At 34.0% G+C, this 144179-nt stretch overlaps 1 protein-coding gene across 1 annotated transcript; it reads left to right on the top strand.

Moving 5' to 3' along the window:
• Positions 1-24045: 24045 nt before the first annotated feature.
• LOC126979169 (uncharacterized) lies at positions 24046-95747 on the top strand. The gene is made up of 6 exons (XM_050828414.1): positions 24046-24195; positions 64874-65046; positions 76627-76813; positions 81443-81582; positions 82690-82909; positions 94875-95747. Exons 1-6 carry the CDS (start codon positions 24144-24146, stop codon positions 94964-94966), a joined length of 864 nt encoding a protein of 287 aa, XP_050684371.1. The 5' UTR covers positions 24046-24143; the 3' UTR covers positions 94967-95747.
• The last annotated feature ends 48432 nt before the right edge of the window (positions 95748-144179 follow it).

Raw genomic sequence — 144179 nt, 5'->3', positions numbered from 1 at the left:
TCATCGTAGTTAACGGTATTTTAACCATTGCCATACATACTTATTCATGTAATTAACTTTATCTTCTTTAGTTTAATATGATCGGTACCTAAATTAATTTTGCTGTATAGAAAAATTACACAATTCAAGTGAAATTTTATTTATCTATCTAATAAAATACTTTTGATTTGATTTAAATTGGTTTGATATTATGATTTCCATAGTTAGATTTTTTCTAGCTAAAGACAATTTTCCAACTCATATCTACAAAATAAAATGTTTTCGTTCTCGATATCGATTAAACTGCCCTGTTGTGGACTAAATTATACCCATACTAACGGCCGTTCACAATATACTGTCTACAGATAGAGATAAATTACTAACTTCTACTGTCAGTAATTAGCTTTCAATAATATGAAGCTGTCCCAATATACCCGATAAGTCATTCTTATAGCCTTGGACGCGTGAATTGCAATTTCCATACAAACTTTATATCGCTGGTAAGCTAGACAGCGTGCACGTATAAGGTGAGTTACCGTCGATAAGGTTTTTTGGGACAGAAAAGTCAACGATAGTTACCATTTTTATCTCAAGTAAGAGATAGACTGAATATCGCGAACGGCCGTAAGGCAATCATCTAGCAAGTTATCTAGATTATTATATATATAGACAAGACAAGACAAGACAAGACAATTACCTACTTAAATGCTAAGTAATAACAGTACTATTCCAAACCTAAGTATAATTTATCTTTAAATCACATTCTTATCAAGACAATAATAATCTTGCTTTTCAACATCAATACCATTAGTATCAGGTTGCCCTTTGGCAAATGCCTCCATGTTTGCCATAATTTTCAATTTGTGGCATTTCTTTGCCACGTTGATTCATCAGTTTTTTTTTCAATTATTCCTCTCGTCTTATTATTTGCCGCTTATTTGTTGTTTTCGATCTTGGGTGTACCACCAATTATCTTTTGACCACTTTTTTTTTGTTAATATGTGAGTTTTATGTTTTTTCTCTGTATATTAACATCTGCAGATGTGTTTTCACATTGCGAAAATACAAATTTCAAATAAACGTTGTTATATTAATTTATAAATATAATAATACATCCTTCAATGATCAGTAACTTTACTGAGTAACGTACAAAATAACTACAATATCTAGAACCGTTTAAAACAAAAAAGTAATGACGTTATTAATATATTTTCAACTAATATCTTCAACAAACATTAGGGAGTTCTAATTATCATAAATACTTAACAGAAGAATCAGGTAAAATTCCGAATTGCAAGAACATCTTGTCTCTAATTCAAGTTGATTGATTGACCGGACGTCTGCTCTGTGACGTCATACCATCTGTTCCCGTCAGAAGCCCGGGCCGCGGTGTAGACGCGCCTTTGTCGGCTGCCATTGCTCATTTACCTGATTTATAGTTTCTGTTGTCCAATATGACCTGCGAGATTCTTTTGAGATTGCAGGTTTATGGAAAAATTAATGAGTTTTTGCAAGCTAGGTTTATATTTTGAGGAGTAAATTGGAAAGTTTTCAACCCTCACTAAATATACTCAATGTTGAGGATTTCCCTTTAGTATAAAGTAAAAAAATAATATTTTTTGCAAAAGCCTATGCCTATCCCTATTAGAGCAAATTCAAATGGATCTGGGTGAAAATGACTATAGAAACGTACAGACATTTTAAATCACCGATTCATTTTGATATCTTAATTATTTTGCAAACAATGTTTTACTAAATTGTAATCGCCAATATAATATTTTTCGCGCGCAGGACTTTATGGAAACATTAAATAGACATAATAATTCCACGATTTCAGCATATGCTTTGAAAAATGTTATCTGTTGTGTTGTTCGACAAAACAGAAAATATAATTTTCATTTTATCAAGATAGTTATGGAATTAATTTTTATATGCGTGGGTAGTAAATTTTTATATTTGAGGGTTCAAACGGTAAGTAGCTCCCTGGTAATTACTTATTATTTGAATTGTTTTTTTTTTTGACAGCTAAAAAACCGTTACTACGTCGATAATCTGTCACGACTCTTACATGTTTTAGCACAAGATCCCACTGCTCGATTCTACAGGTACAGGTAGGTTTTTGAAGTTATACTACTTTAGGCGCGTGAAAAAATGATGAGAGTGAAATGTTGAAGTTGGTTCCTAAAATTTTCTGACGTTTGCGTCATTCAATATTTTTTTTTGGTTTTTTCGTCCATTATAAGGACAGGCAAAGGGTTCAATCCCATACAGCCGTATTCATTATTTAATAATTAATATTAATACTTCAAGAACATATTGCAGATATCAAACACTCACTATAATTCAGCTACCTGTATGTGAAAAAATAATAGACCATCCAAACCACTACATCCGCTTCGACCAACCAAAAGTTTTCGTAAAAGAGAATAGATTTCTCCCAAGACTGGTATGTGAAGCCATTTAAATAAAAAACACCCTAATTTCAATAGAGAAGATGGACGCAAATTACCTAACACCTGTCATCCAGTAATCTCTAAATTAAAACCCAAAACTACACATACCAAAAATGAAGAGAAAACTGTCCGTAAATTTTGGAAAAAACCATCTGTCTATAGTAAATATAACCTCTGAGGCACAAAATCGCGCTAAACTTCATAATGAAAACTATGACAAAATTCTATCTTGGACCTTTTATCTTGACGATATGTTAAATAAAACCGTACATCTAAATTGTAAAAAAATTCATGCCTCAAAAATTTAGAAGTTGAGCCTTAAAATCAAACGGCCAGTAATATCTTTCAACGACTGACACAAAAATAACCATATTGGTATTTTTCACATTCCACGAACACGTTATGTTTATAAACGAAACCATGAATTGATGTATTAAAAGTCAAAATACCGGAATCAATTTAAACATCCGTGAATTGCAGGAGCTCAAGCCCAGATAATAATTTAGACAGAGCTGGCAGCATTTTACGGGACTTCTACATTTTCGAATACAAATTTCCTTGAGCACAACTTGGGAGTAATCAGAAACTTTTATCGGCGGTAGTAATGTTGGTATGTAAATTCGAATATTTAGGGATTGATGAAAAAACTAAAGCATTGTCTGAAAATATCTGCCTTATATAAATAAGTATAAAAGTGAAAGCTGCAATACGATAAATTAATAGAATAATAACTTCACTGCAACGTCACTCATGAATGTCAAAAAAAAAACATTTTTTTTTATTTAATCAGGAATCAATTAATGGGGAGAAGTAGCAAGAAACTATGGTGTACGTCACGCCAGACACCTTGTATTACCTAGTATTAGAACCAACTATGGTAAAAATAATATAACATTTGCAGGAGCACAGCTATACAATAAGCTTCCGAAAACTGTAAGAGAAGCGACTTCGCTCAACATCTTCAAAAAAAGGCTGCTATATCATTTACAAAGCAATGAATAAAAACATCTTATCTTAATAACAATAAACTATATCTTGTAACTTGGACCACCGCCTTAAAAAACCGGAAAGCAGCAATGAGCAAATTCGCCTCTCACTCACTGATTTTATGTTCTCATGTAAGTGACGACAGTCTTAATGAGAAATTAAAGTTCTTCTTTAAACCGAAACTCATTGCCACTAGTTTAATTTTATTAATATTATTATATTAAACTCCATGAATTAGGGGCTAGGGTATGAAACTACGGATTTGTACAATTTTTTTTTTAATGTAACATATTTATTTACTTAAAATAATAACCATTATTATCTATAAGTTGCTACCATCTAATAGGAAGGTCATTTATGCCTTTGCGATAGAACTGTGGTGATTTCGACAAGCTGTGTGAAAGCATTTTGTGCTGCCTCCTGAGAAGAAAACTTTGTATCACGTAAAAATTGTTCAAATCACGAAAAAAATGGATCGCATGCCACAATTCCAATATTCCGTCATTTCTGTATCGATTCAACAAGGCGACTAAAGTTTCAATACGCGTTTCTTTCTGCAGATCAGTCAAGGCATGATTCACCCATCTTTTATATTTTTTTATTAAATTGATTTGACGCAAATGAGTCTATATTGTTGGTAAGATAACGTTAAACTATGCCGCTAATTCCTGGGTATTTTGGCTCGGATCGGCTTCCACCGTCTCTTTCAATTGTTTGTTATTCACCTGTGTCTTCAATGTAGTTTGTTCTTCAAATCAAAGTTTCCATCACGAAAGCGTTTAAGCCAAAATCTCACGGTGTGTTTATTAGTAGACCCTAACGCAAGATTGATATTGCAAGCTGTCTCTGTAGCTATAGTTCCGCGTCGGAACTCGTATTCAAAAATCGCCCGAATTTCGAAGAATCCGTCCTTCTTGTCTAAGCTGAATAAAAAAAGTAACTGAAAGTCGATAATCGAAAGTTGAATATTTTTTAAAGAAGAACTACAAAGGTACCTACCATTTGAAAAAAGCCTCTTTCCAAAATCTCAAACCATGAAGGTTCTATGTCAATTCGAACCACCTTCTACAATAAAACGGCAATTTCATACTTTAGCTCCTATTACAAACTAAACAATATATATATTATATATCCTACCAAAAAATTTAATGCATAATTGGTTACCGACATTTTCAGGTTCTTAATCCTTTTTTGGAGCGAAGTTCCTTATCGCGCGTTGCGAAAGTTGTAACGACACTTTTTTATGTATTAATAATTGACAAGTAACAATTATTGTAGTGAGTACATTTGACACACAACTGACAAATTACATTGATTGTTTATTTTTTTTATTTAGAGCATTGGTAACAAGGTCAAATCAAACCAAAATACAATAAAAATATTTAAATCAAATTTAAATAGGTTTATAACTGCAAAATTACAGTGACATAAAAGCAAAACATAATGTCGTTTACAAGTAATTTTTACCTTGTTGATGTAATTGAAGTTTAACTTCTTTGACTATTATACGTTGCGTGCGCACAACGACATCTATACATAAAATTTTTCAGAAATTTTCTGACGTTACCATTATTAAGACAGGCAAAGGGTTCAGGCTAGTACAGCTGTATTCCTTAATATTCAATAATTTATTTCACGATTTTTACAATATAGTTCTTTCTAGAAACGTAGAATAGCACGAAGAATAAAATAATTTAAGGATTTGTTATGTTACGCCAAAGAAGTATAACTTCTTGCGTTTTTTTTTAGAAAATCAGTAAATTAATATTTTTATACTAAGGAACTTCGTTCCTATCCGGTGTCCCACGACACGACACGGTTTTTGTTATTGAGCCAATCTCTACAGCATGGTGCAAGTCCAAAGCATTTTTCTCCAAGTGTTCTTGACCTGTGTGATTATTTTTTTGCGGCTAGTTTTCAGTGCCTCTTTTCTTTGTTAGTTTTGTACGTGTTCACATCGAGTGCTAATAACATAACATATTGCAACACACTTGGCAATTGTCATGAAGCTACATCAGTTCGGAAAGAGGCTTTGGCGTGGGGAAATAACTGATAAGAAACTCCCTGCCCGTCTTTTTAATCTTATAATAGTTACAAATATCTTAGCCTACTTAACATAATACTATAAAATTTTAGATGGCCTGCGCAGAACCAGTTAAGAACTGTATTTTATTTTCTTCTGTATAATCTTCTATACTATTATTTATCAAAGAATCTTAAATATATTTCTTAAATTTGTGCCCAGTGAGTCCCAATTTACTGTATGGTATTTTGTTGCAAAATTGAATACCAAGATAATCCGGGCATACCAATTGCACTATGATATAAGTAATTGCTGAAGGCAATTATAATCTAGTTCCAGACTGCGTCATCTCTAGTTAATAGTGAGACTTATTAAACTAATTTGAGACAGTGTAACGTGCTTATTGTGAGAATTGACTGGGGCTTAATTACAAGTATTTATAAAAAAAACATCATGTCAGATTGCCAGTAGTGCATCCAAGCAAGTCAATACGGATTATACGCAAATGCTGTTCCATGTGTCAACTCGTGAATAAATCTTTTATTTGTTGGATGCGAATACTAATTACGACATTAATCACGACCATCATGCTCATGAAGAATCCTTACACAAACAATAAATTCAAGCTCTATAGGTATCATCAACCAATATAAGATAATTTATATTTATACAATTTGTAATTTAATAATTCTTATGAAATATTTGATATTTTAAACACTTTTAACTTTGAACACGACTCCTATAATTGAATAAAGTTTATATGGCTTTGACTTTGAACAGGCCGTCTGTAGTTTTTCAATCTATTTGGTATGTAGAGTGGACGGCAAGCTCCGTACGAGCCAGGAGGACGTCAGGCGTAGTTTTCATTTATTTGCCTGTCAAACACAGCAAGTCTTTTTTTAATTCACGTCTATTTGCTCCAGTTATTCACTATTTTGCCTGATATATATTTCTTAGCATTATCTTTTTGGAATATCGCTTGTTTAATTCGTGCAAGCATTTATGTTATAACTTCTATAAAATTATTACGTATCTGGTATTATTTTCAGCGATAACGGAGGATTTAATTCTAGTATGGAAAGTTGCATATTTATCCTTGGATTATGATGGGAGTTTTTTAAAACTGGCTGGTGAAATCCAGAATACCTACCATAGAAATATTATAAGTTCTATATGTTATTGACGATGCAAGAACCGGTGGCATGCTTTATTATAATATTGACACACTTTTAATCAAATTATTTAATAGCCCCAAACTAGGCATAGCCTGTACTATGGCTGCAAGGCAACGATATATTAATATAAGCTCTTTACACCTGAAACACAGGCTTACCTAGTTCAAGCGCATTGTTATTTAGCTTTTTAAGTAAAACTTGTATTATTATTCTTGTTTTTTATTTTAATAATCACTTAATAAATAACTTGAATTGAAATTGAATTGTGTTAAGCCTTTAAGTTTAAAGCATGGTGTTAGCTTAAAGGTCCTATATGATATAAAGTTGCAGGTTAAAGGAGGTTATATATGTAACATATTATTTAAGCGTTGCTTTATATCCTCTGTTCTGATTAATACTAAAGCACTACTTTCTCGGTGGTGGTCTAACAGTCACCAGAGAGGCGACAAGCTTAGCGTGGTTATGTCACTCCTAGTACCTTCTCATTTACATTTCTATGAATGAAATCATATTAATTATTTGTTTAAATAAACAATCTTCGATAATCTATACGTTTAGATAGAGCCTCATGCTGTAAGGCAACAGGTCTATCTTAACGTATAAATTAACTCAGATCTCAATGTTTCCTCGATTATCAAATGAATTTCACATGATTTATTTACGACAAATAATTCCTAAATTATGTCTGTTCTGGTTTTTTCTCCGATTTTTTGTTTGGTCTGACCACGACCTATGGCCCTACCATGAACTTTTATTACGATTCATTTGACAACCTAAAATGAACTGCTTCGCTATTTCATACCATGACGTCATTAGAGCTCTCCATTTTAGGTTGACGTCAAATCAAGTCGGAAAGTGAATCGCAAACTGTTTTAGTTCGTTCATTCATTCGTACCATGAACTCATATTTCAACCTAAACTGGATAGCTTATGTGTCAAAGTGAGCGATTTTTTTTCTTATGGAATAGGAGGACAAACGAGCGTACGGTCACCTGGTGTTAAGTGATCACCGCCGCCCACGTTCTCTTGCAACACCAGAGGAATCACAAGAGCGTTGCCGGCCTTTAAGGAAGGTGTACACGCTTTTTTTGAAGGTACCCATGTCGTATCGTCCCGGAAACACCGCACAAGGAAGCTCATTCCACAGCATTGTAGTAAGCGGAAGAAAGCTCCTTGAAAACCGCACTGTGTAAGACCGCCACACATCCAGATGGTGGGGATGATATTTTAACTTGTGGCGAGTCGTGCGAAGGTGGAATTCGGCGGCAGGAATCAGGTTAAACAGCTCTTCGGAACACTCCCCGTGATAAATGCGGTAGAAGACACACAATGAAGCGACGTCTCTACGCAACGCCAAGTGATCCAGTCGTTCGCAGAGCACTGGGTCCCCGACAATTCGAGCTGCTCTGCGTTGTACGCGGTCAAATGGATCGAGCGGTCAAATGGATGATACTGGGGTGTGCCAGACCAGAGATGACAGCAATACTCCATGTGTGGCCGGACCTGCGCTTTGTAGAGCGCTAGAATGTGGGCTGGCTTGAAGTATTGCCGTGCTCTATTGATGACGCCCAGCTTCTTCGAAGCCAATTTGGCTTTGCCCTCCAGATGGCCCCGATTAAAAAAAAGTAACTATTTATTTGCGGAAAGTGTGTTAGTGTACCTCTTTGCTTCGTTCACTTGTCAAAAATAGCGAAAACATACAGAAAAGGAAAATAAAATTAATGAAAGATGAGAATACTTTATTGGACCTTTTTGTAAAATAAAGTACCTACTGATAATTAATACCGAAAATGAAAATACTAAAGACGAAGCAGAAAGGGCCCCGGCTATAACCTATTCCCAAGAACAAATTAAAACAAATGTACTCAGTTCTCATGTCAAATCGAACATCAATGGAATCTCTCAGTCGCATATATTCACTCGGAGCAGTATTTAATCTATTAAAATTCGGCAACCGGTATTCAGAATTGATTTTTCGCAGGCAATCCTATATCACCGTGCTTGTAATGAAATAAACTTTATTTTTATTTATCTTTTACTCAATAACCAGACCTGTGCAAGTTACTGGTATCGATTTACCTGTTCATACCTGGCAACCCATGACTTGTGACGGGAAAAAAAAGGGCAACCTAGCTTTTGCATATTATAAGGAATGTATACTTTCGATTGGTGCAGAATTTGTCTATTAAACAGACCGGTGAGATATAAAAAAAAAAATTAATCATATCCTCGACTGAAATTTGCTAGGCAACCCATATGCAATATATTTATTGACATATTTAATTTCACAAATAATATGTTTCATCCAGTAACCAGCTCGGTGAAGGTCTTTTTATACCGGGATATCAGACTATTACACTTTATTAAGATTCTATATTGTCTGTATAACTATTAAATAAAGGCATTCACAGCATTTCACAATAGATATTTACAATAGGCAAAAACAAGCCTTAAAAATTAAAACAATATACTAATAACCTAAATTAAACTTTTTATAAAATATGATTTAAATTAACAATTTATGAATATTATATACTTACACGAAAATCTTATGATAATATCAAACAATAAATAGCGAGGAGTTTTCTTTTGAGATCCGCTAAATTGTCGTTGAAGAGATCTACATCAGCATCATTTGAAATTATGGAGTTTTATGAAGTAACACAGTTCTATAGCAATGTGCATTCCGTACTATATTAGTTCTCATAACCGGTAAATAGAAGAGTTTTGTTTTATTTTGAGTATTACTTTTATTATTTAATATGTATATGTAATTTATTTTGTTGTTTACAATTTTGTACAAATATGTAATTAAAGGCATACTATTTTTTGTAAATTGTAAATTAAACCTAAAAATAAAACGGTGACACCAGTGGGAGGCTGCCTTGCACCAGATGCCGGCTAGATGGTAAAGTGCACCCATTCCTGCCATGAAGCAGTAATGTGAAAGCATTTCTGTATTTCGGTCTGAAGGGCGCGGTAGCTTGTGAAATTACTGGGCAAATGAGACGACATCTTATGTCTCAAGGTGACGAGTAAAGTTATAGTGCCGATCATAATTTTTGGGTTTTTCAATAATCTTGTACAGCCTTGCATTGTAATGGGCAGGGTGTATCAACTACCGTGAGCTGAACGTCCTGCTCGTCTCGTCAATTATTTTCAAAAAAATAAGTCTAAAATAATTTTCAATAAGATTTAATTAGAATTAATATCGTGATTAACAAGGTATTTTATTGTAAGCTTGATGGCACTTGCTATAACTATTTTATGGACAGATATTGTTTATGCATGTTTGTCCTCCTATTGATCAATTTGTGCCATCATAATAATCAAAGCGATTGTCAAGAATTATGAGTCTAAAACGAGCAATTCTTGTATAGGATATGTATAAAGAATATCGGAAACGGCTGCAATGATTTTAATGAAATTTAGTATACAGATAGTATCGGGGTGAGAATCAAATCATCAATATCATCATAGTAGTTATTTATCCGTGTTTTAATGAGAAACAGCTAAAATAACATTAGAATACAAAGGTAAATTTCAGAAGAAGAGAAGATTTTAATAGCTCAGATGGGATATTGGGTGATCTGGATAGCAGAAGACCTCGGTTCGAATCCAGATGTCCTGTTAGATTCTTTTTTATTCAAGTTTTGTACGTTTTTAAAAATCAGCAAGTTTCATTAATTAATATATTATATTGACAAGACATTATTTTTTTTACGAACATGCGTACGTGTCACCTGGTGTTAAGTGATCACCGCCGCCCACATTCTCTTAGAAACACCAGAGGAATCACAGTGGTGTTACCGACAAAATATTTGGGAATTTTAATAACAATAATATAAATATTCTTCGACGCTTGTTTATAACAAATCCCAAGAACACATCCGTTCTCATGTTGTGTTAATATCAAATATGAACCATGCGATATATCCTCGTAATCAAGAGGCTGACAAGAGGAAATTAAGTCGCCGTCTAATGCCACAAGTCCAGAGTATATTGTTATCAATTGGAATTATCAATAGTGTCATATCCTCGGACAGACGGGTAAGGCAATATAATGCTATTGTGCTTATGGTGAATGTATACAAATTCACAGTCTACAGTGTATTCAAATATTTTTATTCAAAATAGGATATTATATCAATTATTGAAAGTAAAAAAGCGGCCAAGTGCGAGTCAGACTCGCGCATGAAGAGTTGCGTAGCAGCAATTTCGTAGAAAAGTTCTCGTAGTTAGTTGTAACGATTTATGACGTATTAAGAAAAAACTAGTTATATCATTAACGTTACATTAGATAAACGGTTGCAAGAAAGTCAGTGAGATATAAGGACATATCATTCGGAGTCTTATAGCGGAACGGCGAAAGTGTGCTTAACAATGTAAGCACACTTTTCTCCTAAGTCGTGTGTCAACTGTCACTGTCCAAATCAAGTCTGCACTGAATAAATGTTTTACATCGCCTCTTATTGAACAGCAGGATTTTAAGCAACTGTAGTATATGCGGCAATGTATAGATAATTATAGCAGTCGAGGCTTATAATGGTATAATTTGTAGCATCAACTAAGCTTTAATATATTTCTTAAATTTGTGCTCAGTGAGTCCATAACTATACGCCTTAACTATATAGTCGATTATGACGCGATTACACACGTTAAAAATTATGAAATATTCATAAATATTAAATGAAAACAACCTTAAAGCATTTCCAATATTAATCCTTCCAAGACTTTGTGTACTTCCAAACAACAAACATAAAACAAAATAAGACCCGATAAGAGCACAGTTATTTGCATATCATCACATAAAACAAGACAACTTAGGGAGAAAATAATATAATTCTATGATTTACGATCTTAGCAAGCTGAAACCCGATTTGGAGCATGAATAAGAAATTATCTCGTACTGGAGCTGCGAATTATCATAAAAAACCACTTAATGCGACAAAATAGATTAGGATTATATTTGTGAAACCGATATTATTGTGTTGTGAATTCTGCTTTATGCTAAAACCATTAACTTTGTATACTCACGTAATAGACAAAGACTCTCCTCATTACGGCGAGACTAAATTCAAAATGTTTATGTGTGCTAGTTTTACAGATGTGTTAGTTAGTGAAGTGTGTATTATTTTGCTTTTGGTCAATCCCTGTGACAAATATTGATAAACGGCGTCATATTCACGTATACAATATTTTATTAACTAACACATATATTCTTAAATGATTATAATCTTAAGAAAATACAATGTGTGTGGGGTAAGACTGACTGATAGAATTCCGAATGCGGTAATACGAGCGCGCTGTGGTTTGAAAGAGGATGTTGTGACAAGGACTGAAAAAGAAATGCTGAAATGGTTTGGACACGTGGAGTGAATGAGTGAAGAAAGAATGACGCATCAAATATATAAGGCAAGTGTGTGTGGGCAAGTCGGTCGCAGGAGACCTCGTAGAACATTTGTCGACCAAATTGGGGACGTTTTGAGAAAAGGAGAGGTCCGAAGCACCCGCAACCGGCGAGCATGTATGAAAAGAGCAATGAATGTAGAGGAAACGCGTGAGGTTTGTAAGGATAGAAGCAAATGGCATTCTATTGTCTCTGCCTACCCCGACGGGAACAAGGCGTGAGTGTGTATGTATATAAAATAGAATGTTTAATGCGTATATGTGTGAATATTATAATTATTATAATATAAAATGTGACATTTGGTATTTTATGTGTGTTCTACGAAAATAAACATCACGAAAGTAGTATTGTAGAATCAGTATTTACCTGTGAAATGTTTCTTTAGTTGGATTGTTTCTATATGTAACAACACAATCTAACACAGATCACGACACCGTTATATTTTTAATTAATATCCATTAAAATAAAGAACAATAACAATAAAACACTAAACACTTAATTGTTTCAAAACGGTTTCTTGGTCTTCATCTATTCCGTCTCTTTCTCACACCTAGGTTTTATGTAAAGATAGTTATCTCACTTTTACACAGGGTTCGTCAACTAAAACACAAATAATTATTACTTTAATATTCAAAGCATTGTTTACTTTGGGAATTAAGTAAGTAAACTTAGAACACAGAACAGAAAAAACTTATCTGATCTGTGAAGTAGGTGACTACAAAACTCGTGCGTGCACTGCTCGCTTGCAAGTCCTTACTGGCTGGCCTTATCTGTAATACACGGGGAGTGAAACAGGCAACAGTTCACGATTTCGTCTTCGCTTTTTATGGGCATTTGCAATACAATACGACTCTGAAATTCAACCACCCGTGTGAAGCCGGGAAGTAAGTCATAATATTATTATTACTGTACTCAGTATTACTCATAATTTAATTACAGTACTCAATTACTCTTGTATTCACGTATTAATTTACATAAACTTGTTTGCCTTACACGTAGAAGGCATTGCGTATTTGACGTTGATTATTTTTGTTGCATTACTTTACATATATTGTAACTAAAATGATTTTCAATAAGATGAAGCTGTAAGTGTTGATTAAAAAGAGGTGCAATGAGTTTCTTGCTACTTCTTCTCATTAAGGCCCAACCCTTTCCGAAGTGGTAGTAAATATAAAAAGAAAAGAAAACTTTTGACACTGATAAGTGTTGAATAAATTGATTTTGAATAAGAAATATAACTTTCTTATCGAGTTTTAATTTGTTAAAAAGTAATTTATCTTGAATCTGAGTTGATTGGGGATGCATTTCAAAACTTGGCCATAAAGTAAGAGTCTGTTGAAACTCGTATAAACATTATCACAATGTCAAACTTGAAGCTTATTAAGTTTTGGCTAGTTGAAGCACCTCTTATAGAGCCTGAGGTTCGAGATACTTTGTAGGTCAACTAGGTTCATCAGACTTATCGAATGCTCTGGAGTATTCAAGAATTTAAGGCCACACAACAAAGTAACAACTTTTCGTAAGTAATCTATAATGTATAATCTTTCATTAGTCAAGGAATTTATTCTGGACGTTGCAGTGCGCCGTTGTTATAATTCAAAAGACCATGGTTGGAATCGTCCGCACCCATCAACAACAATGGAATTTTGCTCAATTGGTAGATCTTGGCAAGATGTTATTTCTGTATTATGCTGACAATGCCCAAATGAATGGGATTCTCATCTGACAGACGTTGTTCTGTAAATAATAAAAAAAACTATTGCGGGTGGAATTTTGTAAAATGCGTTATCAGCTGATCTCTACACGGAAAAAGGAATATACCTACCAAATTTCAAGTCTCTAACAAGGACTAGTAAAAAAATAAGGACTCCGTGTCATTTTACATAACAGTGTAGTACCAAAACAAGCCGATTAACGTGTAAATACATAGTCCCACGCACATACTAACACTACTACAGGCCGATATGCGACCATCGTCTTTGACAGATCAGTTTGCGTTTCTATAAAATATTTAAAAAAAAAAGTGCCAAAGCCATATATGATTATTTAAGGGAGAAAATATTGTGTAACTAGTTTCCCCGAAACCGCACACACACTAGCATAGCGGTGCTTCACTTGCTAATATCACGGCGCGGAGTCCTTCTTTTTTTAGTTGTCCGTGGTCTCTACGCCTAACAGAGATATCGTGAAAAATAGATCATGAATATTAATTACAAAAATGGTCCTTTTTACATATACTTCGTCTCGCCATAAATACTGTTACAATTAAAAATAAACAAAATATTACATCTAATTGGAATCTGTCATTGATTTTTCCCATTTTGGCGCCAATACATTGTACAATATTTGGCGATATTAATATGGAGTCGGGTGATAAAGAGAATCCCTGTGATTGTATTACATATACTCGTAGTAGGTATGGAGCCAAATACAATTTTTAAAACTCTCCATACGCTTGGTATTAGTAAAAGTTTTGTGTACCGGGCTGTTAATAGGTACAATGAGACCACCTTTGTTTGTGATAGTAAAAATCTGGCCGTCCACGTAGTGTTCGTACGAAAAAGGTGGTCAAAGCAGTAGAAAATAATTTGAAGAAATCCTGTCCGAAAGGAAAAGATTTTATATCAGGAGATAAAGATTAAAGGCACCTAGAATCATGTCGCGTATTTAAAAAGATGACTTAAGACTTGCAGCCTATAAGAGACGTATTGATCATTTCTTAATTGATAATTTAAAAAAGAATAGGGTGGTAAAATCGAAAGAACTATTGAAACGGTACGCAAAGGGAGGTCACAGTAAAATTTTCTTTACGGATGAGAATATTTTTACAATAATTGACGAACATTTTAACAAACAAAATAATCATATTTATGCTCAAAGCTCTAAGGAAGCTTCCCAATTAGTCGACAGTGTGCAACGTTGCCCACGTTGTTATTGTTATCCGACTTCAGTGATGGTTTGGTGGGGTATTGAATGCATAAACATATAACAAAGCTATGAAGGAGTGAATGAGCCTTGTTTTTGTGAAAAGGGTATAAAAACATCGCCACAAGTGTATCAAGATACCATTCTTGAGAAGGTAGTGAAGCCCCTTAATAAAACCATGTTCAATAACCAAGAATAGTCTCCCCAGCAAGACTCGGCTCTGGGTTTACTATCCAGCGCTCGGTCTACGGTATACGTCTCTCATTTACCCAGTAATTTCACTAGCTATGGCGCATTTCATACCGAAACATAATAATGCTTAAACATTACTGCTTCAGGACAGAGAGAGGCGCCGTTGTGGTACACATAATCTACCCAGCATCCTGTGCAAAGAAACTGGTCTGATCTCATAAAATATGGCAGTGAAATTGTAAGAAATGTGTTTTGTTGATCCTGGTATACTAATTTTTTTACATTTAAAAAACAAGATACAAAATTTAAAAGGGGCCGTGAAAAATATAAAATGATCCTACTTTAGAATATTATTTAAAAACAAAATAATGTTGAATCTTATCTGTGTGTTTTGGACGAGTACTTGACCGAATTCCTCGACATAATAATTTTCAACTATAATATTTCAATTTAACGAAAGCAAAATATGATGTTTACTTTGTCGAAAAAATATACACCAAAATGGTTCCCGTGAAGTATCTTAACAATATTAAACAATGAATTTTTATTTATGAAATTTTTGTTTCATGGTAAACCAATATTTTTAACTTACACTATGATAGTGATAGTTAAATAAAAAAATATTGTTCATTCAAAACAAACCTTTTAATCTTAAATTATTATACGTCTAGATAGAACCTATTCCTGTTAGACAACGCATGTTAGTTTGCGTGCGTTGCTGACAATAGAGACTTTTTTAATTATTTCATATTACCTTGGTGAAGATATGCTGTAGGACGCACGTAACTTAACTTAAAAAAATTAAAACTTTAACTTTATAAACTGTACCTTTGAGACAGCCGCGTAAAGGTGTTCATAATACATTTAGTACACCGCTTATAAAATCAAATTTAGGACTGAACTCCCGAAATATCAGAGCTGGTAAACAAAAAAACAAGCTTGTTAGAAAACCCTCAAATGTACGAAAAATACACATACTTTTAAGTCAAACTTCTAACTATAAATCTAGGAACTTTAATAAATTTTCACATTAACCTTTATTCGTTCTTAGTTATAAAACACTAACTTTAAATTAATATTGTTCAATATAGTACATATTACAATGTATTTATTATGTCAAGGTAGCTAACAAATAAATAAATTTCTTTGGTGTGAAAGGGATTACTAACACAATAAATATCTCATTAAAAAATGAAAATAATATTATTTTTTGTTAACGAGAATAACACACATTTAAAGTAATTACATTTTAAACGATTAAAATGCTTGATTTAATTTAATTTTTACATTAAACTAGCTGACCCAACAAACGTTGTATTGCCATATAAAGTATTAAAAAAATTTTTGGGGTGCAAAAAGTAGATGCAACCGATTCTCAGACCTACCAAATTTGTCGTACCACAATTATTGTAAGTATCGATCTATTGCCATCTTGCGGATTCGTGGATGGAACAGAATAATATAAAAATCGCTATAAAAATAGGGGTTGATCGTAGAGGGTTGAAAATTTAGTGTTGTATGTATTTTTAATGTTATATCATAAAATAATAAAAACTAAAAATTACGGCCAAAAAAAAATTGTGTTGGATCACCTTAACATTTAGGCGGATGAAAAATAGATAGTAGCCGATTCTCAGACCTACTGAACATGCATATACAATTTAATAAAAATCAGTAAAGCCGTTTCGGAGGTAAGGTAAGGTAACTAACATTGTGACACGAGAATTTTATATATAAGATAAGATTGAGATTTGATGCGGCACTTTCGAACTAACCAAACAAGATTGTACTGCAGATAATTTAATAATATAGATCAGATGAAGCTTACCTCACGAATGCGACACATTTCACAATGCTAGCTCCAACAATTGCTTGATTGCACAATGACGTGCGTGCCTCGTGAACAATCCAGTTTCAATGGCTTCAGCCGATGGATTTAAACGATGTATCGGGAATTTTGAGATCTGCAAGTCTTACAGACTAATTTGACCGTGTCAGCGCTAAATATTTAAATCACATCCTGCGGTTTAATGTAGTGATTGGCAGCCACCTTAGTGACGTCGGACGAGGTCCAAACAGACAGTTAAACCATCACCAATCAGAAGTACTACCAGGTTACATTATCTTTGGACCTAACGTCGATATGGTCTCATCGTCGCTTTGTTACGGTGTGCAAAACAAGTATCACTAGGATATTATCTATATATATAAAAATGAATTGCTGTTCGTTAGTCTCGCTAAAACTCGAGAATGGCTGGACCGATTTAACTAATTTTGGTCTTGAATTATTTGGGGAAGTCCAGAGAAGGTTTAAAAGGTGAATAAATAGGAAAATGCTGCTAAATTAAATTAAAACAACAATTTTGTTTTCCTTTGATGTGTCCATACATAATTTCTATGAGAGGATTTATTGACGCACGGTGTGAGAGTTCTGCTGTGAAACAATTTCATTACGACAGCAGGGTGCATATTTTATAAAGTAATTGTTGATGTTATGATATATTATTGAAAAATTCATATAAAAACATTATTTTATTTATTATATACAGAATAACGTCTGTCGGGTCAGCTAGTTATTAATAAATAAGCATTTTTTTTTAAGTATTATAGAATGATGTAAAGGTGTTTTGTTGTGATGCTGATTATTATTATAAAATGAAAAATCAATGAAAGAATCTGGGTTAAGTGAATTTTTATTTTTATTTTCTGGTAGTACTTTTATAGCGACACGGAACAACAGAAGCTATAGAAACATTAACAACAAAATTCAAAACGTAACAATGAAAACTTTAAAATACTTGAAAATATCACGACATGTACCTAACGGTAATGAAACTGCAAAACGTACTGATGCAACATGACGAGCCTGAGAGGGTGTGAAAGGGGAACGGGAGGGGCTTCACGTTTTTTTTTTAATATCAAACAGTACATTTTTGTGTTTTTTTTAAATTTTGAATGTTCTAGTTATCATGTGAACAGAGTTCCATTCTGAAAACTTGCACCAAGGAAGTTTCATTTTAAACCACAGTCAGTATGTGAAAACGATATTTCAAACTAAAAAACCTGATATTATGATAAGGCTTCAACTCTCCGAAGTTCTCAAAATTAAAATACATAAAACTCAGTCATTACGTCATGTGTGTAAGGGGCGTTCATTGATTTTTTAGCAAGGTAGGCACTGTGGATCTAACTAATCATAGCTGAGCTTTGGAATAAGAAAAGATTAGGTACTTACCGTAGGTATCTAGTATCTAGCGTAAGAAAAAAATTTATGAGTGGGTGTTTATCATCAGATAGAAGTTTGGTTATAAAATAACGGAACCAATTTAAATTAAATCAACTTTAACACTAGTGCTATATTTATTTCGGTTCATAACGATGTAGGCACTGTCTAATTGACTATATAATATGCACGCCCCTGGTCTGGAATACAGTCTTGTACCTGGAGTCGGGTACTATGGCAGTTCTTCGAGAACACTTCAAAATTTTGTAAGATACTGTACTGGGTATATGACGCTGATAATTGTGTTAGCTAATTTTAATAATAATCGCTTTAGTAGTTATTGCGTTAAGATATTCTTACTAAAAACTAATTTATTAAACTTGTTATTTTTTTATTAAATATAAAGGAGCAAACGAGTTTGGTCCAAACACTTCTTTTTAATTTCACAAGATAGTGTAATTTGAGTTTTGTTATATTCAAATTCATTCAATAGGCCAATTAAATAGCTTAAAGTATCTCTTATTTAGCTATTCAAATAACATAACAACTTCATATTTATCTAAATAATATTATTACAATATAAATTACTTAATTTTATGTTTATACAAAATGATTATTAGAAAAGTTTTATATGCAATCAAAACAAAATTACTCTGAAAGGGATATCATGTACAAGGAAATAATCTGTGAATTGTCAACAATATGTTGACTCTAATCTCTCCTGTCGTGTCTCCACTGGCAACGTAACACAGGAAGTGGCAGAAACTCGCTAGCAAATCTCCCTGTTCAACACAATTCAGAAGATTGATAAACATTCGATGCTCGAAATAAACATAGATTTTATGGAAAAGCGCAAATAATTAATTTTAAAGGAAGAGGCAACCTGCTCAGAAGTCAACAACGTCGATATCAAACTAGAAATCCCTTGATATTTACTTAATTCGTTTTTTTAACATTTGGTTTAATATATAGGCCTCTTTATGACAATTAGAGTTCAGAAGCTTTAATTAATTTACTTTGTACATGCGGCTGATTTTCGTATCAACTCAACCTCGACACGCCGTAGTCACGTAACGACAACATCGCAAACATGATACCGTTAGATCACTGCGCAGCACAGTCTTTGACGGTAAAGGCACAGTAGACATATGTAGGCGAGTTTCCGGTATTTTCGAGCCGCAATCGTCACCTAGATGCGTGTCAGCAATCCGACAGTTAGAATTGGTCAGAGTTTGCAGCTAACGCCCGTTTGCTGAACGCTTAAAACTCACTATACATATTCCTAGCTACCACGCAAAGAGTCAAATCTATGCCTGTCTCGTAAAAAAAATGTTGACTTAGTTTGGGTAACACTATATTTGTATGACAAACAAGACTTGGACATCCAGGATCAGCTCCATTAAAAACTCGCCATCGGTCTGAAATACAAAATGAGAAATTATGTTTGGATTTAAATAAAGTAGCCATTTTTATTATATTTATAACTTTAGATTACACTCTTGATGTGCGTATTAAATGAAAGAGTTAGTCGAAAAGACAACGAAAAAAGCTTGTAACGCAATTAAAAAGAAAAAGGTTTTGTACTGCTGCTGTAACTGTAAGTACTTACGCTTTAGAAAAAAAGGGCATCTTTTTTGGGGTATGTTGTATAGAGCCAAGATTGCATACGCAAGACCTCTCAATTTGTATATTCAAATTTTATTGGAGTAATAATTACAAACTTTAAAAACACGTATAATTGTTGCCAGCTTATTGTGGCTGGCACTGAAAACAGGATACTCATATGCACATTCCAGAACAATTTAATTGCGATTACGAACTTGCTTCATAATGAATAGCCGCAGATAGCGTGACTCGAACTGAAAGATATTATGTGAGATATGAAACCGAATGCTCTCGGGGAATTCTAATTTGTTTCGTATTTAAATATCTAAATAAAACTAAGTAGTCGCTCTATATATATATTATTCATATTATTTTCAATAGTTCAGTCTTTTGTATGAGATTTTATGTTATTTATTTATTTAACTTAGTTAATTTTGTTAACATTATTAACAGTTCTATCTAATATGCACAATTACACACTTATATTAGGAATACGAAGCAAAAACAAATATTAATTACTTTACAATTAATTACAAATGATAGTAATAGAGAAGATTAATATTGCTTGGTTTTTTAGCTTTAGCTTATAACAAGCATGTTAAATAGTTCTAATAATTAAAGCGTTCTAAATTGTATTATATAAGCGGTCTGATAAATAAATGTACTATAAATAGGTTTACGTAGATGACGCAAAGGTATGGTCAAAGATATTTTATGAAGTAGATAATATTATGTATTATCGATATTGTTGGTGTGGATTTTAGATGAACATTAAATAATATCTAGCGTAGTAGAGATATAGTAGAAGTATGTAACTTTAAGAATTAATATTATTACAAGTAGTTAAGATTTGTCATATAAAAAGAAGTCTATATTCCCTATAAATCGTTCTCTCCATATTTAGAATATCATCTTCAATTTTTAAGCAGCGTGTTTTTCTTTAGTCCTTAAAGAATTTATTTTTATTTTAAGTTATAAAAACAGAATTAAAATTACTTAAAATTCTCATTTATTCTAGAAAAAATTTTACAACTTCCATTTTTTTATGCTAATTAGGGCCGAGACGAGCAGGACGTTCAGATGATGGTAATTGATACGCCCTACCCATTACAATGCAGTGCCACTCAGTATTCTTGAAAAACCCAAAATTCTGAGCGGCACTACAATTGCGCTCGTCACGTTGAGTCATAAGATGTTAAGTCTCATTTGCCCAGTAATTTGACTAGCTACGGCGCCCTTCAGACTGAAACACAGTAATGCTTACACATTACTGCTTCACGGCAGAAATAGGCGCGGCTGGTGACCAAATGGTACCCAAAATCTAGCCGGCATCCTGTGCAAAGGAGCCTCCCACTGGTTTTACCCTCAGGGTGTTCAACTCATTTTTGATCGGTTCCTATTGTACGAGTTAACTGAATTTTTAAGTTTAATTCGTGCTATATATCAGCTTGGTTATAGACAGTCTCTCAAAGAAAAATTTAAATAAATAAATATTATGACTGTTCATTGTCAGTACATTTATGAAAATTTAATATATGTATGTTCACAAAAATCGTCACCTTTTTGCTCTTAATAGTGATTTTCATTATTATAACACTAGAAATAAGGGATTGCTTGTAACTAATTCTGGTAGGCTTCATCATGTATCTTACATAATAGCTTTAAGGGTAAATGTCTACACTTCTACAGTAAAGTCCCAGCCACTGTTCAGGCATTATCTATAAATAAATTTAAATGTTTTATGAAAAAATGGCTCTGTCGTAAATCCTATTACTCCACTGCTGAATATCTAAATGATCGGACAGCCTGGGACTAGATTGTGATTATTTTGTAGCGATAGAAATGACTGTACAGTATTGTATATTTTTATTGAAAAGAGCGCAAAAAAGAGAGTGCTGGGAGAGTTTCTTGCACCCCTTCTTCTCTCTCAGAGCGCCATTTGTTTCCGAAGCGGTAGTAGTATCTAGTAGTATAAGAAATGACATCAAAAAGAATTCTAAAGGAAGAAAATTTTGAGAAAATAAATACCTTTTATGCCTTTTAATATATTAATGAAAAAGTAAAGTTATCCTTTCATTTCTAACAGTTAACTATATAATATAAAATATTCTAATTTATAGAATAGAAAATATTCTATCTAAGTAAAATTTGAGCGGTTAATAGTTTTAAACTACGATAATACAGTAAAACTTATAAATGTACAAAACTAAATAACAATAATTTAAATTATTATACCAACGGTATCAATTTTCTTTTCCTTATTTATTTTCATGGAAAAGGAGGACAAACGAGTGTTCGGATCACCTGGTGTTAATTGATCACCGCCGTCCACATTCTCTTGCAACACCAGAGGAATCACAGGAGCGTTACCGGCCTTGAAGGAAGGTGTACGCGCTTTTTTTGAAGGTACCCATGTCGTATCGTCCAGGAAACACCGCACAATTAAGCTCATTCCACAGCTTTGTAGTACGTGCAAGAAAGCTTCTTGAAAACCGCACTGTGGAGGATCGCCACACATCCAGATGGTGGGGATGATATCCTAACTTTTGGCGTGTCGTGCGACGGTGGAAGTCGGCGGCAGGAATCAGGTGAAACAGCTCTTCAGAACACTCCCCATGATAAATGCGGTAGAGGACACACAATTCTTACTTAGCACACACACATACACACACACACACACACACGCACGCGAATTTCTTTTATTTTTATTTTGTACTAGTATAGTATAGACCTCACGACAAAGGGAATCCTAGTGAGAGGCCAGAATACTTGTGAAATAAAAGTCACTTAATTTGTCCCAATGTATACTTTGTAACAGATATTTTGTAACAACTGTGTTAACTTATATGGTACCCCAATAAATTATTCTATTCTTATTTTATTTTTATATAATTAAATTCGCTACAACCTTGCTCAGCTTTAAAATAATTTTTACTCAATATTTTATTAATTGCAAATAAAAAAGAATAAGATTAACTCAGTTCATGTCAATACGGTGTAGAATTGTTATAAATGTGCTATATGTACTATATAAACCACATATCCTAAAGCTTAAAATATTTAGTTCTTTTTTTCATCATTATTCTATATCGCGGAAACTGCGTCAGCAGACTAAAAACTGCTTTTTCCGTCCGATAACTAATCAAAGTTACTCTCAAGTAGCAAAAAGTATATATATTTACTAGCAAAATACATCAATGGACTTTATATTTGTATACAAGGAACGACCAACAACAAACGCTATTTAAATTCCATTTTATTTTGTAGTTTTATTTCAGTTTATTATAAAGGCGTGTTTTAAACCCATAATTTATTTAGCCGCAAAAGAGCATCAAAGTCACAAGTTGCGCACTTTCACACAGCGTATGTGTAAAAGTGCACTTGGCAATTTATTCTGGTAATCCTAGATTACCCAACTTAAAATACTGTACTGCCTTTGGTCTATTTTACGGTTAAGTCAAGTTGTGTGAAGGAAACGTTGAAATATTATGTTACAAATGACATATCAAACTATACATAATTAAACCAAACTGGGCGCAAAGAATAAAGCGAACATATAAAAATAACAATGTATAACGCAATCATCAAATTAATACCATAAAAATCTATTTTAAATCCTATATCAGTGGTTATTGACGATCGTGTCACTATTGTGACTATTATATTTTTATAACTGAAGTGGCATAGGGTAGGGCACATAGTTCAACGGACAGATAGCCGTTGGGGCAGTAAAATCCTCGAATCTCGACCATGTACCGGAACACCCAGTATTGGTAGGCCCCCACAAAATGGACCGATGATCTGGTAAAAGTCGTCGGAATACGTTGGATTAGCAGCGAAGGACCGATCGTCGTGGAGATCTTTGGGAGAGACCTTTGTCCAGCAGTTGACGTCTTCCGGCTGATGATGAATATTTTTATCTTCAGTATCTCATAAAAAAAAACTATAAAAAAATTTGTAGGAAAGCGCAAAGACACAGCATTGACATGTATCTAATTACGGGATCGCGATAAAGGAGTAAACGGGAATCGGCAGAGGGGACGTTCTCCTGCAGTTCGCTCCTGGCTTCTGTACGCGACGGTACTCCGCTACGAACCTACAGGCGCACACAAAACGAACTTTTGCACTCGAGTGTTCGTGTATGTGCTGTGTAAGATTATGTGATTTGTGAATGAGTTCTTCAATCAAAATGAGCGTTATTATTATTTTCGGATTTTTTGTTGGTAAGTTTTGTCTATTATAATGAAAGGTCAAAGTTCATCTTTGAATAAGACTACATAATACAAAGAATTGTTGAGTTAAGCTAATTAAGATTAAGAATAAAATAAAATTAGATATAATTGAAGAAAAATATTTATTATTCATGTTAGTTTTAATTTAAGTTTTATACCAGTATTGATAAAGTTGGACTCTAAAAAAAAATAAAGAACCCTTCACGCTACAAAATAATTTTGAGAAATCTTAATTTTCTTTGTATATATGAAGTCTTTATTTTACTATTGTGAAACTAATTTATTCTGAGCGAAATGGTAATATTGTTGTTTTTCTTTAAGTGGCAGCACGATGCGATGGTCAAATAAATCTTAAACTCATCACTAATTTTATTAAATTAATCATATTATGTTCCTGATATGGCAATATGGTCAAATTCCGATCTTACCAAACTGCGCCCGTCACCTTAGCGAGGGGATTTTTTTTATTTTATTACTTTATTTTATTTTATTTTTATTACTTTATTCCATTACTTACTACTAATAGTGGTATAACGACATTCAATCCTTATTTTATTATTTTATATACATGCCAATACAGAAAGTTCTATTAATAATTTATTATATCACAAAATTTGAATTTTAAGATTCTTTTTGAAAGTAAGGAACGAGACGAGCAGGACGTTCAGCTGATGGTAATTGATACGCCCTGCCCATTACAATAATTTAAACTTAAATTTCTGTATCCCTAAAAATGTGAATGTTATTTTCTTTGTAACGCTTTCACGCCTGAACCACTGAACATATTTTGATGAAAATCAGGACAAAGATAGACCAGAATTTGGGAGAGTTTGGGAGGGGGGGGGGTTCTTTCAGTGACATCCAAGATAGGTTTGTTACTACATACATAGTTGTAGGTGAGATGTGCTTGAGCCGTGAGGAGGCGTGAGGCGAGAGTTGGTTGCGGCGGAAGGACACCGATTCCAAAAATTACAATAATCGTAACTAGAATTAGATTAATTAATTGATTATTACAAAGGCCTGGAAGGATCGGAATAGGAGATGGAAGTTTGTATGGAAGTTCGTCACTATCGAAGGACGAATGACACTATGGAACGTATTTAGGCACTTAATAAGAAATACATAAATATGTGCTCTAGTGTTTTTGAAATTTTGACCTGTGGGGGGATGAAATGGGGGATGAAAGTTTGAATAGAAATTCAAACAATGTCACGCTTTCACACCTAATTCTGAATTCCATTTTGTTAATATTTGGTATGAAAGATAGAAAGCTTAAAATGTACCGGAGTAAATTGTTTTTCCCATGGGCAACTTTATGTGGCGTGCTCATGACTATCAAAACCGTAAAACCATTATGTAAAAAGAAAAAAAAAGCGAACGATGAATAAAAAGTACTTTATTTTTGTATTAAAATAATTAATTCGTATTTTACTAACTGCAGCAGTTTGTACGCGTATTTTTGCAAGGTATTCCAAAAAAATTAAAATGCTTCCCAAAGTAATTATTCCAAGAATCACTAAAAGGTATAACTGTTAAAATATATACTACAGATAATATCTTTAAAAAATCTTTTATCACTTTATATGGCAATACAACGTTTCTCGGTCAGCTCGACTAATACATAAAATTCTCTGAATCGGCCAACATCTATTTTTCATTCCCCTAAATGATAAGGGTGTTGTCCGATTCTCAGACCTACCCAATATGCACTCAAAATTTCATGAGAATCGGTCAAGCCGTTTCGATGGAGTTTAACTACAAACACCGCGACACGAGAATTTTATATATTAGATGATTGAGCATTAAAAAATACATACAACTTCAAATTTTCGCCCTTCTACAATCTACAACTATTTTTGTATTGCGATTTTTATATTATTGTGTTCACAAATCCGCTATAGGTTTGCAAGATGGCAATCGAATACAATAATTGTAGTACGATATATTTGGTAGGTCTGAGAATCGGTTGCACCTTTTTTTTTCCATTTTTTTTTATTGCCTTATATGGTAATACAACGTTTGCTGGGTCAGCTAGTGTTTATATATAATACTACAAAGAAAAAGCAGGTTATGTTAGGTTTCTATCACGACTTAGGCAAAAAGCAATTAATATATGTTTGAACTAATAAAAAAGGAAGATAAAGTAAAATTGTGATTTCCAAAATATTATTTCGTAAAATGAGCTAAAATTGATACTCATTTTTAACCGACTTCAAAAAAAGAGGAGGTTCTCAATTCGACGGTAGGATTTTATTTTTTATGTTTGTTATGAGAAAACCATTAAAGTCTTAAATTTGTTATACCTATGTGGATGATAAATTTACGAATTACTCAATATCTCGCCAACCAATTTCGATGATTCTTTTTTTATTGTTAAGGATATACTTCAAAGATTGTTTGGTGAGAGATTGGGAGGGGGGAGGGTTCATACGGTGACATCCAAGATAGGTTTGTTACTACATACATAGTTATAGGTGAGATGTGCTTGAGAGCCGTGAGGAGGCGTGAGGCGAGAGTTGGTTGCGGCGGAAGGACACCGATTCCAAAAATTACAATAATCGTAACTAGAATTAGATTAATAAATTGAATTGTATGAAAATACGAAATTATTTAATACTTTTTAATGCATATTATTTTTTGGAATAGTGTTTTAAAAGTCGTTCGTTTTTTTTAAATACCTGTTTATATTATAAGCACGTAAAGATAAGCCAAATCTCCGCAGCTAACTGGCGCAGAGTTCTTAAAACTAATATTAAGTAAGTATTTATTTTACAAATATTAAATGAATATCAGAAAATAAACCAAAATCGAGGGCTCTTTGATCACTTCTGCATTACGTTTCACTTCAAGAGAGCGCTAGAAAATACTGACGTGGCTTATAAAATCCATTCGATAAGAACTCTTTGTATTCTTACCTTAGTAATAAATGGCTTACTTGAATTTTCCTTACGTCGACGGGAAAATGTAGTGAATTGCAGAATTCAGGTCATGTTGGGCTTTCAAATGTTTCTGCCTTAATTACGTTCAGGCTCATCTAAAAATTATCCGTGTCTTGTTTATTCAAGCATTTTTTTTTCTAAAATTGAGGAGGGTTATTCGGATATTGTCTTTGTGTATAAAATAACCGCAAATTGTGAGCCGATTTAAATGAGTATTTGGATTTTAATGCTGTGTAGGAAAAATCTGAAGACTAGGTACGTAAGCTTTTGATATTGATTAAACTGGAATTTACCGGCCCGACAATATATTTCTGTATACCTCAAAAAGGCAAAGGTTTTAAATATGGATGCACATAGGATGTAGTCATGTTTCTTTTTTTGTAGTATCAAGACAAAAATACTAATATATTTATATAATAAATTGGAACGGACAGGTCTGCGGAGCCAGATAAATTTTGAAACAAAGTCCCACTCCATCATTCCACTTCTTTTAGAGCAAGGCTTAGACACAGTGCCACCAAGACTTACCACCAACTTTCCGCAGTTTTTATTTGTTTCTGTTGCTGAAATTCCTGATAATGCTAATTTGGATTAATTTATGTATATAATATAAAAAATTTGTGACAAACATACTGTCACAAGAGGGAGTCAGTAATTGGAAAGTAATACTCATCTAAAAGGAGTTAGCCTTTAGTTGCGTTCACTTCTACGAACTTGCACTTCGTCGGTCTGCCGCTGTTCCTATTCAGATGGCGGTGCTTTCAGCCCTTGTCTCTCTCTATCTTCATTGAATCAATTTTCATACTTCTCACTACTTCTTCTTCTCTTCCTTTGCACTTTCGAGACTGAAATAGAACTGCCGTAGGCAACGCTTAGTACGGCTTATATACCTCCGGGCCTGTTCTATTTTCAAATTGATTCTCTTCCATCTTTAAATTTAAGTTGTACTCGAAATTTTACTAAGCACTTTTCCGCTGAGCTACGAGTATTGTTAACGGAGCTGTCGAAATTATTAATGCCTACAAGTTTGACAACTCTCATCATGTACGTCGAAACGATGCTACGCGACAATACATTATTACTACTATTTTAAAATTAATGTATATACCTTTATTCTGGACAGTAGCACCAAAATTTAAACTTTCAAATTTTGAAAAAAAAATTAATGGAACGCTTAAAAAAAAATTACAATAGTAGTTACTCCATTGGTCACCAGGGGGCTGTTGAAGATCAGCGCTGTGTCGGTGTTATACTAACGTAGCATGACGCTTAGTCAGCACCGTTTGATAACAATTACTACACAACAGCTTTGAATTAAGCTTCTGGACTGGAACGGGCTGGGCATCAATACCAATGACGAATATTTCACTCACTTTCAATTCGCAGACATACATATAATCATAGCAGATACCATGGAAGACTTAAGCCGTATGCTCGATGACCTCAATTGACTTCCCAAGGAGTAAGTCTCAAAATGAACATGGACAAGATGAAAATCATGACTAATGCCCATGATCACCGTCGTACCTAGTCCCATAACAGTTCGGAACTGTTCTCTCGAAATTGTTGACGAATACGTTTACCATGGTTAAATAATCCGGTTGGGCAGGGCCAATTTCGGGAAAGAGGTCACTCGTCGAATCCAACTCGGATCGGAATCTTCTCGTCCAAAACACCACAGTGTCAAGACAAAGGTTTTTAACCAGTGTGTGTTGCCAGTGGTCGCTAACTATGGGCCTTATTGGAAAGCTCATTGACCTTAAGAGGGAAATGCAGAGGGCTACGCTCGGTTTCCCTGCGAGATCGAATCAGAAATGAGGAGATCCGTAGGAGAACCTCAGTCAGTGAGTTCTGAGCCCTGGTGGTTGCGAAACTGAACTGGCAGTGGGCAGGGCACATAGCTCAGTGCACAGATGGCCGTTAGGGCTGTAAAATCCTTGAGTGGTGACCACGTACCGAAAGATGTAGTTTTGGTAGGCCTCCCACATGATGGACCGACAATCTAGTCTAGATCACAGGACCGATTGTCATGGCGATCTTTGGGGGAGGCCTTTGTCCAGCAGCGTCTTCCGGCTTAAATCATGATAAATGTTGAGTACTGGTGGTTTATGCTATAACATGTATGTACCCTTTAACCACCCGAATCAGACTGACATACTAAACGTGGTCCGGGATGGCGACAACGGCGATATTTTAGGGATCACCCTACATTATCCCTAACTGGATCCATTGCCAGATTAACCACGTAACTACGGGCTAAGCACGAAAGAAGGCTTCACTTATATTATATTGAATTAACTTGATGTCACAAAAACATTAAAAATTCTCCTATCAAGACTAGAGAAGACTATTTCCAATATAAATCAAGGGGTTATGAATTAAAATTTCACGATGCCCCGTGCTTGCTTAATCCTACACCGACTGGATCATAATACAATTTTTTGAATAATATTATAAAGTTTATATAATTTAAATATGCCAATGCATTGGATGGAAAGGCGACGGGACAACTTCACTCAAGCAAAGAGGCGGCAAGATCAAAAGAGTAACCTCTTGGGGGCTGTGTATAAAGAAATAGGTTTAACGAAGGAGGCTGCACTTGGAACTTTCTTATCTGTCGTTCGTGATCATACGTGAACTCAATGTAATATATATATGTATATGGATATCATGTACTATGTCCCTAGTTGCAGCCTATATTTCGTCATTATCTTATAGGATATACACGACCTGACAAATTTTGATTTGACAATGTGTGCGTTATCTAGTGTTTTGATATTAAAAATTCTATGGAGCTTATGTCAAGTGTGGATGACTGTTTACAACTTGTCAATCAAAATTGTAACTAATTCTAGTAGGCTTCATAAGATACACGATGCACGACACGCCACAAGTTAGGATATCATCCTCACCATCTGGATGTGTGGCGGTCCTCCACAGTGCGGTTTACAAGGAGCTTTCTTCCACGTACTACAAAGCTGTGGAATGAACTTCCTTGTGCGGTGTTTCCGCGACGATACGACATGGGTACCTTCAAAAAAAGCGCGTACACATTCCTTAAAGGCCGGCAACGCTCCTGTGAGTCCTCTGGTGTTGCAAGAGAGTATGGGCGGCGGTGATCACTTAACAACAGGTGACCCGTACGCTCCTATTCCATAAAAAAAAAAAGATACATAATAGCTTTAAGGGTAAATGTATACACTTCTATAATAAAGTCCCAGCCACTGTTCATATGTCACTGTTTATCAATAATTAAATTTAAATGTATTATAAAAAAATGGCTCTGTCGTAAATCCTATTACTCCACTGCTGAATATCTAAATGATCGGACAGCCTGGGACTAGATTGTGATTATTTTATAGCGATAGAAATGACTGCACAATATTTTTATTGAAAAGAGCGCAAAAAAACAATGCTGGGAGAGTTTCTTGCGCCGCTTCTTCTCTCTCAGAGCGCCATTTGTTTCCGAAGCGGTAGTAGTATCTAGTAGTCATTAGAAATGACATCAAAAAGAATTCTAAAGGAATCAATTTTGAGAAATAAATGCCTTTGTATGCCTTTATTATGCCTTTTAAATAGGTAACAGTAACATTAGATTCGCTTTCGTTTCGTCTAAACGCTAATATATTGTTAGTCTATGGTTTTAATGAAGAACTTCTTCTCTTACATAAAAAAGAATATACGGCACTAGAAGTCTTGTTAAACATTTGCTTTTAATATACTTGAATACCCTTGAGCTAAACAATACTGTATGTTTTCAATTTTGAAACATTTTTGTGAGGGTGATGTTGTGAGGTGAAGAGTCCTTGATATAAGGACCTGTACACAGAGAAGGGTCGGGTACTCGATAGCGATTTATTTTTACACAAAACTTAAAATATAAATATCTAAACTTTATATGCTCGTGTACGATTTTGTTTTTGCACATTTTTTTATTAGCTTCACCTGTATGTATGGTTGTTTGTAACCGACTCATTCGGGCGCGATTTTGAGAGTTCTTTCAAACTTCGGAGATCGAGGACCGATGACAATACATTAATTTGATAAAATTATTCCATTTTACAATTTGCTAAATAAGATTTTTGTTAATTCATAAAATATTAATCTATCGTCTATAAGACAGGAAATTATTTTAATTTTAACCATTATACACAAATAAAATTTGAAAAACAAAATTTTATGAACGATGCGAGATTCGAACCCACGACCTCCGGCGTTCCGTGCCGGTGCTCTAACCAATTGAGCTAACCGTTCGAGTTCCGCCTCGTTATAAAATTCTGTTTACTTTTTTGTTTTCAAATTTAATTTGTGTATTAATCCTAGAAGTGAAGGTTAAACTTTAAAAAAACATAACATATTGTTTAACCATTATCTTTAACCGATTTATCTAGTATTACGAAATTTTCAAATACCAAAGTGAATTTTTAATGCAACAATGCAAATAATAGTTTAAAAAAACTAAAAAAACATACTCTTATTAATAAACCAAACTAAAAAGTAGGAAATATTTTCTATTTTTTAGTTCACTTTTCTATAAAAATATAAAGAAGTTTGAAAGATATCGTGATGAATCCATGCGTATGAGGAAATACAGCTCGGTCTCATAAGCAGCTGTTAGGCAGACTATATAAATTAAGTATTTTTGTCCAATAATTCAGAAAAACTAAAAAACCAAAAACCAAATTGCCACAAATTTAAAATAAATATATTTTTACTATATTATAAATATAATACAGTATACATTTTATTAAACTACTAGCTGACCCAGCAAACGTTGTATTGCCGATATTAAAATCGCGATACAAAAGTAACTGTTGATCGTAGATAAGTGAAAATTTGAAGTTGTATGTATTTTTTAATGCTAATAAAACAAATTTAAAGAAAAATGTCAAAAAAAATTAAATAAAAAATTCGTGTGGACCACCCTTAACATTTAGGGGGATGAAAAAAAGATGTTGTCCGATTCTCAGACCTACCCAATATGCACTCAAAATTTCATGAGAATCGATCAAACCGTTTCGAAGGAGTTTAACTACAACACCGCGACATGAGAATTTTATATATTACTATAATTTAACTAACTAACTATAATTTGTTCAAACAAAACAGTCTTATAACTATACTATACATATACTTACCGTGCTATGATTACATTTAATTAAAATAATATATACGGGGAAGCGTACGATTACTGCAAAAAATACTGGCAGTATTTCCACGTTGGATAGCTAGGCTGTTTCCTTGACCGAAAAAGCTAAATGTTTATAGTTTTAATTAATTAACATACGTATTTTTAACTTAAATCAAATCAAAATCACTTAATTCACGTAGGTCAAGGAGAAGGTCACTTATGAATGTCAAAAGTTTTCCTTTTCTTTTTACCAGTGGGAGGCTCTTTTGCACAGGATGCCTGCTAGATTATGGGTACCACAACGGCGCCTATTTCTACTGTGAAGCAGTAATGTGGAAGCATTACTGTGTTTCGGTCTGAAGGGCGCGTAGCTAGTGAAATTACTGGGCAAATGAGACTTAACATCTTTTGTCTCAAGCTGACGAGCGCACCTGTAGTGCCGCTCAGAATTTTTGGGTTTTTCAAGTATCCTGAGCGGTACTGCATTGTAATGGGTAGGGCGTATCAATTACCATCAGCAGAACGTCCTGCTCGTCTCGTCCCTTATTTTCATAAATACATTTAACAGCACTAACTGTAAATGTTGATGTGAAAAAAAAAGGTCAATATTTTCCTAAGTAGTGGTTTGACCTATATGTATAAGGTGATATATTGTCTATTGGTAGAGTTATGTCTTTTTCCTGCTCTGTGGTGCAACTCCTGGGATTCACACTTGACTGTTTTATTTTCAAATAGAAGCTATTTAAATATTAGCCACGATTTTATTTGTATTCGAGCACTTTGTTATTTATTATTTATTATTGTTTAGTAGCGGCAAATTTATTTAATTTCAATCACAATCCTAAATTGGACATGCGAGATTAATATTATAATTCATTTCCTGCTTTTGGCATTTCAATTACCGATCAATGGTTCAATTTAGTGATCTGTTTTTTATACAGGCTTCATACTTTTTGTGTTAAATGAACGTTTTTGATGGCCGGAAAGAAATTTCAGTGTGGCAACATTTTTCCTTGTTTACTTTTTAGATAATTACTAGCTTTTACCCGTGATTTAGTCTGCGTGGAATAGTTACTCTGGGAAGATTTTTTTTTTAGGATACTTTGCAACCATGTACGTCAAAGTTAAAAAATGCTCAGTACTTATAAATTACTTCTTATCAAGTGCCTAAGCAAAAAGTTTATGGTGTCATCTTCGATAATGACGAACTTCCATACAAACTTCCATCCCCTATCTCAGCCCTTCGGTTTTTTTTGTCTTTGTCCAGTAGCGCACGTCTTCCAGCTTATGATGATGATTATGATGATGAAGTGGATATTCTAAAGATAACTTACTAGAACAATTAAACTCATATTAGAAATAGCTGCCAGTGTTTTCGAGTAGCCCTATTGTGGCGCGTACAAATTATTTTGTAAGTTTACCGCGCCTCGGCGATGGCTTAGCGGCACAAAGATGTAAGATTCACTAAGACCGACATATTTGCGACGCTTGCTTTTTTTTATGAAAATAACGGACGAGATGAGCAAGGCGTTCAGCTGATGGTAATTGATACGCTCAGCCCAAAATTTCTGAGCAGCACTACAATTGCGCTCGTCACCTTGAATCATAAGATATTAAAACTCATTTGCCCAGTAATTATACTAGCTACGGCACCCTTCAGACCAAAATATAGTAATGTTAACACATTACTGCTTCACGGCAGAAAAAGGTTTATAATACAATATGTTTTAATATTGTGATTGTCAGTGAACTGCTAAAGTGGTCGGACACTGTATCGTAGAATTAAAAAAAGCTACTATTAAAAATTCCATCTTAAAAGAACTCAAGATAAAAGGAAGGCTATCGTCGACTGTGATACTAATAATTCTGAAGTTCTTTGGTCACATCTCCAGAAATGAAGGAGAATTGAGCTGTTTATTAACGGCAGGTCAGGACCAGGTGGTGGGGAAAAGAGCAAGAGGACGTTAACCTACGCTTTGGACGGATCTTATCAAAGCAGTGACCCAGAAATCTGTGGTGGAGTGCTCCCGCAATGCTGCAAAGCGGAAAAAGTGAAGGAGAATCGGGAGGGTGGCAGTGCTAAAACTAAAGAGACCAACGGCGACTAATGTTGCATCATCTCAGCGACCACGAGCACTCTGCCAAGAGTGACCGACTGAGAAGAATGATTAACAACAAACAATTTAACTTAGAAGTCATCGTTTCGCATTGCTATGGCAAATTTTGATGAAACTCTAATATGTAAATATTATAATATAACTACTTTGTATTATTAAAGTCAGTCAGAACATAAATGGGATTGTCATACATGCTACACATCTTTAAATAAACGATCGAGTTTATACAAGCTTATTTTTTGCTCTATATATAAGAAGAGTTCCGGCATTAGACTTCCCAATCTGCGTAGTACTTGCCAACATATAAAGAAAAAAAAAATTGACAATATTCAATAAAATAGTCACCTCGGTCGATTCAATATTTCGCTAAAATTATTAATAAGTAAATCCTTAATTGATTAATATATAAATATTATTGTACCATGTATTATCATGTTCTACCAATAACAATCACTATTTTAATCATATAAAATTTCATATATTTAAACTAATATTATAAAGAGAAATTAATGATAAAACAAAAAAAAATATTCTACAGTAATATAGAACATATCAGTATCTACAAGAAAGTCTGGGAAACCATATGTTTAACTACTTTAGTACGAACTCGTTTTTTACATTTAAAAAGTTGATAAAAGTGCCGACAATAATCAAACTTTAGTATTAATCCTTATCCCATTAAATAACATTTTATTAAGACTATATCAATAACTATACAATACTTTTTAAATTATTAAAATCGGACATTCCATTCAAAAGATATAACGAATTTAAAAATGTCAATCTAACGAAAAGAATGCAACTAAAAAATATGTGAAATAAAACTTTTATGTTAAAAAAAAATATATGGTCCGACTTAGTTGACTTTCCACTGCCACGAGATCGGTATCTAAGTGAGTGAAACCACTGGGCACTGCTAGTAAAATTATACAGGAGTCGTAAAAGCTAACCCAACCTCGCCTTATCTTTTTAAATTATTGATGTTCCTTTTTGGAAAAGAATATGTTTAAATAGATTCAACATTTAACCCTTTCTTATAAATCGGGATCGAATTTCTTTAAACGAAATATTTATAACTCTACAAGTAGGTGACCTCGAAGGATCTCTAAAAGCCTTCATTTTAGAGTTCCTTCACTAACTCACAAATGATGCCTTTAGTAACGACTTCCTGAATCGACGGTACTTTTCTTAATAACGATTTGAAAGCTTTTTCAAAGGCATTTTCTGTTGCATTTTATATTGGTTGTCCTTTTTTGTTGTTTTGTCCTTTTCAAAAAGTACCTAGTTGTCATTTAATGCTTCTTTTTTTTTCATGCTTGCATTTATTTAAGTTACAAGTAAGAAGAGTTCACTAGTTTTTCCACTTTTTATGATGAAAAGTAACTCGTTATGTGAGTTTTAACTTTAAAAAACACAAAGCAATGTGATATAAATTTAAATTGGTTTCAATTGACGAATTTTCGCGAATATCAATCGTTGAAAACGTCACAATTAAAGAGGTATTAATATAAAGTTCGCGGAAAAAGTGTTTTCGCATATAATGAAAGTCAAAAGTGAAAAGACCTGATGTAAAAAATACAGCACTTCGAGATGAACAATATAATATATATGAACTTATTATAAAATCTCTTTGGCTGTACTATTTGTATCTGGCTGGTTTTGACGATATTAAAAAGATTAAAAGAAAAACAAAATTAGTAAAATATTGTTTCTAACATTTCGTTTTTTTTTTGTCGAAATAAATGAATTTAATGATTAAATTTCATACATGCAAATTTAGCACCCAATCAAATGATTTTCTAAATCAAAATGCCCTTGAATATGTATGTATGGATCCATTTCAAGGATTTTTTTGGTGATACCAACCAATGTAACGTGTGAGCTCTTCTCTCATCTTGAGATTGTAGAATAATGAAACATAAACCATCTCATTATACTTAGTTTCTCTTACATAATATTATTTCAATTCAATATTTTTTTATATTCAAAACAAAACAACGCTTACAAATATATTTATAATACTAGATATGATTACTTACATGAAAATAAAAATATCACAACGAGGACATGTACCAAAAATACGGATCAGCCTAGCAACCCAACACTGATCCCTTGCAATTAGCAATGAGATGTACTTATGCATAAGATCTCCTTGCTACATCTTCATTGGGGAATGAACTTCTTTACTTGATATTTTCAGGACGCTACGTCATAGTTTCCTTAAAAAAATGTGAGTGCACTCCGGGCGTACCGGCAGAAGTGAAAACTTGAATATTAACGTTGTGTATTTTTTTTAATTTTGGAATCGTTACGGAATAATTTCGCTCAAATTGCTTTATTTATCAGTATAGAAGTACTAGTATTGATGTGGTTAAACATCGGTGATAATCATTGATGATTAATACGTCTACATAGACTACGACAGCTGTGAAAACTGCGTGTATAAATAATCTAACACAAAGTGTCATACAAATCGCGAGTATAAGACGTAGGTTGTCACGCACAATAAAGTATTAAAACTGGCCTGTTTTCATCGTTTGTCTAACATCAAGAGACCCTCTTGCAGCAGAGGGTCTCTAGACTTATAACTTATCTAAGATGATAACCTATTTGTTTAGTCTCTTATTCTAGCACAAAAACAAAGTAGCTATGATCACCAAAATATTAATCAGTAAATATATTTCAAGGCAATTTTTTCCGCTGTCGAGTTTGGGTGACATCGTAAATTATCAAAATGGAAATTACACATTAATGTCAAGCTTTACTTCACGTCGTGCGTTTTTCACGCAATTTTTTAATATATTTTGCAACTCTGTGAAACTGTCAGTTACATTTCCTTACCGAATCGACCAGAGGACATTCAAGACATAAAACGTACTCTGTACCCAAAAGATCGGTAACGTATTTATTTATTTTTTTTTTTGGAAGAGGAATATGCACAAGCGCCCGGGTCATGGTCGCCAATATTCTCTTGCAAGACCAGAGGAATCACAAGAGTATTGCCAGCCTTCTAAAAAAGTCTACGCGGTCTTTTTTACGGTATATAATATATCGTATCGTCACGCTAGGAAGCTCATTCAACAGCTTGGTTGAACATGGAAGAAAGTTCATTGAAAACCGGACTTTGGAGGAATGACACATATTCAGATGCTGAGAATGATATTCTTATTTGTGGCTTGTCATGTCATTCAGCGGCAGGATTCGGGTAAAACAGCTCTTTCAATTCTTTTTCAATGTCACTCCCCTTGCGGCATTAGCACTAGAAGACACACAATGAAGCGACGTCTCTACGCAACAATTCTTCATTTAAATGTTGTGGCCATATATTATAGTAAAAATAAAAAAAAAGCTTAGGAAAGGTACCATGAAATACAGCCATCGGCTGTCTATTATATGGTACCCCGCCAGTATTTGTACTCTTGCCTATATATGGATAAGCGTCGATCATATTTTTGTAAGTTACATCGTACAGGGAACTCTATGCTGAACTTATCCGGAGTATTCGGTATGTAAATCTGAAATGAACATCGCTTTGATTGTCGTCGATAATCTGGTCATCCTCAACTTCGGAATCTGAATCTTCTAAAAGATTATCTTCCTCGTTAAATACCACTCAAATATCATCTTCATTTAATAATTTATGCCATAACATATTTAAACCTAAAATAATGCCGTGAAGAGACATAAATATACAAAAAACAAACAAAAGTAAAATTACACAAACCTAGTTAAAAGTTACACAAAGACTAAACGTACGTCTTGTAGGCGTGCTTTATTTCGATAAATCAAAAATGGCAGGATTCACTCAATGACACGGGCATCGTCCGCTAACTTCAATCCACTGAGTTGGCGAAAGTTCTCGACACCCTTACTTCAATCGTAAGGAAAAGACAACCGATATTAGGTTGCGTGTACGCCTCGCAGGCGTAGGCTTCTGGGGTTAATAAAGTGATTTATTTCACTTCTGGCTTTGCTATTTATATTTGGTCAAGAAATACTAGCGGCGAGGGAATAACTTCAAATATAATTTAGTAAATTGCTTAAAATTTAAGGCTGCATTTAGTGCTCGATCGACGGTGAGCGCTGAAGTTGGTCAAGCGAAACTAAAACAATACAATTGCTACTCTCGTACAGCTACGTCGCGCTGAAGAGAATCGGTCCGCTAACGCGCTAAGGCGATATTACACGTCCAATCAAGTTTGCTGTCAGCTGAGCAATAAACGTAATATAGTTATCGCGTACGGGCACGCTACGCTCGACCGATGCGTTTATTGACGTTGAACAGGTTGTCAACCCTAAAGTAGATGTAATTAACACCATAAATGTAGAGTTAGATAAACATACCGAGATTTGTGGATAATGCGTCATACATGCGTCAAACAAATCAAATCAAAATCAGTTTATTCACGTAGGTCACGGAAATGACACTTATGAATGTCAAAAAAAAATAAAATATTTTTCTTATTGAATCTACCGCTACTTCGTAAAGGGTTGAGCTAATGAGAAGAAGTAGCAAGAAACTCATTGCCACTCTTTTAAGATCAAGATTTACATTTACATAGATTTACAAATCATTTCAATTACAATATAATATGTTAAATGTAAAATGATGAAAACAGTTGGCTCATTGGTTAAAGCACTTGATCGTATCTCTAGAGGCATGGGTTTAAATGCCGCATCAATTTTCAATAATCTCAGTGGTTAGAAAAATAGATAACAAATTATTTAGGTTTAAAATCGTTTAGGAGCGAAATCTCAAGTCAATTTACTAATATGCTGTTATTGGTGTTACGCAGCTTAGCAACTCTAAAGTGTAACTTAGATCCTTTAGGTAGCCACAACCTGAGAGTTGAACAAGATATACAAAGTTGTACGAATGATTGATTCGTATGAATAGCGAAGTTGGTTAGAGCGCTGTTATTTAACCTGAGTGGCAAGATCAAGGTATTCAAATACCGCATCGTCCATATATTTTGGTATAAATTAACTACCATTTAGAATGATCGCTAGGTCTTAAATCGGTTTTCTTATTATATCATTAATATATAGATAATATCAACGGCTTATATGAAAATCAGACTCACACTAATCCGTTTGAATGGTGTGATTTTGTTTTAATATTAATCTTGAACAAAACCATTTATAATTAATTTTTGCTATAGGACGTCAAAAGATTAAAACATTTTACCGCCTTTTCTATAAACCTTTTGCTGTCATGAAAATGAGGGTAAACAGAGAATGATTGACGATTCAAAACCGCTACATCCGTATAAACCACAAAGTGTATTAACTGTCGACCCCGTTTGTTTAAAACGCTGTTTATATGGCAGGGTGAGTTGTTTCGGGTTCAGCTGAGTGACTCGTAAATGTTAAATTATTTTTGCAACACAAACCTCCCCATAATTTAAAGTAAAATTGTTTAAAATCTCTCTATGTCCTACTGCAAATATCGAAAATACTTTTCCATGGGTTTATTCAGCTTACAAAAACAGTGTTAGCCCTTTAAGAAAACTGACAAACTTTAGGTTTATTAGAAATTGTAATACTTATTTTAAAAACAATTATTTAAAATAATAAAGAGTGTTTTGAACAGTGTAGTATCTTTTTCCTGACATAATTTTAAATCTGATAACATTTTAATTAGACAATTCATTTGAAATGTTACATCTTAATTAAAAAGCAACATAGAGCTGCACATTTTTCACACAATAACACGAAAACAATGAAGATAATTGAAAAATTCTTATGGTAACAGCACCTTACAGATTAAAACATCTTCCTTTAGAGTCCTTTGTATAAAAGAAATTGTACTTTCCCTATTGTTAACTGTGAGTTGTGACTCAAAGTGCGCGCAAATAAAAGTTATACTTTTTATAAATTTTAAATTGGTTTCTATTGTTCTTTAAAATAGTTATTAAAGTTCAGTGCTAGTATTATGTTCAACATTGCATATACTACCATTATAGCATATTTTCACGAATATAGAGAACTTTTTATGAAGGCAAATTAGAGAATTACTTACAAATACAAATAGGTTTCAATTAACAAACATTAGAAAAGAAAATAAATACATTTATTTACCATGGAGAGTGGCACTTACATAAAATATTGCAACAACAAAATTGGTAAACGTTTTGAAGCTACATCAGTTCGTAGGGTGGCTTTGATATGGGGAGAACTGAGAAGATCTGGAGACGGCAAAGTCAGCCCTATTCTTTTTGACCGAGACTGTATTTCTCTCTGGTTGGTATAAATTGTAATATGCTCAAAAAAATCAAATTCAAATATATTTAATAAGAATAGGATTATAATATCACTTATTGAAAGCAAAATACAACTAACCATTCGAAAAAATACGCCTGTGACCTGAGAAGAACGGGCGCAAGAAACTCAGTGGGCTTCTTTTTTTACACAATTTATACTAACAATGTAAAACAGTTAAATAAAATTTATTATTTAAAGGCATGAGAGTGGTCACTCCATTCCCAAATTGTGGTATCATTTAGAAAGGCAATTATGTTATATTATCCTTTACCATACAAACATTAACATTTTTTTCCAATTTTATTATACATTTCTCTTAAACATTTCTGAGATTTTGATGTCAAAGCGTATACAGTACAGCGAACAAGTACAAATAAAATTGTTATTGCGCCTACGCGAATCCCAGACGTAGAAAGAATATCATAAACTTTCACTGTGGGATCTTCTGTTGACCTCCTATGGGATCGTTGACCACTGCCTGATCTGGAGCACCGTGTCGATCATACACTTAACACGGGCGTTTTTTCGGCTGCTGCCGCGTTTGGCACTATAGGTCGGTTGACTTGGATAAGATACGGTAATAGGCATATTTTTTTTCTCTAGACAATCCAGGTGGATATAGAATTTTCTGCATGTCCCTAACGTGAAACGCAACTATAGAAAACATATTTTTATATTACGAGCATGCAAATGCTTCAAAAACCTACCTAACGCAGTTACTATTGCGATTGTCGAATTTTTAATAACACGTGCGTAAATTACCAAGCTACTCAAATTCCTTTTTTTATTCTATAAATTATTTCATTACAAACATGTTAGAAAAACACTATTTTATTACTATTATAATAATATGTAATCAGCTGGCTATTCCAGCAAATTCATATTATGTCTTACTTACTTGCCTGCTTTCCTTTACTTTAATTCTTTTGTTTTAATTTATAATCTTATTAGTATACTAGCTGCCCCAGCAAACGTAGTATTGCCATATAAATAAATAAAAATTGCAATGAAAAAAAAATATATGTTGGCCGATTATCAGACCCACCCAAGACGTACACTAAATTTCAAACACATCGGTTCAGCTGTTTCGGAGGTGTTTGGTAACAAACAGCGCGACACGAGAATTTTATATACTAGATTAGCTGACCCGACAGACGTTGTTCGGTATATAATAAATAAAATGCTGTTTTTATGAATTTGTCAATAACATTTCATAGCATCAAGAATTATTTGGTAAAAGATGCTCCCTGTTGTTATAATGAAATTGTTTCACAGCAGAACTGTCAAACCATGCGTGTATAAATTCTCTCATAGAAAATATGTCCAAATAAAACAAATATTGGAAATAACAATAATTTTGGGTCCCAAATCAAAAAAAAAAAAACTATCCTATCTCTCAATATGGGATAAATTGCACTTCATGAAGTAATCTCCGTTAAAATACGCTAGTTTAGGAGTTCAATGGATTCAAACTATTTAGGAGTGAATTCATTTATGTACTTGTTTATAACATAGCTGTAAGTTTTCCGAAAAGAATAAAAATAAAATAAAATGAAATTCTGCATTTTGTTTTCCTCGGTGCCTCTTGAAGGCAAGACATTGTCTGCTCCTACCAAATGGCTGCAAAATATCAGGCTTTGGAAAATACCAGCGAACTTAAAAACACTACCTCGAGGTTCCTCAAAAGTATTAATTCTCGAGCGAAGTCGAGTACAAAGAGACTTGGACTTCTTTTTTGGTGGGACATTTGACGTTCATGATTTAATATTTTACTTGGAAATTAAAAGATTTGTATTTTGTATGTTGAGTCGTGAGAGAAAATTTGAGAATGTTGATAGGATTCTGTTTGGACTTAGCACGATATACATTTATAATTTTATTTCACAGGCTACCCGAATGTCTTTGTATCCAAGCTAAAATTATGTTAATATTGTGGTCCTATCTATATATAAAAATGAATTGCTGTTCGTTAGTCTCGCTAAAACTCGAGAACGCCTGGACCGATTTGGCTAATTTTGGTCTTAAATTAATAGTAAAAGGTGAATAAATATGAAAATACTCGGAATTAAATAAAAACTCCAGTTTTATTTTTCAGTATTTTGAAGTGTACCCCGTCGTTCAGCAATCAAATTAAAATAAATAATAGTATGTGATGAATAACTAATTAGAATTTTTATATAATTCTAACTTTCTCAGGAGGTAAAAAACAAACTTTATTTTAGGTAAATTTATTAGGTAGATACTACAGTTGTTAAATATCTATCAGATTATTTTTATGTTGATTGATAAATCTTAAGTTTTGTAAAAAAATAAAATTTCTGAATCTAACCGAACCACAAAACAAAACAAAAATATAGTTTATCAGAAAGCTTTAAATTGATTAACAGACTGTATCTTATCTGTGTGTGTTTGTCAATATCAAATTGTTACCTTATAAATAGCCAGTATTTTAGGAAAACTCTGTTCTGTAAGTAAGCAACGTCATGTGTAATTAATCGAAAATAATAATGACATTTCATTTATACTGAGCATTTTTTTATTTGTTTTAATAAAAAAAGGATTCCTTTTATTTGTTTTAGGTTTATTTTATACCAAAGTTTAGGTCTTTTATTTATCCATTGCTGTACAAAGTACGGGTTAGCTAGTCTTACATATAACTGCGACCTAAGTATTACATAGACATGGATGAGACGATGAAAAATTTGCTTGAGGAACAAACGAATGAAGAACTTGATATACGACTTGTGTACCTTCCAAAAAAGCACGTACACCTTTCTAAAAGGTGGGCAACGCTCCTGTGATTCCTCTTTTGTTGCAGAAGAATGAGGGTGGCTGTGATCACTTAACTTAACATCAGGTCACATTGCTTATTTATCCTCATCTACCATAAAACATAATTAAACGGATGAAAGATGTGTATAACTTGGACCGTGAACTATATTTAATATTGTATCTAGAGCATATTTATTATCGTTGACTATAAATTAAATCTTAATATCGTTGCAGCTTTAATTTGAATATGCAACTTGACTCTCATTTTAATTTTGAGTGTCGCCTCCTCTAACGCGCGAACATCTATAGAGACCGCACAAAAGCGGATAGCGAAATAATTAAAACAGTTTTTAAAAAAAATTCAAACCCGATGTAAGAAATTCTAAAGAATACATAGATAATATTAATGGTCGGTACAACTTTTATAGTCGTGTAAAAAATATAATCATAGAGCAATTGTTCTCAGAGCACACAGATTTTAACTTTACTTTTATAACTACTAGTATTTAACTAATATTTCGTTAGTTTTGTACAGTATTTTTAAAACGAAGCGCTGTTCTTTTAGGATATAAATAATTAACAATGCACTTTTAGTGTATAAGGTATGTTGTTTGGTATATCCTGTTATTCCTCACACTACATATGCATGACTATATATAAGATAAAACCTTATTTAATTTCATAAAATTGTGATTTGAACGCAAAGGATGTCTGCTAGATTATGGGTACCACAACGGAGCTTATTTCTGCCGTGAATCAGTAATGTAAGCGTTATTGTGTTATGGTCTGAAGGCCGCCGTAGCTAGTGAAATTACTGGGCAAATGAGACCCAACATCTTGTCTCAAGGTAACGAGCGCATTTGTAGTACCGCTCAGAATTTGTTTTTTTTTTTGGGTTATTTAAGAATCCTGAGTGGCACTGCAATCTAATGGGCAAGGCGAATCATTAACTATCAACTGACGTCCTACTCGTCTCGTCCCTTTTTTTCATTAAAAATATTATTCCGGGTAATAAGTAATCTAGCGTTTATAGCCTTCATAGGTTTTGGTGTTCAATTTTTCAATAAAATACCAGACAGTATACAAGGACTCACTGAGCAGAAATTAGAATATGACGTTGAAAACATTAAATAATCTACATGTTCCGAATTGAATTTGGAGCAATATGAGGCATTTTTTCAACTTTAGTAGATTATATAGAGGACTGTAATGCATAGTTCTTCACAGGCCACCCAAAATTATTGTATTCTGCGATTTTCAGGATTTGTACTGAAAGTTTCTTATCAGTTCTTCTCCTCATGTCAAAACCCCTTTACAAACTGGTAGCTACATGACGTATCATCCAAGAGCAATGTCTAACAATGAAAATTTATTTTAAACTAAATTATAGTGATTAAACAAATACAAATAGTTTATTTTGTCTCAAAAAAAACGTATTCTACAACAAAACCGTGTACTAAATACTTATAATACCTACTACAAAACAGATATCACAACCACTAGATACAAATATTAAAAGAAGTCTACATACTTAAGTTTGGTAAGTGCATATTATAGAAAATTGGTTCGAAGTTGATAATAGTAGGACTTATTTAATAAACTAGGCACATACATACAGTAGGTTTATGTGAAACAGATATAAACGCTGGTGCCTTATTCTACAAAATAGCTGTTCTGTTGGAAAGTAAATATATAGTCAATAAAACAACAATCTACGAGTACATGACTTAACTAAAGAAAATTATGTGACATGAATAACTAAAAATATGGCAACACACTTTGCCGATAGCTTTACCACCGTGAGTATTATATTATATTGCCGATAAACCAACCCATTTCCTCTGAAGCCTCCATTGTTATGTAAAACATTTTCAACCTGAAGGTTAGCTACTTATTGTGGAAAATTTTCTTCTAATATGTTAAATATTTTTTTATTATTAAACACATATTAATGCGTAATATAAGAGAGTTTCCTTTTTGTTTATCATGCTTTCAGAAAAATGTTAGAGGATGCACTTATGAAAAGCTAATTCTAATTACGATTACATTATAGTATACTTAAAATCATAATCATTACTAAATATTTAATTAATAATATGATTATCACATTAAGAAATACAGTCTTTTCCTCTATTTCTCATTTTGTAGTTTAATAACATGCCTAGGCTAAATATTTTAAAATTATAATAAATATATAACACGAATTTTTCGTTAAGTTTTAGCCGTATTACTACCAAACAACGCTGTAATTTAAGTTAAACTTACTTTAATCGACATATTTTTTAATAATAAAAATTGAAAATAACTGACAGTGAATCAATCTTATATTTCTATAATAAAAATAGATTTTCTTTAACGGACTGGATTGATTCACGTAGTTGTTCACATCTTTTGCTCAAAATAAGTGTATTCAAATGCATAAAATCAGACAAATTCGTCGACTCAGCGAGAAAAGTATCTGTGTCTTTTGTTTTTAGCCTTTCGAAATGCTAAACTGGCTAGTAGATCGTAGTACTATTAGCTAGTTTAGCAATGTAATATAATGATATTTTGTTATTTGTCGACATTAATTATGGTCTTTTTATTATTCCTGTATTACGAAATTTTTCTTAAGTGTAATTTACTTTTGTGTAAAACAATAAAATACAACAGAAAATAGCATTATAATTATTTTTTTTATACATTGTACATAGAATGTCGCAGTAAGCATCCAAACGCAAAAATAACATTTTTAACGCAAATTTGTAACCGAAATTTAAGTTGTATAATTTCTCTCTTGTTCAACAATAAAATTTAGTATACCACCATATCTTGGTTGAGCTATGCCATTAAAAATTCATTTCCATTCCTGCCGCCGAATTCCACCTTCGCACGACACGCCACAAGTTAGGATATCATCCTCACCATCTGGATGTGTGGCGGTCCTCCACAGTGCGGTTTTCAAGGAGCTTTCTTCCACGTACTACAAAGCTGTGGAATGAGCTTCCTTGTGCGGTGTTTCAGGGACGATACGACATGGGTACCTTCAAAAAAAGGCCGGCAACGCTCCTGTGATTCCTCTGGTATTGCAAGAGATTGTGGGCGGCGGTGATCACTTAACAACAGGTGACCCGTACGCTCGTTTGTCCTCCTATTACTTAAAAAAAAAAAATGGCACGTGGTCGCCATTCGAGGACCTTACTGCCCCAACGGCCATCTGTCCGCCGAGCTATGTGCCCTGTCCACCTACACTTCAGTTTCGCAATAATTTGGGCTTTGTCGGTTTGGTCTTTGGTTCTCCTACGGATCTCCTCATTTCTGATTCGATCTCGCAAGGAAAATCCGAGCATAGCCCTCTCCATTGCCCGCTGAGCAACAGTGAGCTTCCTCATAAGGCCCATAGTTTGCGACCACGTCTGTGTTCCGTATGTCAGACAGGACTCACTGAGCACAAATTCAAGAAATATATTAAGGTTTCATTGACAAAGAATGATTTCTATAATATAGTAGATTATATAGACGCTTATGATGCATGGTTATAGTCTGGTTTTGTGCAGGCCATCAAAAATTTAATAATATTACATAAAATAGGGTAAGTTGTTATAAAATTAAAAAGACCGGCGTTTAGGAGTTTCTTATTAGTTGTTCTCCCCATGTCATAATCTCTTTACGAACTGATGTAGATTCATGACGTTTACCAAGTGTTGTTGCAATATGTTATGTTATTGTCACTCCCACTGGTAAATAAATGTATTACTATTTCTATACAAAATACTGAATGCAACATTAAGCGACAAACAAGTGCATCAAGTTAATAAACACTGTTTTTGCTCATTGAGTCTTGTTGATGCCAAACTTTGTTACAAACTAATTTAATTTCGTGGTACATGTATCAAAAGGTTTTGTTATATACGTGCTCAACTTGTTAATTATTTGTTGATGACTACGCTCTGCAGATTCGTGCCCGATTTATAAATGCATTTGGTTTGTACGTAATAAATTTGGAGTCTGTAATATGTTCTTGCTGTTAAACAACTGATAAAAACAGGCCAGGTTTTGTACTTTAGAGTGCGTGATAAGCTACGTTTTACATTGCTCAAAATAGAACTTAGTTCTAAGCTCATATTTTTCGACGTTTTCAAAGCTGTCATAGTCTATCTAGACGTATAAATGATCTTAGTTTGTATCTTTATTATACAAAGCACAAATATAGCGTTCGAAATTATATTTCCTCAGCAAAAACAATAGGTACTGACCACCTTAATATATCGTTGGAAAGGTGAACATGGCTTGAAATCGTTTTGGGTTTCTAGGTAGTAGGCATTAAGATCTAGTTGGTAAAGCGTAAGTAAGCAGCCATTTTATGGCCAATTAAAAAGAATTTACCAATCACAACACTCCACGTGTCCCACTGCCAAACCTCAATATATACCTAGGTTTAAGACCTAATATTATTAAAACCAGCCAGGATCAGCTCAATAATGCGACACAGGTTATTAAAAAAAGGAAACAGTTTGAGATATTTTATATTTTATTTTCCCTATGTTTCAAAATTATCTAATGGAGAAAATTTGTACATTTATAGTAGTTACGAAATAGCTAAAGAACTGGAAATCGACCACAAAATAGTTTTGACCCGTTTGAAAAAGCTCGATAACGGTGTGCCACACGAACTAACTGAAAAAACACCTAATGAACTGTGTTTTTTATGCGATACTTTATTGAGACATTACGTTTTAATAGAAATCGCACCATTATTGAAGATATAGCCGGTGATGAAAAGTGGATCAAGTCAGAATAGAACATTGTAAAAACTTCGGCCAGGAATCAAAGTCTGTGGAAAAAAAAAGTCATTGTTCATTATGAGCTCTTACAGGCCAGAGACGTCGGGTCAGACCTCTATTGATGTGTGATTAGTGAAGGCGGCCGGAATTTATCGATAGAGAGGGTGTGGTCTATTATCAGGATATTGGTAGACCACACACACCTTTAGCCTCAACTGGAAGATGTTAATACATCCGCTATATAGCCTTGCACCATCAGATTCTGACCTGCTTCGGTTTCTTCAGAGTTATTTAGACAGTGTCAGGCTTATATCAAGAGAGGACTGCCAAACTGGTTGTGTTTTTTTGATGAAAAGTACAAAAATATCGACAGCAACGGTCACTACCGACAAAATCGCAAAAAGTCATCACACAAAATGGCATACAGTACATAATATAATATAATATACTGGAATGTTAATAAACTTTGTAAAAATTTTAAATGCAATGTAACTTTTCCCCCAATCTATTACAACTAATCTTTCTGTTCTTTGTAATAATACATCAGTCTGGTATACTTTACTCAGTTTCATTAAAAACCCACATGATAAATTGAATTAATATTTACTGCGTTTTTAATAATTTTAAAAGTGTAATGTACTCTACCAGTTATATCTACTAATTTATATTATAGGCTTAACATTATTATGACTTCAGCAAACGGAAAATCCTGTTAACAATGCCATAATGACACCTGGTATTAATTATAACGAAGCGGCATTTCTACACATCGCATTATGTCCTAGAACGGCGTGTCAGTAGTGTTTTATTATTTAAATGTCAGAGTACAATATGTACAATCAACACCAACATTGCTGATAATTATTTTAAAATCGTAAAGACCAGTCTTGCACGAAACAGTTATTTATGCAACTGTTGTGTAATAAGGGGTATTGAAACATGAATGTGGGTGATAATAGGATCACAGGAGTGTTTAATACCTAATTATCAACATTTGCATACAAGACTTTATCTACACCATAATATGAATCCTCTATAAAAGATTCTGAAACAGTTAGCTTATTGCCAACATTAAAACACTCAGTGTCCTAATAACCATTACGTCATCTAAAAGAGGCTTGTACTGAAGCTCAGTACAAGCCTCTTTATCAGACTCTTTATTAGAGGATTTAAAGCATCGGTGTAGATAAAAGATTGTATGACAATAGGTGAACAGTCAGTATCTAATAAAATGATAACATTTAGTTTGTAAAAGTATGTTCAAGCTAATTTCGACCTACTTATAAAATTGACTACGTATAAGACTGAGCGAAATTAAGATTCAAGATATTTGTTTATTCACAATATGTAATGAATTATGTATAATAATGATAATAATCATTTATTCAAGTCTTATTATATGTGGTACAGAATGTTATGTGCCTTACCCTCTGCGGTAGGATACCCTGAGTTGCAGAGGCTATGTCCTTCCAAAAGCTTATACATTATTATACATAATTAACAAACTCACTAAGAAGAGGTTTGTGTGTGTGTGTCTCAAATGTATATATAAGATTTTAGCTGTTTTATTATTAGATACTATTTAATTTCAATTTAGTTGTTACTCTATGTTTTATTAAGTAATAACATTACAATAAAATGTGAGGCGCTTTTTATTTACTCACAATGGGTGATGAAAAGTAGAGTGTATCACTCGGGCGCAAAATATATAAGTGGCTCAAGCGACGTACTTTGAACCATCACTTTGCTCAGTATTCAAAAAAGCGTCCTCGCCGTTAAAATATTATTTTGCTCCCTTATGATACAACCAACTATTCTATTTCTCCATAATATGAACACTGCTATTATTTTTGTAAGTGATCGTGAGGGTCACCTTTATGTTCCCAAGTGTGATCTAATAAGAGTGATATTTATTGGATCATAAAGCCTCGACGTCAGACACTCACGAATTGCGAAAAAGATTAATTTTACCGTGATTTGACCAAATAAATCATTGTAAATATTAACTAATTATCAAGTTTTTCACAAAAAAATGTGTAGTTTGACGTCTTGTACTATCGTTAATCGTTATATCGTCTTATACTTATTTATACTTTCTTCAATATTGCTTTTATTGTACTCTTATGTTTATGTTTTGCGTATTTTGATATCGGCATTTATTATTTGGATGTATTGATTTCATTCTGAACCAATATCTATAGCGTATTGCGAGAAGGTAATTGTAAATATTAACTGCTGATGAACATTTGTTCACAAATTTATGCATGCATAAATAACAAATAAAGTTTTCGTTACTTGGGGTTATTGAACGAGCAATTAATTAATTGGTGAACATACTCTAGCTATCTATATAGACGACCTGTATAGCCGAGTGGTTAGCGATCCTACCTACTAAGCTAGAGGTCCCGGGTTCGAATCCCGGTAGGTGCAAGCATTTATATGATGAATATGGATGTTTTGTTTCCGAGTCATGGACGTTTAAATGTATTTATGTATGTTTATATGAATTTATGTATGTTTGAGTAAGTATATTGTATTAAATATATCGTTGTCTTGTAACCCATAACCACAGGCTATATATGCTTAATTTGGGGCAAGATAATTTGTGTAAAAAGTGTGTGTGTCTATTACTATTATTATTATTATTATCTTTACCTTTACTAATATTAGCAACTCTTGTATTATTGTTTTGCGTATCTCTTACAGTTTGGTTGTTAACACCAGGAACAAACATAAACTTTTTATGCCTACTACTCGGGTAAGTTGAGTTCGTATGTCTTTTATGGGGCGATGTATATGCTTTTAAAACATGATCCCAGGAAATATTCAAAGTTTATATATTACGAAATTCAAAATAATTGTTAAAAGACGTTTATGTGTTAAAGGTTGATATAATACAAATTACTTTCTTAAAGATATCACAGATTGAGAATGGAGCGACTGCCGTCAGAGTATTTTTTTTTTTTTTTTATGGAATAGGAGGACAAACGAGCGTACGGGTCACCTGGTGTTAAGTGATCACCGCCGCCCACACTCTCCTGCAACACCAGAGGAATCACAAGAGCGTTGCCGGCCTTTAAGGAAGGTGTACGCGCTTTTCTTGAAGGTACCCATGTCGTATCGTCCCGGAAACACCGCACAAGGAAGCTCATTCCACAGCTTCGTGGTACGAGGAAGAAAGCTCCTTGAAAACCGCACTGTGGAGGACCGCCACACATCCAGATGGTGGGGATGATATCGTAACTTGTGGCGTGTCGTGCGAAGGTGAAATTCGGCGGCAGGAATCAGGTTGAACAGCTCTTCGGAACACTCCCCGTGATAAATGCGGTAGAAGACACACAATGAAGCGACGTCTCTACGCAACGCCAAGTGATCCAGCCGTTCACAGAGTACTGGGTCCCCGACAATTCGGGCTGCTCTGCGTTGCACGCGGTCAAATGGATCGAGCTGATACTGGGGTGCGCCAGACCAGAGATGACAGCAATACTCCATGTGAGGCCGGACCTGCGCTTTGTAGAGCGCTAGAATGTGGGCCGGCTTGAAGTATTGCCGTGCTCTATTTATGACGCCCAGTTTCTTTGAAGCCAGTTTGGCTTTGCCCTCCAGATGGCCACGGAATTGGCAATTGCTCGAGATTTCGAGACCCAGTATTCCGATACTAGGCGAGGCTTTAAGGGAAGTGTTCTCGAAGAGCGGTGATACGGCAAATGGGGTTTTTTTAGTGGTAAACGCGCAAACTTGAGTCTTCTGGGGGTTAAATTGGACAAGGTTCAACTTACCCCATTCCGCGACCTTCTCGAGAGAGGACTCGATAGAAGACACAAGTTTCACCCGGCACTGGTCGACGTTTTCCCGAGAGAGACCTGCATGGCCCGTGTATACGGCATCACCAGTGCTGTCGTCTGCATAGCAATGCATGTTGGCGGTGTCCAACATATCATTGATATGCAGAAGAAACAGCGTGGGAGATAGCACACAGCCTTGGGGCACTCCAGCGTTCACGGGCTTGGGATTCGAGCAATAACCGTCGATAACGACCTGTATGCTGCGCCCAGTGAGGAAGCTGGAGGTCCACTTGCATAAGCTCTCGGGAAGCCCAAATGATGGAAGTTTTGCGAGGAGCGCCTTGTGCCATACACGATCAAAGGCCTTCGCTATATCCAGACCAACTGCCAGGCCTTCCCCCTTGCTTTCAATAGCCGCCGCCCATCTGTGTGTTAGGTATACCAGAAGATCGCCAGTCGACCGACCATGGCGAAAGCCGTACTGCCGATCGTTGATCAACTGGTGACCCTCAAGGTATACCAAGAGCTGGCGGTTAATTATGCTTTCCATAATTTTGGAGAGTAGGGAGGTAATAGCAATAGGCCTGTAGTTTGCCGGATCCGAACTGTCTCCTTTTTTTGGGATCGGATGGACAAGGGCTGACTTCCATGAATCAGGGACTACGCCTTTTGAATAAGAGTGCCGGAATAAACGCGTTAGCACCGGCGTCAACTCAGGGGCACACGTTCTAAGCACGATTGGAGAAATGCCATCCGGCCCGCTCGACTTCCTGACGTCCAACGAAAACAGAGCTCGCCTAACAGTTTTCTGTCGGAACTGTACTTCAGGCATGGAGCTCTGACACCGCGGGATGGTCGGCGGTGTTTTTCCGTTGTCGTCAAGAGTCGAGTTGGAGGAAAAAAGAGTGCACAGGAGATCGGCTTTCTCTTTTGCCGTATGGGCCAGGTTGTCATTCCTCATGTGCAACGGCGGCATGGACGGCTGGTTGAAGTTACCAAGAGCAGCTTTCGACAACGACCAGAACTTGCGTGTTCCGGTCGGGTAACTGGAAAGCTGCTCGCCAATTTTGACGACATGCTTCGATTTCGCACGGGCGATTTGCCGCTTAAAAAATCTGGAGGCACGGTTATATTTCCTCTTCAGAACTTTGCAGTTCAGATCCTTTGAGCCCAGCGCCGCAACCCAAGTTCGATACGCCTGTTTTTTGCAGTCAGATGCTGCTTTAACTGACGCATCGAACCAGGGCTGTGATCTGCCACCGATCGGTACTACAGAGCTTGGTATAAAAATATCCATGCCCTGCAGTATCACATCGGCTACTGCAACGGCGCAGGCACTAGGATCATCTGAAAGGAAACAAACCCTGCCCCAAGGGTAGGATGCAAAAAAGGAACGCATCCTATCCCAATCTGCTGACTTGTAGTGCCAAACGCGGCGGGTCGCTGGTGGTCTGCGACGTTGGCGTCGGATAGGCACTACACTCCTGACCAGGCAATGGTCGGACGTTCCGAGAGGGGCGTCGACAGAGACCTGGTAACCATTGGGATGTGTAGTCAGCAGAAGATCTAATAAGGACGGCATGTGGCTATCCACATCCGGGAGCCGCGTCGGCGACTCAACCAATTGGGACAGACCATACGCCAATGCAAAATTTTGCACAGATCGCCCTGCGTAGTCTGTGGTACGTGATCCAAGCCATTCGGCATTGTGCCCGTTGAAATCACCCAAGACTACGATTTCAGCGGAGGGGATCTGAGCAAGCACGTCATCAAATGCCGCTTGAACGCAGCCCATGAGGTGATGCGTTTCTGCGTTACCACTATGGGACCTGTAGACACACGCATAGATGCGTGTATTTAAATTATAAATTCGATTGTATCGAAATTTTATAAAAAAAAAAAATATGTGCGCTGACTTACTTGCGGCTGTTCTTCTCAGGTCTGAGGAATAAATTTCCGAATGGGAAATAACTGATTTCATAATATCCTATGATGAATAAAAATATTTGAATCTGATGACATTTTCAATATTTGGAGGCGAAAATCTTAGCAAGGTAAGTAATCTCTGGGCACAGATAATTCTGGGAAATCGCGTTTCTCTGAGTTTCCACTGCGTAATTGGTTTCTCGAAAACTCATTGATGTTGTTTGTTTGTACCACACTACTGCAATTGTTTCATAATCTAATTTGTGCAAAGAAATCTCTAGCAAAGCAAATTTCTAAGCCTCTTCAACACGTAATAATATAACACAAGATTTATAAGGCTATTTTTTACAAGCTTCGTCTGTCCCCATGTCCTTCACTCAAGAGTCACGACCCAGCTTAACTGCCGCCATTTATCAGATCACACGGAAACTCATCTATTTTCAGCTTAACTTTTGTACGTGCATTCACAAAGACAAGCCTAGCTATTGGCATCTGGGAAATACGGGAGTTGCAGCGTGAATGTTTTGTTTTGTTAATTATATTTATATAAGAAGGCATAAAAAGGCATTTATTTTCTCAAAATTGGTTCCTTTAGAATTCTTTTTAATGTCATTCTAATATACTAGATATATAACTATGCACGGTAGTAACCACTTCGGAAACAAATGGCGCTCTGAGAGAGAAGAAGCGGCGCAAGAAACTCTCCCAGCATTCCTTTTTTTGCGCTCTTTTTAATAAAATATACAATATTGTACTCACATTGCTATTGCAATAAAATTATCATAATCTAGTACCAGGCTGTTCGATCACTGAGATATTCAGCTATGGAGTAGTAGGATTTACGACAGAGCTTAGCAAAATATATAAACTTATTTATAGATAATGCCTGAACAGTGGCTGAGACTTTATTATAAATGTGTATACATTTACTCTTACATAGGCTGCACTAAAAGTATTGGGAATGGAATTTCCACTGTTCCTGTCATATTAAAATCTTTTTAATTGAAAACTCCTTTGTTTTAAAAATCGAATACCATATATTTATTTAAAAAAAGATTCTCGGTCTTGTCAAACTTGTTTAGGCGTTGAGAAAATGGAATTGACTCGAGAAAATTCTAGAGGAATGATTTATTATGACTTTCGAAGTGGTTTAACACAAAAACAGTGTGTTGACCGGATGATTTCTGTATTTGGTGATGAAGCCCCATCCAAAACCACAATTTATCGCTGGTTTGCTGAATTTCAACGTGGATGTGTCAAGCTCAGTTATGATCCCCGTCAAGGTCGTCCAAAAACTGCAGACACCAAAGAAAACGTTGATGCTGTGCGTAAGCTGATTGAGAAAGATCGACATGTGACATACCGCGAAATTAAGGCAACTTTAGACATTGGCATGAGTCAAATACAAATAATCTTGCATGAACAATTAGATGTAAAAAGTTGTTTTCCCGATGGATACCGCATTTGCTCTGTGAAGAGCAAAAAGCGGCTCGCGTTACTTGGTGCGTCAGAACTCTCGAAATATTCCACGCAGAATCCTCAAATGCTGTATACAACATCGTATCAGGTGACGAATCCTGGATATATGCTTACGAACCCGAAACAAAAAACCAGTCACGAGTTCGAAAATGAGTTAAAGCCAAAAAAATTGTTCGTTCACGGAGTGTTGCAATAAAAATGGTGGCCAAGTTTGTCTCCAAAACCGGCCATGTTGCGACTATTCCTCTTGAGGGACAAAGAACGGTTAATGCAGAATGGTATGCTAGCATTTGTTTGCCACAGGTCATTTCTGAACTCCATAAAGAGAAGTGCAACCGCCGCATTATCCTCCATCACGACAATGCGAGTTCTCACACCGCGCACAGACAAAAGAGTTTTTAGAGCAAGAAAACATAGAGTTAGTAGACCATCCGCCGTACAGCCCCGACCTAAGCCCTAATGATTGCTATACTTTCCCGAAAATAAAGAATAAATTGCGTGGTCAGAGATTTTCATCACCTGAAGAAGCTGTGGACGCCTTCAAAACGGCAATTTTGGAGACCCCAACTTCTTGCTTCAATGATTGGTTCCATCGTATGGAAAAATGTGTCAAAATTCGCCGAGAATACTTCGAAAAGCAATAAATACATTTTTAAATAGTAATGTTGTGTGACTTCCTTGATTCCCGAAATTTTCAGTGCAGCCCTTATAAAGCTACTAGGTATCTTATAAAGTCTACTAGAATTAGTTACAAGCAATTCCTTATTTTTAGTGTTATAATAATGAAATCCACCATCAAGAGCAAAAAGGTGACAATTTTTGTAAACGTATATTAAATTTTCACAAATGTACTGACAATGAACAGTCATAATATTTATTTCTTTAAAATTTTCTTTGGGAGACTGTACATTATGTATAAGAAGTTAAATATCAAATCAGTCATCAAAATTTTCAATTAAAACTGCCGTCTACCACAGTAATATTATGTTCGCAATACGTAGAGCACGTGAGAAGAACAAAATCTTAACTTAATGGCCACTCCTTTTACCGTATATAATAAAAATTATATACCGTAGAGTATCTAGTAATATAGATTTTTTTATTTTACTTTTTTTTATATACTTATTAACATATATCAACTTACATTTAAATTACATTTATTTACTCGACAAACGTTTCGTTTATCGGCGAGATGCACTCATTAATTCTATACATAACCTACTAATAACCTAACCATATACAAACAAAACATAAAATGGTTCTAAAATTAAAGTATAACAATGCAAGCTGCGAATAACTTTATTAATATGGTTTATTATATTTCTATACTTATTGCCTAATATTGTCTAATAATACATTCTTAAGCTTTTTCTTAAGTAATCCATATTTTATCTTGGGGTGTCTTAATATGTCTATATTATTAAATACATAGGGTACCATATATCTATCTGTACGTATCTAGTATCTCTATTTTTATCATAAAACATTGTAAGGGCTAAAATCCAATGTACAAATCGTATTCAATGGTAAAGGTGTGTAAAATGCCATGGAAAGAATAAGAACAGTATTGAGTCCACACCGATGTAGCGCTATTGTAAATAAATGTATGTCTTGATTCCCTTTCTATAGAGGAAAATGTAAAGCTCTGGTTACTATATTTATAGATAAGATATTCAAGGATTGAATCTTTGAATCGTACAGTTTGGAAACAAGAGAAGACAGTAGTTTCCTCAACAGAAATGTGTCTATCCAAAGTTATATGTTAAAACTAAAATAGACCCTTACTATGAAATACTTTTAACCAAACCTTTTCGTTTTTCATAACATAAAATTATGCACCTTACATTTTCAAAACATATATATATCGGTATAAGATCTATATTTTGATAAGTATAAAACATAGCTTGTAAATAAAACCAAGTCTTGCAACTCAGGTCTGCTACCGGAAAAAGTTGTGAGATCCATGTAATACCAAGGCAGCCATTTTATTCAGTCCCAACTTATGGGTCCTTCTGTCTAACATCTTTATGTGACCATCAAAATCTTCTATGTTTTCATTAAATAGAATGACATAACTTCAGGCAGCAGACAGTTTTATCCACAACGAAGCTATAAGGGGTCAAATATGGCATGAACTGCCTTGAGCAAAGGATGGTACGGCCGTACTGCTTGTTTTTACTTGACTTGGCGGGGTGCTGCCATGTCCCCAGATAATATTTAAATTATTGAATTTATATTGTTAAGGGGACAAAGCGGAACGACTTTTCTAAAAAAAATTGTGATTATATGTTAGCAATGCAAGAATTAATAATATTCTGTGCTTCATGCATATTTTGTTCTTAAAAATTGTATTTGGTATTAAAAATAATAAGAGGGTACAGTAACAGTTTCATATCTACTGCGCACATGCGCAGATCCGTTAACTTTGGTATGTAAATTAAATTTGTATATTTTATCCCAGAAGCGAGGGAAATCGGTGAAAAATAAAAAAAAAGTTTGACAGAGTGTGAGCTGGTTTTTCACAAGTCTTATCAGGTTTATGTTACATTCGATATTCTAAAAAATTATATAAAATTTAATTTGAATAATATTAATTATCAATAAACAAGATAGAGTTCCATGTATCATTATAAGAAAAAGTTGACGATAACGAAATTCGTTCACGATAACATGATTGTCGTTAACATTCAATTTGATGATTGGCTAAAACCCATTTTACGAAAGCTCTGTGCGTTTGGAGATAGACTATTTTATGATGTTATTGAAAAATAATCGGCATCGTGTTGCTCTATTATGACTATGCCAATCATAGAGTTTGAAAGTATACTAATGAACAAACTTAAGAAACATTATCCAAGATTTCTAGTTAAATATTAAGTTACGTTTCAAATTAATAATTTTATACTTCTTTACAATGTTGATATAAAGCTCACATAAATACTTTATTTATTATATTATTTATAGTACCTATTATATGTTTTTTTTTACTTCGAGTAAGTCGCGACGTTTGAGTATTTTTGATGGATCACTTTCTATAGATTGTAGCTAATTAAAATAATTTGTGAAATGATGAAGCTGTAAATATTTATTTGGTATTAGGTCTACTAGAAGTTATGACAATAAAACTTATAAAAAGGCAACAAAAGTGTATCTTGAAAGTTATTATAGGAAAACACAATAGCATTGATACTACAGTACTTACCGTCCCTAGCTAAAATGTATGGTACTTTATATATTAATAGATATTTGTACAATGCGTAACCTACATGCAAAAATAATGAATGCCAATGTAATATATTTAAAGTTACCAACACAAACTTAAATAAAGCTTAGATAATAATTAATTAAATTAATAAGTCATCAAACCAACAACAATCATAAAGTTAAGGTTACAAAATATAATGGAAATAATTTCTAAAAAGAAAATATTATAGTCATGATATTTAATATACAGATTTTGCTATTTGTTTGCCAAGAAAACTGGTATTTACTTTATGATATTAATATTAAGCAATCTCGAATCTGGACAAGGAATCATGATTAATGTCAATAGACGAGCTACAGTTGTTTAGGAGTTTGCTCATTCGATAAACAGGAGAATTTGTTCCCTGAACTGTTCTCAAAAAGGGTAAAGGTGAAATAATATAACGGGGGTATCTTCTTGCTGTCGGGAAGTTAAATCTATGCAATAATTGTGGACAATCAATTTTATTGCGGAATAACTTGTACAGGATTAAGAGATGCAGTGTATCCCTACGCTATCTAAGAGATTTCTTTATCACAAATATTCCATAAATTTAATATCGCAGTTTTAACGCGAATGAAAAACACAAAATATTTTGTTTGTTATTCTTTTATTTAAATTCGCGAAAAACTCAACGTATAATTAAAACTATGAACTTCCAACTATTTCTGACACATTTCGTTCCAACCATTGAATGAATACTTCAAATAACGAACTAAAAGAAACTGTCGCACTCATAGATAAATATAAAATGCATGAGAACAGCAAAATTTGAACAGATAGAATGGTTACTTCATGAAATTGAATGCAATGTGATGTAAGTACTTAACGTAAATATTTTAAGGCAGACGATCAATACAAATAAATTCTATCGACATTTACCTACTGAACAAGAGAATATGGAGAAAATGAGAGAAATATGTTACGTTGCAAATTCAACTTTAAACGAAGAATAATACGTGAAATTACAAAAAAATGTAGTAAAAAGTTGTATTTAATGCAATTGTATTGTGTAATTTTATATGATGGTATTACACGGCCACCTTATATCAGGACCTCCTTGGAACGTAATGCCTCCCCCCCGTTTCCCTATTAGCTATCTTTTTGAAGTTTTTATCATACGTTTTGACATTTCTTGTTTATAGTTCTGTTATTTCTGTTGTTCTGCGTCGCTGTAATAGTTCTGTCGGAAATATAAAGACTCTTTCTACTTAACCAAGATGCTTTCATTGATTTTTCATGATTATAATAATTAGCATCACAAGACAACACCTTCACATATGTCTGTCAATAATACAGAAAAAATAAAAAGTAGTTTATTTATTAATAAAAATATAAGTATATTATTAAGTGATGCTTCTTTTGCACACCGTAACTATTTTATTTATTTATTTACTAGGAAGCCTACATGCATACAACTATCTTAATCTATGGACACATTTGAAAATTATTTTATAATGCTGTACACCCCACTTGCCGGCTAACTCGACATGCTTAATAGGTATAATATACATTTTTTGTTAACAATTTAATGCTATCGATAATTTTGAAAAATATCACAAAAGTAAAGCCACAAGCAAAAGACTGATAAAAAAATAATTTGGTACTTAGTTACATAAATACAAGGAAAGAAAAGAAAAAAACAATAACTACGAACAATGATTAATCATCTGGCAGAACTTTTTATCCAAATAATTGTAGTGGTCGAACTTTGAGGAACTTAATAGAAAAAATAGTATTCTATACTCGTGCGCACGTAGGCGATCCGGCACTCAGTTCGCACGTGAGACGTACGACCTACTTTGCGCACTCGTGTCGTAATATACTAATTTCTCATTGTTATTGTCCTACTAATGATCATCACATACTTTCCATAGAACTGTGAAAGAACTTGAATATGCTGTTTGTTCTTTTGTAGGATGTTTGACAACCGCACGTTTAAGCTTACTTCCATTGCTCCCCTTGTTTTTGTTGTTATTATAATACTAGCTGACCCGGCAAACGTTCTTTTGGCATATAAAGTATAATTCACGCGATAGTTTTATAAATAATAAATAGCCTATGTGTTATTCTGGTGTGTAAGCTATATTATTGTAAAGTTTCATCAAAATTCATTCAGTAGTTTTTGCGTTAAAGAAGTTCAAACATACATCCAGACATACAAACTTTCACATTTATAATATTATTAATAGGATAGGATAAGTCAAGCTGCGGTTGACAGAAGTCGAGAAAATCTCGCGTTTATCAAAGAATATACTGTAGACAAAGCAACATAGAATTTGTTTCTTGAGTAAGTCAAAGATATTTTTTCACAAACGTTATTGTGACACTGCTAATAAATATAATTTTCACTTCTCATGCTCTGAAATTGCTTATTTGTGATTTTGTGCTCAAAATCGATTTTTGCGCACAAGTGCATTAACGTATCTACTCATAAATGTATCTATATTAAGGCAAAGAAAATGAGCCATACAGCCAAACACAATAAAAAGTGCCTTTAATTTATTTGCCTCATGTGTTTTTTAAGACATAAAAGATATTAAAATTTAAATAAACATACGGTAGGTTATTTAATTAATTAAAAAAATATATATATTACAAAATTAATTTAATAGTAGGCTGTATAGGTGTGGAGCCCAAGCCAATATCAGCCAATATCAATGTCGTAAGATTTAAAAAAAAGCGGCGGGAAACTGATCTTATTGTTTTCGTGCGTTTATTAATTTCTTCAAATTTGCTAAAAATGTTAAACGTTGTAAAATCTACTATTCTGTTTTATACCGTCTAGCTCCCATAAGCCAAAGGCACCAAATTAAAGAGCCTTAAAGAAAATTATTGTATGACGTAATTATGTAAGCGCTCTAAGACTTTCCGAACAAAATGCTATTATTACTTTAAAATTACTTTCGAAGTACAATATCATATTTTAACTTCCTTTTTTAGCCTGAAGTTTAGTTGAGATTATTTAATACTTTCTTATCGATTTTTGTAATCTAATATTTAGGGGGTTCCCTTTAGAGAAATAAGGAAAAGGACAAAAACTGCAGACATACCAACAAATGGCAATGGGCAGGACACCTGATACGGGGCAAACAAGAAAAATAGTAAACAATTTTGTTATTTTTATGTTATTAAATAAACATTTATTTACCAGTGGGAGGCTCCTTTGCACAGGATGCCGGCTAGATTATGGGTCCCACATCGACGCCTTTTTCTGCCGTGAAGCATTAATGTGTAAACATTACTGTGTTTCGGTCTCAAGGGTGCCGTAGCTAGTGAAATTACTGGGCAAATCAGACATAAAATCTTATGTCTCAAGGTGACGAGCGCAATTGTAGTGCCGCTCAGAATTTTTGGGGTTTTTCAAAAATCCTGAACGGCACTAAATTGTAATGGGCAGGGCGTATCAATTTCCATCACCTGAACGTCATGCTCATCTCGTCCCTTTTTTCATAAAAATAAACAAATTTTAATTTGTACCAAAAATTTATGGGCGACGCGGGACTCAACCTCGCGCGTTTCGGGTTCCGGCCAAACGCTCTTAACAACTATTGACCATAAAGTAGATCATTAAGATGGAGCCATAACCTTAGAGCGAACAGAGACCAAGATTTACGGTTGTTGCGTCACTCGGGCGGTTGGCTCAGTTGGTATGTTATTGGATACGTAAATAAACCACAAGAGCTGACATGTTTTTATTTTTTTTACACAATAAATTTTTTAATTCATACAAGAAATTTAACTTTACCTGTACTAGGTAACAAGCGCAAAACCACCGGGATTCAAACCCGGGAACCTTAGCTCAGGTTACACTGGGCTATCTAATTTCGTTTAATACTTTGAAGTAGAGAAAAATTTAATAGGAAAGTGTTTGTATCGAAGCATGATCACTATTTGTTTCAATTCACATTCCTAGATTGTGAACTCAGCTTAGACTTAGCGATACAAGCTCAAAGTAATTTAAATACTAACGTTAGGTTAAAGTGAATGAAAATTTTAAGCACTTAAAAGAATTTAGCGAGAATTTTAATAAAATGTACAAAGAAGAGATATGCTAAAAATTTTAATGTCCCACGCCATTTTACTTTCAGCTGTTTTCTTTAATATTATTTAAATTTTTAAAGGAAAGTGAAACATTCCAAGACCTGTATAGCCGAGTGGTTAGCGATCCTACCTACTAAGCTAGAGGTCCCGGGTTCGAATCCCGGTAGGTGCAAGCATTTATATGATGAATATGGACGTTTAAATGTATTTATGTATGTTTATATGAATTTATGTATGTTTAAGTAAGTATATTTTATTAAATATATCGTTGCCTTGTAACCCATAACACAGGCTATATATGCTTAACTTGGGGCAAGATAATTTGTGTAAAAAGTGTGTCAATACTATTATTTTAAGACAAACTCCATTAATGTTGCATTAATACATTTCAAAATTCTAATATCATTTCGTCTTTACCTTTATCCCTTTATTTCTAGGATTTCTACCCCATAAAAATAATTCGTAAGCCGTTTCAACATTATTTTTCAGCTTCATTATTTTTTTTATTGAAAACATTATAGAGCTTAGTCTTATATATAAGTTTTGTTTAAGAGTCCCCATTGTAGCTTAAAGTCTAAAGTGATGCCTCGTAATGTTGTTGTTTCTACTACATCATGTTGGTTATTATTAAATATTTTAGGTGTTGGTTGTTTCTTTATAATGGGAAGTGAAAGACGTGTGGATACGAAAAACCTATTTTTCTTTCGTTTAAATGTAAGTTATTAACATTAAAACAAATGTATCGTCACCAAACGTTATAATACAATGTTTTTTTTTAATTAGAAATGACAAATCATTGACGTATACCAGGAACAAAGAAGGACCTAAGATTGAGTCCTTCGCTACACCCAATGATATAATAGAGCCAGTTGATCTTTTTCCATTAATGTTTACTCTTTGAACTACACAAATACGATATTAATTAATTTAGAGCAACAACTCTAACAGCATTGTGGTATATTTTTAAGTAATGTTTCATGATGGACGCGTCGAATGCCTTGCATAAATCGCAAAACACCCCCAACGCCTTTTATGATTTTTCCCAAGCATCCAAAATATTTCTTATCAACTCTACAACAACTGTGGTTGAACGACCATATTGTTTATTATGCGTGAGATTATAATGGTTAAAATGTTTCATTAGTTGCAATTGTATATATTTTTCGAAAATTTTGCTAATGATTGGTAGCATCGATATGGGTCTAAAAGCGGTGGGGCCAGCTTTATCTCTTGACTTAAATTTAATAATTTAATTTGTTTTTATTTATGTTTGAACCTGCTAAGTTATATTATTTATTCGTTTCAAGCCCTACAAAAATTTTCACTATTGTTCATTTAATTTATATCTAAAGAACTGACGTATTATTAAGTAATTATTAGCCAAAATAGTAACCTTTGTGGTTTTATAGATGCTAAGTTGACCTGGTTTGTATATCAGTAACATGTAGTATGATAAATAAGTAAATAAAAAATAGACGAGTAATCTTGGTGTGTTTTATTAAGTTTGGAAATATACAATAATCCACACAATTGTTGAATATTAAAGCTAAGTTTGTGGCTACAATTTCTATTACAGGTCTTACTACTTTGGTAGAGATTCCACAAAGGTAGTTTTCTTTAGACTAATAAGTAACAGTTTTAACTATCTCTAGGCGATCAACATGCTTAAAATTAATGTTTAGGTCACATAAAGATATATTTTTCTGCACCAGTGTTAATAGCAGGTGAGGAATTTTGATATTTTGTAATATATATACGGTATATCTTCTCTTTCGTCTGGGGTTTAAAAAATTAGCGAATCAATATTGATAGTAATTATCAAAAGGTATCAATCTTTCAATTCGGTTAAATTTACGTCTCATATAATAGATTTAAAGCGAATGCGCATAGTTTACCGCGTGCAAATCCCTTTCATCTATATTCCGCGCAAAGTTGTCCAAAATCATTTTACCCATAATATCTTTTCTGGATTTTTTTCAAGTCTACCAAACTGAATATCAACGTTGAAATTGTAATTCAAATATTGCCTTGATTTTAATTTAACAATAAATAAGTGGCAAAATTTAAAAAGAATATTCAAAAATCATACAATATTAAAAAAAACACAAAAACAGTCAGTAAACGACATAATAAGAAAAATAAAGACGATAAAGAAAAATGAAACATAATATTATTAAAAGTAATTCATAACTTTCATTGTTACAGTGCTAGCAACGGCCCATAATATAACCTACCTCGAGGTGCCACAATACGGAGACCCTCGTCGAGAAGCCTACCTTGCATGTCACTACATGAAGGATCGAGGGGATCCCGACTTGCACTCTGTGAAGTGGTATCGCGACAACAATGAGATATTCAGATATACACCAGGACAACAGGTAAGCGAAGATGTCCTTATATTACTAAATATAATATCAGCACCAATACTACAGGTTCTTGACATTTGGTAGGTAATGCTATTCTTGGTTAAGATTGGGGGAATTGTTGTATAGGGACAGCAATAAGACATTCAGTTATACACCAGGACAACAGTTAAGCAATGATGTTTTTTATATGATTCAATATAATCTTAACAGTAATATGGCACTGCAGATGGCTTCTTGACATAAGTTGGTAGATAATGGTATTCTAGGTCTTAGTTGGAATTGCTGTATTGTTTACAGCAATAAGGTATTCTAATATAGGAGAACAGGAAAGCTAAGAGTTCTTCATATTATCCTACTAAAATTTTGTTTCTCTTTCACGAAAAACTACTGAATGGATTTAAATAAAAATATAACTTACGCATCAGATTAACGCATAGGCTATAATTTATAAAGATATGGTGTGAATTATCCAATATAATTCGATAACTGTCAGTAAGTAGAAAAAAATCTGCAATCTGCGAGCTATTCATGCGTGCACTGCGAAAAACTGCTGAAGTTACAAATATTATAATGTATAATATGATTGTTGTCTTAAATAATAATAGAAATAAGCCCGCGACATTATATATCTATCTTTTATGTGTAAGCCATGATCGCCAAAATAGTGAACCATAAATACAAAAATAATAATAATTTATTTCTAACGCACATTTGGTAGCAACACCTTGATCATTATATCAAAATATTAGGGATTGTACGAGTATGTAGTATGAAATTGCCAATTTTTACAGAAAAATTGAAATTCGTTCTTTTTAATTTAAAATATTTCTTTAATCAAAATAATTACCATTATTATCTATACTTTGCTGCCATCTAAAAGGAAGGTCATTTATTTCTTTGCGATAAAACTGTGGTGATCTAGATTCGACAAGTTGTGTGAAAGCATTTTGTGCTGCCTCCTGAGAGGAAAACTTTATATCACGTAGAAAATTGTCCAAATCACGAAAAAAATGGATCGCATGTCATAATTCGGTCCAATATTCATTCATTTCTGTATCGATTCAACAAGGCGACTAAAGTTTCAACACGCGCGGCATCCATTTTTTATATTTTTAATTAAATAGATTTGACGCAAATGAGTCAATATTGTTGGTAAGATAACGTTAAACCATGTCGCTAATTCCCGGGTATTTGGCTCGGATCGGCGTCCACCATCTCTTTCAATTCTTTGTTATTCACGTGTCTTCCACGTGGTTCGTTCTTCAATTCAAAATCGCACGGTGCGGTAATTATTAGCGGTCTAATTAATAGCAGTCCCCTCTCCAAACAGAAGATTGATATTGTAAGCTGTTTCAGCCGCATTAGTTCCGCGTCGGAACTCGTATTCAAAAATCACTCGAAAATTCGAAGTATCCATCTTTCTTGTATATGCTGAATAAAAAAAACATCAGAAAGTCGATTATTAACCGAAAGAATATTACACATATTTAAAAGAAGAACTACATAGGTACCATGTGAAAACACTTCTCAAAAATCATAAGCCATTAAGGTTCTATGTCAATTCGAAGTACCTAATACAATAAAACGGCAATTTCATACTTTAACGCCTATTAAATACTTTTACCGAATCTGGTTTTTAAACTACCTACTAATTTTATAAACGTGAAAGTTTGTAAGAATGTATGAATGTATTTTTATTACCTCTTCGCGCAAAAAGTACTGAGTGGATTTTAATGGAAATTTATAATAATAAAGCTTACACATCAGAATAACACAAAGGCATATTGATAAAGATATAGTGTGAATTATCCAAAATATAACTAATATAGTTAAGTAAGTAGTAAAAAAGATCTGCCATTTGCGAGCTATACTGGCCACTGACAGCATATATCTCTTCTATGTGTAAGCCATTATTGCCAAAATAGTGAATAAAGTCAAAAATACAAAAAAAAAAATATTTCTAAAGCACATATTTTGATAGTAACAATCTGTCTATTATATATACTGCATTATTTGAATAGTTATGACGATGACGATCAACAACCGAGTTTGCGATATTATGATGTGGTCCGGTGGCGAAAGGTGGTTACGGGCTTACGGGCGATCGGATGACTGCGGAGGAGTTATTAATTTGAAAGACTGGCAGTTCCAATTAAAAAATTGCATTTTCAATGTCAGGCAGGCATATTATATTTGGGCATGCCATGTTTTTTCCACGGCCAACTTTACGTAGCTTGTGCTGACTGAAACAAATCGTTTATAGGAGTATATTGCAGTTGCTACTTTTTTCATTACCACCAATCATCAGATACATACATCCGTACCTATCTATTCTTACAAACTATAGTGTTTGTAATACCTATTATAGAGATCATCAAAAAATACTTAGTTCTCATTTATATATTATATAATGCAATATAGTTGTTCTAAAACTATTAACTGAAGAACAGCTGGACGGATTTTCATGATTTTTAATTTGTTGGATTTGTCTCCGTCCCGAATAGCAGAATAACATTCAATCGATAAAAAAATTATGATGTAAAGAAAATACTTCTTTCATTTAAAATTATTATCACAATTTTCTAGAGGCTAATATTTTTTGGAAAAAGGAGGACTAACGAGGGCAAGGGCCACCTGGTGTTATGTGATCAACGCCGCCCACATTCTCTCTATAGGAATCTCACGAGCGTTGCCGGCCTTTATCTCTAGACCTACTTAGCCGATTTTAAAAATTCTGTTACCGATAGAAATCCACATTTTTTGTGAGTGTCATAGATATACATTAACCCGAAAAACCAAAAGACTTTTTCGTAATAGTCGGATATGTAAAGTACGATGAAGAAAAAACAGTCGAACATTAAAAATAGCTTATATGGCATAAGAACGTTTCGCGGGGCAGCTAGTACAATAACAGTTCTTAACAGCAATACTCACGCTGGCTTCTTGAAATTTGGTAATTCTATTTCGGTCTTAGTGGAAATTTCTGAATGTTGGGCCATTCCCTAACGTCTCTTTACGAGCGTTAAAAAGAAGCGTATCCTTGCGAATTTACTGGTAACACTAAGCTACATGAATGCGGTTTGCAACAACATATAAAGCGCTAGCCAATGTACTGAAACTCCGTTAACAGAGTGTTTCAATTTACGAATTTGAGAGCTTACGTACTCGTATTCAGCGAAATGCAACGATAAAATAGATACAATGCTCGCATATTAAACACAATACACCTGCGAGAAATTTCCTGATAATTTCGTTGTAAGCTTATTATAATATATTTATCAAAACAAAATATTAGATTGTATCGACAAACCAACAAACGTCCTTTATTTCATTGTTTCCCAACTAATTCTGTAAACAAATGAATAAAATAATAGCTTTTAGAATAATAACAGTTATTATATGAATTAAAGAAGTGTAGAAATATAGAAAAATGTCATATAACTTGCATAAGCCTTATTAAGGATTTTGCTTTTTGGGAATGCTAACAATATACAAGAACTTATGAAAATTTGTTATAAAAGTGAAAATCAATAGCTTATTGTCGAAGCATTGCTGCAATGCATTTATTATACATAGATATACTTACAGTTAAAAGGTAAGGTCTATTTGATAAGTAAAAAAGTAGATGAAAATAATAAAAAAATCTACTAATTCACTCACGCTGTGGTTTGCAGTACAATAATGGATTGGATTGGCATTTTGATACAGGAGTCAGGTTTAGCAGCTCTGTGATATTAGCCATACACCGCCAATTAATTAAGTTATTTGCTGTACTTTGGATTGAAATTTTGTATCGTGTATTTTGTAGAAATTATGAAAAATTTGGATTCATTAAGTCAGTTTTAATTTGCTATTTTGAATGTTTGTATATAATAACATTTGTTTGTATGTAAATAACATGTTTAGCTTAAGGGAGGTTTAAAAGAAAATAAAGAAACTCAAAGCATTACAGACAAAAAAAGTAGGTAAATTAAATAATATAAATTACATTCTAGCGAATAGTAATGCGTTTACTTGTTTTCATTAAATTAAGTTTCTTATTTTGAAAGTTTTATGCACAATCAGCTTTTTATTGACATTACAATACACGTGGGGCATTCAGAAAGACTTGACAAACCAAAAATTCACCTTATATTGATAAAATAATTGTACTAAATTATTTGAAAGTTCTCTTCACCAGCATCATTACAAAGGCTCAGCTGTCTATACCAGTTTTCGAAACACTCTTTCCAGGGTGCTGCAGACACCTCTTCTACGGCCTTCTCGAACGTCCGACACCTGTCACAATGTCATAATTGCATCAAGACTGCTACAAATTTATTGATCATATCACGATACCTTCATTCCCCACAGGCCAGCGTCTGAACTTCGATGAGGTTGTATGACACCCAGCGCGATACTATCCTTCTCACGCGAATCTTCTTCCCGATCCAATCTGCGATACATGTTGAATTTTTTTTATTATATAATTACTTTCTTCTCTTTAATTAAATATTTCACTGCTAGCACATTTTATTTGGTAAAAGCCGTCGAATGACGATCATTTCTTTCATCATCCCCCAACAATAGACAGTCGCACCAAAATTGGTTATGCCAACAGTAGCCGGTTGCTTTAGAAGAATTTTCATCCAATAACGCCATTTGATGTCGATATAATAACTCGCCTGGTTCAAGGCCACATTTTAAATCATAAAATATCATCGTACGATCAAAATGTTTCCGACGCAGATCCATTTTTCAATGAGACACGATAATTCAATTAAGCTCTCGGAGGGATCTTTGAAATTGAAACGATGGTATTTTTATTCGTAAATAACCACATATTTTAAATAATTGCAATTGTAATCATGGCCGATTGGCCAGGGCATTAAAATATTTTTCACAATAAAATCGGAGAGGTATTTTATTTTTATTAAGGTTTGGTGATGGAAATACACATTTATCACTTAAGTCCTAGAATCTAATGTGTACCCATGCTTGCACTGGCCCACTTGCCCTAAACTCCCTATACCTAAAATGAGATGTGTAACTCGAGGCTACTATCTAGGGAACGTCGGACCTTACAGTGCCGATTTCTGCTTTGAGTGAAGGTACATTAAGACACCGCAACCTGTTTCTAGCAATGGCCTCGCATTCAGTAGGATGTGTTTGGGGTCTTCATCGGCTTTACAGCAGAATCTGCATAGGTTTGATTCACTGAGTCCCACTCTGGCCAGGTGTCCATTCAGCTCACAATGGCTGTAGGGCCTCCGTGAGGGCTCTCAGTTGTCTCCTGTCCAAATTTATGCATTAGTATAGCACGCTTACGTTGATCGTTGCCAAGGATCAGATTAGCTTGCCCATGGCCGGGTAGCGAAGACCAGTAACTAACTTCTTGCAGCATAAATTCAAATTCAAATTCAAATATTTTTATTCAAAATAGGATGTGAAATCACTTATTGAAAGTGAAAAAAAACTACCACCCATTCCAATGTGAAAGCCTCAGGCCTGAGAAGAATGGGCGCAACAAACTCAGCGGGCTTTTTTTTTCATCAAAAATATGTTTTATAATTAAAGTAACATTTACAAAGTAACATTGTACAATTAAACTTATTATTTAATAGCCTGAGGGCGGTCGCTCCATTCCCAATCTGTGGTATCATTAAGAAAGTCATTTATGTTATAGTAACCTTTACCACACAAACGTTTTTTAACAATTCTTTTGAATACTAAGCATACCATGATACTTTAAGAAATGGTGGATAAGAGATTCTCTGGCACTATAGATTGGTTCTGGGCTTATAAAGGTTGACGAGGCTAGCCGGTCAGCTATCTCGTTACCTACTATGCCTTTGTGCCCCGGTATCCGGTCCAGGGTTTGTTGCTCTGGTTGTGGATATTTGGTTTGCTTTTGCATTCCCACACTTACCGTGAAATTATAAAATCAATGCCTTGAGAGCTGCTTGTCTATCTGACATTATAGCAATGTCAAGGTTCATATTTAATAAGTGCCTATCTAGTGCATATACTTCCGTTCGATATATAGTTGTTACTTTACCCAAGGCTTCATGGTATTTAATTGCTGGGCCTAGAATCTGGAGTCCAATGATAATAATCATCAGTACTGGCTTCAGTCCTGGAGCCATCCGTATACCACTTAATGGTATGACTATCTAGGATTACCGAAGTATTGCAGTAGTCTTCCTTGTTGCTGTTAATAACTAGTCTGAATTTCCGCTCAAAGGAAAATTTTTGGGGAATTCCATCATGCGGCATAAATAAGGTGTATGAGCACTTTGCCAGTAGCTTTAGGTTATGCTGGCTCGCATTTCGTTCGTCCGTTCTATCCCACTATTTTTATACTGATTATGGCCATTCTGGCGGCGGTTTTTACTGCTATATGCTGAGGTAGAAGATCTTATATCACCTCTATGGCTACATTTCGGCAGGATTTATTAGCACCTCTGACGTAGACGTATGCTAAGCTTTGCAGTTTTGTAGGGAATAGTTTCACCGCTTCGTTAGATGTACTGGCACACACCACACAACCAAAATGTGATAGTGGGGCTAACCACCGATAAGTACACATGGAATCGGGAGGAAAGTCCCCAATTGATTTTTCTATCAAGGGCTATGCCCAGATATTCCTTTGCTTATGTCCAGATTCGTTTTTTGATTATCTCAAAGTGACAAGCATTATTTTGCTGTTATGACGCTAAAAAGGTGTTCACAGAGTCGTGAACGGCACTTAATTGCAATAGGTATGGCGTATCACTTACCATCAGGTGAATTTCAACGTCTTGCCCGTCTTGTTACTTATAGTAAATCAACATGTAATAGACGCTCTTAAATTTAGCTCAAGCGTTGCTTTGCTTTACCCGTTAGTAACGATATTCGGTAATCTCGTCTTTTGAAACAATCTCCTTGACTATATAACTACTGCAATTATTTCTCTCAGGATACGTACAATATTAGTAGAGAATTCCACTTGAAATTCTTTTTTTTGCTCTAGAATAAAAAATACAAGTCTATAATATAATCTTGATATTTTTTATTAGTTTGAGTGTCTACTAAATGATGTATATTTCTACTCATGCTTCGTATTACCTAAATGCAAAAATTCTCAATATGTTAGTATTGTATAGTCTAAAAGACGGTTTGAATTCAACTTCTTCTATCTTTTCTCTTTAGGCCACTTTTTATCAAGGAATATATTCTATGTTGCTATCATACCTAACAAAATAGAATTCAAATATTTTTATTTTAAATTAATGCCTCTGACCTGAGAACGGGCGCAAGAAACTCAATAAATGATGTTATCATTATTCATATATTATTACGTTATCATTATTCTTGTATTCTATTCTACTCAAATTTATAATTCAATATTTAAATAGATTGGCAGCGATCGATCCATTCCAAAAAAAATGTTAAAATCGTCATGTATGTTACAGTAACCTTTACCACTTCTTTTAACAATTCTTGAATTTTGTAATATATTCTCTGGGATCTTGACGTGTTAAAAGCATATTCAACGTCTCACAAAAGCCTTACTAAATTGACTTAGCCGAGTCGTAGGCCAATAGGTTTATGTTCGTTCCTACTGTTAACATTAAGGTTGTAACAGTTAAATTCACTTATGCGCCTATGTACATATTATATATTGAGAGGCAACAGCAAAAAATTTTATTTCTTTAAATTTTGCTCCATACAAAAATATTATTTTTTAGTATTTTTTATCTAAAGAACTGGATAAATGAGCCATCAGATATACAGATGAGATTTCCGGATAAAGCAACAGGTTACAGGTTAGAAATTCCTCGATAACAAGAATTTAACGCTTCGATGAAATGTTCCATAATTGAGTGTAGATTTACTTACCCTAGCGAGGAATTTGAAACCTAAGCCTGTTCATTGAAATAAATTGAACATCAATTTACAGCGAATCAATTAAATAGCTGCTATGAAGTTTTTATTACTAATTATACTTTTCTATCACTTGTAGCTATTATAAATTTATTTAATGCCTATATTGCTCATTTTCCGATTACTATTACTATTAATAGTAACAAAGTACACATAACAGTGTCAATTTACAATATTTATTAAAATCTTAAAATACTAAAATAATGAACAAATATTATTGAAATAAAAAATAAAAAAATGAACTGTGCGGCGCGTGATTCCCTGCTAAAAGGAGCTGACTCAGTATATTGTTGGTCAGTGCAGAAGACACCAACACAACTCTGGTTTTCAGCAGACCCTTGTGACATTTGGAGAAGACATTTGTTTTTCCTAATTTTATAATATAATGAAAATAAAAAAGCCGAAAAGCGTCACCCAAAAATTTCCACGACGGTTTTCGTTCATGCGCTATTCTCATCCAACGTATTCCGGCGATCTTGACCAGATCGTCGTTCCATCTTGTGGGAGGCCTACCAACATTGCGTCTACCGGTACGTGGTCGCCATTCGAGGACTTTACTGCCCCACCGGCACATCTGTCCGTCGAACCATATAGGCACATGTGCCCTACCCACTGCCACTTCAGTCTTGCAATCATTTGGGCTAAGTCGTTAGCTTTGGTTCTCCTACGGATCTCCTTATTTCTGGTACGATCTCGCAGATATATAATAATAAATTAATTTAATAAATATTAAATCATTTAATAATTTTTTCATCGTTTGCACAGAATGCCGACATGATTTTGGGTACCACAATGGCGGTTTTTTCTGCCGTAAAGCAGTAATGTGCAAACCACTGGTGTAAACATTATTTTGTTTCACACTGTAGGGCGCCGTAGCTAGAGGAATTAATAGGCAAACGAGACTTAATATCTTACGTCTCAAGGTGACGAGCGCACGTGTAGTGACGCTCAGAATTTTTGGATTTCTTTAGGATCTTGAGTGACACTGCATTGTAATGTACAGGGCGTATAATTGCCATCAGCTGAACATCCTGCTTGTCTGGTCCCTTATTGTCATAAAAAAAAAAATACGGAAATATTTATAATATATTAAAGGTGGCGTTAGGTACTACAGTATATAGATGAGATATTAAAAATATATTGGTAAACATTAATCGCCTTATTCATAAGAAAAAGCTTATCGATGGCATAAGCCTATATTAGTTAACACGTGTTATAAGCCTATCGAACGTTCGATAAAATTCCTTATTCATAATCGTTTGATATTTTGAGGTGCGTGTCCCTAAAAACCCGTCGCCACTATTATGTATTTAATACGGGAGGCAATTGAAACACGCAACAACTGTGGACAGATTTATTGCCTGCTTAATACTTCGCTGCGCAGCACGCACACAAAGAAACACATACTTAACACATACCTATTACAATATAAACCTATAACACTACTGGAAATACCCTCCCCTGTTCCTTCCATTCATCCTTGTCATAGTAATACATCTTATGGAAGGACTTCCTCTTTTTCACATGTCCAAACAAGCTGTGGAATAAGGTTCCTTGTGCGGTGTTTCCAGGACGATATGGACTGCCATATCGTGGGTTGTATCAAAAAAACGCGTAAATTTTCTAAAGGGTTGGCATCGCTCCTGTGATTCCTCTTGTTAAGCAGTTGAAAGGGGGCGGCGGTGATCACTTAACAACAGGTGACGTTTACGCGCATTCATAATAATGTATATTTTATCTGAATATCACCGCCACGAAAGAAAAAATAATGAAAGCTACTATCACTTTATTACATCAAGTTATTATTATTTAACAAATACAAAACGGCTACCTTTTACAGTTTTATATTTATCTTAGGCCCCACGAAAGTTATATTGCCTGCGGCTAAATAATCAGGATAAAAAATATTTCGACAAAGGAAAATAAGTATTGTAAAAAGCTAACGACGTATATTTTTGTAATCATTTCATAAGAAAATTGTTTAACAAATTCATTTCGTCTGAAACAAAAGTGGAACACACACATCCATAGAGTTATTCATCCGTCACTACGTAACAATAATTTTCCTCCAATTTGTACTTTGAATAGAATTTTTTATTACATCCTTTGCGAGCCTTTTCAGCGAGGGACAAATGGAGTTTTGTCGAAACTCACTTATGGCGATAACTAGAATTTAGTCCAAGCTTTTTGTTATCGCTTTTATATCAAGTGAGTGAATTGATATAATTGTAAACTACAATATTTCAAAAAGTATTTTAAAGTATTTAGAATTCTATTTGAAATGCTGTTAGTATTCTTGTTACACTTCCCCGTAACGATAGTTTTTATGTAATTTAATCATAGTATTGTAAATATTTTATTAGTTGATATTTTATTACTTATTATCCTATTCCGGACTAAGAGTAATCCAAAAAATCAAACAACAGAAAAATTGGCAGTCTCTTTTGAATGGGTGGTAGTTTTTGACGTTCAATAAGTGATTTTAAATCCTATTTTGAAATAGCATGTTATATAATATTTAAATAGCATGTTTTATTGTTCACCAGCTCTGATACTTATACGCGCAAATATCGAAGGTACGGTAAAATATATTTTATAAAGTATTTCTGTTTTATCGATATTGAGTATTTTGTATAGTTATATAATATCAAACACATTGCAGCGCTTGTTTTTAAAGAAAGAAAGGTACTGTGTATAAGACATGTTCTTGTCTCACGCACTCTTTGTTTGTACGTTAGTATATTGTGACTCTACGGAAATATTGCTGTTTCTAATAATTGTACTACACGACCATAATATCTCTGGACCTCGCCGAAACGCGTGAACCTCCCTCCCGTTCCCCTTTCACTCCCTCTCGCGCTCGTCCTGTTGTATCAGTACAGTTTTTAGTTTCATTACCGTTAGGTACATGTCGTGATATTTTCGTGATATACTTTTATTGTTAATAGTTCTGTAGTGTCTGTTGTTTAGTGTCGCTATAATAATACTGACAGAAAAATAAATACTTTTTGAAGTGAAAACTTCTTTCAGCGCGGTTCGCATATTTTTAGGTGAGATAAAATCTCTGGACTCGCGACACCGTTACGAGACGCAGCTTTAGTGTGTGCATATATATATGTACATATAGCACAGCGCGAAACGTCTAGATAAATAAAATGTAGCAATATTATTATTATATAATAATCAAATCAATATTTTTAATTTCCTCTTTTAGCTACCATGAACCCATAGTTTATATTTTAGATTGTAACAATTTTTATGATAATGATGATGATACAAGAGTTGTCGAAAATGTTAACAATGATTCATAAAGGAATTGAATTTATAAAATAGGGTACGTGAATTAATAAAATAATATTAATTAATTAATAAACCCTAGTCTAAAATTATAATAAATTAATTAATTAACAAACCCTAATCTAAATTTATAATAAGTTTTCACTGATTATAACATCTGTCTATCTTTAATAATATCTGATAATCTAATAGATTTTTCATCATTCTAATAACAATCAGCATCACAACACAACACAACACCTTTACATCAATCTATAATACTGAACTAGTAAATCTTTGGTTATTTATTAATAATAATATCATAGTGATGCTTGTTCTGCACACCGTAACAAAGCGACGATGTGAAGTCAGGTCCAATGATAATGTAACTGATCAAAATGTTTGTTTCAGCCGTCAACTCGGACTTTCAACTCGTCAGCAGGGGGCATGCCCCGCGGCTCATGCGACGGCAACAAATGCTCAATCTACATAGAACTGCCGAAGAGATACAACACAAGAATATCTTTCACTTGCGAGGTCTCTACTGAGGGCCCAAGGTTCGCCGTCGTCAATCAAACAAAGCATCTGACAGTAGCTGGTATGTTTTTTGACACAAATCTAATATTATATAAAATTCTCTTTTTTATTATATAATTTGCTCCGAAACGGCCGAACCGATTTTTATGAAATTTAGTGTTCGAACATCTATTTTTCATGCCTATAAATGATAAGGTTCACCCACCACTAAATGATTTTTTTTACTTTTTGAGAATTTTTTTATTTTTTTCATTATAATTTAGCATTGAAAAATAGATAAAGCTTCAAATTTTCACTTTTCTACGATCGACGTTTTTCCGCAGTAGGGTGGCAAGATGGCAATCGAATACAATAATTGTAGTTCGATAAATTTTATGTACGATATATTTGGTAGGTCTGAGAATAGGTCGTCATCTATTTATATACCCCAAAATATTTAATTATTGATTTTTTTATTACTTTAACTGGCAATACGACGTCAACTGGGTCAGCCAGTAATATAAAAGTATATGTCTCTTGTAAAAGAAAAGCATGACAATAGATCGATGTACTATGTCACTTTGATTTAGTGCGGGTGTGTGATTTGTATTAATAAATAGAGAAATTGATGAGCCGAGCACTTAATCTATTCAAGTACATCGCACCCTTAATTACTGCACAGTTAGCGCATCCAGTCCCGATATGGGACCCACCATCATACAGCATGAAGCAGTCATCGAAACTATACCATCAACGTTTTCCGGTGATCTTGACCAGATCGTCAGTCCATCTTATGGGGGACCTACCAACACTGCATCTTCCGGTACGTGGTCGCCATTGAATGACTTTACTACCTCACCGGCCATATATCCGTCGAACTATGTGCCCTGCCCACTGCAACTTCAGTATCGCAATCATTTGGGCTATGTCAGTGAGTTTGGTTCCCCTAGGGATCTCTTCATTTCTGATTCGATCTGGCAGGGAAACTGCGAGCATAGCCCTCTACATTGCCCTCTGAGCGACCATGGGCTTTCTTATCAGGTCCATAGTTAGCGACCACGTCTGCGTACCATAAGCCATCCACTGGCAACACACACTGGTTAAAAACCATCGTATTCAGACAATGTGGTATTTGGAACAAGAAGATTTACGGAGCTTCCCAAACGCTTCCCATCCGAGTTGGATTCTACGAGTGACCTCTTTCTCGAAATATTTTTTGGACCTGCCTAACTGAATTCTTTGTCCGAGGTAGACGTACTCGTCGACAATTTTGAGAGTACGTTCCGTGTGTGCGCTTATTTCACTGAGCCAACCGTTCGAGTGACGTAATGTTGATAAATTTTGAAATGTCTTGCTCTCAGGTTATGGCTCCATCTTCCAACGTGCTCAACCCCAATATTTGGATATTAGCAAATTAACTTGAGATGTCGCTCTTTCAAATCTTAATAATTGATTTTTTTTAAAGTGTCATTTCTGGGACTAATTACAAAAAGTAATATTGTAAATTCAAATTATGATCAATGCGGGACTCGAACACGCGACCTCTCGCGTTCTGTGTGAGCGCTCTTCCAATGAGCCAACAGTTCGAGTGATGTAATGTTCATAAATCTTGATGTGATTGTGTAACTCTCAGGTTGTGGCTTCATCTACAGGATTTACTTTACACCTGCTCAACCCCAATATGTGCATATTAGGAAATTTACTTGAGATGTCGCTCTTTGAAATCTAAACAGTTTGTTTTTTTTTTTAAGTGACAACAACCCTTACTTTATAAATTTTGTTTACAAATTTAATTAGTGTAATTAATCCCAGAAGTGAGGGTTATCACTTAAAAAAATAACAAATTGTTTACTTATTCTTTAAACAGTGATTCCTAAATAGAAATTTTTACTAATTGAGAATCAGGTTGGAAACCGTAGAATTTCGAATTCGAATTTGAAATCGAAAAAGTTCAAATCCCGGTAGGTACAAACAATGATAGTAAAATGAATGTGTTTGTTTCCGAGTCATGGCTATTTATAAGTATTTATATATCTTTAAGTATGCATACTATATTAATAATAATCGATGTCTTGTACTCATAGAGCAGGCTATATCTGATTTGGGACAAGATAATTTGTGTAAAAGTATGTCAATATTATTTCAATTTATTTGGAAACTAACAAATTCGGTAAGAGTAAAAAGGCATAAAAGGCATATATTTTCTCAAAATTGATTCCTGTAGAATTCTTTTTGATGTCATTTCTAATAACTACTAGATACTACTACCGCTTCGGAAACAAATGGCGCTCTGAGACAGAAGAAGCGGTGCAAGAAAATCTCCCAGCATTCTGTTTTTTGCGCTCTTTTCAATAAAAATATACAATACTGTACAGTCATTTGTATTGCTATAAAATAATCATAATCTAGTCCCAGGCTGTCTGATGATTTAGATATTCAGCAGTGGAGTAATAGGATTTACGACAGAGCCATTTTTTTTATAAAACATTTAAATTTATTTATAGATAATGCCTGAACACTGACTGGGACTTTATTATAGGAGTGTATACATTTACCCTTAAAGCTTATGTATCTTATGAAGTAAGGTTATAAGCCTGATTTTTTTTTTAGTTTATATATGCTAAAGCTGTTAATTTTAAAATTATGAGACATGAAATACAAATGCATCATCAGTTAGTTTTATGACAAAACTTAGAATATCAAACAGCGTAAGCAATTCGATTAATTTGCTATAACTAATTGGTCATTACGTAAGCTTTAGTAGCAGTATAATTATGATAATCTTAGATTATCTGTATATATTAAGGCCGCGAATTAATAACATGTTGATTACATAAAGCCGGTTCTCGTGTTCTTTCTGAAAACGTCATATTTCCTGGCGAATGCGCTCCCATTTCATTTTTTTCCACTATCCAAGCTTTCCATTCACTGAACCTCAACTTCATTCATTCATTTTCAATGTGTATCTTGAAGCAATGACTGAATATAATTTACAAAATGTCCGACACTTCACACTACGCTGGGAAAAATGTAATGCTTGGACAAGACTTCACGAGTGAATGAACTATTCTCTATGTATGATTTAGATATTTTTATTCATATGCTAATGAGGCATTTACATTATTAGTATTGTGTTATTACCAGTTAGAAACTGTAGTCTCGTAATTGTTGAGAAGTACATCTCCCTTGGAAAAATAATACAGTTAGGCAGGTCGAATTTTGCAAGAGTCGAATTATCTTGTATGGGCAGCGTTCTGGGAATCTTCTCATCCCAAATCCCACAGTGTCTCAAGACGAAGATTTTTAGCCAGTGTGTGTTGCCATTTATGACATACGGAATGCAGACGTGGTCGCTACCTATGGGCATTATGAGGAAGCTCATGGTCGCTCAGAGGGCAATGGAGAGGGCTATGCTCGGAGTTTCCCTGCGTGATCGGATCAGAAATGAGGACATTCGTAGAAGAACCAAAGTGACCGAAAAAGCTCGGATGAAAAAAAACAGAAGTGGCATTGGGCAGTTAGAGTTGCGAAGTCCTCGAATGGCGACCACTTACTAGAAAACCCAGTGTTGGTAGGCTAGGGCAGTGCAGGACCGATCGTTTTAGAAATAATTGGGGAAGGCCTTTTAGCAGCAGTGTACGTCTTTCAGCTGAATTAAGAAAGAAAAAAAAACACCACCAAAAGAACCACCAATTACTAACTTTATTTTATTACTTCTTTAGGTGCCATGATCATTTTAATTCTGTGTTGGTAAAGATAGAGATTGAGCTACGGGAGACCAAAAGTTTCACTCATATTGCGTAGCATTTAGATTTTTTTTAATCAATGTATTTTGTTAACACCGTTATTTTACTTTTGATGAATCATAATAGCTATTTCTTATTAAATTTGTAGTTATATCGCTTTATTTACAACATTTTACATTATATTTTATGCAATATATGTGAAGTGATGCACAGAAATTACTCAAACTTACATGTGCAATTAAAAGAAAAAAAAAAAGTGATTAATCTTTAAAAATAAGCAGGTAGGTCGGTAGCGGGAGACCTCGTAGAACATTCGTTGACCAAATTGGGAACGTTTTGAGAAAAGGAAAGGTCCGAAGCACCAGAAACCGGCGAGCATGTATAAAAAGAGTAATGAATGTATAGGAAGCACGTGTGGTTTGTGAGTATAGAAGTAAGTGGCATTCTATTGTCTCTGCCTACCCCGACGGGAACAAGGCCTGAGTATATGTGTGTATGTGTGTGTGTCTAAAAAAACCTCAAAAGATTAGCGAGTGCAGTAGATGTCACAATTCACATATTATAATGTTGTTGTATTTTTATCGTGAGTGTTTCACAATAAGACACATTTAAAGTTTTAAAACACGTGTAACTCTAACTGTGTTTTACATTTGGTTTCTGCGTAAACGTTACATATTTATTGACTGCACTCCCCCTGTAAACGTGCTCTGGAAATGTCATGAAACGTCGGGTTAAATAAAAAAATAATAAAAATTTAATTTTTAAGTGAGTAACCTATTGTATACATAGTTACATTTAGACGGGTTTAAATCTTTTTTAAAGAAACGAAGAACCCCGAAAATGAGCTCTGAAAAGGTCACGAAACGTTAAGTTAGCCGAAATAATAATTAAAATGTAAATTTTACGCAAAAACAAATGTAAGACATAATCTTATTTAAAAGACTATAAGAATTTCTTGTTAATAGTGACGCTGAAAGAAGACCCAATCATAACGGGGCTACCAGGAAGTGTGCAGTTCGGAGAAGACGTGCTTCTCAACTGCACAACCGGTTCAGCAATGCCTCCTGCCAATATCATCTGGATGATTGACGGCCGCCCTGAAAAGGTAATGTTTATTTTATTCTTAGACAATTTATGCTTCGAGATAAAGTCTCTTGCTGCTAGAAAACCGATGAAAACCGGCCAGGTTTATTACTTTCGTGTGCGTGACAATCTACGTCTTACACTTGCGTTTTTATGTCTCTTTGTGTTAATATACGTGTATTGTTCAAAATAGAGGTTAACTATCAACCTCAATTTTTGACGTGTTTACAGCTGCCATAGTCTATCTAGACTATAATCTAAGACTTTCTTTGGTTGGAAATACCAAAATCACACTTTAGAATTCAATAGTAATATCGTTTATTAATGCGGTAAATTTAATCTCCGTGAAAACCTGAAAAGAATTCAGAAACGTGTTAAACAAATAAAGAAAGAAATGTAAACTTAATGCCTGTATTTATTATACAAGCGTGTTAATAATTAAATAATTCATTTATTTAAAAGTAACATGGTTTACATAGGTGAATGAGAGGAAGTGGCAAAAACACTTCTAAATAAATATTAACAGTTTCAGAATTTTATACATTTTTTCAATTTATGACAGTTATCAAACGGACAAACAGGCTAAAATTCTAATCAGTATTTTTTTCCGATTCGGTATTAATTGAAGAATACACAGTATTCTTTAAAAAAATATTCCATATACTGCTTTTTCTTTGTTACAATGTAACATTAGATATAAAAATATGTCGTGAAATGGCACCGAGAATATTTAACAAGATACCAACACATATCGCAGAACTGAGGATGACGTGTTGTAAAAAGAAACAATTTAATCTCCTACTGACAAAATTAAACTATTCTTTAAAAAAATCTTCTTTTTAAATAGTTAACTCAATTGACATTCTAAGCTATCATTTACTTAATTCAACTACATACTAACTAATACTTTTTTATCCAATTTCAATTATTTAGAAACCAATTTAATGACATTGTACGCATTTATATTTATTTAACAACTTGTTACTATTAAATTCAAATTATTTGCAACAGCATGCGAATGAAATGGAGAACTTTTATTTTGATTTGCAACATCTTATGTATACTGTGACTTCAAATAAATGATGAACAATAAATGAAATGGTAAGATTAATTTTTCTATTTTCTACAGACTGAACAATGGATGAATGACCACACCCAAGTGTCAGGCGCCGACAATTACGGCCTACGTTCCAGCTGGAGAGCGCTGCAGTTTAAGGTGACAGTGGCCCGAGGCCTCATCGGCCTTAGCTGCGAGGCCACCCAACCAACAAGGCCACCATTCACCAGGTCTACGAATGTGACACTTGTCGTCGCCAGATCCCCACACTTGTCTATGTTCACTGCTTCAGGTGAGTCATGAGCACAGTACAAGTAAAAGAACAGTAGCAAAACTCAGCGGTCTCCTTGAAATTTATACCTACTTCTAGCGGAGCGCTAGGGTTGGTACATACAAAAAGATTGATGAAGCGGACGGCACTGTGCTGCTAATTTAACTCGGACAGCGACCAGTCTCGCCGGCGTACTCAATAGTTTTGTCTTCCCAAGATTGCTTAGCGGTCGTGTAAATCGTGTAGTCGTGTGGTAAAATAAAAATAGTATCAGTGTTAAGTACTTTTCTATTACTGTATTATATCATTAGTTAAAGATTATATACCTGTGATTCCTCTGGTGTTGCAAGAGATTGCGGGCGGCGGTGATCACTTACCAACAGATGACCCGTACGCTAGTTTGAAAAAAATATACGGCGGGACTGTTTTACAATGTAGAAGTAAAGTAGCAAATTGTAACAGACTGGATAAATGAATGGTCATATTAAGGTTCCGAGTGACACAGATTGCGTTTCACGATTAATCCATCGCTATTTTTATTTAATAGATAACTTATAGGCAGGTCGTGTTGGCAACCTCGCATTCAATAGTTTCGTTTCACGAAACAAATATAGTTAAAAAAATACTGTTTCAAGTGCGAAATAATGAAACGGCAGCTTTATAATTTAGAATACAAATTTCTCTTTAATTCTAATTTCTATTGGTTAAATATCTCTAAATAGTATTTCTATAAATATTTTGACAGTCAAATCAATAATCACAAATTGTTTTACACGATCGTGTATCAAAATTTGGAAATGTTAAATAATCATATTCCGTCATAAGCCTTTCAAAAAGTTGTGACATATATATATACCTTATATATAAATATGCGCTTACATAAGTTACAACATATCCGGTACATTAGTATTCTATTTCCTATTAGATCCATCCATCTATTATATTATAATTAGACTTAGGGGCTTTTTCACAATTTCCAAATAAAGTTTCGAATAGGCTACTTGCTACTTATTTATCGAATAAAGACACGATTTGCGTTTCAGATGTTATGTAGCAGGAAAGGGCCTTTATGGATCTACTCCATCCTGTCACATCATAGTTATCTGCTGGATACTTCCTTGCAGAGTGAGAAGTATTTGACAAAATAATGTCAATTTATATAATGTTAGTGGAGCCCATAAGCTAAATAGAGATTTACTCCAGCGTCGTGGATAGGTTGCCGTAGCACATTGGATTTCGAGGTTGATATGCTAAACAGATAAAAAGTTTACCCTTTCACTGGTAGGAGGGTGTACAACAATGTTATAAAAAACAGTCACAAAGAAATACTCAAGCGCTTCAGATATTAATAGAGTAGGTATGTGTCCCACGGAATGATATTATCGATAACGGAATAATATTAATCTGCCGGTTTGCATAGGCGGTTACCATACGAAGGGGTAAAAAGTTGGAACAAAAATCTTATATCGCGCGGCATGATTATAGATCAAAATACTGATTTAAAAGACTGACGATTTGGACGTGACCAAAAATTACAAAAAGATTTTTGAAAATGCAAACATAATCGAGATTATGAATTACTCAAGCACGTCAGATTATTATACAGACCTTTTTTTATATAAGAGGGGGCGAACGGGCAAGAGCGTCATGGGATAGGGAGAGGTGAGACAACCGCCCATGGATATCCGCAACAACAGGTGTCAAGATTAAGGCGTTTCCGGCCTTTAAGATGGGAGTATGCTTTTTTCTTGAAGGTCCCTAAGTCGTATCTGTTCGGTAAGATCGCAGCTGGTAATTGATTCTACAAAGTGGCTGTTCGAGGTAAGAAATTTCTTGCAAAACACGCGGTACCTTGTCATCCTGATCTATAATCTGACTGTTCTGGGAGGAATTCCCATTTCGATTTCCTTATGCAACGCTCAATTTGTTAGATGCATATAATTAACTTACCTTACCTCAATGTAACGGTCTCGAGTTGTTTTAACGATCCATTTGTTTACTAATCTGATCGGCTGCTCTAGACGTTCGACCCTATACAGGGTATAGTGGATGTACTTCACGAGGTGCAAGTTTTCCCCTCTTATGATATTCTACTTATTTATTACTCGAATAAAATCCAAAGTCCCTGCTTCGGCTCCTCTACTATAATGTTTGGTACATGGTTTGTTTATGTAACGATTTATGGACAATTATTATGAAAGGCTCATAACAATTTTTGATTAGTTGAAAATTTCAAATTTTGTTACACGAAAGTGGAATACTTATGTGATGATTGATTTTATTGCGAAAATAGTGGAAGAAGTGCTATATGTACAATACTGTAAAATATAAAAAAAAAATGAATAGCCATTAAGCTTGTGTTACGTTATTTTGAATAAGAAACAGTTTTTTTAATTTTTTCATATTTTTCAAATTAAACTATTTAGTGTGAGGTTGCCAGACCGATCTGCCAGATAACTTATCTAGTAATTAAATATAGCGGTGATGTGATTGTGAAACCAATCTGTTTTATCTGGTTCCCAAGTGGCAAGATTATCAAAAAAATTGAACTTAACGATTCAAATAAATAAACATCCATCCTCTTTGAAGAAATGAATATTTGATACTAATTTGCACAGGCGCTCTATTTTGAGCATTAATAACGCGGCTACGTGCGTAGAGGGTGTGCTACATAGCGTAGCAAAATGACATTGTATCGAAATTACACAAATTGAAACGTGATTTATCAGAACTATGTTTATGGTTATTTGTGTCTAGTAAAGAAATCTATTACCAACGTATAGGTAAAAGACACACTTAAATTTCCTTAATTTCTCATGTGAAGTGGAAGATCATATTAGGTGACTGTCACCTATTATCATTTGCCAGCAGATGAAGAACAATCCACTAGAAAAAGAAAGAAATAAATTTATAAAAGTCAAAGAAAATAATAAAGTTGTATACATATAAATTTTAACAAAAAACAAACTAATAGAATATCTTGATTCTCGAACCGGGGTCTTCTACTTTCCGGTTCGCCCAGCTATTATAGTCTGATATATAGTGGCGAAATTTACCATTGTATTCTAATATTATTGTAGCAGTTTCTCATTAAAACACGGATAAAACATTTTTTTTAAATTGAAACCTTGCTAGATCGATTTCTCGCCCCCGAAACTTGCGGTATACTAGGAGCCGTTTCCGAGATTCAAATTGTGTATATATATATATATATATATATATATATATGTATATATACAAGAATTGCTCGTTTAAAGATATAAGATTTAGCATTCGCCAGTTAAATTAGCAAACTAACAGCCATTTACATCGACTATCTGAACTCTTTCGCTTAAATATGATTTTAACAGATTTAGGGCTCTATTTTTCACTCCATAATGCTTTAGTTTTAGGAGTAAAGTTTCATGGTGGACGCAGTCAAATGCTTTTGACAAATCACAAAAAATGCCCAATGCATCCTGTGACTCTTCCCAGGCGTCAAACTAGTAATTTGTTTCTTATCTAAATATTATGAGAATTAATTCGACACATGTTTCACCTGTACACGTGGCATTCTCAGGATGTTGATGTTGACTCGCTGAGAGAGGTTATCTATATAAAGTTATATATTTTCTTATAATCTTGAAGCAATACGCTGTTGTGAAGTAGCCCGTCCTAGTGGGGATTAAAAATTCCGCGTGACAGACGTGGTTACGTACCACTTTACTAGTGAATAATAAAGAAGTGTTATAGTTCCATCTTTTTACGCGGGAGATCTGGTCTCGCTTTGCGCACTGCTTCAGTAGTGGTTTCAATTTACCACCCTATTCTTTTTTAAGTTATCAGTTAAGAAATGACCAGAGTCCTAAGTCATCTTTTGAAATACGCGACATGGTTCTAGGTGCTATCTTCATCTCCCGAGATAAAATGTTTTGCTTGTGGACAGCATTTCTTCGAATTCTTTCCCTTACTGCTTGGACCACCGTCTTCGTACGTACGCTACGTGGACGGCCAGATCGTTTTCTATCACAACTTGAGATACTCTCATTGTACCTATTAAAAGTCCGGTTCACAAATTTTACTTTACAAACATTTTACTAATAACAAGCGTATGGAGAGTTTTAAAAATGGCATTCAGCTCCATACCTACTTTGTGTAATGCAATCACAGCGATTGGGTTCTCTTTATCACCCCACTCCATTTTAATATCGCAAAATATTAAACAATGTATTGGCGCCAAAATGTTAACAAAAACCTTAATGAACAATCATATGGAAATGACAGATTCCAAATTCAAATGTAATATATTGTTTATTTTTAAATCTAACAGTATTTATGGTTAGACTAAGTATGTATGAAGGATGGGAAATATAATGCCGCAGTTTCTCCTCACATCAAATATTTTAAACCAGCTCTTTATTCTTGGTTTTGAACTAAAATACGTCATTAAATGTACGCCAAAGTCAATATCTTACAAAACATCCATCCTGTTGACAGCAGCCGTGGACAACACGGTTCATCTAGCTGTACTGATTAAAATTAAAATAAATTATCAAGAAAAATATAAAAAGATATCACCCTTTTGATTTTTTAATAGAACCATTAATTTGCATTTATAAATGGTAATTGGTTACTTTAAATAAACTATTTCTTAATGAATTAAATGGCGTATGTAAGGTACAATTTACAGAAAATGTATTAAATTTCACAAGGTTATATTATGTAAAATTTAAAGGAAAATTGTCTGACAGAGAAAAACCGTATATAATTAGATGTCATTCGCAGCATGGCTTCTGGCTTGCAGGGTTGGCAGCGGTTCAAGCAAACCTCCCGATACGTTTACAATATAAAATCGAGTATTAAATATTTAATAATCCAACATACTCGTTAATTATAAAGTACTAAACAAACCACTGGTGTAAATTTATGTTGTTCTGGTACTTTAGTACGAATATTTGGAAGCTGTTGTTAAAACTTTTGGGAAATGTTGACGACGGTTGCAACACAAATCACAAAACGGATTTTCTCATTTTATAGAAGTTAAATTTTTGACAATTTGACTATTTATGTTTTATGTCGCGGAATACAAAAACTAGTGCTTTATTGGCCCATTGTAAAAAATCGGATCTGATAACAACCGCGTGTTTTGCAAGAAGTTTCTTGTCTCACACAGCCACTTTATGGAATCATACCAGCTGCTGTTTTCTTATTATACTCCCACTTTAAAGGCCAGCAACGCATCTCTTGGCACCTGTTGTTCCAGATGTCCATGGGCGGTTGTCTGACCACGTGAGCCTACTGCCCGTTTGCCCCCTCTTTAATTTTTTTTTATTACTCATTTCTGTGGTGTAATTAAAAGAATAATGACGAGATTATCTCTTAAAATAATTTATTTTGTAGTGTAGTTCAACTCTTCAGTTTGACAGTTTTACTTGATTCAGCAATGTACCTAACCACATTTTTTGATTCATATGTACATACATTTGACGTTCTTACTCAAAAGACATTGTGTGCAAGCCTGCATACATCTCTCAAACATCGCAGCATGGCTTCTAGCTTGCAGGGTTGGCAGCGGTTCAAGTAAACCTCCCGATACGTTTACAATATAAAATCGAGTATTAAATATTTAATAATCCAACATACTCGTTAATTATAAAGTACTAAACAAACCACTGGTGTAAATTTATGTTGTTCTGGTACTTTTACATTTGACGTTCTTACTCAAAAGACATTGTGTGCAAGCCTGCATACATCTCTCAAAACATTCAAAGGTTTTGTGTGAAGATGCTAATCTCGTACTGCTCTCAAAGGGGCTTCGTAGACAGTTCAAGCCCGTAAACACAAAAATAAATTATTCTAAAAAATCCAGGTTTAGTTAGAAATAAAATAGATAATGTCAAAATATATCTAATATATAAAATTCTCGTATGGTGTTAAACTTTGAACTCCTCCGAAACGGCTTGACCGATTCTCATGAAATTTTGAGTGCATATTGGGTAGGTCTGAGAATCGGACAATATCTATTTTTCATGACCCTAAATGTTAAGGGTGGTCCACACGATTTTTTTTTAATTTTTTTGACATTTTTTTTTAAATTTGTTTGATTATGTATATAAGTCAGCATTAAAAATACATACAACTTCAAATTTTCACTCATCTACGATCAACAGTTACTTTTGTATCGTGATTTTAATATCGGCAAAACAACGTTTGCTGGGTCAGCTAATAATAATATTATATAAATATATAAAATGCCGTGTCTTTTTTTAACGTTTATTTCTAAGTTTGTTTTTTTACAACTACAAGAGACTGTAGAATTGAGTTCTTTATTATATAGTTTTAAATTTCAACCCGATACCTTCACGCTATCCCATGAAATGAGTAAGTACGATTTGGATTTACACAAAAAAGCTTCCGTGAAAAGGAAGGTAGCCTTTGACGTACAACTAACAATAATTATACTCACAATTACGTTCAAAAATTATCTGACCCAAAACTCTGCCTACGCGTCTATTAAGCAGAGTTTTTGTTAAGTTGTGTTTTGACCGCGCTTTGAATACAACGCCACGGAATGATAAAGTTTTTAATGAATAAAATAATAACAATAAATTAAATTTTCAAAATTGTGTCACTAACTTAAACTTTTAAAATCAAAATGTTCTTGCCGTTCGCGTCCGTCTCGCGCGTGACTTACAGCCGTACGAGATAAAAATCGTAACTATCGTTGACTTTTCTGTCCCAAAAATACTTATCGACGGTAACTCACCTTATCCGGACATGCTATCTGTCAATGGTACGACGTATGCGTACCAGCGATGTAAAGTTTGTATGGAAATTGCAATTCATGCGTCCAATATAAGGCGATAAGAATGACTTATCGGGTATAATGGGACAGCTTCAGATTACTGACAGCTAATAACTGACAGTAGAAAGTTGTGATTTATCTCTATCTGTAGATGGTATATTGGGAACGGCCGTTAGTGTTACTGCTTCTAATGAGCGTATACAATAAACTTTGAACATTACTTCCATGAAATAAAGTGTTAATTTTAATAATTGTTTTAATGTTATCTGTTGTTAATGTATACACAACGCCGCTCGGACGACGTTTTTATAGGAAATTGGGAGTCTATCTATTTCTAGAACGTCAATGGTACCATGGTATTATAATTGTAGACTTAGATACTTTTGTTAAAAGTGTAGACTTAGATACTTTTGTAAAACCATTTAATTTAAATTTCTACGGAAACTTAGATTTTTATAAACAGTTCTCTAATATTCAGTCGTAATTAAATGAACAAAGATTCTCATCAGCTTTTCTCTGAAACATATAGTTGAAGAAATTTAAAGCTGATTTATCATCATTTAAAGCGGAAAGTTTTATCCAAACAACAAGTTTACATGATAGAAATGACATAAGTTATTTGCCAACTTGTACGAACATTTCATTTGAATGTTTAATCCCCAAGTTTCTAGCTCATCGCTTTGAATAATAATATAATTTACTTAAAAGCTCGAAGTATGTGTGAGTGAGTTCTGAATATGGAAAATGTGATGAAAGTATTGTCGTTTAATTATCATAGGTCATTAATTAATAATAAGATTACTGGCAGCGTGCCGCGTTGGATAGCTAGGCTGATCCGTTGACCGTACGTACTATCAGCGCTTGGGTTTCCAGTAGCTCTATTTAGGCGCGAAGATAGTACTTTATACATTCTCCGAGCCTATGAGCCCCACGAGCCAAGTGCTTCGACACCAAACGGCACAAAGATATAAGTCTCACTGAGACCCACATATTTGCGACGCTTGCTGTCTTCGGCAGTCGAAGCAGCAGCCCCAGCACCAACTGATGTAACTTATTTTAACTGTTTGATTTCTATTTGTTTGAATCTTGTCTTATAAATATTTTGTTAACAAAATGTTATAGTACCAAATTAAATCTACTTAATTTTTATTTATTTACATCAAATAAACAATTATGAATGTTAAAACTTATAATGAGTTATATACACTTTACCGAAGTGGCAAAAAACTTATTACAACTCCTTGAAATGAACACTAATTACAGCTTCATAGTTTTACAACTTATGTAAAGTGATGCAACTGAAATACTCAAACGTTATCTCTCAAGAGTCAATAAAAAAAATAAGTTGATTAAAAAACATAGAAGGTAGCTTTGTAGCTAAACAGTGAATGTTAAATTTTCAGGATTCTGTAACCGAAGGGTAACCAACTATATTTTAATTACTAAGACTCCGCTGCCCAGTCTGACAGTTAATAGGGTAAGCGTGGGACACGAGCTCGACTTCATCAACTGCAATATAATCGTTGTAATATTACGTAACCGGTCTGTTAACAGCTAACAGTTGTTTAAACAAGCCACGTTTTTTTTCGTGTTCTTCATGTATTTTTATCCAACGGTTTGCTAACTCAGCGTTTTTGACTGAATTAGTTACAAATGACCGAATCGTGAAAACATTACTGTGTAAATATGAGTGTCATATATAGTGATATTCAGTTATAATTGCTTTAAACTAAATGACATCCTGCAAAATGTAATGCTCGTTTCGTCAAAGCTATGTCCATAGCGTGTTTTTTTTAATTCAGCAACTTTTTTTCTGTCAATGTAATTGACATTGTTATTACTTACATAGAAACTAGTAAGCAAACATTGCATGCTTAGATTAAAAATTGGTCTCCTCTGCGCTCCAACTAGATACCGCACTACCTAAGAACAATAGCTTTTTTACAGCGGCAACTATTTGATGCTTCTGTGCGTGGCATCTTGACATTCAATAGCATATTTCAAATTTTGGAACATACGCTTCGGATTATTTTACATTGAAATTAATAAAATACAAAATACTTACTGATGAAATGTGATCCGAGTGTCTTTCTTATTTTTTGTAGTATTATTTTCACAAAGTTTTACTACGCGACCCGGCATTTTAGTTTCAGTTATTAGCAAAGTTTAACAGAACACGTGGCACGTCAACGTCACACATTGTTCGAGACTGGCTCGAGTACGTCAACTTGGACGTAGTATTAATTGCCAAACTTTTCGACTACGCCTGCAGTATCTAGTTGCAGCACACTGGAGACCAATCCTTAATCTAAGATTTCATGATAATTTTTGTCATTGCGTTGCTTTCCTTTCAAAATGGAAGATAAACAGAAGCGAACACTAAAATCATCTTATTACAATCTTCTTCAAAAATATAATTCAAAGCGTCTTGCATATTTATTTTGCAACAGACATGTCACACAATTAACCATGTCATGGAGCAAAAGAATGGTTAACATAAGTGTGCTACTTCGTTTAATCAATCGGTATAGTACCTAATAAAAGGCCGTTTAAACCTTAAACAGTCGTTCATAATTTGAACAACTGTTGGTGAACTCAGTTCTTAGAAAAAAGAAAACAAAAATAAAGTGAAATTACTTATGCCTTAATTGCATTTAATAGAAATAAATAAATATCCTTCATTCCATTCTGTATTACATCTCATTCGATGGCGCCAATGATAGAAGCAGTGTTTTCACGCTTCGTTAGGAATATCTCACCAGAAACCTTTTTTTTTTGAAAATTAGGGACGAGACGAGTAGTTGATGTTAACTGATACGCCTTGCCTATTACAATGCAATGCCACTCAAGATTCTTGAAAAACCCAAATATTCTGAGCGGCAGTACAAATGCGCTCGTCACCTTAAGACAAGATATTAAGTCTCATTTGCCCAGTAATTCGAAACGAAATTCAAAAGAATTGTTAAAAAACATTTGTGTGGTAAAGGTTACTATAACATAAATGATTTTCTTAATGATAGCACAGACTGGGAATGGAGCGAACGCCTTCAAGCCATTAAATTATAAATTGTTATTGTATTATTCTACTTAATATACTATAAATTAAGAACAGAAGGCCCGCTAAGTTTCTTGCACCCGTTATTCTCATGTCTGTGGCATACTATTTCGAATGTGTGGTAGTTTTTGATGTTCAATAAGTGATTTTTAATCCTATTTTTAATAAAAATATTTGAATTTTGAAATACCCACCAAGTCAAATATTCGTGTAGCGCTTACCGACAGACGAACAGTCGTGATGATGTAGAATCCTGCCTCGAGGACCATCTCACTCTTACTACGCAACTATTAATATACCATTCTGTAGTAAAGTTCCTTTTGATTTCTATCACAACTGTCGCGAAACGACTGTCCCGTCCCGAAAGAATGAAGTAATAATATTTTTTCATTCATTTGCTCCTTTCTTTTGTTGGCAAATCCTCAAAAGAAAACGGCAAGTCTGCAGATTGTTTCTTAGTTTTAGAATCGTAATAATGTAGAAAAACTGTCAACTTTCGCGTTCATTCATGAAGATGTCAAGTACAGCATTTAAGTGATCTCTATTTTACTTTTCCAGCAATCAAAAAAAATAATGAACTGGGCGGCATTTTTGGTTGTCGATTCAATTATTATCTATCTTTCACAAATCTTCCCGACGCTCAATAAAGATCATCATTACACCAATGTGTTATTTATTTGAAATTTGAATTAATTTTCTCAATGGATTTGTTTCTAGTCAGCCATTCTAAAAACTTTCAGTACTACCCTTGTATACTGTATACCGTAAGTGGAAAAAGTGAGACAGCTGAAATTTTGAAAGAGTCTTAGGTAGCGAGTTCTCCATTGCCAACATTGAAGATGATTGCTTGTATGGAAAGCGATAGTTTCAAATTCTTAAACTCAAACTAAACAGAAGCCTAGTATAAAAATCCGACAACAATAAGCGAAAAAATCAAAACAGTTGGATAAAAAAACAATTTCTTTCACATGAAAGGTTAATTTTAGGACAAGGAAATCGCCAAGACCCTGATTTTGAGTTTTAAACCCAGGACTTAGTAGCAGAGCTGACCTTGTTCTTATCCCACACATGATTATCACGCCCATGATCGTGCGACGGTAATATGTGGTATTAGATTCTTTAAATCTGTAAAAGGCCTCAGCTTGTGTTTCCTCTTAATCACTGTAATGCAATTATATTTAATATCAGTTTATATTAGTCTAAAGCCACCGCGCACGTCATCTCAATTCATGATCTACCGCTTTGTTTTTTGTTGCGATACAAACGTTGCAATTTTAAAATTCAAAAGATTGCATATCTGTGAAGTAAGTAAAATAAAAGTAATTCAAGTTCATTGAATCATTGACCTAGTCACCCAACTCTACAGTGCGTTCATATTTGCTTACAATTAAAAGTCTTCAATTTGACTTAATTACTGTTTTTTTGACCGATTTTGTCTATGTATTTTGTATCGTCAGCAAATTTGACAACAAGCATGTAGCTAGCTACATTTAATTCATAAATGCAGAAACCAAACTGTATATAATTATGACTTTAAACATAAAAGACAAACGATCACCTTACAGTATGTCATCACCTTGGCCCATTTTCTCTTGTAACACCAGAGGAATATGACCTTTTAAGGATTGAATCTTTTTATTTATATTTATTGTTCTCAAAAAATTAACAGATATAGCACCTATAAAGTCACCCAAAATAAACCATGTAAGGTTTTCCGTGGGAACGAGATCGTTCTTAATTACTTTTTATATTATTTACTAACGCTAATTATATTAACATACCTAATAATACACGTAACTATATTGAAAATAGTTTCTTATATTATATTCAATGCCATTTCTGTATTTATCTCAATATTTTCTAAAACGCTTACAAGCAAACCATTTAAAGTGTCTGGCAATAAATACTCCCATTTCCGCCTACCATATGCATTGTTACATGTTACACAAGGTAATATGTATTTTGAAGGTCTTTAAACGTAATCATGAAATCGAAAACTGACAACACATTGGTATGTGGTGGGCGAAAATCAAATCTTGCTGAAAATCAACGGTTGAACCTATTGTCAGTGAAGAGTACGACCTCCTTGCTATGAAAAGGTAGCATAAAAAGAATGTTTTAATTTAATTAAATATGTTTGTTCACAGGTTCAAGCCCAGCGCCGCTTCTGACTGTAATGGTAACATTATGTATCTTTGTAGATATATTTACAAAATACAGTACCATGATTGAAATGTAATCGGCTGTGTTGTACTAGGGAATGTCGGTACTGTATAAAGTTAGTTAGATCTAGGTGGAGTATAATTCCATCCATTTATATGTATCATGTTGTATTAACCATATAATTAACATACTGGTTTAAATAAAGCAAAAAGATTATTGTCTCGTTCATGTAATAAAGATGGTAGTAGTATTGATTTAGACACGCTAAACAAATCGCCTCACATCAAACAACACATTATAAAACACCCTGAGAATTTTAATAAGGAGGATGGTTTTAGACTAGCGCAAGCATGGAATCCCGTGGTCTCACTCTGCAGTCGAAATACATATAATATATACAATACTCGTATGTGTGTCGTGAATTAGGAAATCAAAGACCGAAACGAAGTAGACGCCACGTGGACAGATTGATTATACCATAACGCCCGCAAGGAATTAGCATTTCTATTACCTTCTTTTTTAGATTACTGCATCACTGTATCCATAATATTTCACTATTTATTTTCAATGTAAACCTAATTGTCTTATATAGTATGTCGCAGTTAAATTGTCAAAGCCGTGATATTATAATTTCGCTAGTTGTAAGTAAACGGTAGATTGTCAATTGACTTCATTTCTTACACTTTAACCTGGCCTTACAATTAAGCCTGGTTTTATTTACATTGTAATATCACGGGTACGACATATACATAAACAAAATACTTGGGAAAATTTCACCTTTCTTGTGTTCCTATTTCATAAATACTCTTCTGTTTTAACTAGTTCTACTCAAGGTAATTTATCCAAATTTAAACTTGTAAATTGAGGTCACTTGCTATTATCGTATTCAGAAAATCAAGTTTGAATCCAGCTCACAGCTAAATAAGATTATAGTTGCGGTTAGGAGTAACAAAGCTAAAGTTAGCGTCGACTCTTAGGACAGAGGTCGTAAACCTCTTGAGTTTTATTATACCCTAGTACAATTGCCTGAATTACTTGTACAAGAAACTACTAATTCAATTTCTAATTCTACTTTTATTCTGTCTCTTTCATAGGTTTTAAGGTTTTTATTTTAAATTCCATATCATTTAGTAAGATTGAGCCACCTATTAATAATTATTGCTAAACTAGTTATCATAATATTACATTATTGATGTCTTGATGATTATTGGAACAAGAATGTGTGTTGTGGTTTTTTATTTAATGAATTTTTTAAGAACATTTGATACCTATAAAAGTAATCTAATAGTCAAATCACTACTGGATATAAATGACAGTGAGATAAAATGGCAAAATAAACTTATACTTCAATTTGTTCGATGGCAAACTGTATCTTAATCCAAATAATCGAAAATATTTACCCTGCTGTAAACAGTTACAATGATATTGATAAAGCCTTCAGCAAATTCAATTAACATCCGTCTGTAAATAAATTCGTTTAAGTATAAACAAAACTAAATGTTATAATTAATTCAGCTGAAAAATATTATACTCACAAATTTATTGAAAGTTTTCATTCAACCAAATATAATTGTTACTCGCATAATATATTTTAGCTACAAATGTGTTTTATAGGAGATGTGAATCGCCAATTGACATTTCAAATTTAGACGCATTATAAAGCATCTACAACTGTCCTTCCAGTAATTTCATCGCATTTTATCATAATAATACCATTATTATATTTTCCTTGTCTTAAGCACAATAAAAGGAACAATATAAATATGAATTATTGGTTTTATTTGTTTATATTGTTATGGTTTTAAGCCATAATACGTCATTATGTCCTAGTAGAAATACTCGATTTAGTAGTATTTGTAGGCATTTACAATAGGAACCCAAAAAATCATACATATCTAGTATTTTGGGTAATTCAAAACAACTGTATAATAACGTTTGTGTGAGAAATATTACTTTAACATAAATGGCTTTCTAAATTATACTACACGTCGTGAATGGGTTTGATCGGGCGATCAAATCTGTTAATGAAAAAATAGTTGAAATTCATTCGCCAGTTTTTGGGTCATTTCATTCAGGTCTGAGGCATTTCTTAGAAAGTGTGGGAGTTTTTGGTGTACCTTAGTTGTTTTAACACCCTATTTTGAATAAAATTATTTGATTTTAAATATAAGTGAAATTCTGATTAATGATAGGTATAGTAGTATAAAAACTCATATTAAAATACTGCGAATATATTTAGAGTATTCTATCGTTATCCCTCGTTTAATAACGACATCATTAAACAAACGGTGAGTATCGATATTTTCACTGTTTCTTATTTTTAGAATTCAGATCAAAGGAATGTCTACTTCACTCGAGAAAGTAGCTTTTATTGTGAAACGATTTTAATATAAGTTTCAAAGCAAAATTCATTTAAGTCGCCTCATTATGCATGAATGATTCAAGATTATTGTTGAATTCACTTTCAACTGTGTGTATCAAAGCGATTTATTTAGTTGAAATAATCTCAAAGATTTATTGAGGATTCTTTTACTATTTCTTAGTAGTTATGCTTGATAAGGCAATTTAAAAGTAAAGTATGAAAAGTTGAAGACGAATTTAGCCTAGTTGTAACTAGCCATTATGCTGAAGGCCTTGGGCTCGAATCACGGTAGGTACAAGTAATTACTTGAAAGATACATATAAGTAACTATATGAGGAATATGGGTTTATGTTTCCGAAACATGAATGTTAATATGTAATTTATGTGTTCTTAAGTATATATATCGTTTTTAAAATATTTTTGTCTTGCATCCACAGCACAGGCTGCACACATCCCTAGTTTGCGGCAAGATAATATTTTGTGTATTAGTGTGCTTATTTTCTTTCATTTCAACATGAAAGCTCTTCGTTTTTATTATATATCATTTAAATCGAGACATTGCAAGTCCCAAAACTGTATGATTATAATCTTAATATATATAAATTACATGACACGTTGTTTGTCCGCGATGGACTCCTAAACTAATGAACGGATTTTAATGGGGATTACTTGATCGAGTGTCGTTTGGTCCAACTTGAGAGATAGGATAGTTTTTATTTCGATTTGGAACTCATAATTATTTTTATTTTCAATATTTGTTTTGCCTGGACATATTCTCTATGAGAGAATTTAGTGACGCAGGGTTTGACAGTTCCGCTGTGAAACAATTTCATTATAACAACAGGGAGCATTTTTTACGAAATAATTCTACATGTTTTGAAATATTATTGGCAATTTTTTTTTATTATCTACAGAACAACGTCTGTTTAAGCAGCTAGTAATATATATAAATGGATGGAATTAAGAATTGTCTAATGATTATAAAACTTATTATAGGAAGCACTGAATTTCGATGTTTTATAACACCTAAATGTACTATTTACATATGTTACAATATTAATGTCAAAAATCAAAATTAAATGTATCTTAAATTAGATAATATAATTATTGAGTTAAGTGTAAGGTTTTCCAATCAAGGTTTAATTTTATTGTATTTATTGCCAAGGTATGCGTCAAATATATTTGTGAACTGACTTGATACATTTTTCTAAGTGAGGGTTTAATGTTTTAAAATTTTTACTTTTGGAAAGAGAAGGCTAAATTTCCCTCTTAAGATTGTTATACTCATAATTGGGTGTACGTCTCTTATTTTAGCTGAACAACGTGGACTAAAACAAATCATGAACTATTTTCTCCCACATGAAAAGTTTCGTTTAATTTTAAATATTACGTTATGATTGAGTCTAGTTAAATATTAGCATATTAATATTTAAAAAAAACACTTTATTCCGAATATGTAGTAGTTTTTGTCTTTATAAAAGTGATTACATATCCAATTTTGAATGAAAATATTTGATTTTCAATTTGAACACGAGCCACCCGATGAAATGTGATCACCGCTGCGTATTCTCTTGCAACTCCAGAGGAATCACAGGAACCTTGCTCGCCTTTAGGTAAGTATAAATTTAAGTGTATGATTTTCGCAATCGCTATAAGATACTATAAATACTGCATTAATAACGATGATGTATTGAATTAGTTCATATTTTATTTTGACAATTTCAACGTGACTTTTATATTGTTCCGAGAGAAACAAAAAAACTAATTAAAAATTGCAAAAATAAGCAATTACAGCCGTAATATCAAAATAGGACATATTCGTCTGTCATAAAATTTAAATTTCACATTTCCGTATATTTATAGGAAAGTAAAATTGAGTTAATATTATGACGACCTCATAGCAAAGTGGTTAGTAGGCCTCAACCTCTTAGCTAAGGTTGATCCCAGGTTCAAATACTAGTTAGTGTAAACATTTGTATGATAAATATAATTGTTTATTTCAGAGTAACAGATGTTTGAAAATGTATTTTTGCATGGAAACGCTAGTAAATAGCATCGTACACTTATAAGCGGAGACTATTTGTGCTATTAGCCAATAACGTTTGTTTCCATTATCCAATGAACCCCGTGTAATAATCGTGTCTTCTCATCTACTTACGTTGTAGAATAGCTACGCTTGCTCCGAATAGCTTTTACCGGTTTACATTTTTTATTAATCAATTTATTATTCGACGAAGATGCAATTATATAATAGCATTACGAACGACAGTTGTTTTTAAAATAATCGGGTTTCTGGAGTAATACGTAAACTATAAACGAATCTACATATAAAATTATAGTCACGTTGATAAGTAACTATACATAGAGGAAAAAATATAACGCAGTGCTCTTTTTACAGGCAAAGTTGACTACATTGTCGTCTTATGCATTTCTATTTATTCAGTGAATTACTTCTTTAGTGGCGCGCGCGGCTCTGAAACGCCTATGCGTTTCAGAGCGCGCGAACAAAAATACAGTTGTATCTAAGTATAGTTGTTAATTTTGACTAGGTGGAATTAATGAATTTTGAAAACTAATTAAACAATAAACAGTTTGTTATTTTAAAGTGAAATCTAGGATTAAATATACAAATTAAATTTAAAACTAAAATTTATGATTGATGCGGGACTCAGACTCGCACCTGTTGGGTTCCGTCGGAGCGCTCTTACCAACTGAGCCAACCGTTCGAGTGACGCATGGATCGTAAATATCGGTATGTCTTGTTCAACTATCATTGATAGCTCATTGATGTTGATGTACAATCAAATAATCTTTGAATTTATTACACACACAAAAAATAAAAAACCTTTTCGTTTGATCCTTGATATGCAAGGTGTTCTACCAATAACATTCACCATTACTGGGTTGTTTATATACGATACGTTGTTAATAAAGTAGGGCTTACACATGATAGACCTTACCTTTACTTACCTTTTCCCTCTGAGCCTGTTAACTAAAACAGTTCAATACACTCGTCAATCTAACTGCATGTAAACGCAAACGGCCCGTGAAATTGTTAGTATTCATGCGATATGTCGCGAGAGCGGTCGCCCATATAAAATCCGATTCAGTCGTTATGCTTCAAGAGAGTTCCGATCTACAATATATGTACAGCTCAGCAAACATTGTATGTAAATTTCGTTTGAAAAATTTTATACAATTGCATAGTTTATTGAGCAACCACTCATTGTTAATACTAGAGGAATAGGTAATGTATTTTGGCTATATTGTTGCGGCCTGAATTCAGAAAGGCTTTTGTGTTCTGTAGTATATTTATAAATTCATTTGGTCCTTTTTTGATGTAATACTCCATTTGGATAGCAGTGTAGGGTTAATAAAATGAAAAGGGGTTAATTCAGTTATAAGTTACCAATGCATTCATTACTTTAAATACGTTTTGTGACAGTAATAAAACTTAAACAATTTAAATACAAAAATCTACAAATATTGTATGTAATATTAGATTAAAAAATAGAAAATTTAATGTGAAAACAAAGTACCTAAATCACTTTATTCTTTTGATATTGAGCAAAGGACAAGTAGAAATCAATGAGTTACTGAGATTTGGCCAGTGAGTTATATGACCTATAGAGATTGGAAATATCTACATTTTGACACAGAGTAGTTCGGGATAGTGCTACTACGTACGTAATAGGCATTTTTTCTTATTTGGAATTTTTACAGTAAATATGTCAAATTTAATATGAGGCCGAAACGCATGCGTGGTCTAGTAATACCAAAGTATTACAAAATCTTTAGTACAGTTCATTAAACAGATTAAAAAGATTCATAGAATTGTACTTATTATCAGATCATGTGGGAGATTTGATACTGTTGTCAAAATAAAATTGAAAAATACAAATGTACACCCAAAATAAAGGTAATGTGATACCTCATTATTGAAACAGTATTATTATCTGTGCGCCATCAGAATGAAATGCATCAAAACCCTTAATTGATGAATCGTAGTTCGTTCAGGACGTTCAGATTGTAAAAGATATAAATTTGTATCGCCGTTTATCAAAATATCCTAATAGATGTTAGTATGTATAATATATCGGCCTTACAACCTAAAGTTATAACTGAGAATAAACCAAGAATTGGCAAAATGTTGAATATATCGCTGACAACACTCTCAATATGTCAAGCAGCATTGCAAATAAACGCGGAAAACGTTATACGTCTGAATAAACCGATCATAAGAAAATTTTATATTTGTAAGCATTTTGCATATTCTTGATTTATTCACAGGTATTACCTTATGCTTATTTTAATTGTAAGGCCCGTTATAGTATAATAACTGATAACACTTGATTCGTGATTCAGATTCCAGTATTAGTCGAACTACCCAATTGAAAAAGACGGCCGGGGTTCGTCAGCGATCACGTCACAAATAATATCGACTCGTGTTTCTAGAATACTATAGCTCGGTAGATACAATAAGGGACGAGACGAGTAGGACGTTCAGCTCATGGTAATTGATACGCCCTGCACGTTACAATACAGTGCCGTTCAGGATTCTTGAAAAACCCAAAAATTCGAAGCGACACTTTGATTCGCTCGTCACCTTGAGACCATTAAGTCTCGTTTGCCCTGTACTATCAGTAGCTACGGTACCCTTCAGACCGAAACGAACGAATAATAATGCTCACATATTACTTCTGCTCGGCAGCAAAAGACGCCGTTGTGTTAACCATAGTCTAGCCGACATCCTGTACATTGATGTCCCCTTGGACCTGGGACTTCCCTATTCTGTTTGAGCCCTGGGGAAGCACAGGGCGATGCCTATTTATGTTCAGAAATAAAAACTATAAATTGTTTAAAATGACAACACAGGAAATTGACGATTCTTCCAATGTAAGTTTACTTAAGTTCAATCTAAACTATAAAAAATTATATCACTCACGATCGTATTCATTCCATACAGCAACTTTATAAATAAATAAATCATTTTACCTTTGGTGTGCGTAAAGCTGTCTTTCTCTTAATTTCTTAATGCGCATTAAGAAATTAAGAGAAATCCGTTTCCTGTGGTCTGTTGCAGTTTTATTTCGAGCAATAGCCGAGAAATACACAAGATGTTTCCAGAGATATCAAATGGAAAAGCTTCGAGAATGGCAGTTTAATATCTTTAGAATTTCAATATAGTTATTTCATTATCATTACTTGCCAAATTTCTTAGTTATAGTAAACCGGAAATACCCTATAAATTTTAATTCCCTTGAGAATGTCGATATATAGGTACGGCTTAAACGGCAGTCGACAAGATAAGAACTACAAGGATTCTGTTTTCTCTTTTGTATTCAAATTTAAAATAAGTAATGAAATCACTTATTGAAAGTCAAAAACTACCTGCCATTATGCCACAGACCTGTGAAGAACGAGCGCACACAAACTTGATTTAAACGAAATTTTATAAAAATTTCGGTACAATTAAATTCATACTTTTAAAGGCCTGACGGTGGTCACTCCATTGCGCATCTGTGGCATCATTAAGAAAGTGATTTTTGTTGTTACAAAATACTTACTAATTTGAGTTAGCCTAGTAGTGGGCAAAACAAGTTTATATTTTTCCGGTAACATAATGTTTAAGGCAATTTCTAGAAAATTATTGCGAAAATACATAAATTACAATTAGTAATTCTAGACATGCTAAGAAAGGGAGTTATAAAGCATTAAAATGAAAATGTGTCAAGTCAGTTAAGTTAAATTAACATAATTTCCACATAACTTCGAATTGTTTAAAGCTACATAGATTAATGTTATTGCTAAGAAAACATCTCTAGTCATTTGTTATTATGTTCATGTTGAGGCTTTAACGCGCATTATAGAGGAATTTGCACTATATTAGTATAAAACATACATGTTACGGCAAATGTGATTAATTGATTATTATTAATACTTACCGATATTATTAAATATAAGCGCAGGTCCGGACATATATTATACAGTATTGCTGTTATCTCTGGTCTGGCGCACCTCAGTATCAGATCGAACCATTGTACGCCGTGCAACGCAAAGCTGCTCGAGTTGTCGAGGATTCAGTGCTCTGTCAACTACTAGATCACTAGGCGTTCCGTAGAAGCGTCTCTAGTAGCTAATTGCCGTGAGTCCTGCCGCCGAATTATGCCGAATTACCTTCGCACGACACGTCAAATTACGATTTTATCTGTACTATCTGGTTATGAGGCATTCCTTCACAGTGTGTTTTTCCAGGAACTTTCTTCCAGGTACAACCAAGCTGTGGGATGAGGTTCCTTATGCTGTGTTTCCAGGACGATACGACATGGGCACATTCTTATTAAGCGCGTACATTTTTTTAAATACTCTACAACCCTCCTGTGATTCCTCTGGTGTTGCAAGAGAATGTGGGCGGCGTTGATCAATTAATATCAGGTGCGGTCGTTTGTCCTCCTCTTTCAAAAGAAATCCTAGGTAAAATGAGAAACTAATTACGATTACCGATGAATAAGCCTTGTTGATATTTCTAATAAATTATCAATAAGTATACTTTGCGGCTGTGTTAAAGAAGAAGGGAGGAAATAAGCGATGAGTAAGATTTGATTTTAACGTGATGTAACAGATCCAAATTGTATTATTTAGACTGGAAGGCTAACGCGGGAGGAAGTTGAGAGAAAGCGACCGGAATTGATCAATTGAAAGGGTTTAGTCGATACGCTAAACTTAATATTTAACACAATACAAGTAATAGAATGCTAGAGTAACTCAGCTGTCTCCTTAAGCTATTTCAGATCGGACAGCGACCAGTCTCGGCGGTGTACGGCGTGGCACTTAACAGTTTTGTCTTCCCAAGATAGCTTAGCGGCTGTGTAATTTGTGTATGTGTGCGTGCAAGGATTCGGTCGCTCTAGTAAATTACGTTTAAGTTCTTTTCTATTACTATATTGTGTCCTTAATCACCCAGCAAACATTGAGAGAGTTTGACTGGAAAGTGTTAATGCATCCGCCACATAACCAGACCTTGCAGCTTGATGCTTACAACACCTGTTTCGATCTCTTCAAAATTACTTAGGCACGTGACCAGACGGATTGGCAGTTCTAATTTGCTTATTACTTTTACCAAAAAGTGTATAATTTATAATATCGAATTCGATAAAATCCTGTGGTAATTATGAATAATTAATTCATAAATAACATTAGCCATATACAGAAATTTCGGTATTTTGTTTTTTATTGCTAATTATGTTTTGTATAAATTTAACTATCCATCAGAAATAATTTACGATTTGTTTATATTTACTGTCAACCATTAGTTACTAAGCAATATCTATCTATAACAATCTGTAGCGATATGAACATATTTTCTTAGCAAGAAGATCCCTTATTTTAAAACGTGTGTTATATTTTGAAATGCAAATGACTTTTGACTGCTTCATCATATTAAATAGTGTAAGCTTGATAAATATTGAACAATCAATCTTAATATTGTTGTTGATGTATTGTAAAGAAAAATATCCAAATTCTTATGTTGGAATCGACCACACGACGTCGACTTCTGTGTGTTTCAAATGTGAATGTCCCTTTATAAATTGGTCAATTTATAGCACTGTCAAATTGTTCTGTGATACAGATTTGTTTGTGATGATGATATTTGAACAAAATAGCATCGATGTAGCCACAGAAGCCTAATGAAATACTAAAAACAAGTTCTTGTCACTTATCCTATAGATCTCTTAATGTAGAATACGTCTTACGTGTTTAATAAATAAGGCTGAGATTAGAAGGTGACAGTTTACTTACACTGTGTGTGGATTGATGCACCTACTGTACTTAATATTTTTTTAAATCAATTTATCTTGTTTGGTAACTTAGTCGTGAAAGTCATGGCGTTTATTGCATCACTTTATTAGTAAATTTGTAAAGCGATGAAGGTAAAAATATTGATTTAAATGAGCGGATATAAGTTTTTTGTGACTTCTTCTCATTAATGCTCAAAATTTTGTGAGGTAGTATTAAACGGTAAAATGACTATTTACATTCAAAAGTGTCATTTCTTTGAATTAATAGAGTGATATTGATTTGACAGTAACTCACGCCAATACAGTACATTCTATTCTGTAAATTAGTATATTTTGAAGTACCGTTACTTACTAAGCACGTAAATATCTTTTGTAAATTGTTGAATATTATATTTTGTTTATACCACCTATTTAGTATTAAGTATTTAACTACACTCAATCCTATATACTTCTATCTATATTATTGTCTTATTCTACATCATAACACTAAGAGTTCTGATGCAACGATATAACACTAATTGCATTTCAAATATCATCATTACGGCTGTGTGTAAAATTGTCATTTAATGTCTTAACGACGAATAAATTAAAATAAACAATACTGTTGTTTTAATTAAACAAGGCCCTTTTATTTTAAGTCGGAGTTATCCGACAAGCGATTCAACCCCTCGTTTTATTTAATAAAAATTTTCAGCGACATAATGAAAATAAAACAATGACTCATTATACAAGTTAACAATGCTAATGCTGGGAAAGGAGGAGTTATGAAGAACACAATGGATTTTAGTTTTTTCATTAAAAACGATGTCGGTCTGGGTGCGGCGAAATTGTGATCATTTTTGTGGTTTCTTAATATAATGCCTTTATTATTTGTTTAGATTTATTGTAGTGGAAACTTCTTTTGGCTTACCGCACACACAATTTTTCGGTGGTAATAATTTTGGCTGATGTGTGCACGATCAGGTTAGCTCAGGACCGCCGAGTGTATCCGAGCGAGAAAGATACAGTCAGCTGCTCTTCGCTGATGTGAGCACAGTGCTTAGTATATTTAATTAATACGAAAATAAATAATGATATTATGATTTATATAGAATTACATAAATAATAACTGTAATTTCTGAATTGTTTCTCATCTATTTTACTAATACGATCCATTAAAATACTACATTATACAATTATCAATAAAATTTGCACTTCTGCCATGTGGTTTTAAACACACACTCTCTTTTTTTTTAGTTGTGATTTTTAATAGTGGTGGTACCTTCGTTGCACCTTTTTCAAGAGTTAGTCTATCACTGTACACTGTCATGACTATTGGGGAAGCAGGATTCCTTGACACTAACATTCGCTACACAAAAGATGTTAATTCTCAGTCAGTTCAATGTAAGAACGTGGTACAAATCCAGACGTATATTGCAGAGTAACTCTTCTTAATAACAGGCCTTGGTCGCTTGGGGTATCATACAAAGCTTGATCAATTTGTCAGCAAACTCAGTAGAGCTACTTTAATTGGATGTGGTTCCTGAAAAACGTTCCAAGGAACAAACATTACATTTTAAGGAATTCGTGTTTAAAGTTAAATAAATATTAGTGTATTCCATACATGTGGGTTAGGCTACTAAGTCTTGATGTCATTGAAAGAGTTACAGTAGTGCTGCCATTTACCTGTCAGTGTGTTATTTTGTCAGTGAGTTAATATTAATCACCAGTGGCCAATTTTGTGTTCTTAACTCATTGAGAATTGTACACACAGTGTAGTTCTCAAGAAACATTCTTCCTCAAGCTAGGAAATTTTAAAACAACTGGAGGACTTTTTGGATAATTGAACTCTCACACCATCTTTTAAAACATTTAATTATCAAATTGCTAAGTCTCCTTATTATTCTTTACAATTTAAGGAGAACCAGCCAAGAACCATGCATTAATATATTCTATTCAATATACTCGTACATATGTAAGCCTTATTTGTCAAAGAAGCCATAATATTTTTATTCTTAAGAGTCCTTAACCCGAGATAACCTATATTATGTCTTCTGAGTGGATACCAACATGACAGCATCGTGACACTTTCAATAATATAATAACACTTCAATTATGAAAATGGTTCTTTAAAATGCGGCATAATTTCTTCATGATGCAGGACCTTCGTTGCCAAGATTGGCTACGTGAGCCACGTTCGGACACACCAATGACGCCCCCCTAGTCCTTTGCAGTCGCCGTGACCGTGTCAGTCAGGAATACATCATCATTATAATCATCATGAATATCATAACAAATTAATTTTCTTTCCGTATTGATCAAAGAATATATTTTTCTAGTTCAGACACAAAAGGCAAAGCAAGAAAATGCTTTCTTGATCTTTTCCCCAGTTTCTATGAAAGTTACATCTATACTACGAATTCAAATTGAACCTGCTATATGTAACCTTGACTTTCTTTAGAAACAGAGCTTTCGGTAGCAGATATTTATGTAATAAAGATTTAAAACAAATACTCAGTTAAATATGAAAATGTATTTCAGTCAGTGTATTTTAACCCGTTCGTCTCGTACAGTAACCCTTACCACAATCCTTTTGAATTTACAAAAATCGCCCTTTTTTATAATTATATAACTATATTTACAGGTTATCATGTTAAGGGGGTTGCAGGCGATTATGTTTAAAAAAAATATTTTAGTTAGAGTTTAGACTTTATTTTATGACTTTTACATAGGTACCTTTTATTAATGAATTCAGATCACAACTTTTCTTGAATACAGTAATGTTTTTTGTTACATACGTTATATGTATATATATGTGTTAGGATGTTTATGAACTTGAACTTTTCCTGAAGCAAATCTCTTGGGTGCATTTCTCTATAGCCCTTATAAATAATAGTAGTCAGTGAAAACTTGACAAATATTTGATTAAATTATAATAAATAAAACATGACTTTTGCACTGGATGCCGGCTAGGTTATGGGTACCAAAACGTCACGGCGCCTATTTCTGCCGTGAAGCAGTAATGTGTAAACATTACTGTGTTTCGGTCTGAAGGGTGCCGTAGCTAGTGAAATTACTGGGTACATGAGACTTAACATCTTATGTCTCAAGGTGACGAGTGCAATTATTGTGCCGCTCAGAATTTTGGGTTTTTCAAGAATCCTTAGCGGCACTACATTGTAATGGGCAGGGCGTATCAATTTCCATCAGCTGAACGTCATGCTCGTCTCGTCCCTTTTTTCATAAAAAAACACCTGCGGGTTCAGTTAGGAATCAAAGAGAACAGCTATCATCTTGATTGTGATGATTATAAATGTGCTAAAGAAGTATCTACTAATTCAACATTATGTACATTAATAAAATATAATCTACAACAATTTTTTTGGAACCTATCTAACCTAACCTATATATAAGTTAAATTGAAAAACCCCTATAATACGAGTAATACGAATAAAGATAATACCAATTTCTCGTCGAAGTGGCGGTAAGTTGCAAGACGTTTAAAATAATTGTGAATAAATTTAAGATATTAGGGATTTCATTGAAAAAAAAGATATTGTTACGGGATATTTACGGAAGTACACGCACACATAAAAAGGTAAAAGTAATATTTTGACTTAACAATGTTTTAGTTATCAGTCTTAACGATTCATACTCGTAAATTTTCTTAAAATTCTTTAACTACCGTCATCAATAATAACATATAAAAATTTCGTGTCACGTTGTTTGTGCGCGACGAACTCATCAACAACTGAACCTATTGTAATAAAATTGATTTAAAAATTTGATCCAAATTAAGACATAGGAGAGTTTCCATTTTGATTCGTAACTATTATTTTTTAATTTTGAATGAATAATTAGATCTCATCTAAATTTTTGACGCACAGTTTGACAGTACTGCTGTGAAGCTATTTCTTATTAAAGGAATAACGAAATAATTAAATATATGCACTTGTTTAGGTGAAACTGCTCTTCGTTTCCGGTCACCAACTAGTTCTTTTATAAATATAAATCAACTAAGTTTTTAACAGTAAATAATTAAAAAAAAAATCATTGTTTGAATTACGAGTATGTCCATCACTAGCATTTAAAACCTGATTTGTTTTGGGGGCTTATTGAATTTAAGACATTGCAAACTCTCTGCAACACTCGTGTCTTCAATTTAAGGTGGCGGGAGAAGTTGAGAGCCGCAGTCAAGAAAATTAGAAAAAGGGAATGACGATTCTTAGTAATAGGGACCCAATTTAAAGAAGAAACAGAATTCGAATGCCATTTTTGTTTATCAGCCTATTAGATTTCACTATTGGGCAAAGGCCTCCCCTGCTCTGCACCATTTGCATGTGCCATGTTTTATTATAGGCATCCAAATCGTCATACCATCGTTTTCCGGGTCAGCCTAGACGTCTTTGCTCGTCGTGTGGCACCCAATGCGTGACGTCCTGTGTCCAGATACAGCACGTCCAAGCACAGACGTGTGGATCCGACAAATATGCCCAGTTCCACTTTAGCAATACCAGTTCTGGAGCGTAGTACCGTATTTCTAATGCGATCGATTAGCGTTACTCACAGAATACTGTGCACCATAACTCGTTGGTAAATCTGGAGCTTAGACTTCTGATAATAATGGTAATGGCATAATAAATAAAAAATCGTGGCATTATTGTAAAATAAGAACCCTACGGAGTGTTGGTACCAATATTAAAATTTTCTATATAAGACTTGTCTCGTTGCAGAACGGTTCACAACGGTAGAATTGGTATTGCATGAAATTCTTTTTAAGACGATCATCCTGTGCATGCTATAATATATGCAATGTTTAAAATAAGGAGTTGTGATTATTTTTGTATGATAATAGAAATATACCCAAATATGTATATAAAAACGAGATATATTATTTTTATTTTATGAGCAAGAGTGACGAGACTAGCAAAACGTTCTGTACCTGTTGGAAAGTAATATGCCTTGCCCATTACAATTTAATACAAATTAAGATTCTTGAAAAACTATAAGTTTGGAGTGCCATTGCTTTTGCGCTAGTCACACACACTTCGCACAACGCACAATCAAGATTTTAAGTGTATAAACAGCCCAGCTGAAACTAACTAACACTAATATATCATTTGCCCAGTAATTTTATTAGCTGCAGCACCCTTCAAAACGAAACACCACAACGCTTGTACTTTACTGCTTCACGGCAGAATATGGCTTCACTGTGGTACCCTGGCAGATACACTGTACAAAAATGCCGCTCACTGGGATAAACTATTTTCTGCCTAAACTATTTGAGTTTGTATGAAAACCTCTCCCGTATCAAAATATCCCAGACATAAAACGTCTGTTTTGTGTAAAACCAGTCTTGATTCGCACTGAGTTTAAATGGCCTTCCTTTTAAACTCTGTTTGGGGTGATTAACTCTATTAATAACATTTGCATATCTTCGCAAATATGTGTATATTTCTATACGATGTTTATACATGCCACAAATGCTTATGAAAGAATCCAGTTTCCGAGATAAGTAAATCATGTGGTCACGATGTATCGATACTAATCATCTATTTAAATCCTCTTGCCATTTGCACTCGGATTCGCGTATTATACAATATTAAAAAGGTAGGAAGATCAAAAAGATTTGGGAAGTTGCAATATGGGTAATAAATCAAAATATTAACCTATATTATGTTAAAAACTCTCGTATATAGCAATTCAACAACTGAATTTTGATTTTTTTAGGGTTTTTATTCTACAGTCTAAAAAATAATAAACAAATAATACGCTTTTAGCATACAAAAACTACAAAGAGTGACATTTATTTTTCTTTTTTCTTTGGTAAAAAAAGCTTAATCTTATACTATACTTACTTACTCTATTTAATTATATTATATTCATGTTGAATGATTAAAGTATTTGAAAATTATATTCTACACATATTTGATATGCTTTGTCAAGCTAATCTCTTGAATTTAAAATTAGCTAAGCCTGGTTAAGTATAGTATAGCATTGAGTGTACCAAACTATTAATCTTTATACTCACGTATAGTTGGAAATGCTCTCGGTTCACAAGCAGTGTGCCTCGTATGAAATGTTTTTTATTTCCATACTAAACTCACTCTAGGTTCCTTACAGAGTGTTCATGTTAAAAAGAAGAGCTTTTTATTGGAGAGAAAGTAATTAAACAATATTAATTTTAACAATACAAATTGAACAAAGATCTTAGGATCTTAAAAAGGTTAAGTAATTATTATTTCATAGAATATCTGACTGGTGCTCCCCAAGGATGTGCATTATCTCCATTACTATTTCTTATAAATATAAGTGACCAGTCACTCACTCTGCGAGTTGTTTTATGCTGAAGCTTATAAGAATAAAAAGGTAACTACTTAATTTTCTTCACAGCAAAGTGTTAATTCAAGATTTTTCTCTATTATAGCTATAGGTTTGTGGTAATCCATAGTATCAATACATGCAGTTGCAAATAATGAAATAGCTGTACTCTTTTCTTCCTTTTTTATAAATTATATTGTAACAACTACGGGTATATCATTTTATAATGAAATACAGCCCATGTTACATTGTGATGATGTACCATTTCATGAATTCAAATTATACAAGTCTTTCTAAAATTTTCAATTAGTTATGGTTAGTTTCTTATTGAGATAAGAATACACTAATAATCTTCCTTTGCACAGGATGCCGGCTAGGTTATGTGTACCACATCGGCGCGTATTTCTGCTGTGAAGCAGTAATGTGTAAGCATATTGTATTTCGGTCTGAAGGGTGCCGTAACTAGTGAAATTACTGGGCAAATGCGTCATTAGACTTCATATGTCTCTAGGTGACGAGCGCAATTGTATTACCGCTCAGAATTATTGTGGTTTTCAAGAATCATGAGCGGCACTGAATTATAAAGGGTATGGCGTATCAATGAACACTAACGTCCTGCTCGTCTCGTCTCTTATTTTCATGAAAAAAAATTACCAAATTGTCTTTAAAAAGTGCGGCTAATTAATATAACGAAACAATTCTTCAGATATGTGTAGATGTGGACTCATTGCGTGTCTTCAACGGCATTGATCCTGTGAATTATTCCGAATCGCTTATTGACCGGATCTTTTTCCAGGATTCCACTATCACACCCTACGCTACAAACATTTCAAATAATTATTGCCCTCTCACTCCTGATATCTGATCACTATGTAGTAAGCTATGAATCATAATTTTTCATATTTTCTGTTTTTCAATTTTCAATATTCTTAATTTGTACCTTTAATATATTTGTCAGTGATAACGTAAATGAATAATAATTATAATTTAACTTAAAATTGACACGCTCTTTCTTTTTATACGAATTTTCTTGTCCCAAACTAGACATAGCCTGCACTATGGGTACAAGACAACGATATACGAGGTGTGTTCAAAAAGTAACGAGAATTTTTAAATTTCGCGGGTTTGGAGAGTCCACCTGTGTAAATTTTTTTTTTATTATGTATATATTGGTACACATGCCCCTGAAGTACGATAAAATTTTCAGCAATATTCATTGCTTACTTTTTGAGTGGCAGCCGCTAACGTTAGACGTGTTCGAGCTCGGCGATTTTCGTTTGTGAAAACAAATGGATCAAAGAATTTGTATTCAATTTTGCGTAAAAAATGAAATGAAGTGTAGTGAAGTTTATAAAATGTTAACAAAGGCATATGGTGAGTCTGCTATGAGTAAAGCAAGGATTTACGAGTGGTATAAGCGTTTCCAAGATGGCCGCGAAAACGTTGAAGGAGACGTACGACCCGGACGCCCAAGCACATCAACAACCGATGAAAACGTGAAAAAAGTGAAAGAAATGGTTATGAACGATCGCCGAATCACAATCAGAGAAGTCGCTGATGATGTTGGCATATCAGTTGGCTCATGCCATGAAAATTTTTTTGATGTTTTGGGTACGTGTGGCAGCAAAATACGTTCAAAAATTGTTAAATTTCGAACAAAAACAGCGGCGAATGGAAGTTGCTCAGGAGTCGCTAAATGAAGTTAATAACGATGCAAAACTACTAAAACGTGTTATAAAAGGTGACGAAACATGGGTTTACGGATATTAATTTATTATTGCATTAAAACGCCGTCGTTTTACAAGCATAGATGACATTAAAAGCGAATCGCTGAAAGAGCTAAAAGCTATTACAAATATCGAGATTCAAAAGTGTTTCGAGGATTGGAAAAAGCGTCGGCACAAGTGTATTATATCCGAGGGGGATTACTTTGAGGGGGACAAAAGAGATATCGATGAATAAATAAAGATTTTTTTCATAAAACAAAAATTCTCGTTATTTTTTGAACACACCTCGTATATATAATACAATATACTTACTTAGACATACATAAAAATATCTATGATTCGGAAACGAACATCTATGTAAGCCATCCTACCTACTAAGCTAGAGGTCCCGGGTTCGAATCCCGGAAGGTGCAAGCATTTATATGATGAATATGGATGTTTGTTTTCGTGTCATGGATGTTTATATATATTTATGCATGTTTATATGTATGCTTATGTATTATCTATGTTATGCGTATGTATTTATCTATGTTTAAGTAAGTATATTGTATTAAATATATGGTTGTCTTGCAACCCATAACACAGGCTATTATGCTTAATTTGGGGCAAGATAATATGTGTAAAAAGTGTGTCAATATTATTATTATTATATTAATCATATAAATTGATTGCACCTACCGGGATTCCAACCTGGGACCTCTAGCTTGTCAGGGTCACTAACCATTCGGCTATATATATGACTTGACTTGAATGACTTATAAGTCATAATGCGTAAGAAAGATAAATAAGAAAACGAAAATAAACTGGGTTGACGGAAAATCAAGACACCAGAGAAAACTGTTTGATGCCAAAATAAAATAAAAATATTACGATCTTGGGTAATGAATTCTAATAATCTCTTTCTATCCAAAGTATACTCAAATTGATAAAAGTACTCTCATGTATAAGATGTAACAATGTATAAAATGGAACTAGAACCAACAATATTCACAAGGTGCAAAATCTTTGTGTTGAGAAAATCTATTGAAGGCATTTCACGTTGAATATTGTGAGACACTTCTCGGTATCTCGCTTCCGTTTGATAATATTACTAAAGCACTGGTGAAGCTCTATAGTTTACAGGGTGGATGATAACAGTAATCTATTTGAATAGAAGATCGTGAATATGAGGTCTTATATGACCTATAAATAGGGTAAGCGATGTTTTTAGAGATTATATTGTTGTTTCATACTGTAGTTTATCTGTGAGTTTAACAGTAATTATCTTTAGTCTTTTGTACTCAAAAATCTCATCTTTTATATTGAAGTTATCAGGGATTTAGTGATCTATAAACATAATCCCTTATCTCTGTCTGTCCATGGTTTTAATTAAAATAATGGAAGTGCTCTACTGATTGATAGATGTTTTATACCAGTGGGAGGCTCCTTTGCACAGGATGCCGGCTAGATTATGGGTACCACAACGGCTCCTATTTCTGCCGTGACGCAGTAATGTGTAAACATTACTGTGTTTCAGTCTGAAGGGCGCCGTAGCTAGTGAAACTACTGGGCAAATGAGACTAGGCAAATGAGAGGGACGAGACTAGCAGGATATTCAGCTGATGGTAATTGATACGCCCTGCTATTTACAATGCGGTTCCCCTCAGGATTTTTGAAAAAACCCAAAAATTCTGAGCGGCACTACAATTGCGCTCATCACCTTGAGACATAACATGTTCAGACTGAAATACAGTGATGTTAACACATTACTGATTCACGGCAGAAATAGGCGCCGAAGTCACAGTGTACAAATATTTTACTTGTACAAAGTCGTGTATTACTTAAAGCATCTGTGGGTGTCATCGTTTTCTGGTCTCACTGAAAGATCAGCGCTGATTGTGTTAGTAATCAGCATAATGCTGAAGTGTGACCGATTTCATCATCATCATTATCAGCTGGAAAACGTCCACTGCTGGATGAACGCCTTCCCCAAAGATCTCCATGACGATCGGTCCTGCGCTGCAATACTACATACAAACGTATGTATTATTATAATGAACTTATTATATTTATGTACTTATTATTATGAAAATATTGCGCTTGTTGTAAATAAATATATATGTATTTCTATAGTATAATGTATGTATATCAGCATTATCTACCAGATTATTGTAAAAGCAGTAGCAAAAACTTTTGCATCGGTCACTCGAATTTTAACAAGTCTCCCAATTTGCCCCATCTTTACAATCATTGGTAAAAATATCCTAATAACTAAAGATTAAGCAGACAATAACTTTTGTCAAATACAAAATGTTAGAGTTTCGATCTTTCCACGTAGACCGTATTATCCATACATATTTAAATTTATGGCTAACCGGCCAAGACATTCCACCTTGTCTTACGTTGGTGCGCCCAGACTTATTCTGGAAGGCAAAATGCTTTATGTAATAATAATTTCTAGTACTGGAAAAATCCAAGATGTATCATAACCATAGATATAAGAATAGACTTATAATATACTATTACGTATACTAACAAAGCGTGTAAGAAAGAAGAACATATCTCACGTAGAAATAGCAAGATGCCATTGATAACATAACTTGAAAAATAAAACATGTCTCGCAACTTTCGTTCTTCTACCGTAAAAAGTTGTGAAATGCATAAATACCAAGTCATGTCAATTAATTAATTACGGAATTAAATCAGTTACTTCTTAAGGGTACATCAATATTTTAAATATTTTATGTTTATGTTTAGTAACTGTGCGTTTTGAGAAAAAATTTTGCTTCTCACTACCTCGTTGTGGAATCAATAATCACCGAATTCAGTTTTTCCAAACCTTAAGAGCATACTACCAACTTAAAGGACGGCAACGCGGATGTTTAATGGCGGTTGGTTGCCTCATCTTTTCCCAACAATTAAAATATTAATTTCAATTTATTTTTGAGACTTATTTAAAATAATAATCTATTAATCAAACAAAAATACTATTTCAATAATGCACAGTATATACACATAGAAATTTTCACTAAAACCATTTAATTTCACTTATAAGATATACACTTATGTTGTATGAAAAAAATGATATTAGATCATTTTTGAAGACCTATCCATAGATGAATCTATCCACACAAATGGGTTTGATGAGAAAAATTTTTGAGTTTCAGTTTTAAGTATGTATGAGTATAAGTTCTGTTAGGAGAACCCCCAAAATATATTGTTATTTTTTTTAATTTTGTTTTAAAGTCTTAATGCGGTTTACAGAATATATCTACTTACCAAGTTTCAACAGTATAGTTTTTATAGTTTAGGAAAAAGTGGCTGTGACATACACGGACAGACAGACAGACATGACGAATTTATAAGGGTTCCGTTTTTTTGCCATTTGGCTACTGAACCGTAAAAAGTGGCCAACGCTGCTTAAGAAGTTTTCACTTTGTCTTGTTCTTGTTCAAAGATCTTGTCATCTTTTGGTGTTTTTATAAAATTAAAATTGCTTGAAGACAACTTAACTCAGAATAGCACTGTGCATAAATATATTATGAGTGGCCGCTTGTCTATGTGGGGAGTCATTCGAACGTTGGATCGTATTCAATTCTATTTACAATCGATGAATTGTTGATATGTTGAACCATACACATACTTGAGGATAAACAATAAACACAAAATATACGTGAAATTCATATATAAATATTTGAAGTCGGTTAAAATCTAAATAATTTATTTATTTTAAGTAATTTGTTCAGAGACCTCGAACTCAAAAATCTTTTATTTTTCATTGTTTACATTAAGAAACCCATCTAATAGCAATATTATTTACTAGTCTTTTAGTCCTTAAGGCACTGTAATTATACAAAGCAATTACTAATATTTTAAAATAAAAGAAAGATTTTTTCATATGCATGGTATGTCTCTCCATGTCACCTATAAGGTTCTACTCTCGGATCCTGGCTGGTTAAATAATAATTTCGTTTTGTTTAATAAAAAGAACTAAAAAATGTACAGATTAACTAAACTCAGTATGAAAACTGTTTATTAGCAAGGACTATTCAAAGTTATTGTTTGAACATTGCACGGAAATCAACTGGTATCTGTTCACTCGACTGATGAAGCACTGGAGTCACTCATGTGTACATTTTGGATGCGGTGGTTTTCGACAATGTTTTTTGTCAAAGTTTAGCTCGTGCATATTTAACAGATGCGAGTAGTTTTAATTTTTGTTAATGGTGGGATAATCTTGGTAAAATTCAAAGGGATAAAACGTGTTGACGAAGTATTAAATATAATTTTAAATTGGTACTCTTTCGATGCCAGATAGTGGAGAAAACCGGAAACCATAGCTAGTGAAATTACTGGGCTAGAGATATTTAACATCTAAAAGTGATGAGCACAATTGCTATGCTGCTTTGAACTTGAATGATCCTGCCGTCACTATACTCATAAAAATAACTCAAGTAATAATCAAGTAAGTACAATTATTACTGAATTACTACTAATTACTATTAAATTGATCTCATTTATTTCTCGGGTATTACAAGACCTAGCGGTTAATTATGCTCTCCATGATTTTGGATAGTAATAGGCTTGCAATTTTCCGGTTCCAACTGTCTCCTTTTTTTTGGATCAGATGGATAAAGACTGACTTCCATGAGTCACTAAGCCTTTTGAGTAGGAGTGCTGAAACCCAATCCTAATGCTGTCTTGTACTGACGAACGCAGCGGGTCGCTGGTGTTCTGCGACGCGGCCGTTGGATAGGCACTACACTCTCTACTCTTTAAGATCGTAGAGGGGCGTCGACAGAGAGCTGTTAACTATCTAGTTGAGTTGTCAGAAAAAGATCTTATAAGAAAGGTATGTGGCTATCCAAGTCTGGGAGCTGCGTTGCCTACTCAAACAGTTGGGACAGACCATACGCCTATACAAAATCATGCACAGATCGCCCTGCGTAGTCTGTGGTGCGCGACCCAAGCCATTTGACATTAATAATAATAAATTCTCTATTGCCATACAAATCATTACAAATATAAAAATAAACAATTAGGATACGCGGTGAAACAAAAGGCAAAAGGAAAAGGCTCAGCTTCACCTGACATGGAATCATTGATTTATGTTTCCATGCAGCGCTGTTTTTCAGCCATCCCCTCCTCCCTAAGGTGTCAGTTGTCTTATGTCAGTTGAAGTCACCCAAGGCTAAGATTTCAGTGGAGGGGATCGGAGCATGCGCGTCGTCAATTGTCGTTTGCAATAGACTATGCTACAGATGGTGCTACGAATAGTGCGGGGGAATTTCGTTTCGGAACCATAGTCAGAACCATAAAAAGTGAAGTTGTAGTTGCGATCATAATAATTTCAAACAACGAAAAAGTAAATTTCAAGTGAATTTCGTATCGATCTTGGGATCCGAAACATTTTCGTAATAGGAAAATGTACAATCGGTCAACCGAAACTTTGAATTTCGATTTTGGTAATAGGGCTCCAGTTCCTTATGATTCATTTTGTTTTTGATTTCATTCATTTGATTTTGATTTAAATTTACTAAAAGATACCATATCCATAAATTAAAGATAGAGGTTATGACCCAGTCTTTATGAGCTGCATCCGAAAGGCCGTGTTGACAGGTTTCCATTTATGATGGACCACTTCAATTTATTACAAGCTCGTGTGTCCACCCAACAACCGAACGAGACACGGATTAAGTGATTTCACAATCACATCCTGTTTAATTGGGACAAAGTGTTGAGAAGTGATATTTAAAATTCTTTTTCTTTTGACATTCTTCTTCTGACATACTCGTAAATTGCAATACTCTTGCATTCCAAGAGTATTTTCTAAGTATGTCTTAAATGATTCAATATAAATATAGTTACCTGATATTTTAAAATTATGCAGCGATCTTAGGTTAGAGTACACTGTCTTTAAATCGATTAAATTTATTTTTTCTATTAATAATCTTACAATACATCTCAAAATACTCCATACTCACTCTATTGTCTAAAATCTAAATAATTTGTTAAGTTTCAAAGTGATAACCCTCACATCTGGGATTAAAATCACACAAATTAAATCTAAATATAAAATTTATGAACTATGCGGGACTCGAACCCGAGACCTCTTGCGTTCCGTGCGAGCGCTCTTCCACTGAGCCAAGCGTTCGCGTGCCGTCACGTTCATCTTGGTATTGTCGGGCTGATGAGATATTGGTACGATAATCAAACGAACATTGTGCGTTGGGGCGACACAGCCTCTAGTGAGCTTAGATTAGGGTGTGGTGTACGTCAGGGGGGGCTAACCTCTCCGGACCTGTTTAATGTTTACGTTAATGACCTTATTGGGGAGCTGAGTGGTACTGGCATCGGTTGTCATATTGACGGAGTTTGTTTTAACAACTTAAGCTAGGCTGATGACATGGTGCTACTTAGCCCCTCAATAAATGGTCTTCGTAAATTAGTATCGATTTGCGAAAGTTACGCCTTAAGACACGGATTAAAATACAATGTACGCAAATCAGAAATGTTGATCCTTAGAGCTGGTAAAGGTCCGGAGAGGATACCACCACCAGTTCGGGTTGTGCAACAGTTCAGGTATCTCGGACACATGTTGACGGGGTCCCTCAGCGACGACCTTGACATAGAACGAGAGCGAAGGTCACTGGCAATACGGTGCAATATGCTCGCTCGCAGATTTTCTCGGTGCACTGAGGATGTTAAAATTACGTTGTTTAAAGCGTACTCTGTATGAGTTTTTATACTTCACAATTATGGATCAACTACACCAAAAGATCCTTTAACATCCTCAGGGTTCAATATAATGATGCCCTTCGCATTTTATTAAAAATGCCGAGGTATTGTAGCGAGTCAGGCATGTTCGCCGACGCTGGAGTCCCGGACTACTACGCTGTTATACGGAATAGAATAGCGGGTTTCTGGGAAACCGTCCGCAATTCTAATAATAAGATGATTAAAGTCGTCGCTGAGGCATCCCTTGACAATGTGTATTACAAACACTGGCTAAGGGTACACCAGATCCCTAACGTAAAATAACTATTTTTTTTTATTTATTTTTTTTTATAGTGACTTTAATTTTTATATTAATTAATAATTATCTTTATACATATTTTTTTATATAATTTTAAAATATTTTGACTACCTACTTCTATGTAAATATGTTTTATATGGGTCCCTGACCTGCAATAAAATGATTTTAGTTATTATTTATTTATAAATCTTGGTATGTCTTGTCCAACTCTCAGGTTGTGGCTCCATCTACAGGATCTACTTTACTCTCTGGAAATTGATTTGAGATGTCGCTGTTGCAAACCTAACCAATTTGTTGTTTCAAAGTGATAACCCTTACTTCTGGGATTAAATTTATTACACAAATAAAATTTGAAAACAACATTTTATGAACGATGCGGGATTCGAATCCAGGACTGTAAAGTAGATCCTGTAGATAAAGCCACAACCTGAGAGTTGAACAAAGCATACTAGATTAACGATACGTCACTCGAACGGTTGGTCACCGATTCGAATCCCGCATCACTCAAAAAAATTTTGTTGAAAAAAAAAAATTATTTGTTTAATAAATTGTTTAAAATGGCTCCGAAATATATCAGTTTAATAATATGCCAAAATTAACTTCAATTGGGAAGTAGCTGAAACCATTTGAAAAGAGTTTTACGTAAAATTAAATAACAATGTGAACTTATTAAATACTTACTAACAAAGACTAAATAACCTCCCAGCCAGAAAGAGAACATTACAGAAAATAATGACAATAACAGCGTAATTATACGTCTATAGAACCTGATTAATAAAATGATTGATAATAACCGACAAAGCAGAAACTGTTCAGCCAGATTGCTTTAATTAAATGCCTTTTCGAACAGAATTGCAGCTAATTGGGCAGTGACGCCGCAAAGAATTTGACAATTTCAGCTAATAGCCATTACCTATAATATGTTTCCTCCCTTTCAGTATGCAGTACTTCGTATTGTATTCGTTGAGAAATATTTATTGTTAACAAGGACAGATAAAATTCGAAAATAGAACGTATTCTATTAGCTCTTGTTGAATATATTACCTGAGTAATGTTATTTCATCTCGTAAAGCTTTCAGCTATAATGTAATTGTCACTCTTTTAATTTTTTTAATTATTAAAATTTGTAAGTATTTTTTTCTAGTAATAAAATCAGAAATCAACATCATCATCATTATTTTCAAAGGAGAGGGGTTATCCATAAACGCTAAGCTTGTGTGCTGCTCTCTCGAAGGGGTGCCCATCCTCCGTTCTTTATATCCCTTAGTCGCCTCTTACACAGAATAAATGAATTAAATTTCTTCAAGGAATCAAAATACAGCTCCATCTGACCATTACCGGAGAAAACAAGACATTTAAATTACCTAAATCTACAAATATATATGGTACCAGATCAAACAACTGAGTCAATCCTCTATACTAAGACGAGACTCCCACATAGATGTAAAAATTATAATATAAATAAAAATAAATAAAAGTCATCGTTAAAACAATACTTTTAACAAAATATATATCAACCAAAATTTCTAAAATTCGAAGAGAACATTAGAATAATACACGTTAGACAAAGAGGTATGGTATACAAGAGAGAATAGCTATTTTATTTCAATAAAAAGCGAACGTTTTAGAAAATAAAATAAACATATAACTTTGACAAAAGGGTCTTTATACTAGACTCACTGCAAACGGCCGTCCGCGGATCTCTGTGCGGACGACGGAGGCAGTGTGTCGCTGACTTTCACACGAATTATAATTATTTGAAATTGGTGTGCGCGCGTGAATCGAGATAGTTAACTCCTCTTAAACACTGAAGGTCGTTGGCTTGATCCTGAGCTTTAAGAGACATTCCCTTGCAACAAAAAAGGAATCATAGGAGCGTGCATTAAATGAAGGTGTACGCTCTTTTTTTGAAGGTACCCAAGTCGTATCGTCCCGGAAACAAAATATTATTATGAATGATAATGCATGTAAATATTAATATGCAATATAAATCGTTTTTGGATTGATAATATTGCAACGTGATTTAATAATAACATCATATTAATTTTCATTATTGATTCATCAGTATCGGTATCAAAAATACGTTGATAAAGATTTTTGCTGTAGATTCCAGATAATCTCGTAAAACGATCTGCATTCTAATAAGCTTTCCTATAGTAACATAAACTTCACTAAGCCTCTCTGGGAAAAGCAATTTTCTGTAATTTGACGCAACCTTTGTACCTAGCCTTGTAATTTTAAATCCAAGTAAATGCACAGACTAAAAATTCTAAGCACAAAAATTTAATCCAACAGTTAAAAAGGTGCATCTGTCTTGATCGTAGAGCACATTAAGGCTACACCACACTGGCCGGGATCCAAATGCATCCCGCAAACGTTTCTTTAAGGACTTTTGTTTTAAATAGAGCTCAATGTGATGAGCAACGCGTAAAAGTTTAGACGAAAAAAGTGCTTTGATTGTATGAAAACTGTTTTAGTATAATATTCTAATCAATATGAGTAAAGTACATATCGCATTTATCACTGGGAGTGTTCATAATTCCTTTCGCCGAATTCCACCTTCGCACGACACACCACAAATTAGGATATCTTCCACACTATCTGTATGTGTGGTGATCTTCCACTGTGTGGTTTTCAAGTATCTTTCACGTATGACTAAACTGTAGAATGAGCTTCATAGTGCGGTGTTTACGTACCTTAAAGGCCGACAAAGCTCCTGTGAGTCCTTTGGTGTTGCAAGAGAATGTGAGCAGCGGTGATCACTTAACACCAGGTGACCCGGTGTTAAGTGATCAGAATAAGTAAAGTATTTTCATGGAAGAAAATTATTTGCTCTATGGAAGGAGAAGCTCTATTTTGTAAATTAAAATTAGATCAGGTTGCCATTTCTAAAAAAGTGGAAACCTTTATAGATGGGTCTTAAATCCATTACATATAATCTGCCATATTAAGAATTTCTTATAATTGGAAGTTTGTTATATGAATGTTCTGCTGGAGGTAAATTTTGAATTCATTCAATAGAAGAAGCTATATTTAATGAAAAAATTACAATTCGTTGGTTGGCACAACAGCGAAGAGCGTCTGACTGTATCTTTCTCACTCGGGTACACTAGGCGGTCCCGAGTTCACCCGATCGAGCCTATAGACCTCAAAGTGTGACGAAACAGCCTAACTTATTAAGAAGTTTTCACTTCAAAACAGTAACGTACATACCTTCACTTAACTTTTATGGTTTAACACTCTATTTAAGCCAGAATGCTTCTAGCAAAATAAGCATCTAAAATAGTCAACAATTTAATAATAGTGCAGCTCCATTAGGTTAAATTCAACAGAGACATTTTCAATTTGTCAATAAAATCAGATTATTGCTCAACCCGCATCCGGTTGTCAGCAACATGCGAATCGTAGCGGAAATACACAATTACCGGTTTAGATTTTTTATTTCCTTTTGTAACGACATTCGACAATAACACTGTACTTATGCGAGACAATATTACGACTTAAACTATAAAGATTTCTTTCGCTGTATTATTATATTATTTAACTAAATTGAAGATTAAGAATGTTATTCGTTCTCTCGATGATTCAAGGACCGGGGGAAAAAAACAATAAAAATCAAGTTTTCAAATATTAACATTCAAATTAGATATTTTTTTTAATTTTTTGATGTTATAATAAAAATTATGAGATGAAATACCAATATGTAATTTAATCAACATCGATAAGAAAGTAATATCGATCGAATAAAAAGTAATTAAAAATTGTTTATTTAAATGTGTAACACTCGCCTTAATTAAAGAAAATATTAAGAAGTTTTCATATACAGAATATAATCGGATAGATTTTATTCGAGGAAAAATAAATGCCATAAGTCATATCAAAGCTCCTTTGATAAAAAAGGCTTAGTGTAGTATATTAGATTATATTGAAAATAATGTTGAATGGAACTTGAAGTTCTGCGTAGGCTACCTGAAATTATATAGTTTCAATGTCAAAGGGCAAAGTCCATAAAATTTTATTCAATTAGGCTTAAACTAAATCTTTTTGAACGGTCACTGTAAATATTTCTTTGAAATAACTGATTTCACCATATTGTGTTTGGAAAAAGTAGAGCTCGTGAGAAGAACATACAAGAAACTCAACGACCACTCTTTTCAATTAAATAGACAATTTTAAAATGGCTATAATATATATAACAAATTAGATCGTAACGTGCTCCAATATATGATTTGTCTTTAAATAATATCAAATATTTGGGACGAGAAGATTGTACGGAGTTTTCCCAACACGAAATTGGACCTGCCTAACTGGATTGTTTGTCCGAGGGAGTCGTACTCGTCGACAATGTCGAGAGTACAGTTCCCAATTGTTATGGAAGTAGGTGCGACATGGATATTAGACATGATGTTCGTCTTGTCCATGTTCCTTTTGAGACCTACTGCTTGGGAAGCTGTATTGAGGCCCTCGAGCATATAGCTTAAGTCTTCCATGGTCTCTGCCATGATTACGATATCGTCTGCGAATCGAAGGTGAGTGATGTATTCGCCTTTGATGTTGATGCCTAGTCCTTTCCAGTCCAGAAGCTTAAAGATATTTTCCAACGCAGTGGTCAACAGATTGGCGATATGAGATTGCCTTATCTGACTCCCCACTGCAGTCGGATAGGCTTCGAGCTCTGATCCTGGAGACGGACTGAGATGGTAGCGTTTCTATACAAACACTTTAACGCTTCGATATATCGGTAATCAATGTGGCACCTCTGGAGAGACTGAACCACCGCCCAGGTCTCGATCGAATCAAAGGCTTTCTCATAGTCCACGAACGCCAAGCATATTGGCTAGTTATATTCCTCTGTCTTCAGTATAACCTGCCACAGCGTATGTATGTGGTCTATGGTGCTATAGCCTTTTCGGAAACCGGCTTGTTCGGCTGGAAGTCATCAAGCCTGCGCACGGCATTCGATTCGTGATAACCCTAGAAAACAGCCTATATTCTCAGAGGGCCTAAAGTTCTTCAAAAGCATTTCATCGCCCTTTTTGAAGAACAGCACCACTATACTTCGGTGCATTGCTTGCGGCGTTTTGCCCTCGAGGATGACGGAATTGAATAGTTTCTGGAGGGTGAAAAGAACAGGGGGACAACCAGATCGCAGAACCTCAACTGTAATTTCATCATCACCCGGCGCCTTGTTGTTTTTAAGCTGTGTTAGGGCCATACTAATCTCGTACAGGCTGACGTCTGGGATATATTCAGTATAATGTCGGGTTAATCTGGCTCTCGCTAATTATGGCATATAAATTATCGTATTATATATTATTATTGTATTTCATCAACTTTTAGAGTTTGAATTCATTGTTTGTGTAAGGATACTTTGTGAACATGATGGTCGTGATTACTGTCTTAATTATCAATCGCATCCAACAAATACAATGATTTATTAACTAAATCAGGTCAAAATGGCATCACAATTTTGTTATTACATGGCTTAAAATATGGGCTGGGAGTTTCTTACCAGTTCTTCTCCCCATGTCGTAGCCCCTTTACAAACAGATGTAGCTTCATGACGTTAAGCAAGTGTTGTTGTAATATGTTATGTTAAATGTTTAAAAAAATCTGCACAACATTTCGAAGTTGATATGAAATTTCCGAGAACAATCATATACCCTTCTTGATTACGAGTAAGCTTAGCAGACACATCTTGCTCCAAAGAGGGTGAATTGGAGATTTAAAGTTTAAATGGGATGTTAGCTAATTATGATTTCTAGTATTTTATATGTATGTTAATTTAAAATACATTATTAGATTGTCAGAAAACTGCAACAATTTTTCACTACTTATTTCACCTTTTGGGACGAGGGGCCATGTTACTACAAAATAACAGTCTAATAGCTAACTTAAACATTAATTATTTATTGCTAGCAATTTCCCGCAACACGATCGCGTAGGTTAATTAAATTACATGTGAATGTGGAGAAAATAATATACTGCATCACCCTTCCCTACATTACATAATTATTTAAATTTATAGAAAGATGTCCGCATACGGAGAAAGTTCTGATTTTATTATTCTTTGTTAACTTTTACATTGATCATTTATTTAGCATAACATTTTTTATATAAGAGGGGGCAAACGGGCAAGAGGCTCACGAGATAGGGAGTGGTGAAGCAACCGCCCATGGAAATCCGCAACATCAGGTGTCCAGAGATGCGTTGCCGGCCTTTAAGATGGGTGTATGCTCTTTTCTTGAAGTTCCCTAAGTCGTATCAGTTCAGCAAAACCGCAGCCGGTAATTGATTCAACAAAGTAGCTGTGAGAGGCAAGAAATTTCTTGCAAATCGCGCGATTGTGGAATGCTAAACGTCAACGTGATGCAGGTGGTGCTTTGCACGTAATGTCTGGTGGTGGAATTCAGCCACTGGAATCAACCCGAAAAGCTCCTCTGAGCACTTCCCGTAATAAATGCGGTAGAAGATTCAGAGAGGACCCACATCTCTACGCAACGCTTAATAATCAAGCCGATCGGAGATGATTCGAGCCGCTCTTCGTTGTATGCGGTCAAATGGAAGAAGCTGGTACTGGGGAGCACCCGCCCAGAGGTGAGAACAGAACTCCATGTGAGGCTGAATTCGCGCCTTATATAGTTGCAGGTGGTGGATTATAATAGTGTAACTTTTACATTAATCACTATATTATCATAATAGTATTTTTAATTTAACTATTAATTTTCATGTCAATCAAATTACACCCACCGATTTGTAAACAAATTTATTTATTTCTGGTTCAACAACACAGGTAACAATACAGAGTGTGCAAAACTCATGTGTACGCTTTTGTTTCAACATACCCAGGAAAGCATATATTGCGCCTTACTTGAATAGCAAGAACATTCTTCTTCAAGATGAGTGCCAGAAGACAACTACACTATGCTTGTTAAGCCCATAAGGTAAATAGGATTAAGAAGCACGAAAATTTATTTGAAAAGCTCTGTTGGCTTAAATACTTAACCGTGCAATGCAGTTTGCAAACAGATAACTCGGCCTAATAATTCCTAAGCACAAATCAGATCGGTTTAGGGAACTTTTTTGTTTTAGATTCTCTGCAGCGATCATATGGAATGACTTACCACCACATTAAAAAAAACAAATGAGTATCGGATGCTATACATAAATACCGTTAAGTTCAACTTGCTGCGGAGTATCTGAACTACGCCCACTGGAAATTGCTCTCCCTAAAATATTTTTGCCCACACTCAAAACAACTACATATACACATTAACTTGCAAGGGTAATAAAAACACGTTTTTTATGCTACATTAACAAGGTAATAGGCGAGCTATAAGAAAACCACTTCCCCGCAACACCTAAGGGAGGGTATGGCTGAAAAACAGCGCGGTGAGGTTGAGCCTTCTTCTTTCGCTTAAGTCTGCATTTTCTTTCTGTATGGCATATTGTTCTGTATGGCATATAAAAGTTATTTATATAATATTGTTACTTATTTAATTATTAAAAAAAAAATGGAATACACAATTCATAGGAAAAAATATATGCAAAGAGAATCCAAAAATCCTACAATTACGGGTGAACATGAGACAAGAAAGGCACATGAATACAAAACAATTCCATAATTATAGGAATCGAAATAATAATAGTATATTAAAACCTTGAATAGAATTAGAATATATTTTATATGGAAGAGGACGTCAAACGAGTGCATCTCGTGTGAAGTAATCACCGCCCACATTCTCCTGCAGTTTCAGAGGAATTTGCTAGAAGTTGCCAGCTTTTAGAAAAGCATTTTATAAGAATTTAAGCATGAAATGTATACTGACACTGTAATTTATTTATCTGTTTCTGTCACAAAAACAAACCACTAAAAACAAAATACATAAACGAATATAAAAACATTTCCATATAAAACATTCGCAAAAATGTCAAAACTTAACACTAAATTAGAATATAAGTCAACTCATTGATTTAAAAAATAATTGAAATCTAATCAACAAATCAGATTGTCAGAACTTTCTTTAATTGCACTGCTTAAATAGCTCTGCAAGAGAAAGAAGAGCGCAAGAAAATCTCCCCCGATACTGAAAGAATTTGGGAAATTCTGATCCTAAAACTTAACTATCGCGATACACATCTAAGGCTGTGTGAATGTATTTGTTTCTGTAATCCGAACTGCAACCACAATCTTCCAACATCACACATCGCTACAAGTGCGCTGAAATTTCGCGGCAAAAATAGCATTGATATCAGCCTTTGTAACCCTTTGACAAACACTGACAATACAGGTGGTTCCTGTTACTTTCTAGAGTATTTAAACAGAGCTGCGTCGCTTAGTTATGTAACAATGGGTAAATTCGGCTCGTGTCGACGAGGGCATAATACAAAAATAGAACAGTGCTTCAACTTCGAACTAGAGCGCTCTTATTGATGCACGCACACATACAAACGATTTACACGGCTGTTAGTAATCTTGGCGAGATAAAACCATTGAGTGCCACGCTGTCGATGTTCTAGTTAAATTAGCTCAATTTTTTTTTATGAAAATAAGGGACGAGACGAGCAGGACGTTCAGCTGATTGTAATTGATACGCCCTGCCCATTACAATGTAGTGTTACGCAGGATTCTTGAAAAACCACAACAATTCTTAGCAACACTATAATTGGGCTCGTCACCTTAAGACATAAGAATATGTTAAGTTTCATGATTTGTAAGTATCAACCCTAGCGCTCCACCCAGGCGAAGGTATAAATTTCAAGGAGACCGCTAAGTAACGCTACTGTTTTATTACTTGTACTGTGACTAGGGAGCGCGATCACTCATAGCCACGAGAGTAGTTAGGTATTACAATTAAGTATTTTAGGTAACTTCACGTCTACTGTGTCTCAGCTTGAGTAAATACATAAAGACTTAAATACAGTTTAAGTCTTTTTTTGAATTTCTTCGTAGAGGTGTTTTAGGTGTATGTTGGATTAGATACAACAGTGAAATTCAATTTTTTTTAATCAAATTAGGATTTAAAATCTCACTCAGATGTCTGTCTCTTATTATACATAAATTTGTACAATAAAATTTATTATTAAATAGCGTGGTCGCTCCATTCCCAATCTGTGATATCATTATGAAAGTAATTTATGTTATAGTAACCTTAACCACATCAACGTGTTTTAACAATTCCTTTGATTTTTTTTTGGTTCCTGGTGATAACATTATGATTTCACAGTTCGTAGCAAATTCCTTAATTTGCTTATAATATAACACTATTATCAAAAACATATTGAGATGCAATAGTTAAAATGTTTGTTTCTTTATTTTTTTTTTTTCTTTAGGACCTAGGTTAAAAATGGCAAGTCATAAAAATTTTAGGTGTCCTACTATGACGGTCAATTAGATACATACTGTTGACAGAAAGAAGTCTAATGTGAAATGACATGAGCCTTTTAGTAAACAATAGCTTAAACACAAGTGCTGTATCTAGAACAAGTAGCTTTCTACTTACTAATCTTGTATACAACTGATGTAGATGGAATAATTAAAGTTGAAACTTGAAGATGTATACAGCAAACAAGTAGCAATACAAGTTCGGTCGGAGTGCAGATGCATCTGCTCGCTAACTTTGATAAATTTATTGATGTTTTAAATGTAGCTAGAATTTAGTTTAGCAACTCGTGTCGTTAAAGATAAGATTATTGTAGAAGTGAGGCTAATATTTTGATGCTATAAAACCAAACCATCATTTGAGATTTTAAATTAAGGTGGTAGCTTTATATGCTGGATTGCAAAGACCTTCGTTTTGGGTTCAATATGTTATATATTATAACAGTTTTAATTTGTTAATAGTATTTTAATGTATGTATGTGTAACTAGGACAAATATCCATAAGTACATAGGATTATAATCGGTTGGAGACTAGTTTCTTGGCATTTTATATTAATTTTGATTGTACTAAAGTTGAATTACATTAAATTACTGTTTATATAATATGTGCCATTTGTTCGATGGTGTTTTGCCATCTTGATGAATATAATCCCGTTGCTGTAGAAATTTTGGGATCATTTTGGCTAATTTCAATGAAATCTGAAGAGACCGAAACAGGTGGAAATCTGAAGGCGCAAGGTCAGGCTATATAACAGATGCGATGTATATGCTTTTACAACATGATCCCAGCTAATGTACAAAACAAATGTATAACGATATATCAAAGAATTGTCAAAAATCGTTTGTGTGGTAAAGGTTAATATAACATAAATGCTTTTCTTATTGATACCACACACAGGGAACGGAGGAACACCCTTATTTATAAATTATAAATTATTATTTTATTGTATAATGATAATACATATATTATTGTAACTAAATAAAAAATAATCCAGCTGAATTCTTAGTCCTTGCTCAATGGCCAGTGATGTGTGTGGTATATCTATAACATAGATATCGTATTGAAAGACCACTTCCTTTCTATTTATCATTTCCTGCTGCTTTATCACAATTTTTTGCTTTTGCCTCATCAGTTATTGTCAGTAGTGATTTGAGTGGAAGGTTGTGCCTGGTGCTAAATTACACAATGAACACTGCCTTTCTAATCCCATAAAACACACAGCATAAAGTTATTTAACCCGCGTTTTGCAACAGTGTATGAAGTCTAATGTTGACGTTGCTATGGTACGTGATCAATGTTAATAAGCATTTTTTTTTAAATTAGCCTTATGTTTCCCCGGGGCATAAAAATAATTAGGATGTCCCATGCCCAAGGGTGTCGTGAGAGGCGATTAAGGGCATTTTCCAGTGTGAGGGTCATTTACACAGAATTATGGCTAGATTGTACCACAACGACGCCTTTATCTGCCGTGAAGCAGTAATGTGTAAGCATTATTGCTTAATTTACATCGTATGTCTCATCGTGATGAACGCAATTATAGTGCCGCTTAGAATTTTTGGGGTTTATCATTAATCTGGAGTGGCACTGCATTATAATGTGCAAGGCGTATCAATTACCATCCGGTGAACGTCCTGCTTGCCTCGTCCCTTATTGTTATATTCATCCATCCATACGATATTTGTCTACCTGCTTGCCCCCTACTGTCGCTCCATGGCTATGCGCTTCAAGTTACCTTCGCCCTTTCTCACTCTCTCTCGATCTTTCTCAATCACTCTCTCCCTCTTCTTCGACAAAAACGCTGCACATCTTCGTGACCCTAATATTATTAATATTGCGTTTCACTCGTAAACAATTTACTCTCATGCGCCTCAGGAAGTTTCACTTCAAAAAAGCCTGCAATAAAGCCAAAAAAACGAATGTCCAATAGAGTTTTTTAATATTTATTTCAGTTTTGCTAAGATTACATTATGCCATGGAAAAAGCATTTTTATTCCAAACAGAACTAACGGTCCGACAATTTTAATGCGCAATCGTAGCATCTCTTTGGGTCCAATTCTTCAACCACTTGAGATACGTCAGCTCACTGCCAGAGATATAATAATATTCATAAAAACATTCAATCTTAGCAGTGAGCTACAGTTAACAATGGCTACCACAATAGATCATATTAGTCGCAGTGAAACAGGGCTAAAATAACTATAAATAACCAATATAGCCTTAACTACAAATGGAAATCAGAAAAGTCCATCTTGTACGACAACAGTTCATATAAAAATAATCTAAATGCTCTGCATCTGTTAATTACAGATACATAGTGGACAGCAGTATGTGTGCAAAAGTCCACAGTATCATAAAAACCGTTGGCAATGGCTGCCAAAAACAATTTTTCAAACGTCAGTCACATTCCCTAATTTGGGTCGTATGTGGACTGTCTTTTTTGTTTACTGTACATGGAATGGGAGGAATTGGACTAGATATTTAATAGAAAATGTGTTCCGAGTTTTCGGAGAATTTTTTGTACTAGAAGAAAAGCTTGAAGTCTTGAAATATTTTTAATTTTTAGTGATTCCCGACACCACTTACTGAGAATATTATTTTGTTTAACCATTGACGAATACAATATTCGTGGGACATATGCAGTGACGTGACCTTTAACAGAGGTAAATATAAAATGGACAACAAATAGAAATAATTAACATTAGGGAAATTTTAAACTTAGCCTTCAATAAAGTTAATATCATATTACAAAAAAAAATTACGTATGCCCCAAAATTAAAATCAGATTATTTCTATAAATCAGCAATTTTAACATAACCAAAAAAATGTTAGCGTTTCATTTTAAATTTTGATAGTTTATTAATAAGAGATTAGAAATTATTTGAAAAAAACTTATGAAATAAAAGATTACATTACATAAGGCGACGGTGAAGGGTAGCTTGTACATTTTAGTCTCAATAGCACAATATTCTAGTAATCGAATTTAAATGGAATTAAAAATTGATAATATAAAAAAATAAAATTTTTTATAAACATACAATTAATAAATTATTTACGTTATGTACCAGGGTATCATAGCTAAGCAGCTATAAATCTCCGAGGTATCTAGCGCGCTCTCACGTTAATCACTGAGACCGTACTCCCAAACTTAAGTGGAATACTAATCTAGCACTCAACTATTCACTTACTGTGTTTTACTCGTATGTTATAATACTACGTAATGTCTATGATATTTTGAGTTGTAGTTACGAGACAATATTCATATTATGCATAGTATATTGAAGCTTATTATATTGGGAAACGTTTTTTTACATTGCTTAATTTATACGATATACTAATATGTTTTTGGTTTTAGAATTCATTTGTGGTTCAGCAATGCGCTAGTTTGTCTTCCAAAAAAAGTATAAAATTTTCGAGCCAAATACCTCAACATATCAGCTGGAAGACGCCCACTGCCTGGGGAAAGGCCTCCTCCAAATATAGTCTTCGTTTGTGGTAGCGATTCTTAGCACCCCCTGCCCTGTTACTTATGTAGCTGCTACCGTGGCCACCACGAGCGCAGCCGCCGGGGACTGGGGGCCGGGGACTTACAGTGTCTGTCATTTTTCGTTTTGAGGTGGTTTTTCCATAAACACCATGCTTGGAAGGCAGGACGGCGATCGCAGTAGATGATGATACTCTGTCTGAAGGATTCTGCTCCCCATATTCCGTTTTATGTATCCCATAGTCACCTCTTACGACACCCACGGGAGGAGATGAGGTGGTGCTATTCTGATTAATTGTAAACAGTATTGTTATTACATATATAATATAAGTATTGAATATTGATATTTTCACGTTTAGTTATATATTAATATGTTGTAGAGAAAATTGTGTATAAACTTTTTAGCAATATACTTTATCTTGTATATATTCGAGTATGCTACTATATTCACGTAGGGATCTAAATATATATGTCGTAGTCAAGAACGTCGAGCTACGAGCGAGTAGGAAGATGTTTCGGTACTCGTCTTGACTCGGGTGTGATGAACTATAGAGCATGACCGCCTTGCTCGATAGTTTTCATTTTATGAACATTTTTTATGAAAATTTTTGTCTACCTGGAAAATATAATTGTTTTTTTTATACGCCTCTTTTTAGGAGTTTTCATTCAGGTTGATTATATATTATTATTATTAACTGTCACTAACAATGGAAAAATGAAAAAAACTACGTTTAAAAACCGACTCGTCTCTTTGAGACAAAAGATGTTAAGTCTCATATGCCCAGTAACTTCACTAATCTCTGAAAGTCAGATAGGCAAAAATTTAAAAAAATCTTATTTTGGTGTATGTTGGTACCATTTATATATGCATATACATGACGTAGTAAAAAATGGTTATTTCAGTATTTCAAACAGACACTCCAATTTTATTTATATGTATAGATTATTTTTGTCCTCAAGAAAATATTTTTAGGTGTACTAATCTATGAAGATGATTTTTTAGGTCAAACTTCTGATATTAAAACGCAAATGTTTAATAAAATCTATAATTGTAATAATGAAAATATTGAACGAGATGATGGCTTCCATTTAGAAGTCTCACGTACCTCGTCGCTGGGGAAATCTAACTTTGTCTGCGTTTGATACGCTTTTTATGATAAACGATGATTGTTTAAAATAATCTTCATTATGATATCTCGTTAGGAGGATCAAACATACTCCAGACTTAATTATAATTTCAATAAATGCTTTTCATAAGTCATGCGGGAGTTATGTCTATCATTTCTTTAAATTAAATTGAACTGACTTTCTTTTTAATGGCCGTTTCCAATATACTATCTACATATAGTATATTAGATTAATATTATTATATATATAAGATCATCCGGATCAAACAGACAGAAGGTAAAAAAATGTACTGGTATTCTGATGAAAGTCCGTATTAAAAAGACTGACGGCCGTTCCCAATATTCAATCTATCTGACTTTTCTGTCAATAAACTTATCGACGGTAACTCTCCTTATCCGTATACGCTGTCTGTCAATGGGACAACGTATAGCTTACCAGCGATAGAAGTTTGTATGGAAATTGCAATTCACATGTCCCAATATAAGGCGATAAGAATGACTTATCGGGTATATTGGGACAGCTTCAGATTATTGACAGCTAATTATTACTGACAGTAGAAGGTAGTAATTTTTCTCTATCTGTATATTATATTTTGTGAACGGCTGTAAGGGAATCAATAACTGGGGTGTCAATATTGATTATAAATTTTAGGTAAGAATTCAATGAAAGAAGTAGTAGAATTGAAGTAGTATGACTGAAAACATCTTTAGTTAAATTGTTCAACGTTTTACAATCATTATTGTAAAAGAATTAACTTTTCAATTTTCAAATTTGCAATCCAGAGCATTTTCTCTTTTCATTTGTTTCTTTTTTCTAATTATTTTAAATTTCGAAAGAGCCAAAAAAGAGATTAATTTCCGCTAACAACTCATTTTAGTACTCCAAATAGTTTTTTAGGTATGATGTTATTAATGAAAATATCCTTAAGTAAATTTGATGTGTCTATATGACGTGTCAGAAATTTAGTCCTGGTGCTCAGAGACTATTATATACGAGCTGTTTCTCATTAGGGTGATAAGGTGGAGTGAAAGAAGTGCGTACACCTTCCTTAAAGGCCGGCAACGCTCTTGTGATTCCTCTGGTGTTGCAAGAGAATGTGGGCGGCGGTGATCACTTAACACCAGGTGACCCATACGCTCGGTTGTCCTACATTTTCATAAAAAAAGCTGGTCAGAGAAGGAAATGATGGCGTCAACCAGGTGTAGATTAGGATAATAAGCTTAATAACGAAAGCATAATCTAGGTACAAATTTCAAAAGTTCCTCGAACGAATTTATTTTGAGAGTGTGGTCGAACCGAATGATTGAAATCGCTGTTTTGCTCGCAATTTCGTCTGGGTCGGTGTCAAAACTGAGCCTATGATGATAAAATGTATCCAAAATCCAGATTAGACTATGCGTTACAGATTAAGCTGTTACCATCCACACATTTACCTTTGTACACCGAATAAAATAAATAATTCTATTTCAGTTCTGCATCCTGTAAATATTTTGTTCAATCAGCGAGACCGTTTAAAACCGGGAAATTCCCAAAACATAACCATGGGAGGTATTCCGTGAATAGTTATTTACATCAACAAAAGCTTTTGTTAAATCTTTCACACAATATCAATTTGGTGCAGGTTTATTAAAATATATATGTATGTGACGCAAACTATTGAATAGATTTAATTCTAATTTTCCATGAAAATTAACAAGAGGTCGGAATAATTTAAACTGCTTAATAGCGTCCTCGCAGGCGACACCGCGGGAGAAGCTAGTTAAAATAATATTTATTCTAATAAATTAAATAATTATTTATTCTAAATAACATCCCCCAATTTGGCACGTCAAATTATCTGCCTCAACAGACATGACATCCGTATAATGGTGGGCACCGGAACGGGTCACACATCACTAAACTAGCACTTTTTCACAATCGGCGTAACGGACAGACCTAAGTGCAGAGGCTGTATAGCGAGGATGAAACGGATACTCACGTAATCCTGGTATGTGCGGGGGTGTCCAACCAACGGGCAAATACCGTAACTAATACGAGCTCACTCCAGCAAGTCTGCGAAAACCCCAGGTATGTTCGGAACTTCTGGAAGGAGCTGGGTTGGTTGGAGTAACTGGCCAACTGGTTTAATTGCGGAAAAAGGAGCCCCTATACCATACCATACGATACATCCTAAATTACATTATATAAGAAATAAAGTAAATATAAAAGATTTGTTACATCCACAGACACTGTTCTTATGAAAATATCTTTTCGTTTCTGAGGCGATATGGAACCTGTAAGTTACTTCTACGTTTCCGAATTCTTCAAATCACTTTCCAATTATGACAAAAACATAAAGACAAAAATGTAATATGTTAAGCGAATCGTTTTATTGAACAATGTATTGCAAAAATTTATCAAGCTCCAATGAAATGATATCAAAGAAAATTCTTACATAAGATATTTTGTAAGCAAGCGTTGTTTAATATTGTACCTTTGATCTTTTCAATTAATTTTTTATGCTCCTGGCAATTACGTAATGAGAAATATGTTTAATATTTCTTATAGAGAAGGTTGTTTACAAAATGGGTATGATACATGTTTAATTTATAACTTCTTTATACTTTTTCATAATATTAAGTTAATATTATAGTTAAGTTAAGCTATTACCGACGGCACAGACCGAATAGAAGATCCACTCAAAATAATTTATGATTTGTATCCTCGAATGAAATGGTAAGGTAACAGACCTAAGGAAATATGGCAATGATCACTCTTTGGAAGTAGTAGAACACATAGCAGAGACCAACCAGTAAGTAGAGTAGGTATGTTGACGGATATCGAAGCCTTTTCCGTTATATTATTATTATTAATCCCCAATTAAGGACTTAAAGGCTATGTTCAGGAAGATAACACATATCTCTCTTGCTTATACTTCTTTTGGCGCGTTAGGGAAAAAAATTCTGAGTGATTTTTTTCAATGCGCGCGCACACCGTCACGCAAATTCGACACCCTGACGTTAACTGCTCAACTAGTGGGAGGCTCCTTTACACAGGATGCCGGCTAGATTATGGGTACCACAAGGACGCCTATTTCAGCCTTGAAGCAGTAATGTGTAAGCATTATTGTGTTTAGGTCTGAAGGACGCCGTATCTAGTGAAATTACTGGGCAAATGAGACTTAACATCTTATGTCTCAAGGTGACGAGAAACTGTAGTGCCGCTCAGAGTTTTTGTTTTTTTCAATAATCCTAAGTGGTACTGAATTGGGTAGGGCGTATTAAATACCAGTTGGATGTCCTGCTCGTCTCGTTCCTTAATGCCATAAAAAATACTAGACCATTTGCATCATGAATACAAATATAATACAAGACAAGAATTAAATAAATTTCAGTATAATATTATTACAATTTATAAACAAGCTATCAAATAAAATAAAGCAAAAATTCTCTAATTGTATAAAAAATAATTTAACGATATTAATTACACGTTATTCAAGTAAAGTATGCAGTATAATAATATTTTCATTGGTTGTATTTAATAACTTAACTATCAAAAACAAGTGTCAAAGAAAGAAGGTTTCTCTTGCAACGTCAGAAGAATTACAAGAGCGTTACCGGCCCTTTAAAAAGTGTAAGCGCTTTTTTTTAAGGTACCCATGCCGTATCGTCCTGGAAACACCGCACAAGGAAGCTCATTCGACAGCTTGGTCGTACGTGGATGAAAGTTCCTTGAAAACAGCACTGTGGAAGAACGATATCCAGACACAACACAATGTTTTACAATGACATGCTATAGTTGTACTCTTTATTTATTGTTTAAATCACACCATACTTTTTGCGTCATTTTTTAATGTATCAACGCACTGGATAATTTGACCTGTTGCTGAACAGACTGTTGCTTTATTAGTACATAATATACATACGTATACTGTTTATATAGAACAAATTTCAAGACTCTACTAAAGATGACAGTGAAAAGAATCCTGTGCCTAGAATATGATTATTTCGAACGTTAATAGCAGATGTCAGATCAACCTCGTTTACTCGTACAATGTCAATAACGACAGTCGACCTAATTTCAACTGTACCTTCAACATTTATTAATGTTTTTGTCAGTATAACTCATGTTTTACTCAGCACAGACTATTCCTTTATATTCTTGCTTTATTTTTATAATTCGAACACAAGCTCAACCGCAATTAGCAATCAAAACAGAAGATAAACTGGTATAAATTATAGAATTAACTGTATAAATACGGGGTAGTTATCAAACATAAAGACAATTACTTATAGAATATATTTAGCAAGAATAGCTGTGATAACGAATTTGCACAGCCGCTACTCTGTAGATACTTTTAAGGAGTCATGTGATAAGCTCCAGCGTGGTTTAGATTTATTACGTTTAATGAAATGAATGTATAGTTAGAACATCCTCCCCATCTTGCTACTGAACGATTTGTGGCACAGATATGTACCAGGCGCGGAAAAACGTGTAAGTTCAACTTACAACAACTACAACTTGGTTCTTCTTCCGTAAAAAATGAGATCTATGTTATGTCAATAGATTAACTTGGCCTTCGCATGTATCTTTTTTTTAAATATCAATGTATCTCTCAAGTGATGTCAAGCCACTTATTTGAAACACAAGAGGTTAATATTGATATGGTCACTCTAAGATGTTGCTAGGTGAGCTAATAACGTAATAACTTAAGACAGAAGGACCCATAAATTGGCATTGAATAAATTGAACGATTTGGTATAACATGGAACTCAGCGCAGAGCAGATCACTGCTTTCAACTCTCATCACACATGCGTTAAGGGCATGCCTCACGTGTGCTGTTGAATGCGCTATGACGCAAGCCTTGATGAACAAAAAAGGCGCAGTGTGTACTTAGCTATTCATGTTCATTCAATTTTATTGTGAAGATCGCTCTCTCCTTTGAATAGTACCACCGATGATAGTAACTAGTAGCGGGTGTTTAGCAAGTCTAGGAGAGTTCGTTACTCGATTAGGCGTCGGCTAATCAGCGCCCAGCGTCAAACAGAATGTATTCCTAATGAATTATTCCTTAGTCAGTCTCCGATCATTTGCATGCCGTTTACAAGTTGCTCCAACTAGTATGAATTATATTTTGTAGATGACTTAATTTGTTAATATTGAAAAATTGCTCTGTACAAGTGATGACCCGGCAAATGTTGTTTTGCCGGGTCAGCAGCAGTTTGTAAAAATTAAGTACCTCACAATCACCTATTTGTATGAATTATACTTAATGAAATGTCATTGGCTATAATAATATCAATATATTCATTTGCATAAAACATAATATACAATGATGTTAAAATATTAGAGCTTATATATTTGCTAGCATTATACCTAGCGTGCAAATATTTAACTGGAATTTATTATCCGTAAAATCCTTATGACTATATAAATTGTACGTATTTAGCCAATTATACAGCTAATTCTTAATGTATTGTTTAAATTTTGAATGCTACTCTGTAATTTATTATAAATACGAACACAATTACAGAAACAACTCTTATTATATTTAGTAAGTTTAGGAACGTGATGTAAAATGAATCTTTGTGGATCACGCTGGTTTAGCGGATTTAAAACATTAGCTGATTTAAACAAGGCTTTACGTTCATTAACGAACATACATATCTCAAGGATATAAAGCGATGGCAAAGGTACCTTGTTTTTTAAATATGAGTTGACACCAATACTCCGGATGCATTCCGTACATCGCCCTGATACACTTTTTTTGAGCTGTGCTATTTCCCCATAATATAAGCTCGTAGCGTAGTAGCGATTCTACATGTGCGTGATAAGTCAGGATAGCAGTTTTTAAGCTTAAGTTTTGTTTTTGACTTGAAATATTATCTATTTGCTCTTTAAAATTAAAATTGTCATATATCATGACTCCTAACATTTTTGTGTGTGCCTACACTTGAATATTCTTTAATTTGGTATAGATTACATTAATATTATATTAAAGACTATACTACATTTATTCAAATTGATATAAACGGATTTATTAAAATTTGTTTTTAAATTATTTATGTCAAGCCATTGTATTAATTAATTATCTATAGCGGTATTAATTTCAATTTCATCATTATTGATACAGTTATTATTATTGTGATATGATCAACAAATAACACACATTGATGTTTGGTTATGTTAATATTGTAATTATTATAATATAGCAAGAGTAGGATAGGACCGAACACACTTCCTTGTGGAACACCGTATTTACTGTCCCAGATTTCGGACAAGAAAGGTACTATATTTCCATTGTCATCTACTTTATTCATAACAATTCGTTGTTGCCTGTTGCTAAGAAAGATTCTACCCACGGAGTTGTAGAGATATCAAAAAATAATCCAGTATTTAGATTGCTATTGTTGATGTTAGTAACTATTTTTTACTTTACAATAGTAAATATCGCTTATGAAGTGGACTTATTTTTTTGAAAGCCATACTGTTCATTACTAATTATATCAAATTTTTCGCAATAGTCGACTTATCTTCTGCACCTGCACTTTTGATATATTTTAGACAGATTGGGTATCTATTGGACGATAATTATTCATACTGAATTATTTGTATTGCGAATTAATAGGTATTTCTAGGAAAAAAATAAAAGTTCCAGAAAAGTAATAACCAATTACTTATCATATACTAAAACCTCATTCAGAAGTATTCGCAGTATAACCGATGGAAAAAACCGGCTCTGAATTTATTAGTATAGATTTAAGTCTTTTTGTATTGTCGACTGCAACGCCGCTCAGAATATTGGGTTGGGAATAATAACCAAGTCACGAAACTAGAAAAAAGCATTATCCTTGTATGAAGTAATTTTTATGAAAGTGGAAGACAAGCGAGCATATATATAACAGTTACTCTGTTGAAAGAAGATTATGGACCGTGCATGAAAATGATTAAATAATTGCGAAACTGAAGTAGCAGTGGGCAGGGCACTTAGTTCGACGGACAGAAGGCCTTTGGGGCAGTAAAGTCCTCGAATCTCGACTACGTACCGGAAGACGCAGTGTTGGTAGGCCCCCACAAAATGGACCGATGATCTGGTAAAGATCGCCGGAATACGTTGGATGAGGGCACAGGCGCAGGACCGATCGTCGTGGAAATCTTTGGCCAGTAGTGGAAGTATTCCGGCTGATGATGATAATAATGAAAATATAATTGAAAATATATAATTTTTTCGAGAAACGAAAACAAATAATCGAAATATTATGAGTTTTCTTGAGTGCAAATTCCGCCAAGTTTTGTCGTCTTTAATCAATTCGACACGTACTTTGCCTCTACGTGTCATTGAAACGTGACAGCGAGTGTCACACAGGGACACATTGGCGAGAGTCAACGATTCTACTCGAAATCATCGATAAATAATAAAGAACAGTAGTTTTTTGTATTAAACCTAAAAAACCTAAAAAAGTAACCTTCAAGATTATTCCACCCCTGAAAGAACTTGAGTTATTTTAAAGATTGCGGTATAGAATAATGTATATTGTAATTCTGGAAATTCTACACATAAATCATATATTTTGAATGAAAAAAGAAAGAAAAATCATTTATTCACTTAATATTTCAAATGACCCTTATGAATGTCAAAGATATACCACCGCTTCGAAGTTAAACTTTGATGAGATAAAGTAGAAAGAAACACATTGCCACTCTTTTAAATCTATATATTTTAAAGTTTCAGCATTTTAGATTTTATTTTATACAATGTATGTAAAGTGATGCGCCAAAATTATTTACAAACATTTTGACTTAATTGTAATAAATATATATACACATAACATAAATAAGAGTTACGAGTGCAGTAGATGTATCAATTCGCATACAATGTTAAAAAGTAAAAGTATTTTACGAGAAATTATAATATATTTTAACTAATAACTTTAAATGGTATATTATCTATTAAAAAATAAGTCCCAGAAGACAGGACCGACCAGGCACTACAAGCAGCGCCCGTTCGCGGGCATTACGCATTGACCATCGCTACCCCCGCACATATCTTATAGAACGCAATGACCCGCCCCACGATGCCGACACGAGCAATGTCAGCCCGACAAGCCCTGCCCCGGGATCTCAACTAAAAAAAAACCTAACAGATGTGTATGTTACATGTGTAATTGTATATTTCGAAACAGATGTTGGATATCTCATTTAATGGTAATTATCTGGACGACCGAGCCTTGCTCGGATTTTAATAATGTACAAACATTGAACAAAGAAAAACTAATAGGACATCTAGATTCGAACCGGGTCTTCTGCTTTCCGGATCACACAATGTCCCATCTCAGTTATTATAGTCTTGTATATAGCGGCGAAATTTACCTTTATATTTTAATGTTTAAAACGGTAAAACCTACATTTTTTAAATTTAAACCTATCTCGATCGATTTCTCGCCCCCGAGACCACCTGTACACTAAATTTCATTAAAATCGTTGGAGCTGTTTCCGAGATTCAGATTATATATTATAATTATATTATAAAATAAACACTATAACCGATTATAACATAATATAATAATAGATATATATATTAAATTCGCATTCATACGCATAATATTATTCTTTTAATGTTTAAACTATACATATTATTATGTTAAAGTAAATTAAGTTGAAATTCATAAATTGATTTTTTTGTTTATAAGTTACAGTTATTTAAGTTGAGAATTCATAAGTTGATTATTTGTTTTAATAGAGAAACCTGTAATTGGCTATTATTTGTAGACTAATTTTTAAGACTCATTTGTAATATTTATGCTGTTGGTCTTTTCAATAAATAAATAAATATATATACAAGAATTGCTCGTTTAAAGGTATAAGATAAGATAAACTTGTGATAGTTTTATATTTTAATAAAATATTATATAGTATCATACAATATCTATAAATGTACTACAATTACTGCAATTTCAAAAGTAATCTTCACACTTTTTTAACGATATTCAAGTATGTGTTGACAATTTTTCAGTTGGTTTATTTTTGTTCGTCCTTACATAAAACGATTCACTTAAAATGTATGACGTCATTTGTAAACGTTGTTGAAGTGATAATATCTGAATAGAAAACTTATCTAGTATCTTACATCTGCGAAGTAGAACAACCGCTTGCAACCGGTTACAATAACAATGGCAGTTATCTCTTAAACATACAGGCAACTGTTTCATTCGATTTAGAGCTTATGCAGTTATTTCTTCAAACAAAACAAAACTTTATAACTAGATGCGGGAGAACTATGCTCCTTGTTGAATGATTTTTAGCCATAGTCGGTCAAGCATTTCTTTGGAACATTCCCCGATGTAAATTAAGTAAAAGACATACATACAATCAAACGACGTCTCTACGCAACACCAAGTGATCTAGCCGTTCACAGAGCATTATGTATACTATTTAGATGATTAGATAATTGTGAACTTCATAGGTATTTTTTGTAAGCATATCTTGACCATTTTTTTTTATTATAATTATAACCACTTATATGTAGTGGGCAAATAGTCATGGGCAACAGAATTCGAAAGATGTGAGGCCGAAATGCTTTATATAGTTGGAGATAATGGCTTGAAGTGAAGATCTTGCCTTATCGAGTTCCATTTTTTAAGGGCCGTCGTTATTCTTTCGTATTTCTTACATAAGAACGTTAATCTATTCCAACTTCTCTGAAGATATTAGTATACTAGTAAGTTAGTAGTTAGAAAATCAAAATAATTATTAATTATTTTAACGAAGAAATATCATCCCGTGTGTTCCAACATTAATCGTATCGAATATAAAGGCTAAGCGGGATACGGTCGGGATCTGAATGGCTTTTTAATTCTTGCAAAAAGTTGGCGGAGTTTTAACGATTTTTCTAATGTCGTTATTGAAATTTAAACATTCCGGCTCTTAACTATACCAATACATAGTACAGCAGTATTGAATCGTTTTTAATTACCATAGAAATATATAATGAAGTTAATTCAAGAAAACCGACTCTTAACTCTACCAATACATAGGACAGACATAATTTAAATGTGTTAAATTTCTTTAAACAAAATTACTGCGGCGAAGTTTTTTTTATGAAAATAAAGGACGA

The sequence above is a fragment of the Leptidea sinapis genome, chromosome Z (assembly GCF_905404315.1).
Source record: "Leptidea sinapis chromosome Z, ilLepSina1.1, whole genome shotgun sequence".
NCBI classification, from domain to species: Eukaryota; Metazoa; Arthropoda; class Insecta; order Lepidoptera; family Pieridae; genus Leptidea; species Leptidea sinapis.
This window is presented reverse-complemented; position numbering and strand designations above follow the sequence as displayed.

Excerpts from the sequence above, each read along its gene's own strand:
- LOC126979169 (XM_050828414.1), top strand. The coding sequence starts at position 24,144 with ATGAGTTCTTCAATCAAAATGAGCGTTATTATTATTTTCGGATTTTTT. Across the intron at positions 24,196-64,873 it reads TATTTTCGGATTTTTTGTTG|TGCTAGCAACGGCCCATAAT; the intron begins GTAAGTTTTGTC and ends TCATTGTTACAG. Across the intron at positions 65,047-76,626 it reads GATATACACCAGGACAACAG|CCGTCAACTCGGACTTTCAA; the intron begins GTAAGCGAAGAT and ends TGTTTGTTTCAG.